The sequence below is a fragment of the Nicotiana tomentosiformis genome, chromosome 6, assembly GCF_000390325.3.
Source record: "Nicotiana tomentosiformis chromosome 6, ASM39032v3, whole genome shotgun sequence".
Taxonomy (NCBI): Eukaryota; Viridiplantae; Streptophyta; class Magnoliopsida; order Solanales; family Solanaceae; genus Nicotiana; species Nicotiana tomentosiformis.
In genome coordinates, this window is record NC_090817.1 from 52,175,227 (window position 1) to 52,319,405 (window position 144,179).

General features: G+C 39.8%; 2 protein-coding genes across 7 annotated transcripts; both read left to right on the forward strand.

Moving 5' to 3' along the window:
- Positions 1-11,079: 11,079 nt before the first annotated feature.
- On the forward strand, positions 11,080-61,256 carry LOC104116060 (probable phosphoinositide phosphatase SAC9). Of its 6 annotated transcripts, XM_070177354.1 has the most exons (16): positions 11,080-11,161; positions 11,819-11,913; positions 12,035-12,097; positions 13,444-14,042; positions 20,537-20,669; positions 21,380-22,596; positions 24,798-24,905; positions 25,173-25,343; positions 25,847-26,089; positions 27,613-28,026; positions 33,602-33,661; positions 47,179-47,979; positions 56,632-56,829; positions 57,983-58,429; positions 58,535-58,768; positions 60,668-61,256. In XM_070177354.1, exons 3-16 carry the CDS (start codon positions 12,085-12,087, stop codon positions 60,947-60,949), a joined length of 4,920 nt encoding a protein of 1,639 aa, XP_070033455.1. In that variant the 5' UTR covers positions 11,080-11,161; positions 11,819-11,913; positions 12,035-12,084; the 3' UTR covers positions 60,950-61,256. The 6 variants fall into 6 exon arrangements, with proteins under 6 accessions (XP_070033455.1, XP_070033456.1, XP_070033459.1 ...); XM_070177355.1 differs by lacking the exon at positions 33,602-33,661; XM_070177358.1 differs by lacking the exon at positions 13,444-14,042 and having other exon boundaries at positions 20,547-20,669.
- An 81,338-nt stretch (positions 61,257-142,594) lies between these two features.
- On the forward strand, positions 142,595-143,047 carry LOC138893999 (uncharacterized). Its single transcript, XM_070178671.1, has one exon. The coding sequence runs from the start codon at positions 142,595-142,597 to the stop codon at positions 143,045-143,047; it is 453 nt and encodes a 150-aa protein (XP_070034772.1).
- The last annotated feature ends 1,132 nt before the right edge of the window (positions 143,048-144,179 follow it).

The window sequence follows — 144,179 nt, forward strand, 5'->3', positions numbered from 1 at the left end:
TATCAAACTCGTGTAATTACGAGATCATGCCAAAATGAAGGAAAGGCTTAGCCTTAACATACCTGAAGTAGGAAAAAATCCGTGTGATATTCTTGGAAAAGGTTGCAACGTACTCCCTTAGAATCGCAAAATCTCACGTTGCTAAGTATTAATCCATTTCATATGAATGTTGAAGCAAATCACATTTGCAAAGTTTGTAGGATGAAATGAAAAATGTTGCTTCAAATCACTCTTAATGAATAATGAATTTTGAAATGAAAATTTTTAAGCAACTCACTCTTAATTGACGTTGCTTGCTAAAGAGATCCTTTAAATCTAAAGTGAATAGAAAGAATTAAAATGACTCCTATGTTTCATTCTTTAAACATTGCCGCCAGCTATCCCTTTCTCAAAGACACGTTATTGATTCATGCCACCTATTTAATGAATGTAAGAGTCACTTTGATTTACATGTCTTGCTGCCATGTGAGGTTATTTAACCTTATCCAAAGACAACCACTAATTATTAATTAACTAGGTAAAGTCCCATTACCCAATAATTAACCAATTACCCACATAAATAAGAATTATCTTCACTTACTTAAAATACTACTCACTTTTAACATACCTTATATAACTTACTATCATGGTTATATAGTATCTTGTATGGTACTAGTCCATAAATATCGGGTATTTTAGCTCGGGATATATTTTATCCCGAAATGTCAAACTTTGACGTAATTTATTTTCTTCGGTTTGCTTACCCTCTCACCTTCACCAATTTACTCATCACTTGTTTAAAATAGCATAATACTTATAATCATGAAATAATTTTATTCTCGAACTTGCGTCGATTAACTTACAATAAAACTTTATCGTACGAAAATGCGGGATGTAACATTAAATGGCTTCAATATGGCCAGTGAAACAACTAAAGGGGAGATTATTCTACCGGTAAACGTGGCTGGAACCATTCAAGATACCAAGTTCCACGTAATTGAGGGCGACATAAGGTACAATGCCCTACTCGGAAGGCCTTGGATCCACAATATGAGGGCAGTCCCTTCGACTCTCCACCAAATAATGAAATTCCCGACGTCGAACGGTGTAAAAATAGTATACGGGGAGAAGCATGCTGCAAAGGAAATATTTGCGGTCGATGAGATAACACCGATATTGACACTATCAACCTCAGAAAGGTCGAGCATCAAAGGTAAGCAGGAAGTCAAATAGCAATCACAGCCACCAGCCTCGACCGAATCGGGGAAGCAGGAGATAGAAGAAGAAGAGGAGGATTTTCTGACCCCTCGAACTTTTATTGTTCCCGAAGATTCTGACGCCACCAAATCAACGGTCGAAGAGCTGGAACAGATTATATTGATCGAGTACCTGCCCGAGCGAAAAGTATACCTGGGAACAGGATTAACCCCCAGAAAAAGCTTATTCAATTTCTTATTGATAACATAGATTGTTTTGCTTGGTCCCATTTAGACATGACAGGGATCCCACTGGAGATAACGACGCATCGGCTAAGCCTGGACCCTAGGTTCAAACCGGTGAAGCAAAAGAGAAGACCCCAGTCCGAGGAAAAGCATGCATTCATAAAGGATGAGGTAACTAAACTTATCAAAATAGGGTCCATTCGGGAGGTGAAATATCCCGAATGGTTAGCCAATGTAGTTGTAGTCCCTAAAAAAGGGGAACAAACTTAGAATGTGTGTAGATTATAAGGATTTAAACAAGGCGTGCCCCAAAGATTCTTTTCCACTACCTAACATCGATCGCATGATCGATGCCACGACTGGCCACGAGATCCTTACTTTTCTCGATGCTTATTCCGGGTATAATCAAATCCAAATGAACCCGGAGGACCGAGAAAAGACTTCATTTATCACCAAGTATGGAATATACTGTTATAATGTAATGCCCTTCGGGGTAAAAAATACATGAGGTACTTACCAATGCCTAGTAAATAAAATGTTCGAAGAACACATAGGTAAATCAATGAAAGTTTATATTGATGACATGCTAGTTAAGTCCCTGCGCGCAAAGGACCATTTGGCTCATTTGCAGGAAACGTTCGACATTTTAAGGAAATACAACATGAAGATCAACCCCAAGAAATGTGCTTTCGGGTTCGGTTCAGGCAAGTTCCTTGGCTTCATGGTATCGAATCGGGGGATCGAGATCAACCCCGATAAAATCAAGGCCATCGAAGACATTACCATCGTGGACAGTGTAAAAGCCGTGCAGAGGCTAACTGGACGGATAGCTGCCTTAGGCCTATTCATTTCTAGGTCGTCGGATCGAAGCCATAGATTTTTCTCTCTACTCAAAAAGAAGAACGATTTCGCCTGGACCCTGGAATGCCAACATGCATTAGAGGAATTGAAGCGATACCTATCGAGCCCATCACTACTTCACACTCCAAAGGCAGATGAGAAACTTTACTTGAATTTGGCAGTATCGAAAATTACGGTAAGTGGTGTCCTAGTTCGAGAAGAGAAAGGTACGCAATTTCTCGTTTATTATGTAAGTCGAAACTTAGGAGAAGCAGAAACTAGATATCCACACTTGGAGAAATTGGCACTTGTACTAATAAGCGCCTCTAGAAAGTTAAGACCATACTTTCAATGTCACCCCATATGTGTATTAACCACTTACCCACTTCGTAATATTTTGCACAAGCCCGAACTATCGGGCCGATTGGCCAAATGGTCCGTCAAACTCAGTGGGTACGATATCGAATATCAACCCTGGACGGCCATCAAGTCTCAAATTTTAGCGGACTTCGTGGACGATTTCACGCCAATCCTCGTACCCGAAGTTGAAAAGGAACTCTTGTTAAAATTGGGTACATCATCGGGGGTATGGACCCTCTTCACAGACGGTGCTTCGAATGTGAAAGGGTCCGAGCTAGGCATCGTTTTGAAGCCGCACACGGGTAGCACTATTAGGCAATCTATCAAAACTTCTAGGTTGACTAACAATGAGGCCGAGTATGAGGCCATGATTGCAGGTCTCGAGCTAGCTAAAAGCTTGGGAGCAGAAGTCATTGAAGCCAAGTGTGACTCTTTATTGGTGGTGAACCAAGTAAACAAAACCTTCGAAGTTCGAGAGGATAGAATGCAAAAGTATTTGGACAAACTGCAGGTAATTTTGCACCGTTTCAAGGAATGGACTTTACAGCATGTACCTCGAGAACAAAACAGTGAGGCCGATGCACTTGTAAATTTGGGGTCATCGGTCGAGGAAGATGAGATCAGCTCGGGGACTGTCGTTCAACTCTCGAAATCCGTGATCGAGGAAGGTCATGCCGAGATAAACTCTACAAGCTTAACCTGGGATTGGAGGAATAAATATATTGAATACTTGAAGAACGGAAAGCTCCCATCGGACCCTAAAGAGTCAAGGGCCCTACGAACCAAAGCTGCTCAATTCACATTGGCTGAAGATGGAACATTATACAGAAGGACATTCGATGGACCATTGGCAGTATGCTTAAGACCAGGAGACACCGATTATATTTTACAAGAGGTACATGAAGGCACTTGTGGGAACCACTCCGGCACCGAATCACTGATTCATAAAATCATTAGAGCAGGATACTACTGGGATAGCATGGAAAAAGACACTAAGGAGTTTGTTCGAAAATGTGATAAATGTCAAAGGTTTGCACCGATGATCCATCAGCCCAGAGAAAAACTTCATTCGGTCCTATCCCCATGGCCATTCATGAAATGGGGAATGAATATCGTCGGCCCTCTGCCATCGGCCCCAGGTAAAGCTAAGTTCATTTTATTGATGACTGATTATTTCTCTAAATGGGTTGAAGCACAGGCGTTCGAGAAAGTAAGAGAGAGAAAGAGGTTATAGACTTCATCTGGGATCACATCGTATATCGATTTGGGATACCTGCCAAAATGGTGTATGATAATGGAAAACAATTTATCGGCAGCAAAGTGACAAAATTCCTCGAAGACCACAAAAAAAAGGATATTAGCAACGCCGTATCACCCTAGTGGGAACGGACATGCCGAATCGACGAACAAGACTATCATTTAAAACCTAAATAAAAGGTTGAACGACGCTAAGGGCAAATGGAGAGAAAGTCTACCCGAAGTCCTTTGGGCATATTGAACAACATCAAAGTCCAGTACGGGGGCAACCCCGTTCTCCTTAGTATATGGATCCGAAGCCTTGATTCCAGTCGAAGTCGGGGAACCCAGTGCCAAGTTTTGACATACAACAGAAGAGTAAAATCACGAGGCTATGAATACTAGCCTCGAATTATTGGATGAAAAACGAGAAGTCGCACTCGTTCGAATGGTTGCACAAAAGAAACGAATCGAAAGATACTACAATAGGAGAACCAACCTTCGCCACTTCAGAGTCGGGGACTTAGTCCTGAGGAAAGTCACCATCAACACTGGAGATCCTAATGAAGGGAAGCTCAGCCAAAATTGGGAGGGACCCTAACAAGTCCTCGACATCGTTGGAAAGGGATCTTATAAGCTCGGCACGATGGACGGCGAACAACTGCTAAATAATTGGAACATATCGCTTCTCAAACGGTATTATTGCTAAGGATTGACTTTATCCCCTTTTTTCATTTATATATTCGACACTAACTCACTGCAGGTGTTCGATCGAAGACATCGAGACTTCAGGGTTTAAAGCACGCATTGCACTCTTTTCCCTTAGATCGGTTTTTGTCCCAAGTGGGTTTTTCCGGTGAGATTTTTAACGAGGCAACAATTATGTGCTACCTGAGGACAATTCAACATTATCCAAGGCTTCTTTACAATCAACCTCGAATACTGGGGGGCATCACCCTCGGATGTTACACTTCGAGGAAAATACTTCGTGTCAAAGGTTCTCGATAGAGAAACTTTATAATGGGCCAAACGATCGAATGAACTGTGTCCGTATAGATTAGTTGAGCCCCGATGGCAAAACATGTACGCATGTATAAATTATACAAAGAAGCATTCTTTCTATATCAAACATCTTGTGTCTCAAAGAAAAGTTTCTACTATACAAGCTCTATACTTATGATTTTGTGAGAAATGGCTCAAGGGCCAAGTGCAAATATACCTCGTACAATCGGGGATTGCCGTCGATGATCGACATATTCGAGTAATCTAAACTCAAATTCATAAGACCTCAAAGGGGCACCCTTCGATATATAGGCCAAGGACATCACTCTCGGGGACTAACACTTCGAACAAGTTCGAAGTGTTATTAGGAAATAAGCCCAAGAGGCATACCCAAAGGCTACGACAAAATTAAGGCGGCTCGGAGACGTCCGAATCCCACAATAAAAATAGGCCTTCGAATTCTTTAAAAAACCGGTTAAAAAAGGCTACCCTCGGCAAGTAATCAAAAGGGCTTCGATGAAATCAACCCTCGAAAAACCTTAAGAGGTATCAAATTATCTTAACACAAATGTGCTAAGGCATAAAAAGCAAAGGAGTTTCAATCGACATCGAACCCTCAAAAAACCCAATGGGTAAAGAATACGTGTTAAGGCATAAAGAAATTTTTTACTAAGTCTTCTAAGCCGAAAAAGGCAAAAAATAGCCATCTTTTAAAGGCCATATCGGCCCAATCTAAAGAGCCTAAGGGCCAATACACTTAGAGTTTGAGATTTTGTTCTCACTCAATTCGGACCTAAGGGTTTCACTATTTCGAGCTCAAATAAAACTGACTTGAATATAGCTCGAGGATTCATCATTATTTGATATAAAACTTTAAGGGGTCTGTTACTGTGAGTTCAAAATTTACTCGAACTCGGCTATAAAAATAGTACAATTATGGCTTCGATCAAGCCATTCGAAATTAAAATCCCGAACATATTGTTGAGCTCGGGGACTCGCCCTCACTTAACTAAAAAATCTAAGGGTTTGTTCTACTCTGAGTTCGAGCTATTGCTCACTCGATTATAGAGGCTACAGCAACCCGATTGCAACAAAGTTTTCACAAGGCAAAGGCAAAACAGAATTTATCATAAATCAGAAATAGGAGACGAAACGGAAAGAAAAGGAATCTTTCATATATACAAAGTATTTACAAAGACCACACAGGGTCTTACACAAAAAAAAAAAACCTAAGTGCCTAGTCCGCCTCGGGAGCCGCATCTTCGGGAGCTTCATCTTCATTTCCTACGTTCTTAGATCCACTCGCAGAGTCTTCATCATCGGAAAGTAAAGCTCCAGCCTTGTCCTCCAAAACCTTTGCACTCTCGATATCAGCCGTGAGGTCGAAGCCATGAGCATGTACCTCCTCAAGAGTCTCTCTCTGAGACTAACGCCTAGAATGCTCGGCAACACGGGACAATCTAACCTCAGCAGCGTCAGAAATTTCCTTTGCCCGAGTGTTAGCAGCTTCAACATCGGCTCGGTAGGAGGCCACGAGCGCCTCTGCCTCAGATGTGGCCCTTGCAAGCTCAGCGGCCAACCGATTCTCGAGCTTTTCAACCTTCTGGGCTTGGGCCAAGTTCTCCTCCTTCACACTTTGGAGTTGACGCTCAACCAAAGACAGTTGGGCCCGAACCGTATCTTTCTCCGAGGCAAGACGGTCCATATTCTGCTTCCACCCCAAAGTCTCTGCCTCTTTCATCTTGGCCTCCTCACGAAGCTGCTCAACTAATTCGGCCTTCTGCTGAACCTACAGAATCAAAGTGTTAGTCGCCAATATCAAGTTAATACATAACAAGCTCCCAAAAATTTACATTACCCGTTCAATGAGCTCGGTCTGATCTTGATGAGCTCTTGTCAACTCGGCTCGAATACTCATGATCTCCTCTTCTTTTTGCACATAGAGGAGTTTGAGGGCGTCTCTCTCCTCCGTAAGCTTTTTGAGATCAGCCTCACATCGGGCCAACTCAGCCCGGTATTTGGAGGACGCTTCTCGATGGAGCATCGTGGCCTGTGCAGAAAGAAAGGAAATCAGACTTAGAGAAATAAGAACAAACACAAGCATGGTAACATCATCGACCGCAAGTAAAACTCACTTGGTTCAGAAGCCACTGAGCCTCATCAAAAATGAGTGATGCGTCCAGGTCGAAAACATCATCGACCTTCGCAAAGCAGTCACAAAATATATCATCCCCTTCGGGGGTCGTCCCCACATCGGGGTCCCCATGGACCGGGCATCCCGAAACTGCCCCTCAGAGAATGTGGGGCCGGACGGCGAATCATCAATATTAATTGCCCCAAGCGAGTCACTTAGGGCATTTTCTTCTCTTTGAAGGGCCTCAAAACTAGACCCTTCGGGCACACCCGCCGGTTGCTCATCACGGCAGGAGGCATCCTCAACACCCGATGACTCGGGGACTCTGCTCGGACCTTCCTCCGAGATCACCTCGGTCTGCAGCTGAACCTCCTCGACCGTCACCGGCTCAACAATTCTCGAAACTTTGATGTCTTCCCTTTTTCGAGCCACCAACAGGCAGTCGACATCTTCTTCCTCCTCGTCTTCATCTCGTAGCATTTGGACTACATCGGCAGACAAAACGGCGGGATCAATCTTCGACTTTCGAGCCCTGCTTTTCCTAGGCTTTGGAGTATCTGGTGGCAAGGCCCTTCTCCTTTTCTTGTCTTTGGTCGGCTTCGGGACCTCCTCTTCCCCGGGGGGAGACGGCCTTATGACGACATTATCTCCAAGACCTACATAAGAAGAAATCAAGTTAAAAAGAAGTATTTCACAGGAAAGCATCAAACACGGACAAGGGAACTTACCATGATTTTTGGCCTCCCATCGACCCTTGGCCAAATCGCGCCACGAGCGCTCAGCATACGAAGAGGTTGAAACCAGTTGTCGAACCCAACATGCAAGGTCCGGGACTGCACCAAGAAACCAGGGGAAAGCTACACCATAAAGAAGAATATAGATGAGAAGAGGTAAAGGAAACATAACAAGTAATCAAACGTTATCGGTGAGGTTCTACTTAAGCTTCATGTTCCATTATTCGGGGAATGGCATCTTCTCGGTGGGGATTAAGTCGGAGGTCCTGACTCAGACAAACCGTCACATCTATCCTCGGTCCTTGTCCTCGTCTATGCTCGAGAACAGCACCTTCGTGGCCCGGCGCTGAAGCCTTATCAGTCCGCCCCGATAAAGACGGGGGCTGTATAGCCTAATGAGATGATCGAGGGTGAAAGACATCCCCTCGACCTTGCTTGAGAAGAATCTGAGCAAAATGATAATGCGCCAAAAAGAGGGGTAGATCTGGCCTAGAGTTACCTGCTATTGGTGGCAGAAGTCGATTATGACAGGATCAACGGAACCCAGTGTGAAAGGGTAAGTATACACACTTAAGAACCCTTTCACATAAGTGGTGATGTCCTCATCGAGGGTAGGAATCACCACCTCTTTATTCTCGCAGTGCCAGTCTTTTTTCACTTGCTCGAGATCACCTTCGGATATCGAACAGATGTATCTAGACATAAGCTCGCATCGGCCAGGAACCGAAGAGGGTTTTTCGACTTTCAAGTCGAAAGTAAGTTCATATGGCCCGGGGATGCACTCTTCGATACGTGGCTCCACCGGTGTTTTGTCACCGGTCGGCCGCGATGAGGAGGCCTTTTCTTCTTGAGGAACGGTCTTTGATGTTTTTTCCATTGCTATATGAGGTTTAAGGAAGAAAAAGGCGGAATTTGTGTTTTAATAAGAGATTGGCAAACGAAACCGGCAAAGTTGATGAACTTGAAGAGAATAGAAGAGTTTTTTGAAGATTAGAACAATTTTGAAAGTAAAGTTTGAGAAGATTATGAAGGTGGTCTATTTATAATAGCCACTTTGATGGTTTGAAAGCACTAGTGGCCGACCATCAACTGGCGTTAATTAATGACCTTGGGAACTGTGCAGACGCGACGCTTCAATCGCTTCTGTCGCTTATGTCACGATGTTGACGTCATAATTGATCGAGGTATTAAATCGAAGTCTCAAATTCATTTCTTCTCGTTACACTCTAAAAAATGAGGGGGCTATCTGTTATACGGTCGAAATAGGGCATACTCGATTTCGTTGGCAGGGGAGTTGCCTCGAGAGTAACCTCATAATAGATCGGGCTCGAGCTCGAAGATAGAACATCACACATGCAGATCGAAGTGTTCATTGAGATCGAGGCCAGCAATAATCGAGATCAAGCATGACTGACTTCGAGTAAGGCTTAATAACGGAATGGCGAGATATCAGTAACCGATCGAAGATCACGGCGGAAATCCCTGAACAAATCAAATCAAAGCGGTTATTAGTGCCAACCATGGGATCTACTTCCGTTATTAGAGTTGTACCTTATTTAGGATTCCTCTATTATATAAAGAGGGATCCCATTCACTTGTAAATGGGAGAATGATTATTCACTGATAAGAATATACACATACACTGCTTTCTTTGTTTTACTTACTATTCATCGCTGTTTGTTCCATCCTCTACTGTTCTTATTATCTAACCTCGAGATTATCTCGAATCGAGGTCGAGGTATTGTTTGCAGACCGGTTTGATTTATTTTATTGTCCAATTTATCTATTTAATTCGTTGTTTATCAATTGGTACTGGCTTGAATCACATATCCTCAAAACTACAATATAAGTTTAATTGTTACTCAATTTTTAGAGTAAACAACCATTGTACAAACCCTTTGACATTCATAGCGACATTGTTGACTGTTCTTTCACATCCATTACAGTCCATTTAAACATTTATTTAAAACTCTTGCCAAGAAAAAGAAAGAAGAATTTTTCAAATAGTATAAAAATATAAATTGAGAATAAGCAAAGAGAAAAAAGCAGAAAGAAAGATATACTAAGAAAAAAAAAGTGACTTTGAACATTTTTTAACTATTTGTAGAACCAATTGAATCGAGAAGTAGTGTTAAAAAATTTATGAAGAACAGAGCAATCTATCCAGATTTGCAACTTTAAAACAGAGAAGCAAAATGAATTAGCAAGACAAAAAAAATTGATTTTTAATACATTTTCATCTTGTAGAACCAATTCAATCGAGAAAGTAGTGTCTGAATTGTAACGATCTGGGACTTCCCACAAACGAACAACCGAACTTTCAACTTTCATTGCATTTTCAAAATTATTATATTCTTGATGAAATCACTGTGAGTAGCCATATTTACAGAATCACTGTGAGTAGCCCTATGTTTTGTTGAATTGTTGATATACGTCTTGCCTTTGGTTTAAGTATAAAGCATGAGCGGAAGAAACAGAAGTTGGCATAGTCAGTTTTGAGCAGTTTCCGATGGTTACCAATCATGCGTTTAGATAGCGTAGGTTTAGATAAAATCTAAAATTTAGAGTGGGATATAAATCTGAATTTTTTTAAAATAACAATGAACTAAAAAACGTGTGTATTCACGTTCACATGTAGATACAGTTACTTGTTTTAAATACAGTATATATGGTTACTAAATTACCTGAATTATTTAGTTCAAAAAAGTAGAATATTGAATTTTGTAGAAGATTTTCCCCAAATAGAGGTTTAATAGGATGCTTTTGACGTTTTGCTTCTTTAAAAATAAAAATAATGTGAATTTTTAATTAACAAAAGTAGTTTGTAAAAGATATTTTCCCCAAATAAATTTTTAGTTCCTATTTTTTTGGAGCTATGTCCTAAAGTGCCAAATGTCGTATTTTCACGATGCCACTTGTCAAATAATGGGGGGCTTTTGCCTCTCCTTTTATTTTAATAAAAATTGAATTTTGTAGAATATTTTTCCCCCAAATAGAGGTCTAATAGGATGTTTTTGACGTTTTGCTTCTTTAAAAATAAAAATAATGTGAATTTTTAATTAACAAAAGTAGTTTATAAAAGATATTTTCCCAAATAAATTTTTAGTTCCTATTTTTTTTGGAGCTATGTCCTAAAGTGCCAAATGTATTATTATCATGATGCCACTTGTCAAATAAGGGGCTTCTTCCTCTCCTTTTATTTTAATAAAAACAATAAAATTAATTAATTATTATTAATAATAATAATAATAATATAATAATAATAATAATAATAGTAATAATAATAATAATAAATAATTATAATCTGTATCTTTTTAATAGTTGTATTGTACCATGTGGCTGTAGAATGGTACTCCAATACATATTTCTTCACCCAAAAAACATCGCACCACAATTTGACACCTCTCTCTCTCTCTCTTCTGGAGAATTTTCCGGTGAGTTACATTTCACTCTAATACTTGGGATCGCCCAACTCCCACATATTCTGATCTGTTCTGATTTGATTGTCATATCCAATTTGCATCTTGGCTTGAATCTTAAATAGTTTTGATCTTTTGGGCATTTGAGTCGTATACATTGATTTCCTTTTTACTTGTTTATACTTAAAGTGATCAGCGAATTCTGAATCTTAGAGGGTTTTATCGAATAATCTTGTTTTGCTTGATTGGGGAATGAATGGATTATTAGTTTCATTAGACCCATTCTGAAGTCCTTTCTTAATTACTGAAATTAAGTTTCAATTATTCAGCTTGGAGACTTTTCTTTTTCCAAAATATAATATTTTTCACCTTGGTAATGATTTATCACGAAGCTTAACTTGGACTTAGTTTTTTAGGTAGGTTTTAGAGGATCCATATTAACAACCCCATATAATATAGCTTTTTGAAGGTTTTCAAGGGTATATTTGGAGGAACTTTCTTTGTTGTTTGAGTGGAAAGAATAATTAAAGATCTTGTTAAGATTAGGATTTATGCTGGATTTGTTTGTTTGTAGGAGAAAAAAAAAGTGATGTTGTTTCTGTAGTTCAATTTCATTCATTGATTGGGAACGTATGGAATAGAACTGTCAGACCCGGGATACTTCTTTTGCAGATTCGAAAGCAGTAAATAATATTTTCCAGAATTGTGGCAGAAAGGTGCAATTTTTTTCTGAGGATGTTGATGAAGTGATGATAGTGTGAATTCAGGTGAATAAGATGAACTCTCCCTTTTTATCTAGCAAAGATGATTTTTCCTATAGGACACAAAATATTACTTTTCCTCTTTCGGTAATATTTCTAACATTTCCCATTCCATTTATCTTGTCAGATTCAAAGTTATAATGCTCACGAGTACATAAACTATTTAGTTATCACGACATGGATTCACCTGGTAAGATTTGAAGTCTGGATATTAAACTAGCACCTGTTTTCTCGCTTAGTTGTTTGGAAATTCTTTGCTAAAAATGGTAACTCTATTAAGCATTTAGCTGCACTGCTACTTTTCTAGTGGTTTGTTGTGGTAAATATTGGGAATTGTGTTCTTATGTGAATTTTATGTGAAATTCCTGAATGATTGAGGAGTAGCCTCTTAAACCGACCAAACCGGAACCCAAAAATCCACAGCTGCTGTCATATTTAAACTTCTTTTCGCCGGGAACTCGCCGGTAAACGACTTGTTATACAACTCAATATGCACATCAGTAGTTGAACTCACTGAGTAACACAAGTTTTTAACGAAAGGTCCAGATTAACAAGCTTTTTAAGACTCCTTAGGTTATCAGGAAGCTCACAAATTAGACCCTGGATCGGCAGAAATTGTCTCGATTAGTAAGTATCAATTAGACTTAGAACTTCAAGTTATTGGAAAGGGAGCCCACGCTTAACTTGAGGTCGTAGAGAGCCCTAGCTGCAAAATTGGCGGAGCGTCGTGGATCACAATGAAATTCCCGGTGATGGAAGATTCCTACGTCATAGAGGTGGCGCCGGGATTGGTATAGCTAAGCCAAATTCCCGGTAAGTAACTTTAATTTCTTTCAACTCGTAGAGGCTCGCAGGATGCTGGTCTTCTCCATTCTAAAGCTGGCGCCTGGCAGAGCCTTGACAACGTCGGCATATATCGATAATCGATGCTATCTGAGTACTCTTTCATGTATACGAAGGTAAAGAATTAACAACAATATGAGAAGCCCAAGCATTGAGCCAATTGATATTGCAACAATGGCTGCTGCATAGAGCCTTTTGGATTTCTTATGAACATATTTTGGTGAAGATGAAGGTGATGGTGAAGGAAAAAATGAATACAAGGTGGCAATGGACCGCCACAATAAATATTATCAGAAAGAGATGAAGCTAGCGGGGAATACTGACAGAATACCTAGTATGGACCCATTCAGATGATTGTTTGAGACATTGAAATTTACAAGGCATTGTAGGTTGATGCTTGGAAGAGTGCCAATGCAACCATTACCTTGCAGGAGAAGTAAATGGGTCATATTGTTAATCGAAGGAACAATTTTTGGGTGTCTGTGTTTTTGTTTTGCTTCGTTTGATAGATACAGCTATCATGAGCTACAATGCTAGTGCGATAAAACCATCCACTTTCTCACCTTTGCTTGCTAGAAAGAGTGAACATGTGCAGCTGTATAGCTTCTTTTGTCTCTTACATATTTCTTCTAATTGAATAGTGTGTTCTATTTTTCTGGTCTGCTCACTCATTTTATTTCTTACTCACTTCAGCTGGACATCCGCGGGATACATCTGTTGTTGTTGTTACACTGGAATCTAGTGAAGTATATATTGTTGTTAGTTTGTCTTCAAGGACTGACACTCAGGTGATCTATGTTGATCCCACAACTGGAAATCTTCGCTACAATGAAAAGACAGGATATGATATTTTCAATTCTCAAAGTGAAGCCTTAGATTATGTGACGAATGGTTCAAAATGGCTGTGCAAGAGTATAACCTATGCCAGGGCTGTGCTAGGATATACTGCCCTTGGGAGCTTTGGTTTACTTCTTGTTGCGACAAAGTTGTCAGCCAGCATTCCAAATTTGCCTGGGGGTGGATGTGTATATACAGTAACTGAGAGCCAATGGATCAAGATTTCACTTCAAAACCCTCAGCCACTGGGCAAAGGTGAATTAAAGAATGTTCAAGAAGTGACAGAGCTTGACATTGATGGCAAGCATTATTTTTGTGAATCGAGGGACATTACTAGACCTTTTCCAAGTCGTATGCCCTTGCAGAATCCTGATGATGAATTTGTGTGGAATAAATGGTTTTCAGTGCCCTTCAGAAAGATTGGACTTCCAGAGCATTGTGTTGTTCTTCTGCAGGTTTTACTTCATACTTGGTACCCTTAGATACTGTACTTTTTTTGGTGTGGCATTTGACACTTGCAATAAGTTCCACTTCTATGTGTGTGATGCAAGGGAAAAAAAGGAAAAACAAAATAAAGGCTTATGATCAATTTTGCTGTACTTTGGCATTCTAAATCACTGCCCTTTGTGCAAGTTTGTCTACTTTACTGCATTCTGTGCTTCCTACTGAACAGCTGTTATGAAGCTGCAAACAAGTATTTATGCATCAGAGTTATATGTTACTATTCATAGGTAGGGTATAGATGAGTTTTTGCACGTGATTAAAGAGTGAGCGCTCATTAAGCTTGACTTTTAGCTTGTTTGTCTATTAAAGCAACCAAACTTGAGCTTGCTGTCGAGCTCAATTTAAGCAAACTGAGCTTTCTGGCTTGGCTTATTTAATGTCCACGAACAAGCTTCTGTCTCCCCCTCTCTCTCTCTCTCTCTCTCTCTCTCTCTCCCTCTCTCTCTCTCTCTTTTATGTGTGTTTGTGTGTGTTTCTTTTTAAAACTTTTGAGGTCTAAATATGTGATTATGAGCTACAGTTTCCACTTAACTCAGCTTGTTATTAAAGCACTTTGTCGATGTCATGCGACAGTTTGGCCAATCTTTGAATCTCCCAGTTAAAGCATTACCTTCTAAAGTTGAGGCTCCAATTTCATTGTGCTAGCACTGATAAACTGACTTCCCTGTATCCAAAACAAACCAATAATGATCAGGGAAAGTACTCTTTAGGGGGGATTGACCTAACAATTCATCAATGCAAAAAAGTATCTTCCTTCCATCACCTAATTTGATTGCAATGTTACCCTTAAATTGTAGCCAGAGACTATGAATATGCTTCTAGAGGCCGAAACAATGAGGGGAGTTCACAGAGTCGGTACACCAAGCCTTGCGATCCCCATACTTGCATTTAATCAAATTCCTCCATGGGTAACCTTCTTCTTTTCCATATCTCCATAGCCATTCTACTACAATGAGTTGTTTTAGTTCTTCAAATTTTTGATCCCAAGACCACCTACTTTCTTTTCCAGCAACACTTTGTACCATTTAATCATGTGGAAGTTCCTTTCTCTTTGTCGCCATCCCATAAGAAGTCTCTTTTGATTCTATCCAATGTTTTCCTCACCTTAGAGGGTATTGGAGAAACATACATTAGATTGGTTGGAAGAGAATCAAGTACACTGTTAATTAGGACCACTCTAGCTCCAAGGGAGAGATATTGTCTTTTCCATATATCCAATTTCTTTCAAACTTTGTGATGACTCCTTGCCATATTTCTTTGGCTTTATGTCTGGTCCCCAAAGGCATCCCCAAATATGTTGTTGGAAGTTCCCCTAGGCCCTATCTAGCCTCCAAAATTAATCACAAGATCTTGCATCTCGTTCACAAGATACGTAAAATCTTTTCTCAATGTTGATTTTTGGCCGCTACACTGCCTCAAAAATCAGCAAAATGACTCTTAGATTCCTTAATTGGTTTTCCTCAGCTCCACAAAGGATTAAGGTGTCATTTGCATAGAAAAGGTGCATAACTTCAATTCTTTGAAGATTCCTTGCATTCACTGAGAAACCCTTGATCCAAGTTAAGATCCCTAGTTTTGCATAACATCTTGCTAGGCCCTTCCATGACCAGAACAAATAGGAAAGGGGATAGAAGGTCCCCTTGTCTCAACCCCCTGTGAGAAGGAAAGAAAATCTTCTGGAGTTCCATTCATAATGATGGAAAATGTGACAGTGGAGATGCAGAAACTTATCCATTTGATCTATTTCTCACCGAGCCACATCTCTGTCAGCATATTGAGTAGGTAGATCCAATTTACATGGTCAAAAGCTTTTTCAATGACCAATTTGCAAAACAAGCCAGCCCCCCTTTGTCTTTTCCTTGAGTCTAAACATTTTTTGGCAATGAGAATCACATCAATGATCTGCCTTCTTTAATAAAGGGCAAATGTACTTTATCAAAAAAATAAAAAATAAAAAATAATGGGCAAATGTGTGTCAGAAGCTAACTTTAGCATAACCCTCTTAGTCTCTCTGTCAACAACTTGAAGATGATCTTATAAAAGCTCCCCACCAGCTGATATGTCTGATGTCCTTAAGCTCCTCTGGTCCAAGCTTTAAAAGTTAGGGTATGCTGCAGTTGGCTCATTAGTAAGATATGTGCCCTGTGTTGACCTTTGACAAGTTGAAGGCATAAAGTTATGAAACTATGCGTCAAATTTGTTTTTTCTTGCTTGAATAGAAATATTATCTGATGCTTTCATGGATAGACTCCTCTTGGCGATCATGTTGGTCTTTTGTACAATGGTCACCGTTACTGTCAGAGTTCGTTCATGTAAATAAGTATAGTCCCGCATCGAATAGGAGTAATGTATGTATTTGTGTATTGTTATAAATAGGGTCCTTATATTATAGTTTAAACACATCAATAATATTAAGACATGGCGCAGCTTCAGCTGACCGAGGACATGACCTTTGATAGGAAGGTATGGAGGTCGAGGATTAAGGTAGTAGAGTAGGTAGTCTAGAGTGTTCATAACATTAGTATTGGCACGCAGTCTCGCTTTCTGTTGGTAGTACGTTTTTATGACTAACCGTTGTTTTCTTTCATTGTTGATCACCTTACTGTCTTGTTGTTTTTATTCTGATTTTATATGGCTTTTGGTACTGTCCCTTCTTGTCTATATTTTCATTAATGTGGTGCTTATACTTTCCTGAGCCGAGGGTCTATTGGAAACAACCTCTCTATCCTCACAAAGTCGGGGTAAGGTCTGCGTACACACTACCCTCCCCAGACCCCACGGTGTGGGATAATACTGGGTATGTTGTTGTTGTTGTTGTTGTCGTCTCCCGTGCTTTCTCACATGATATCAGAGCAATCGTGAGAGTTTTATCGTTGTGCATAAATTCCAGCGACTCCGGGAAGAAAACAACTCAGTTAACTCGTTTTTTTTTTCCCGGCAAATCAGGGCTGTCCGCAAGAAAGTTATTTTCCGTCGGTCTAAAAACCAACACCACCACGCGGTAGATCAGCCTCCGGCGACCAAACCCCAAAAATTTCTCCGGCAGAAAGTGTGCCACGCGCTCTCACGTGCCGTTAGCAGAGTTTTTTCCGGCAGAGGTCCGACTCACACTCCGGCGCATGTGGTCATTTTCGTCAAATTTCGGAAAACTTTTTTCGTTCGCGAGGTTTTTCTGAGCCTACCCATAAAAGTTTCATCAAAATCCGACAAGTTTTTTATTTTCCGGCGATTTTTTGGAACTTGCGACTGTTTTTGCAGATTCCGGCGATTGTTTCTGCTTCATCTCTTCAATCCAAGCCTACCTACTCAGGTGTCAACAGTTTCAACAAACTTTTTTATTTTTTCGGCAAAAGATCTATTTTCCGACAACTACAGTGTTTTCTTCGCCTATTTCAGCGAGTTATAGTTGATTATTTCCATTATTTGGTGATAATCTGCTAGACCTCTCTTCATCCCAACGATGTCTTTGGGATTTGATGTTTTTGGTTCTAAAAGTACGGGTTCGGGAAGTTCAAGTGTTATGATTACTTCGGAACCTTTAAGGGGAGGTTCAAACTACTTAGCTTGGGCTTCGTCTGCTGAGTTATGGTGTAAAGGTCAAGGTGTTCAAGATCATTTAACCAAAAAGGCTAGTGAGGGAGATGAAAAGACCAAAGCACTTTGGGAGAAGATCGATGCTCAGTTATGTAGTATCTTGTGGCGATCTATTCATTCCAAGTTGATGCCCTTATTTCATCTATTCCAGACATGTTACTTAGTTTGGAAAAAGGCTCGCACTTTATACACTAATGACATATCTCGTTTCTATGATGTGATATCACGGACGACAAATTTAAAGAAACAGGAATTAGATATGTCTTCTTACTTGGGACAAGTACATGCAGTCAAGGAGGAATTTGAAAAGTTGATGTCAGTTTCTGCTAGTGTTGAAAGCAACAAGAGAGATGTTTCTAGTTCTTACCCTCGCTGGATTTCCTAATGATCTTGATTCGTTACGCGACCAGATTTTGGCTAGTTCGACTGTCCTTATAGTTGATGAATTATTCTCTCAATTACTTCGCCTTGCTGTAGCATTCAGTCACACAGTGATCTCATCACAGATCTCGCATCCCAGACTGTGAAAAATCGGGCATCTCAAACAATGGAGAATAGACGAGAAGGAGGTCGCTTTGGAAGATCTTGACCTAAGTGTTCTTATTGTAATAAGCTTGGACACACTCGTGAGGTGTGTTACTCTTTGCATGGTCAACCACCTAGAAATGCTCATATTACTCAGACCGGGACTGTAGGTAACCAAGGGTTTTCTTTATCTGAAGGGGGAGTATAATGAATTCCTTCAGCATCGAGCAACTAAGCAGACACCTCCACAAGTAGCCTCCGTCGCTCAGATTGATACTTCTGCTGTTGGTAATTTCTTTGCTTGTGTTTTCCCGTCTACTACTCTTGGACCATGGGTCATGGACTGGTCACGTCCAATCCTACTCTCAAACTGAAAGTATTACGGTCGATTGCAATAATAAACCCAAAAAGGTTGGGGTCGATCCCACGAAGAGTATGGTGTGTGCTAGAATGTCAAAGAGTGCGTGAATTCAATGAACTTAAAGTAATCTTCAAATAAAAGATTGATTTTCTGCAATTACTTCTAAAAGTTATGACTACGAAGTTTAATCAAACACTTAGAATGCGAAAATAATTAGAAAGTAGTAATCAATGAGAGAAAGCACTAGGGTTGCTCCTCCTTCGTCACCGTGCGTCTTTCCGGTTGACGACTCAAGATCGATTTGTGTTATCTCCTCATCGGTAAGTGTTGTGCGAAAACCAATATCTTGTTCGGAAAAGTCAGGCGACAAAACCCCAGACAATCGCTCCGGCAGAAAGTCTCTCACGCGCCTCCATGCGCCACCAAAATTAGGGTTCCGGCGAGCGCATCTGACACGTGCCGGCTCGTGGAGCACTTTCCAGCTAGAATTTTCAAAAGTTTCTTTAGGGAAATTGTTTCGTGGGTTGATTCTGAGTCCACAGTACAATTTCCTACAGGTTCCGAGAATTTCGAAATTTTCCTGCGAGCTACAGTAACTTTTCCGGCGCGTGTGAGCCATTCCGGCCACTTTTTTGACAAAACTTCTTTAGGACAACTTACTCGTCCAGTGATTCCGAGCCTACCCATATAAATTACATCAAATTTTAACAACTTTTATTTTTCCGGCATGAACAGTGCACTTTTCCCGGCGTAAACAGTGATTTCCGGCATGAACAGTAATTTCCAGAAAAGTTTGTTTTCTGGTTGTGTTTTAGAACCTATTTTGTAGTGTGGAATTTGGCTTAATCTCATTATTTTCAAATTTCTCCGGCGACTTTTTGGCCAACTTTTGTTTATCAGCAACCACTTGGTTTTGTTGCTCAGGGAGAGTCCAGTGGCCCTGTATGTCGCTTGCGCCGGTCACTTTATGGTTTAGAGCAGTCTCCTCGAGTCTTGTTTGGTAAGTTTAGCACGGTTATCCCGGAGTTTGGCATGACTCGTAGTGAAGTCGAATGATCAGCTTGCAGATATTTTCAAGCTCGGTACATATGATTTGTATGCACCGGCTTGAGGGGGAGTGTTAGTTATGTGTAAATAATCCTAGTCCCATGTGTAGTAGGAGTAGAATATGTCCTATTCCCTTATGTAGTAGGAGTAGAATATGTATTATATATAGGGCTCATTGTATCATTGTTAATAAATAGATTTTTTCTCCCGTGCTTTCTCACATAATTTATATGCACCAGCTTGAGGGGCAGCGTTAGAGTTAGTTCATTAAATAAGTATAGTCCCACATGGAGTAATGTATGTATTGTGTACAACAACAACATACCCAATATTATCCCACACCGAATGTATGTAGTGTGTGTTGTTATAAATAGGAGTCCTTGTATTATAGTTTAAACACATCAATAATATATTTTTCTCCCGTGCTTTCTCACAGTTACAAATTGAATCTGATGACTTTTTTGTTTGGTGATCTTTTATCCTGGATGTTTTGAGTATTTATTTGAGAATTCTTATCAACTGCCTTTCCCTCCTCTTCTGCATTTTAACTTAAAATGCTAGTAAAATGGAGGCGTTGTCATTCCACTTCATAGTTTAACGTGTAGTCTTCTTCTAAGACTTCTTAAATTTCTGATAATTCTTGAAAAAAGAAACCATTAAATCGTTGATCAAATTGGAGGTCGAACTTCACTACTGCTCTAGTTTGATAATTTGATTGGTTACTGTCTAGGCTTCTTGCTCCAGTGCATTCCATGCATTTATTTTTCTATTCCCGTCAATGCTGGCTGACTGTGAGTCAGAAACTGAAGTTGTAACTAGTGCAATATTCTATCTTTTTTTGATAAATAGGTTCTAAACTCTTAACTATTACATTGACTGTGATATATGAATGCTCATTGGGACGATGATAATTCATAGGGCTTTGCAGAATCCCGAAGTTTTGGAAGCTTAGGTCAGCAAGAAGGGGTTGTTGCCCTCACTGCTCGGCGTAGTAGGCTGCACCCTGGGACTCGGTATCTGGCAAGGGGCTTGAATTCTTGCTATAGTACAGGTAGCATAAAATTACCCTGTACAACTTGAATTTGTTTTTTTCTTTTTTGCTTTTGTTGGCCTTGCGGGAACAGACGTGGTTATTATTACTTACCGAAAAAGGAGAGCAGGTTGTTTTTTACTGTGGTTCTTTGTTTCTTATCCATATTTGTTAAGAATCTTCTTTAATAATAGCTCTGCCTTTGTTCATTTCTTCTTCTGTTAGGGTGTGTGACATAGTTCTGCAGGACCCTGCTGGTTTTGGTTAGCGATAGTCAATATGTTTCAAACCTCATTTGTGGCGCAAAGTAGTTGTTTCTTTTCTTTCTTGAGCATTTCTCTGCTCATCCTATTTTTTATTTGAATGGGCCCGTGCTCCACTGTATGTCTTTAGTGTATACTTTCTGTTCTCTGTGGGGAATGGTGGTATCAGTTCTATACCTAATTTCAAATTTTCAGCAGTGTGTTCTGATACCTGACATGTGTGTGTGTGTGTGTGTGTGTGTGTTTTTCCGTTGATGCTGCTCTAAATATTTAATATAACCTAGTACAACCTAGGTAGTTTAATTTTGTTTGACATGCTGGAAATACGTTTTTGCAGAAAAAATCTGTGGGATATGTTTTTTAAAGATATCTGTCAATATATAGCCATCTATACCTAGTCTAAAAATGATGCACGTAATTGTGATTATGATCCCTATATATTTGTTGCCACTACTGTTTGATGGACAGGCAATGAAGTTGAATGTGAGCAACTTGTGTGGGTTCCAAAAAGGGCTGGTCAAAGTGTTCCTTTCAATACTTACATCTGGAGAAGAGGCACTATTCCTATCTGGTGGGGTGCTGAGTTAAAGCTGACTGCTGCAGAAGCAGAAATCTATGTTGCGAGTCGTGACCCTTATAAAGGAAGTGCTCAATATTATCAGAGGTTAACTAAAAGATATGATGCCAGAAACCTAGATGTAGCTGCTAGCGGGAATCAGCGAAAGATTGTCTTTGTTCCAATTATATGTGTTAACTTGCTTAGGAATGGTGAAGGCAAATCAGAATCGATTTTAGTTCAGCATTTTGAGGAATCTTTGAATTACATTAGATCAATTGGAAAACTACCTTACTCTCGGGTTCATTTAATAAACTACGATTGGCATGCCAGTGTGAAGTTGAAAGGAGAACAACAAACAATTGAAGGACTTTGGTACCTTCTAAAAGCACCCACCAATGCTATAGGCATCACTGAAGGGGATTATCTGCCTTCTCGTCAGCGCCTCAAAGATTGCAAAGGTGAAGTAATTTTCAGTGATGACATTGATGGAGCATTCTGCTTAAGATCACATCAAAATGGAGTGATACGTTTCAATTGCGCTGATTCTTTAGATAGGACCAATGCTGCTAGTTTCTTTGGTGCCCTCCAGGTTTTCGTGGAGCAGTGCAGACGGTTAGGTATATCACTTGACAGTGATTTGGCATATGGCTATCAGTCATATAACAACAATGGGGGTTACACAGCTCCATTACCCCCTGGCTGGGAGAAACGGACTGATGCTGTAACCGGGAAAACATATTTTATTGATCACAACACAAGAACAACTACTTGGAATCATCCCTGCCCAGATAAACCCTGGAAGAGATTTGATATGACATTTGAGGAGTTTAAGAGATCGACGATCTTATCACCTGTGTCTCAATTAGCAGATTTGTTTTTGGTTGCTGGTGATACCCATGCAACATTGTATACTGGTTCCAAAGCTATGCACAGCCAAATTCTTAGCATATTTAATGAAGATGCAGGCAAATTTAAACAGTTTTCTGCTGCACAGAATATGAAAATTACCCTTCAGAGAAGGTATAAGAATGCAGTTGTAGATAGTTCTCGTCAGAAGCAACTGGAGATTTTTCTTGGACTAAGGCTTTTCAAGCATTTTCCATCAATTCCAATCCAGCCATTACATGTATGTTATTGTTGTTCTACACTCTTCTTGCATGTGACTCTAGTTTCTTTCTTTTTCTTTTCTTCTTTCGATTTTCTTTAAATAGTGTTTTCTTGAAATATCCATTTTAACTTATCCGCTTTCTTCTTAGTATTTCCTTACATCCATCGAATGCATCCTATTTGACCTGATCATCATATTAGTGAGGAAGGGGCTTTTCTTTTATCTTCAATAATCGTTGGCAACTTGGATCTTTCTCTACGCATTAAGTTGTTTCTACGCTATTATGGTTTTCCTTTCCGACACTCTTTTTGATGCATAGGCATGAACCTCAACTTGTTCAAATCATGTTGGACTTCTACAATATCCACAATTGTAATTTGATGTCTGTTTTATTTGTATATTGTCGGGAATGGGAAAGGAAGAGGAGAGAAGGTGAAAAGGGAGACAATCTACTCCATCTATTGCTTTAAGAAACCTCTTTCTGGTCAGTGGGTTGGAGATGATTCCATTTGATGAAACATCTATAATTCCCTGCAGTTGTTGATGGGTGACTGGAGTTGAAAGAAAATTATTTCTAATCTCAAGGGGGTTTGAAGTAGCTGATCTGGGAAGTTGCATATCTCTTCACTTTTTTCTTCCTTTCCCATTTTCCTCTTGACAGCACAAAAGGGGAAAAAAAACCCTTTACTGTTTGTATTCTATGTTGCTTCTTCCCACATTCATCTACACACCTCAACCATTTGGTGATGATCGAGATTCTTGCTAATATATTAGCTGTTTGGTGTTTTTGGCTTGATAAAAGGCAATCCTGGACAGAGCAAGCATGGGGTAGAATCCTTTTGTTTTGGTTTCTTGTTGGTTCATAACAACTAAGATCTTTCATGGCTTGTCACTATGTATTTTATGGGCAGATTGTGCTGGCTTCTTTTGTTTTTTCCCCTTTTACTGCTCTTCATTCTTCTTTTTCTCTGATGCAAGCTCTTGATTCTTCAACTAAGTTGCTTGGACTCTTCACTTTCGGTGCCGCACCTGTGTCGACATGACGTGGGTGTGGGTGTGGGGTCTGTACCGAATCTGGTCAACCGATTTTCGGTACGTTGACTAAAATCGACGGAGAAATTCGGGACTTATACAATGATTTTTGAAATTAAAACTAAAGTTAGGGTGAAATTGAAGAAAATGGAATGCCTTGTATATAGAAATTTCTATGTCAGTGATTTTCCTTTGATCTCCTTCTCGGATTCTCTTTTTGATCAATATCTTTTCCTTATCAGAATACCTTGTAAGTTTTCTACATAATGTCTCATAATTTAGATATACTTTTATACCTCTATTTTTAGATATTTGAATTACTTTTGGTCGAATCCCCGCACCCGAATCTGTCCTGGATCCGTAACCTCGAATTTTGAAATTTAGATCTTGAAGGACCCGGCCTCTACATCCGCACCCGTAGCGGACACCCGCACCTGGGTCCGAGCAACTTAATTCTTCATTATGGAATGCCTTTTGTCCAAATATCATATGTCTGGCTTTGTCTTATAAATTAAACTATTTTTATACATTTAAAAAGATTGAATATAGATGTGGTAAGAAAGGCATAGAAACAGGCAAAGGAAGGGACAACTCCCAAAATTATTGAACGATAGGTTGCATCAATTGACTCTGAAGGGCTTCAAGGTCTTAAGACACTATTTTGCATATTCTAACTTGCGGGGCGTATATTTGTGGATTCGTTAATGATGATTCTAAAAAGACAAAAAAGACACCACATTTGGAAACTATTAGAACTTCCAAATTTAAATAAATTACTCCATATAGTGTTACATAATAATAATAATGTACTGGACTATCTAGACTTTTTGATTTCAGTACTGGCTGGGTTCTAAAATATCCTGAAATTGTTTCTGAAGCTTTTCTTTGTGAAGATGAAAACTGAATGATAAAAGCGCCATAAGTCTAAAAAGCCCCATATCATTCAGCATTTGCTATATCTGTCTTAATACTGTGAACTATATTCTATTCTTTTTCTTTTCAACCTAAATGAGTTGTGCCTTTTTATTTATTTTTATCAGTTAGAGGAATTTTCTTCCAATTTTCTGTAGTTGAGGACCTTGAGGTTATATATTTGGAGTGATGCTAACTCTTTTTTTGAAAGTTATTTGAAAATGATTTTGTCACTGTTGTTACCACCATATGACAGTTTATGCTGATTTTGACAGGTTGCATCTCGTCCCACTGGATGCTTTCTAAAGCCAATCGTGAACATGTTCCCGATTTCTGATGGTGGAGCAAGTCTTCTTAGTTTTAAAAGAAAAGCAATGACATGGGTACCTACATTATGTTTTCGGGATTTTGAAACTACTTGTTATTTGATAATAGCATCTTCCACATTATACTTAAGTGGTTTATATCTACATCACACCCCTTGGGTGCGACCCTTCCCCGGACCCTCCATAAACGCGGGATGCCTTGTCTACTAGGCTGCCCTTTTCATCTTACACATTATAAAAGTCCCGTGCCATTTCGTCTACAAGAGGTTCATATATATCCCACAGCATTTTGCTCCTTGCCTCACTTGTGTACACATCTTACAGGTCTCCCCACAGGCTACCGATGTGGTTGAGCTCTTTATTTACCTTGGCGAGCCTTGTCATGTTTGTCAGCTACTTCTCACTGTTGCACATGGTTCTGATGATTCAACGTTCCCATCGACAGTTGATGTCAGGATAGGGCGTTATCTAGATGGACTTAAACTTGTTCTGGAGGTATGTTACATCTCTATTGTGAAATTGTTGTGCCTGTACCTGGCTGTTACTTGCTTCTGCTATTTATAAAATTCAAATCTGTTAGATGCTTATGCCTTTTGTGCATAGGCATTTTCTCTCCCAACTGGGATAAGAGTTTTACGCCTTGCCTTTTAGATTTTGATAATGGCTAAAGGTGTGTCTGTACTCTGTGGGATAGGGATTTATATTATCCACCTGTTACTGGGAAAAGGAAAATAACATGCATATGTGGCTCTTTTTTCCTGGCGGAGGATGCATTTATTTTATGTTTGTGATAATCCCGTTGACATGAACATGTGCACAAATGTTGTATTTTTGACAGCTATTATTGTTCTTTGTTCTCCTACCACATATCCTCCTACCGCATATCTGAAAAGGGAAATCTTTCATAGAAAGTAAAATAGTTAAAGAAGTTTTCATGTGCCTATATGTCCAGGGTTACCATCAAAAGTTTTCAATTTTTACATGCAATTTATTCACAGGGAGCTTCTGTACCACAGTGTGCAAATGGGACAAATATTTTGATACCGTTGTCAGGACCAATTAGCGAAGAGGACATGGCTATCACTGGTGCAGGTGCACGCCGTCATGCCCAAGATACTTCCACCCTTCCATTATTGTATGATTTTGAGGAACTTGAAGGAGAAGTGGATTTTCTTACTCGTGTTGTTGCACTCACGTTTTATCCTGCTGCGGATGGTGGAGGCCCTATAACTCTTGGTGAGGTACAGAGAAACTAGATAATTGAACTTTTTAGGTGTCCTTTCTTTTAAAACAATTTTCTTTTACACCCTCTAACATAGTTGGCCCTTTGTGAAAATTTTTGGGGACTAGATTTCTCTGCATATGTCAAAGTAGACATGGTCCGAGTCTGATGACTAACCTAAGTTTGAATAATGGTCATAGAGTGGAGTAGATAAGTGGAACAAAGTTGTATGCACAAAACAATAAAAGAACAGGAACCACTTGATAGAAGGTACATACGCTGCATACAAGATGTAAGAAAATCTATACCTACGAATTTCTGGACTACATTCTTTGATGCTTTTTACTTTTGTCTTTGTTTTCTATAATTTAGTCAAGGGGGTGTTGATGACACTTCTGAGGGTGTAAATGTTTGTTTTCCAGAGAATTTTGCATCTTGGTACTGCACTCCCAAGGAGAAGTAACATAATACTAGTGAGCAATATTGCATGAAAAGTTAGCTTTTCTTGCACGTTCTTCTCAACAGTTGAGTTTGTTGATAAAACTGCTAAGAGGCCTTATGTAATCTTGTTAGTTTGATTGATTTTTGTTTGAAAAGCATCTCTAAGATCTGAGGATCTGCTTTTGAACGTAATCATTTTCCATTAGGAAGTCTAAGGTCTCTGTCACCTTGAAGGGTAATCAACTAGTAAGTTGATTTGATCTTATGGAGGTTTTCTAGACTTACCAATGGCTGTATAAAGTGAAATTTTTTTTCACTGCTTTGAACCACTATTAGCTATTCTTAGAATTATTTAAGTACCGTTTATTTGATAGGCTAGAATTACTTAAATATGTTATAACTGCTATTAAATAAAGGATAACAGATATATGCTGTCCTTTTGTTTTCATTTAATGCGTGTGTGTGTTTCTGTGTGTGTATTTTCCTTGTGGTCTGAATATTAATTTAACGGTTCATCCACTGTAAAGTTTATTTCTATACATGTTTTTTACATGTTGAAACAGATCTTGTACATTGTGCTGTTTTACTTATTCATTGATGTGTTCTTTTTCAATGAGAAATGTTTAAAAGGAATGTATGGCCTGATAAAGAAAATGTTTAAAAGGAATGGATGGCCTGATAAAAAAAATGTTTAAAAGGGAACCATAGAAGGAAATGGAGACATACCTAAATTCCTTAATTTGGAAAGATAGGCAAGTAACATTTCACCATCCCTTTATTTGAATATGAAAATATGTGTATCTTCTTTTGGCAATCGTCCTGTACAAACTTTTGTTACTAAATTGGCAGCATAAAAAAGGAACCTTTGTTACCCGATTGGAATAACATTCGATGTTCATCTGATCCTAAAAAAGGAATTTCGAAAAGCATTATGGGAAGAACATTATCCAGTTTACACAAAACCATCATTATTTGTATATCATGCAATTAAATCATCTGAATAAAATGCCTTTACTCAAGTATGGACCCATGCTGCTGCATGACACTATCTTCACATCAATCTATTCAGTACATTTTTTCTCTGTTGTAAAACATATGCAGATTGAGATACTTGGAGTGCCTCTTCCTTGGAGGTTCATATTGAAACATGAAGGCTCTGTAACTAGATTTGCTGATCAAGCAGAAACCCATCATGATATTACTAACCCTTTTCTGACTGAGACCGAACACAATCCTTTTGCTTCTGCTTTAGCCACTGATGCACAAGCAAACTCGTCTGCTGACTTATGGGTAGACCTTTTAACGGGAGAAAGCAGAATTTCAGATTCTAACAGGCAGCCGGCGACAGAAACTGTCTTCCACGGCGGAGATGACTTGCTTGATTTCTTGGATGATGCTATTGTGCAACAACCAAAAGAAGCTAATAGTTTTTCCAAGAGCACATCTAAAGGGCCTACTGACAATAACACTCAACACTATTTAGATTGTTTCAAACTCCTTGTTGGACCCCAAATGGTACGCATCTTTTTAGATTTGTATTATTTTTAGAATTGCTACTTTTATACTTCTGATCAACTACTGAGTTGTATGGTTCTACACTGGTAATAGCTAAGGATGCAAGAAGTTTAGATGCTAAGATGGCTTAACTACTGCAGGAATTGACTATAAATGCAAAGACTGTGATCTTAGCCGATCTGAATTAACATAAATGCCTTGTCAAAGTCATAAATGCTTCTTCTTGAATTGTGTTTTTTCCAGTATGGCATCTTTTGCCTAAATAAAAAAGAATGTGAAGTACAAACTAATGTTCTCTGGCCATTAAATCTGTCAAAGTTTTATGAAATATGAATTTTTTTATACATGTTATCAGAAGGGTGTAACAAGGGTTTCTCTCCATAATAGTAAGTGGTGTTTTTTGAAACTGGAACTTCTAATGTGGAGTTTAGTGTGTACTTGATTATGTAAAAAATGTAGAGTTTAGAAGTATCTTTGATGAGTTGACCAAGTTGTCGTGTGGATAAGGGAAACAGAGGGACTTCACATTTAGTTAAAATTATGATTTATTTATTTTTAGCACTTTCGACTATCTTATCTTTTGTCTTACGTTTCACCTGGAAGGATGAATTACTTCTGGCAAGATGTTTGATTGCCTCATTCTCCACTAAAGGATTAGCATTCAAAACTGTATGGGAGATTAGGTTAGAAGACATTTGGGAAATGGAGAGCGTGTGTTCTGCTTCAACAGTTGGAAAACTTCGTAGAGGTACAGTCATGTATTCAATTGTTCGGAGGGATAATGGGAATGATCAGTTTTGGCTATAAGTTGCTCTCCAGAGGAAAGACACTTCAAGCTGCCGGGATGGAGGAGAACCTAGACAAACAACTCTTGAAGACTTGAACATGACTTGTGGTTAAGGAACCTTACTTAACTATGTTTAACCTACATAGAAGGGGCACATACATGTGTAGTGGATGTGCTATTGAAGAAGTGTATGGATATGCTAACCATTTCTTCATCCACTGCATAATAGGCAGCCAGATATGGAGCATGATATTGAACATATGAGGTGAAATGGTCCATTACAAAGCAAAGGATTGAAGGAGTTATGCAAGTGTATATCTCAGAAAATTTGGTGGCTAAGTTGCGGTGAAAGGAATTAGAGACACATCTAAGAAAATAAGGAAAATGTATGTGTACTCTGTTGCTGGTTTTGCAGCGCAACATGCTAATTGTAAGTGGTCTTGATATTATGACAGATTTCCGTAGTTCCTTGCAGAAATAGAATAGGAACTGAGTTTTTTCCCCTGTAATATACATAATGGTAGCACCCATCTAGTGCTGGAGATTTCTCAATTTAATTATACTTGAGAGAGCATTCAAAGATGAAGTTCATTATCTTATCTCTCTTAGCTTTTTGGTGCAACATGCAAAATGTATTTGATGTAGATAGCCTTCTAGATTTCCACAGTTACCTCTCCAATTAGACTAGGTAGAAACTGGGTTTTTTGTAAGGTTCCTGGATATGGAAATTGCATCCTGATGTAACTCATAGTACAATCTTTGTGCTACTTTTTTCCCCCAATAAAATGCTCACTTATCTAAAACAAAAGATTGGCAGAATACCCAACTAAACCCCTGAACTTAACACGGTATACAGTGCACACCTAAATTTTTCGTAGTCCTAATTATCCCCTGGGCTTGGCTATTTGATAACCTTTATTCCGCTTGATGCTGACGAGGCAAAGAGCGTGGATACACTCTCTTTTAGGCATGTGGGAGTAAAGAAAAAATAAAAAAATCAGCTTCTAGGTGGATATTTTTCCAACCGTTAATTGTCACATAATCAGTTAGAATGGTTTATTTGTTCCAACTATGTATTTTTTCTTGTTTTTTCTGTAATTGAAACATCCGAGTGGACCAAACTGGTAATGGGGAAGCATGCAAGGTGTTTGGAATCAATGTAAAGGGTTTTGAACATGATATCTTTGATATGATTATGAGAATGGAACAAAAGCAGACAACAACAATTGGTAATCAATAAAGCAAGGGGTGGGGGTAAGAAAACAAAGAAGATGAAGGGAGAAACTGAAGTCAAGAGGTTGATTTGCATGGTGAATTATGATGGGGGTGAGAAGAAGAACAGGGGTAGGAAATCTAATCCTTTTCTGGATGAAAGTTGAGATTTTGAGCTGGAACATAAGGGGGTTGAATAACAATTGGAAGGGGGACACTCTTAAATCATTAATAAGTGAGTGAAAACCAGATGTTCTCATCTTCAAGAAACTAAATTGGAAGAGTGGAACAGATTTTTAGCCAGGCAGATTTGGGGCAACAGATGGGTCAATCGGCTGGAGCTCTAAGCTAGTGGTACTAAGGGCGGGATCATCATCATGTGGGATAGAAGTCAGTGGAATTGCACTCAAATACAACAGAGGATTCACTCTATTTCTTTTATGTTGGAAAGTCTAAATGAGGTATTCAGTTGGTGCTTTACAGGGGTCTATGGGCCACACACTAACATTGAAAGGGAAGAGTTATGGAATGAACTTGGAGCTGTAAGAGGGATTTGGCCAGATCAGCGGGTGATAGCGGGTGACTTCAATGTATGCAGATTCGAAAATGAGAGACTCAATTGTGTGAGAAGGTCCAGGGCCATGCAGAATTTTTCAAATGTAATCTAGGACCTCTGCTTGGTGAATCTTCCTTTACCGGGGGCTTTTTACACATGGACTAGAGGGGACGACGCTATTCAAGCATCTAGAATTGATAGAGTTTTAATCTCAAATGAATGTAATGATTTCTTCAGCAAAATCAATCATATTGCTCTCCCTGATTTTTCATTTCTGATCGCATTCCAATCATGCTAGAATGTGGTGACGGAACACTAATCCTTCTTACTTCAGATTTGAGAACATGTGGCTGGGGATGGAGGGCTTCATGGATAAAGTCAAGGCATGGTGGCAGAGTTATGAAGTTAGCGGCAGTCCTGATTTCATTCTTACACAGAAACTCAAGCTACTCAAAAAAGATCTTACCATCTGGAATAGGGAGGAGCTGGGATTGAAAGGGCTCAAGAAAAGGAAAGCACTAGAAGACCTTCTCATATTACAACAGAATGTTGAAGGAAGAATACAAGCTCAGAAGATCATAAGCCTAAAAATGGAAGTGGAACAAATGGCCAAAGCTGAAGAAGTGTAACACCCCGGAAAATTTCGAAGTACTTAAGTGTAAAGCCCGGTAAATTTTTTTGCAAAGAAAATAATGTTTCATGGTGTCAGACTAGGTTTACGTGTTTAAGGATTGTAGAAATTCTTCGCGGCGAGCTTGCTCGCCGCGATTCGGACTTTTTGGATGGAACAATGCATGGGAAAGTAAAGGAAAATTTTTGGCGGAAAAGTGCGTTTATCCGCATAATCACTCTGCGGGACGCATAATGGCCGCAGAAGTGAGCAGGAGAGGGCCATTCTGGAAGCAGCTATGCGGTCGACTATGCGACCGCATACACAGACAAATTTTTGATCATTTTTGTCAGCAATTATGCGACCGATATGCGGGCAACCGCAGAACCGTTCCGGAGCTTCATTTTTGGGTTTTTAAAACCCGACCCTATTTCGTTAAATACACTCTTTGGGCCATTTTGAGCAATAATCTGACACTTTAGAGTGAGAGAGAGTGCCCTAGAGTGAGAAGGTGTTCTTCAATAATTGTTCTTCAATTCTTGCTCAAGTTTTGGAAGATTAAGGAGGGAAACTCACTAGGTCTTCATCCTAGAGATTGAAGTTGCTAAGAATTCCGGAACATTTAGAGTGTAAGGAAGCTCAAATGAGGTATGTTGGCTAAACTCTCTCTTGAAATTGAATTTCATAATGTTCTCGTGAGTTTCAAAGTATGGGTTGCGTATTAAAATGTTGTGGCTTTGAATCGTATTTCAAATGAAAGCTAGAATGCCAAATTGTGTGAGAAAATCTCAATATTCTTAAGACTCTTAATTGCTCATATGTGTACCTAAAGTCTTGATTGGGAATGTCTTATTGTTGATAACCTATAAAGATGGTTGGAAGTGAAATCAGTGAATTGGGGATATAAAGTGTGGCCAGCGTGCCAATAGTGAAAGTTATACTTGTGACCAACGGTGCCAATGAAATGAAATAATGTGAGAAAAATTATGAAATGAGCTTTGACTCAACTATTCCAAAATTGACTTCGACAATATAATCGGCTAAAAGTTATGAACTCAAGTGATGCCCATATGTGGCTGTTTTAGCTAATGCTATGCTTTGTAAGTAATTTTCAATGTGTTTTGCGTTCTTACATATTCGTGAGTGGAAATTGTGTATGATTTTAACTTGTGCTTCGATTTTCAATCATTTTACTCCATTTATTGGAAAGAAATCGATTGTGTTTAAAGCCTTCATTACTAATGAACTTAAAGTTATGATTTCCGGAATATTCTACTTGTTGATAATTATGATGATGATCTATGAAAGGGAAGGAATGAAAGCATGGAATATGAAATACGGCCATTGCGCCATGAATAAAGAATCATATGTATGGCCAAGAGAGCCAATGGAATAATAAAATTGTAAGTGGTTGAAAGTACGAATTAGGTGATATGTGGTGTGAAAGGTTATGAGATGTACATATTTGTACTTTTGTTTCCAATGTGTTATGAAATCGTATGGACGGTCTATGAAACGCATAGGTATATTGTGTTATGAAATCTTGTGGACGGTCTATGAAACACATAGGTACATTGTGTTATGAAATCCACTGTGATATGAAGTCCTGTGGACGGTCTATGAAACGCATAGGTGCATTGTGATATGAAATCCTATGGACGGTCTATGAAACGCATAGTTACATTGTGATATGAAATCCTGTGGACGGTCTATGAACGCATAGGTACATTGTGATATGAAATCCTGTGGACGGTCTATGAAACGCATAGGTACATTGTGTTATGAAATCCATTGTGATATGAAATCCTGTGGACGGTCTATGAAACGCATAGGTATATTGTGTTATGAAATCCTGTTGACGGTCTATTAAACGCATAGGTACATTGTGTTATGAAATCCATTGTGATATGAAATCCCGTGGACGGTCTATGAAACGCATAGGTGCATTGTGATATGAAATCCCATGGACGGTCTATGAAACGCATAGGTGCATTGTTATATAAAATCTTGTGGACGGTTTATGAACGCATAGATACATTGTGTTATGAAATCCATTGTGATATGAAATCCTGTGGACGGTCTATGAAACGCATAGGTGCATTGTGCATAAGAGGTATAGGTGTATGGTATGAATAAACATTATGGACGGTCTATGAAACGCATAAGTGTATAATATGATATGTGAACACTAAGGACGGTCTAATGAGACACATTATTAATGCAGACAATAGATGCCCCTTTTGTTGTCCTTGTTTGTACATGTTGTTTCAATTACATTATATTATGTGTTCCACGTATGGATCATATGGGCATTCTATTTTGAAAGAGGATTTCTAGCTATACATATTAGTGCTATTCGACAGTATTAACGTCCCTTTTGCCGGGGGCGCTGCATCTTTAATGGATGCAGGTGGTTCTACAGCAGGTGGCATTGATCAGTGATAGCAGTACACTCTTTTCAGCTGATTTGGTGAGCCCCACTTCATTTCGGGGTCATGTATCTTTTGTTTCTCAAGTACTTTGTGGTTGAGGTATAGCCGGGGCCTTGTTGCCGGCATTTCCATATTACTCTTCAGTTGTACTTAGAGACTCCGTAGACAGGTTGTGGGTGGTATTTGATGTTGAGAATTGGATTAGAACTGTTGGTATTTGGCAACATGTTTTTCATTAAATCTATAAACTCGTACTATTTTGGAAATATTGAATGATGCTGTTAATGGGAATGAAATGGAAGCGATTAATGAAATCTCTTCAATATTTGATTAACGGAGTACATCTCCTCTTTATTCACGGATGAATTTGGGTAGAATGAAATCTAAGTTCAGTCGGGTTCACTCGGTTGAGCGCCGGTCGCGCTCCCTGGTTTTGGGGCGTGACAAGAAGTATCCCGGAGACAAAGATCAAGATGCCTATGGCTCAAAGAAGGTGACATAAACACAGTTTTTTCACAAGATGGCTAATTCCAACCAAAGTTCAAAGGAAATTGACATGCACAAAGTGGCAGATGAAATTACTGAAGACAAAGATCTCATCAAGGGTGAAATTCTCAGTTTTTACTAGCAACTCTACACAAAATGAGAATTGGAGACCTACAACAAGATTTGATGATGTTGCAACAATCACAAGGGAAGAAAAAGAGTGGCTAGAGAGAATATTTTCAGAAGAGGAGGTTATATCATATATCAGTCATAAAAGGGTGTGCTCCACATAAAGCTCGAGGTCCAGATGGTTACACCATGACATTTTTCCAGAAATCATGGGAGATAAACAAGATATTGTGGGAGCACTCCAACTCTTTCATCAGAATGGTCAGATGGTCAGGTGATGCAATGCCTTCTTTATTGCACTGATTCCTAAAAAGAGAGGTGCAATAAAACTCAAGGACTATGGACCTATCAGCTTAGTTAGAAGTGTATATAAGACTGCCTCTAAAATCGAGAAGAAAGGCGGAAAAGAGTGATTGGGAAGCTCGTCTCAGGACACCAAAATGCATTCTTTAAAACAAGACAAATTACTGATGCTGCACTAATTGCTAATGAGGTATTGGACTGGAGGCAGAAATCAGGTCAACCAGGTCTCCTTTTCAAACTTGATATTGAAAAGGCCTTTGACTTGCTAAACTGGTCTTACCTATTCAATATACTTAGCAAGATAGGGTTTGGTGCATATTGGATCAGGTGGATCAAGTTTTGTGTAACCAGGTCCTGTTAGTTTCTTTTCCCCACAAAAAGGATTGAGGCAAGGGGATCCTCTCTCGCCCTTGTTCATTCTAGCCATGGAAGGCCTCAGCAAAATACTTAACAAAGCAAACCAAATACGTTCTGCTGGGAGCTCAATTTCTGTCTCTCATCTCTTGTATGCAGATGACACACTTATTTTCTATGGAGCTGATAGGTCCCAGGTGCTATATCTCAACCTCACACGTGATTTTTGAAGTTATATCCGGTCTCCACATGAACAGATTGAAGAGCATTATTTACCCAGTCAATATAGTCCCAAATATGGAGGAGCTAGCAGAGCTAATGGGTTCAATGTGGGATCTGCCACTTGGATCAAGATTCATTATCTTGAATGGGATGGTAGAGAAATTTGAAAAAAGGCAACTTGGCAAATGCAATATCTTTCACTTGGGGGCAGAATAACGCTCATTAACAGTGTCCTAGACAGCATTCCAATCTACTTCATGTCCCTATTTCCTATACCAGCAAAGGTGCAGAAGAGACTAGACAAAATTAGAAAAAACTTTCTCAGGGAAGGAAGCAACCAAAACAACAAATTTCATCTGGTGAAATGACCAAGAGTGATTCTGCCAAAGGAGCATGGAGGATTGGGCGTGAAAGACCTAGCATTGCACAACAAGAGCATGGAAGTGGCATTGGAGGTACAACATGGAGAACACTGGGATGTGAAAAGATGTGATCATGGCAAAGTATGGGGAGCAAAGTCAATTGTGCACCAGACAGAGTAGGTTAACACATGGCACTGGTCCCCGGAAGCATATCTCAAGCCTATGGGGTGAATTTCAGCTCAAAAGCTAGGGAATGGAGCACATGTATCATTCTGGAAGGATAATTGGTTAGAGAATCAAACTCTAAAAGAAAGATTACCCAAATTTATACCTCATAGCTAGCAATCAAAACTCAACATTGTGACAAATGTGGCACAACTCATGGGATCTACAAACAAGGAATGGGAGCTAAATGACTATCTGGAGCTTGAGTCTAAGCTAGCTGGGGTCACTATCAAACCTCAGGAGAGGGACAGACTGTTATGGGATGGCCAGCATGATGGGATATTCACTGTCAAGAAAGGTTATGCACATTTATGCTCAAACAAGGAGTTGATTGACAACTGGTCGTGGAAACTCATCTACATAACTAAACTTCCCCCTAAAGTAAATGGCTTTACTTGGAAAACCTTATATGAAGCATGTCTCACTCAAGATTGTTGATTAGCATGACTCAAGGAGATTTGATTATATTTAGGAGATTGTTGATTAGCATGATTATATTTACGAGATTTGATTTGATAGCTGGATTGATTGTATAGATTTATTTTATTTCCATAATTAGCATTAGGAGCTTTGTATAAATTCCCTTGCTTATGGGATGTAATCACACAGAAATATAAGAAGCCTTTTCTTCTTCTCAAAATCTACATGGTATCAGAGCCATTGCTATCTTTTTGAGGTGAGTTATCTCCCTCGCAGCATTAGGGCTCCGTATTTATCAAAGAGGTCAAGTTTTCTCTCTCTTGGTGGCTGTTCACAGCACAAACTCCTTCCGGTCACTTTTGTTTTTGGAATTTTCTTTTCTATTGGGGTCGCTGGAACATTCCGAGCCTATCCAAACCAATTTTGATTTTTCTGTTCACCGGAGTTAAGGTTCCGTCGAGACAAATTTTGTTTCTAGCGTTGCAGATTATTTTTGAGCAAGTTTCTTCAGATTTCCTTTGATTGGGCAGAAATATGGAGACATTTAAGGAGACGGTTTCTGGAGAAATCTTGTCTTCGGATGAAATTCAGCTTCTCCGTCGCCTCCTAGCCAAACTTGACTCCGCTAATGTTGCCACATCCAATCATGTGCAATCAGGTACTGCCTTTGCTGCTCACCTTAATTCTTGGATTTTTGATTCTGGTGCAAATAGACACATGACATGCTCTTCTAAAGGCATTCAAAACTATTCTCTGTGTCTCAAAGGAGATAATGTTAAAATAGCCAATGGTTTTTTAACACCTATCTCTGGAACAGGTTTTGTTGTTTGTACTCTTAATATTAAATTATCATCTGTACTCCAGGTCCCTGAGTTCCCTGTCAATTGTTTTGATCTGTTAGTGCCATCACCAAAGCTCTAAAATGTAAAATGGAGTTCTTTCTCGATCACTGTATTTTTCATGATCTTCAAACAGGGAAAAAGATTGGCAGTGGTATATTGCGTGATGACTTGTATATATTAAATGGAGTTCAAAAATCTGGTCAAGCCTTTTTTGGGGAAAGTAAAGATGTCAACCAAGAAATAATGCAGCGACATAGACAATTCGGACACCCATCATTCTTTGTTTCGAAGAAGTTATATCCCAATTTGTTTTCAAGGACCTGATTTGAATCTTTGTTCTGTGATGCGTGTGAATATGCTAAACATACTAGAAACTCTTATTTGTGAGTGATATTAGAAGCACAACTCAGTTTATGACTATTCATTCTGATGTATGGGGTCCAACCCAAACTGTTTCTTTGTGCGGTAGTCGATGGTTTGTTATTTTCATTGATTGCTGCACTAAGGTGACTTGGGTATATTTGTTAAAAGCCAAAAGTGAAGTTTTTTCTTGTTTCAGTCATTTCATAAGATGATTTATACTCAATTAGATGCCAAAATAAAAATCTTGAGAATTGTTAATGGCAGCGAATACATGGATAAAAGATTTGGTGTTTATTTGGAGTCCAATGAGATAGTCCATCAGACTAGTTGTCCTTACACTAGTGCACAAAATGGGGTAGCTGAAAGAAAAAATAAGCATATGTTAGAAGTAGCAAGATCTCTTATGTTCATCATGCATCTACCAAAACCTTACTGGGGGATGCTATTCTAGCGGCTGCCTATCTTATCAACAGAATGCCACTTAAACCCCTCAATTTTCAAAGTCCTCTGGAAGCTTTAAAGGGTAAGAATGAATATACTATTCCTCCAAAAGGTGTTTGGGTGTGTTTGCTTTGTCCACATTAGGAATTCTGGGAAACGTGATCCTAGAGCTATAAAGTACGTTTTCATTGGTTATTCTCCGACACAGAAAGGTTACAAATTGACTGGATTATGAGCTATACTGATGGCAGTCTTATTGTCACAGTATAAGAAAAGTTTTCCTTTTTCAGACAGTCTCAATTCCTGTAGTAGCTTTTGTAGCCAAAGTAGTTCGCAAACACTCTGGGCCATAGATCTATATTCGGCCTCCGCACTTGATCTAGCAACTACACTTTGCTTCTTGCTTCTCCAAGTAATCAAGTTTCCTCCTACGAGCGTACAATAACCGGATGTAGATCTTCTGACATCTAGAGATCCAGCCCAATCCACGTCTGTAAAAGCTTCTATTTGGAGGTGATCATGTTTCGAGAAAAGTAGACCTTTCCTTAGAGCAGACTTCAAATACCGCAAAATGTGAAAGACAACTTGCATATGAAGATCTTGGGGATCATACATGAACTGACTCACCAGGTTAACTGAATAAGCTATGTCTGGTCTAGTGTGGAAGAGATAAATGAGTATTCCAACCAACCTATGATATCTCTCCTTATCAACTGACTCTCCAACTCCGCTTTGTAACTTGTGATTACTTTCAATGGGCGATTTTGCGGGTTTGCAACCTGTCATACCGGTTTCTTTCAAGAGATCAAGAATATACTTCCTTTGAGAAATAAAGATTCCTCTTTTGGATCTAGCAACCTCAATTCCCAAGAAGTACTGTAATTTTCCTAGATCCTTGATCTCAAATTCATGTGCCAACAACTTCTTCAATCGGGCCATCTCCTCTTTGTCATCTCTTGTCATTACTAACAAATTCATATGCCAACAACTTCTTCAATCGGGCCATCTCCTCTTTGTCATCTCTTGTCATTACTATGTCATCAACATAAACTATGAGAAGAGTGAGTTTACCCGTTTGATGTCTTATGAATAGGGTGTGATCAACATTACTTTGTTGGTAACCGAAGGAGATCATTGCTTTGCTGAATCTGTCAAACCAAGCGCTGGGGGATTGCTTCAGTCCGTACAAGGCTTTCTTCAATCTACATATCTTTCCTTGACTCTATGAATCTCCATGAAAAAATACATTCTTCACATCAAACTGTTGCAAGTCCCAATCAAGATTAGCTGCACAAGACAAAAGAATTCTAATAGTGTTCATCTTAGCAACATGGGTAAATGTCTCTTGATAATCCACTCCATAAGTCTGAGTGAATCCTTTAGCCACCAATCTTGCTTTGAATCTTTCAATTGAGCCATCAGCTTTGTTCTTCACAGTGAAGACCCATTTGCAGCCAACCAAGTTCTTGTCTGGTGGTGAAGTGACAAGTTCCCAAGTTTCATTTTTTGACAAGGCCTTCAATTCTTCAATCATAGCTTGCTTCCATTTAGGATCTGCAAAAGCTTCCCTCCAATTCAGGGGAATAGACACAGAAGAAATATACAACGCAAAGGCTCTATAGGAGGGAGACAAAAAATTATAGGAGACAAAATTAGATAAAGGGTGTTTGGTGGTGCAAGATCTAACTCCTTTTCCGTGAGCAATAGGCACATTTAACTCATTAGAAAATGTAGCTAACTCACAAGTAGAAGAAGGTTTAGCTTCGGTAGATTGCATGATGGCTTCTTCTGCTCTATTTCTCCTTGAGTAAGTTTTCAAATCATGCCTATCCAAACGCCCAATAGTCTCCCCCTGATTTTTTTCTCCAATTTCTTCCCTGTGACAATGTCATTAAGAGGTCCAGTAATGGAACTAGGTAGAATCACCTCTTCCTCCTTACTGCTCTCCCCTTGAAGAGGTGATGAGGTAATACCGAAATAGGGCTCAGATTCTCGAAAGGTAACATGCATGCTAACAAATGATCTCTAGAGGGGGGATGATAACATTTGTAGCCTTTGTGTTAGAGAATACCCAATGAAAACATACTTTATAGCTCTAGGATCAAGTTTCCTATAATTTCAAGTGCGGACAAAGCAAACACACCCAAACACCTTTGGAGGAACAATATATTCATTCTTACCCTTTAAAGCTTCCAGAGGACTTTGAAAATTGAGTGGTTTAAATGGCATTCTGTTGATAAGATAGACAGCCGCTAGAATAGCATCCCCTAGTAAGGTTTTGGTAGATGCCTTGTGAACATAAGATATCTTGCTACTTCTAACGGATGCTTATTTTTTCTTTCAGAGACCCCATTTTGTGCACTAGTGTAAGGACAACTAGTCTGATGGACTATCCCATTGGACTCCAAATAAGCACCAAATCTTTTATCCATGTATTCGCTGCCATTGTCAGTTCTCAAGATTTTTATTTTTGCATCAAGCTGAGTACAAATCATCTTATGAAATGACTGAAAACAAGATAAAACTTCGCTTTTAGTTTTTAACAAATATACCCAAGTCATCCTAGTACAGCAATCAATGAAAGTAACAAGCCATCGACTACCAGACAAAGAAACAGTGTGGGTAGGACCTCATATATCAGAATGAAGTCATAAACGGAGTTGTGCTTCTATTATCACTCACAGGATAAGAGTTTCTAGCATGCTTGGCATATTCACACACATCACAGAACAAAGATTCAAATTGAGTCCTTGAAAACAAATCGGGATATAACTTCTTCAAAACAAAGAATGATGGGTGTTCTAACCGTCTATGCCGATGTATTATTTCTTGGTTGACATCCTTACTTTTCCCAAAAAAGGCTTGACCAGAGTTTTGAATTCTATCTAATATATACAAGTCATCACGCAATCTACCACTGCTAATCCTTTTCCCTGTTTGAAGATCCTGAAAAATACAATGATCGGGAAAGAAATTGATTTTATAGTTTAGAGCTTTGGTGATGGCACTAATAGATAAAAGATTGATAGGGAACTCAGGGACATGGAGCACAGATGATAGTTTAATATTAGGAGTACAAACGACAGAACCTGTTCCAGAGATAGGTGTTAAAGAACCATTGGCAATTTTAACATTATCTCCTTTGGGATACGGAGAAAAGTTTTGAATATCGTTAGAAGAGCTTGTCATGTGTCTATTTGCACCAGAATCAACAATCTAAGAATTAGGGTGAGCAGCTAAGGCAGTACCTGATTGCACATGATTGGATGTGGCAACATTAATGGAGTCAAGTTTGGCTAGGAGGCGACGAAGAAGCTGAATTTCATCTGAAGACAAGATTTCTCCAGAAACCGTCTCCTTATATTTCTCCATATTTCTGCCCAATCAGAAGGAAATCTGAAGAAAATTGCTCAACAATAATCTGCCTCACTAGAAACCAAATCTGTCTCGAGCGAGCCTTAGCTCCGTTGAAGGAAAAATTTAAAACTGGTAGGGATAGGCTCGGAATGTCCAACGACCCTAATAGAAAAGAAAATTCTAAAAATAAAACTAACCAGAAGAAGTTGTGTCGCGGACAACCACCAACAGAGAGAAAACTCGACCTCTTTGATAAAAACGGAACCCTAGTGCTGCGAGAGAGATAACTCACCTCAAAAAGGCGGATACCATATAGATTTTGAGAAGAAGAAAAGGCTTCTTATATTTCTGTGTGTTTACATCCCATGAGCAAGAGAATTTATACAAAGCTCATAATGCTAATTAAGGAAATAAAATAAATCTTTACAATCAATCCAGCTATCAAATAAAATCAGATCTCCTAAATATAATCAAATCTCCTGAAATCATGCTAATCAATACTCCTAAATCAAATCCGCTTGAATCATGCTAATCAACAGAGTGTTTCATATGCCATCGGAAAAACAGCTAGCTGATGTGTTTACCAAATGTCTCAACAAGCAAACTTTCCATATTTTGTGTTGCAAGTTGGGCATGTGCGACATCTTTACACCAACTTGAGGGGGAGTGTTGATTAGCATTTTGAGAATGCACGGGAGAAAAATCTATTTTTAACAATGATGCAATGAGCCCTATATGTAATACATATTCTACTCCTACTACATCTGATACTAGAATTATTTACACATAACTATCTAACACTCCCCCTCAAGCCGGTGCATACAAATCATATGTACCGAGCTTGTTACATATGTAACTAATACGAGCACAAGTGTGGGACTTGGTGAAAATATCTGCAAGTTGATCATTCGACTTCACTAAAAGTCATGCCAAACTCCTAGATAATTGTGCTGAACTTACCAAACCAGACTCGAGGAGACTACTCTAGACCATAAAGTGACTGACACAAACGACATACAAGGCCAGTAGACTCCCCCTGAGCAACAAAACCAGGTGGTTCCTGATAAACAGAAGTAGGCCGAAAAAGCGCCGGAGAAATTTGAATAGTGAGACTAAGCCGAATTACACACTATAAAATAGGTTCTAAAACATCACCAGAAAACAGAAACTTTTTTGGAAATTACTGTTCACGTCGGAAAAAGTGTAGTGTTCACGCCGAAAAAAATAAAAGTTGTCAGAATTTGATGTAATTTATGTGTAGACTGAACCACTGGACGAGTAAGTTGTCCTGAAGAAGTTTTGTCAAAAAAGTAGCCAAAATGGCTCACACGCGCCGGAAAAGTTACTGTAGCTCGCCGAAACTCTAATTCTGGCGGCGCGTGGAGGCGCGTGACTTTCTGTCGGAGCGATTGACTGAGGTTTTGTCGCCTGAATTTTCCGAACAAGATGGTAGTGTTGGTTTTCGCACAACACTTACTGATGAGGAGATAACACAAATTAATCTTGAGTCGTCAACCGGAAAGATGCACGGTGACTGACTTTTCTTTTCAGATAGGATTGGACTTTCTGGGGTTTGGTCGCACAGGGGTTTCGTATCTGATGGTGGTACTGGTATATGCACAGTACCATTGTAGCAGTGATGAACCCTGGGAACAAGACAGAGTTGTCGGAAAATTGCACGGCGATGAGATCTTTTTTCTCAGATGTCGCTGGAATGACGCACAATGATAATTTTCTCACTGAAGCTCTGATACCATGTGAGAATAATCTATTTTTTACAAGAGCCCTATGTATAATACATATTCTACTCCTACTACATTTGAGACTAGGATTATTTACACATAACTATCTAACAAGCATGATTCAAGGAGATTTGATTATATTTAGGAGATTGTTGATTAGCATGATTTCAGGAGATTTGATTATAATTAGGAGATTAGATTTGATTTGATAACTGGATTAATTGTATAGATTTATTTTATTTCCATAATTAGCATTATGAGCTTTGTATAAATTCCCTTGCTCATGGGATATAAAGAAATATAAGAAGCCTTTTCTTCTTTTCAAAATCTACAAAGATAATCTAAGCAGGAGGAACACCTACATTGAATAGGTGTTACATGTGTCAGATTAAGGCAGCGAGTGTGAGGCATATTTTGCGAGTGTGAGGCATATTTTCTCCATGTGCAGTTGCAACAGATTGAGTATGTTCTTTTCAATTTTGGACTAGGCTGAGTCATGCCTAATTGTATTAAAGATGCCTAGGAAAGCGGATGTTCTTGGAGAGTTGGCAAATTCATCAAAAATACTTGGGTGTTGGTACCTACTTCTATGTTTTGGTGCATATGGACCGAAAGGAATATCAGATGTTTAGATAGGATATCAACTCCAAACCATGCTCTTAAAGCTAAATCTTTATTTAACCTTTTTACTTTGCTTAATCAGGCACCTGTATCTAGTATCATTTTTTGGACTGTGCTTGCTCCTTAGTTTTAACATAGGTTTTTTGTTGATGTTCATGAGCAGTCACACTCTATTTACTTGTACCCTCTTTCGCTATGCATCTTCTTGATGTTCCTTTAATGAAATTCTCTACTTTGTATATCTATTATTTCTTTAGATGCAATGACTATTTGTTTCAATTGTATATTTTGTTTTTGATAATGTAAATAATTTTATTAAAAAATGGTAGAAACCCCGTATACAAGCCATATACCAAAAAGAAGAGAACCTACACCAAAATATGATTCTCAACAAAAAAGATCCAATCCTCTATACAAATAGGGATCCCGTGATTACACCAAGAAGTAACAAGAAATATAAGAATATTTTGTAATTTTACAAAATCTTGTTCCACACCTTCGAATGCTCTCCTATTTTTCTCATTCCAAATAACCCACATGATCGCTAATGGGGCAAAACGCCATGCCCTTGGACTTCTCTTCCCACTCCTGTGAGCCCAACTATGCAACACCTCCTTTACTGTGCCCGGCTTTACCCATTGCGTCCCAAACAAATTAAGAACCACCCTCCATAACAGATTAGCCACCTAGCTATGCAATAAGAGATGATATACATTTTTGCCCGAGCTTTTGCACAGGAAACACCAACTAACATAGATGATTTTCCTCATTCTTAGATTTTCCGCTGTTAGAATCACCCCCCTTGAACCCAACAAAGAAACATACTTTTCTCGATGCTCTAGGAATCCAAATAGAGCAATGAGGAAAGATATGTTCTTCTCTCCCTAGAAGCCTCTTATAGTAAGATTGAATATTCAGTCTCTACTCTCACGCCACCTCCATACATCCGATGAAGTACTCGGCGTATCCAACCCATACTGTAACTCAACCATTTTGTGAAATTCTTTTATTTCCCATTCCTGTAGGTTTCTCATAAATCTCAAATCCCAATGAACTTTTCATGGGACTTACAAATTTGTTGGACTATCATCCCCTTTGGCACGATACACTATATACGTTAGGGAATGCTACTTTCAACTCGATCTCCCCGCACCACTTTTGTGCCCAAAAACTAATCCTGCTTCCATCCCCAACCCTGAAGGAGAGTCCACTAAAATCTTCCCACCCCTTCATAATACTCCTCCATAATCCACACCCAAACGGTACTGTGATGTTTCGAGTCCTCCATCCCCTTTTTGTAACACCATATTGTTCCGCTACCACTCCTCTCCAAAATGCATTCTCCTCCACCCCGAATTGCCATATTTTCGGGCCAAATCTTAAAAAACTTTGTTGGAACTCTATTATTTTTAGCCAAATAAAAATGTTTTAGCCAAATAATGGAGTTCCATGTGCGTATTTATTTTATTCTTATTGAGATGCAATGGTTATTCATTTTGATTGTGTATTTTTTTCCTTTCTGGGACAAATCTGTAAAGAACGTGATTGGCACTCTATTATTTATAGTCAAATAAAAAACTTCTTAGTCAAAATAATGGAATTCCAAGGGTGTGTTTCTGTTTATTGCTTCTTAAGTCGCAAAGACTATTTATTTCAGCTGTGTAATTTCTTTTCAGGCCAAATTTGTAAGTAACTCGGCTAGAACTCCATTATTTTAAGCCAAATAAGAAAAGTTTTAGCCAAAATGATTGGGTACCAACCATGTATTTCTTATTGTTTCTTCGTTAGATGCTATGACTTTGTTTCAATTGTGTGTTTTTTTTTCCGGGCCAAACCTGTAAAAAGTTTTGCTCAAACTCCATTTTCGGTCAAATTAAAAAATGTTTTAGCCTATATTGGAGTCCCAGCTAAGTGTCTTCCAAATTTGGCCCGAAAAGATGATTAAAAAAATTAATGAATTTTAAAAGGTAAAAAAAAAATTATTCTTTAAAAATGCCACGTGGACAAACAAATATATGTGGTAGTGCATATCTCTCACATCCTTGGACTAAGGTCGCCCATACGGTAAATGCTACCAAATAGCCAAGTCTAAGGGGTAATTAGGACTACGAAAAGTTTAGATGTGCACGGAGTAAACCATACCAAGTTTAGGGGGTAGTTTGGTATTCTGCCAAAATATACTCAATGAAATTATACTTGTTCTCAGAAGGAAAATAACATAGTATCATGTCCTATTTATGTCATGTTCCCTAATATTTTTTTTTTTTTTTTTTTTCTGTTGATGGTATGTTATAGTTTTAGACGTGCTAGTGTCTTGATGGAGCAGAAGCTATCAAATAGTAACAAAGAACGGAAGAACTCTTCTTTAAAATGAAGATGGCAAAACAAGAGAGTAAATACTACTCCCTCCGTTTCAATTTATGTGAACCTGTTTGACTGGGCACAGAGTTCAAGAAAAAATGAAGGCTTTTGGAATTTGTGGTCCTAAACAATTTAAAAAGGGGTCCAGAGTATTTGTGTGGTTATAAAAGCTTCTCATTAAGGGTAGAATTGTAAGTTTAAGCAAAATTGTTTCCAAATTTAGAAAGGGGTCATTCTTTTTGGAACGGACCACAAAGGAAATAGGTTCACATAGACTGGAACGGAGGTAGTAATAATCAATACTCCCCCCGTTTCAATTTAGATGATGTAGTTTGACTTGGCACAAAGTTTAAGAAAAAAAAAAAGAAGACTTTTGAAATATGTGGTGCTAAAAGCTTAAGGGGCAAAAGCTTAGTGGGACTATGATATTTGTGTGGCTATAAAAGCTTCTCATTAAGGGTAAAGTGGGTAGAATGAAAATTTTAAAGTTAAATTATTTCTAAATATAGAAATGTGTCATTCTTTTTAGAACGGACTAATAAGGAAAGTCTGGCATCTAATTGAAACGGAGGGAGTAATTAATAATAAATAAAGAAAGCGGTTAAGTGACTTTTTAATGCAAAGTCCTTCCTGGCCCCAAAAGGGGCCTTTTCCAATTACTTAGGAAAATAACTAAACTCAACTTGAATTAATATGCATACCAGCAACAAATTTGCAGAATAAGACCGAAAAGAGAACCACATAAAAGGATAAAAGTTTGACCGAAGAACCTAATATAACTAAAAGCGAAAAAAGGGCCAGACAATTCGAGGAGGGGTTGGAAGGTGTGCGCTCATGGATTCTATTAAGAGTATAGATTCGTCTTATGAAGATAAGTGCGTGATTGGAACGGGAACCCTGGTGGGATCAGAAGTAATGGCCATTTAAGCTCTTAACAACACAATGATTTGATTTCTAATGGTCCCAGCTGTCTGTCACGGACTTGTCTTTCATCATGTCCCTATCAATGCTTCTCAAGAGATGATTATCATGATGCATCCTTTATATGTCGTTAGTAATGCATATATGAAATTTGTAAGGTGTTAGGAATTTTCTATACGAAGCACCTCGCTTCATTGTTGAATATACAGTGTAGCTTGACCACATAAATAAGGTTCCATTTTTCTCCAGTTTGTTTGTTGTTATTAATAGTCCCTTTGTGGCTGTTACACTTGTACAAGAAGAACTTTTAATGTATGTGCATGCTTATTAATGGTACTTTGACTAGATCCAGCTGGAAAGATTTGTGATTTAATTACGTCCCTACTGTCAACATTTAACTTTGCAGGAGAGAAAAATAAGTTACATGGCAGCTATGAAACTTGAAATTGAACGCTTTCGCGTGAACCTCTCTGCTGCTGAAAGGGATAGGGCATTGTTGTCAATTGGCGTTGATCCTGCCAGTATAGATCCAAATCTGCTGCTTGACGATTCTCGTATCGGAGGATTGTGCAGGGTAGCAAACATCCTTGCTTTGCTTGGACATGCTTCTCTTGAGGATAAAGTTACTGCTTCCAGTGGTCTTGAGTTTGCTGATGATAGTGCTATAGATTTCTGGAATATAGCAGGAGTGGGGGAGATATGTATGGGTGGGACATGCCAAGTTCATGCTGAAGATGGGCCTGTATTGCATTCACTCTCTGTTTCAACTACTGCACAAGCCTCTTTTGTGTGTTCTGAATGTGAGAGAAAGGTTTGTAAAGTTTGTTGTGCTGGGAAAGGGGCTCTTTTACTTGCTATGGTTAACTCTAGGGAGGTTGCTAGCTACAACGGCGTGAATAGCCAGGGAGGAGCAATCTATGCAAACTCAGTTGATTTATCCTCAAATCATTCCATGACACTTGATGGTGTCATTTGCAAAGCCTGCTGCCATGATGTTGTGCTTGATGCATTAATCTTGGACTACATCAGGGTTTTGGTTGGGCAGAGGAGGAAAGCTCGCGCAGATAATGCTGCTCAAAAAGCTGTAGACCATGTGATCAGATTTACTTCGAGGAATAATTGCCAACTGACTCCAACAGCGTATATGGAATTATTTAATGGAGAGGAATCACTTGCTGAGTTTCCATTTGCAAGCTTTTTGCACCCGGTAATATTTTGGATCTATCCCAATCCACATTTTATTAGCACTTTTTATCTTAGAAAACCTTTTGTTGTTTTGATTTTTCAGCAACTGTATGCTAGGTTTATTCTTTTCATGAATCTGTTTAAACCAAATGCGAATGATGCAGCATCTCATGGTTGACGATAAACTGGATTCGCTTAGACCCAAAAGGCTACTACTTAATTTGCCTAATTACTTGATGCCATTGAAAGAATTATTTTCTCCATCTAATTACTTGATGCAGTAATTAAGGTGAAACTTGCTTGATGGAGAGCTTAGGTTTTAGCTCAAACATTATGCATATCTTGTTGGCCATACTTCCTAAAGTTTAAGAAGTCATTTCTCTATCTTTCTCCTGATGTGTAAACCAGATTCTCTTGCCTGAAATTTGGCGTTGGAAGAGTGGAGGTTTCTAAGCTGATTTTGGGCTTGTCCCTAGATTGCAACACGAGTTGATATAGTATTAGATGGATGAACTGAGAGAAAGGTTTAGGTAGCCTATAACGGGGCTTAGGACTGCTAGGCTGACCTGGATAGGTGATAACAAGAAAAAGTGGAAAAGAGGAAAGAGACTGTTTCAAATTCCATACAAAATTCCATAGGATTAACCCCCTTAGGTAAACAACTAAATCTTCCACAGAAACTGACAAATACATCATGGTTCTTCCTTTTGGTGTCCAAACTTTTGTTAGTAAAATTATTACCTTATCAAAAAAATTTCTTCTTCCAACTTGATTACTGCTAAATGACTTGAAACATAAAACTGGTATTTAGATGTCAAAATCTAGCTTATATTGATTTGAAGATTTGTATGATGAAGGTTCTCTTAGACATCTTATAGGTGGCTCTCAAGTTGGCAAAGATTAACTTGATCAGCAATTCTTTGCTGTTCTAGGCTGTATTTCTCTTGCAAACACTGCCAATCTATCTGGGCGATATTTAGTTGAAGTTGAAAAAATGAGTATTCAAAGTTGAAGTTGAAAAAAGTATTCATAAGTTGAAATTGTGAGAACTATTATTTCATCGGAAATACTCATTAATCAAGTTATCCAACTTCAAATTTCTATTTCAAGTTGAAGTTGACAAAGTACACAAAATTATAAAGCAAACATTGTATTGAAAATAATAATTTAATATTTTACAATAATGTATGTCCAAGTGGTCGCTTAATTGTGATTATCATCTTTTGGCTGGTTCTCAAAAAGAGTAGAATTTTTTTGGTAAGGTTTTTATCCTGAGATTATTTTTTTTGATAAGGTAAAATTGTATTAATCAAAAGGGAGAGAACTCTCGTGTACACAAAGTATACCAAAGACGTAGAGAATTTACATCAGAACATGATTCTCTACAAAAGACGCCCAATCTTCTATACAAGTAGGGGCTAAGTGAGTGCACCAAAAAGCGATCAAAGATAAAATGCTATTCTTAAGATGTGAAAAAGGAGACTCAATCTCCTCAAAAGCTCTCCTATTTCTCTCCCCCCATACTACCCACATGAGAGCTAACGGAGCGAATTTCCACGCCTTTTGCTTTCTTCTTCTACGGAAACCGCCCCAGCTATATAACATTTCCTTTACAGTGCTTGGCATCACCCATTGAATACCAAAGAGATTCAGGATTGCCCTCCACAAAGCTGAGGACACAGGGCAATGCAACATAAGGTGATCAACTTCTTCTCCTGAGCTTTTACACATGTAGCACCAACTAACAAGTGTAATTCCCCTCTTTCGGAGATTTTCAGCAGTCAAAATCACTCCCCTTGCAGCTAGCCATGCAAAAAAGCACACCTTCGTGGGCGCCCTAGGAATCCAGATCGAGGAGTATGGAAAAGTGGTCTCCTCTCTCACCAACATACTCTGGTAAAATGACTTTACGGTGAACAAACCATCGCCACGCAAGCCCCATCTCCAAGAGTCGCAGGATGGCTGGAGCATGTCTTGCCCGTATAGCAGTGCCAACAAAACTTGAAGCTCCGCAATCTCCCAATCTTGCATGTTCCTCCTGAATGAGAGGTCCCATACTACCCTCCCTTCATGCTCCTTGCGAATCTGTTGGACCATCAGTTCCTTCTGGTTTGAAACTCTGAAGACGTGGGGGAAGGAGACCCTGAGAGTATCCTCTCCACACCACCTATGATTCCAAAAGCTGATTCTCCTTCCATTCCCCACCCTGTAAGTGATGTTGCCACTGAATGCTTCCCAATTCTTCATGATACTCCTCCACATGCCACACCCGAAAGGTGTTGTGATCGCCTTGGTCCTCCAACCCCCTCCCGTTGAATCATACTTTTCTACTAAGACCTCCCTCCATAGAGCATGCTCTTCTACCCCGAATCTCCACAGCCACTTTCCCATTAAAGCTCTGTTAAATACCCTTAGATCTTTCACTCCAAGTCCACCCCACTTCTTTGGGGAAGTGACTGTTTGCCAATTCACTAGATGAAACTTTCTAGTTCCATCCGCCGCATCCCATAGAAAGTTCCTTTGGAGTCGCTCCAGTTTTTCTGTGATGCTCACCGGTGCTTGCAACAGGGATAAGTAATAGGTTGGCATACTCGATAAAGTGCTTTTGATAAGCACTTCCTTACCTCCTTTTGACAAATACCGTTTCTGCCACCCTACTAATCTTTTTTCAACCCGCTCGATCACTGGATTCCAAATCGTAGTATCCTTATATGAAGCGCCCAAAGGGAGGCCCAGGTAAGTAGTGGGAAGGGAGCCCACCTTGCATCTGAGAACACCAGACAAGGTATCAAAATTAGTAACCTCACCTACCGGGAAAATCTCACACTTGCCGATGTTGATTTTGAGTCCTGATACTAACTGGAACCACTGCAGGACCTGCTTCAGGTAGGTCAACTGATCCATATCGGCATCACAGAAAACCAGTGTGTCATCCGCAAAAAGCAAATGTGAGACTCTTCGGGCACTGAGCACCCCAATCGGAGCTGAGAATCCTCTCAAGAAGCACGATCCATCATTTTGCTCAGAGCATCCATCACTAGAATGAATAACATGGGGGATAAGGGGTCACCTTGCCTGAGACCCCTGGAGTTGCCAAAGAAACCACACGGGCTACCATTAACCAGGACAGAGAATCTGACTGTGGAAATGCAAAACTTTATCCATCCCCTCCATCTTTCCCCAAACCCCATCCGCATCATAATGAAGTCCAGGAACTCCCAATTGACATGGTCGAAAGCCTTCTCAAGATCTAACTTGCATAGTAAGCCGGGTTCTCTATTTTTCCTTCTGGAGTCTACAAGCTCATTTGCCACCAAGGCAGCATCCAGGATCTGCCTACCTTCCACAAACGCATTCTGGGAGGACGAAACAGTCATGTCAAGAACCTTCTTAAGTCTGTTGGAAAGCACTTTAGAAATAATCTTGTAAATGCTCCCCACGAGACTAATAGGCCTGTAGTCTCTGATACAAGATGCACCTTCTTTCTTAGGCACAATAGTAATAAAGGAAGCATTGATACTTCTCTCGAAAACACCATTCGCATGGAAGTATTCAATGGCTTCCATCAACTCTCCCTTGATGGTGTCCCAAAAGAGCTGAAAGAAAGCCAATGAGAAACCATCAGGCCCGGGAGCCTTATCACCAGCACAAGACGACACAGCCTCGTGCACCTCCTTCTCCTCGAAAACCCTTTTCAAGCCACTCGTTGTCTCCCTCCCCTATATGGTTGAACTCTATTCCCCCAAAGTCGGCCTCCAACTAACTTCTTCTTTATATAAGTTCTCATAAAACCCCACTATCGCCCCTTTTACTTCCTCCTCTCCCTCAATCCTCACCCCATCCACAACGAAGGACTCTATGAAGTTTCTCCTTCGATTTGCGACCGCCACCCTATGAAAAAACTTGGTATTCGAATCCCCCTCCTTTAGCCAGAGCGCCCTCGATTTTTGCCGCCAACTAGTCTCCTGAGCTATTGTTAACTCGACTATTTCCCTCTTAACCTCCCCCAATCTCTCTTTCTCAGATTCGTCTAACTCCCCCGCTCCTTCCCCTCTTTCTAAATCCCCCAATTCATGCATAAGCTCCCTCATTTTAACCTCAACCCTCCCAAAAACCTCCTTATTCCACCTAATAATATTTCCCTTGAGCAATTTGAGTTTCTTCGAAAGCCGGTATGAAGGTGTCCCTGATACCCCATAGCTTGTCCACCATTCTTTCACCTTGTCACCGAATCCTGGCACTTTCAACCACATGTTTTCAAATCGGAAGGGAGCACGCACCCCCCTCCCTCTGCATCCATCTAGCAAAATAGGCAAATGATCTGAAGTCAACCTAGGTAAAGGAATCTTCAGCGCATTCGGTACCAGCTCATCCCATGAGGGAGATGTCAGGAATCTATCAATTCTAGACCTTGAGTTGGACTCCTCCGCCCTGGCCCAAGTAAACCTTTCCCCTGACAGAGGAAGGTCAATGAGAAGGTGATCATTGATGAAGTCAGAAAACTCCTCCATGGCCCTCGAAAACACACTACACCCTAATCTCTCCTCCGGAAATCTAATAGTGTTAAAGTCTCCCCCTAGAACCCATGGAATGTCCCATTCCCCCATAATATTGGCCAGTTCCCTCCAGAAAGACACCTTGGACCCTTCCCCTACCGGCCCATACACTCCCCCAAATCCCCACTCCACCCCACTCACTCTATCTTTGACGAGGGCTGCCAAAGAGAAAACTCCCTTCCTAATCTCCTTTACCTCCAAGCTTCTATCATCCCACATAAGTAGGATGCCCCCCGCACTTCCTGCTGCTTGGACCCAGTCATATTTCACCCAACTACCTCCCCAGACGCTTCTCACGATCGCATCCGACAAAACTTCCATTTTGGTCTCCTGAAAACAAACTAGGTTGGCACCCCACTCCCTAACTCCCACTTTGATGATGGCCCTTTTGTTTGGGTCATTCATCCCCTCACATTCCATGAAAGGATCTTAACTTCCATAAGCAACAATAGCCCCCATTTCCCCACCTCCCCTAGCCGAGGTCCCTTTCTCTTTGTCACACACTCGCCCCCTTCTCTGATACACCACTACATCCCCTAAGTTATTTTGCTTAACACCTTTACCCAACTCCCTCCCTGCACCATCGTGAAGAGATTGTTGCTCAATCTCCCTCAACAGTTCTAACACCCTATCTTCCTTCCCTGCAACAGATACACCTAGAAACTTCCCAAAGTTTAAGAGTTTGTCCTCCATCCAAAAAGACATATCCCCTCCTCCGGTCCTTGACGAAATTGGGCAGGCTTCTTCTGTATGTGCCCTTTCCTTGCTACTACCAGAGGAATACAAGACCATAGCATTGCTAACACTAGGAGTTTTAACCTTTGAAGGGGTCTCACCATTTCCTTGGGGGTCAACAATCTCTGAAAATAACACCCCGTTGCTATAGGAATATCCAGAACCATCAGTAGGGTAGCATGGCGTAAGAGCGCATGGAACCCTTGGTGGCATATTAACTGAAGATACTGGTCCGACACTAACATCAATTGGAACATGCTCACCAATCTCCCCAGAAAAAGAAGAAACTTTGAGTGTGTCCTCAGCACAACTAAGCCCAGGAGCAGTTGAGTGGTTGATGGAACCAGGCCCAACAGAGGTGGGGGGCCGTGGATTAACAGCACCATCGTTTGCCGGTTCTGCCCCTGCAACGACGGCCATCGTAGAGGGGCACATGTCACTAGAGCTTGGTGAAGGAGTGTCACTGTGTGAAGCACCATGGCCAGAGGAAGGAGGAACCACTGTTCCCATATGCTTAGAAGCCTTATCATGCGCAGCTTGAAATAAACTGGACCCCTTTGGATCAATTCTAATGGAATTGGGGAAAGTTGCTGGGCCCATGTGAGGAGGCCCAGGTCTATACTTGCTGACAACATGCCTGGCCCTATGATAAGTAGGAGAGGACCGTCCCATTTTGCCTTTCCAGCCCGCATCACTGGCCCATTCACGTCTTCTCCTGTTATAATTTTGTCTTCGTCCCCCAATTTCAAACCTCCCGTCTCTTCTCGATCTAACGTCTGATTTCGGCTTAATCCAGTGAACCGGTGAACCCTCCCCTCCCCTCAGAGACTGATTTCCCTTCCCTTCTCTTCTGTTTGACCTTCCCTTTTCTTCCGTCGCTATCACAGGCATAAAGATAGGGCGAAATTCAGGGCTCAGCCAAACCCTATAACTCAAGTAGCCATCTTCCACCACAGTGGAGACAGGGATTCTGCTCCCTTTCCTCACCACAATCCTCACTCGCGAGAGATCGTGTAAACTGCAAGTGACATCAATAAAACCCCCACAGATTTCCCCTATCTTCTTGAATAGGTCAAGACACCAAAGATGCACCGGGAGACCCACCATGTTGACCACCAAAGTTTCGCCAGTGAAGCGAGGGTCAAGACACCCATCATGCTCCACCCATCTGTCTAGATTTAAAAAGTTCCCATTGAACCACCTGTTTCCTCTGACAAGAATTTCCGAAGCTTGAAACTTGTCAACAAAACGAAAGAGATATTGAGTGTCCCCCAATTGCGATATTTTCAGCCCATCCTTGACATTCCATGCCTCTGCTGCCCAGTTTCTAACAGCCTCCGGAGAACCAACCCATTTGGAGAAAGACCCAATGAGACTAGATTCCAAGAAACCCTTGCGCCTGAGAGTGTGCTCCTCGGACAGCGTGAAGTGCAGTTCCTGTCCTACGTCGAGCTTTCGATGGCATCTTTCCCCAAGTTCTAGGGCTGGCCAAGAGACAGCTTTGATAAAAGACATGTTTTCCAGTTTTCTGGATTCTAAAGAGAAAAAGGAGCTTCTCTCTGTACAATCCATCATATTCTAAATGTTTATCCTGAGAATTATCCTCTAGAAGTACAATCCTATAATAGAACTACATAGAAATTTACAAGGTTAGCTGTTTGGGTGCTCTCCATTTAAAATTTCCTTTTGAGAGCTTAAGTTTGCTTTTGGAGCTTAATTGGAAAGATTATGGCTAAGCTATGCAAGTGATTTAATCAAAATACTGGACTATGAAAAGCTAAAGCCAAAGACCACAGATTGTGTTTTCATTAAATATTTAGATTAATTCTTTCATGTCTACTTTCACGTGAGCTCTCTCTTTTGCACCCCATCCTTAATCCAGTGAAATTCGTTTTTTGGCATATTGTCATTTTTTGATGGAGTATTGATATAAGACTTGGATCTTTACAAGATTCAACTTTAGACCTTAATTAAGTTGTTAATGAAAATATTTGGCTCCTAAAATAAGTTTGATCTAAGGGTGTGTCCTAGTGGTCAACGAAGGCGTGAGAACCATGAAGGTTCAAATCCCAACGAAGGCAAAAACACTATGTGATTTATTCTTATCTGTCCAAGCCTTGGTGGACAGAGTTATCGGTACCTGTGGTTGGTGGGAGGTGGCTGGTGGAAGGTATCCCGTGGAATTAGTCAAGGTGCGCCTGAGCTGGCCCGCACACCACGATTATTAAAACGAAAAAGTTTGATCCATTACAATCAAATATAAGTTTGATCCGTTAAAAATAAAAGTACAATCAGTTATAAGTTTAGAAACCAGACATGTTTCTTTTTTTACTCCATGAAGTATGAAGTTGAATCTTGTAACATATCCTGCTTTCAAGTTCTTATGTCATTCAAATTTCCCAAAAAAAGGAAAAAACAAATTAATCTAATACTGTAAAAGTTGGAGCTGTCATAGCTGTTGAAGTAAAGCTTCCATTGATGATCCATTACAAATAACTTTTTTTTTTCTTTTTTCATTTGTACATTGTAATGGCTCTTGAATTGATGCAGCTCCAATGTTAGCTTCCTTGATAGGATGTCTAAATTTTTTTGTAGAAGTTCGTCTTACTTTGGAACTAAAAATGAAGGGCTTTGATGCTTTTGGAAATTAGGCTGTGGTGCAAGCATCTTTATTGTCTTTTTTTTGGTGTGTGAATGCTGATGAAAATGGAGTCTACAAAAGAGGGGTCGTATTAGATCAATCAATTTGGGAGCAGTTGGATTCAATCAATTTTCCTGAATTAGTTTGGTAGAAGTGAAACTTTTAAATGGATAAACTTTGGAAATCACGAAAAATAATTGCAAAGTTTAATATGATGATAATTAATGATAATAAGTTACGATAGCCTTGGCGTAACTGGTAAAGTTGGGTCACGTGTTCGAGCCGTGGAAACAGCCTCTTGCAGAAATGCAGGGTAAGGCTGCGTACGATAGACCCCTTGTGTTCCGGCCCTTCCCCGGACCCCGCGCATAGCGGGAGCTTAGTGCACCGGGCTGCCCTAAGTTATGATTAGCTGTTTTGTTAAATATTGGTACTGCCTTTTCTTCTTCTCCCCATTTAGAAACTTGCTGAAGCAATGGTTAGTTTATTAGTGAATCTTGAATTACCTGTGACACTTTGATTCTGCTGGTAATTCAGTCCTTAACCCTATTTTGGAATAGGGGGTTGGGAAGTTACTAGTTTTGTTTAGTTATCCCAGAAGTTAACAAATTCTTTCTTATATCTCTTAAAGATACAAACCACCTGCTCTTTGTGAAGCCCGAAGAATGTTTTAGTATCATATTGAAGCCCTACAAATGTTTCAGTATCTATAATAGGTGTAATCCTGCTCCTTCTTTTGTAGGTTGAAACAGCAGCAGGTTCTGCACCATTCATGTCATTGCTAGCTCCATTGAATTCTGGAGCACAAGATTCATTTTGGAGAGCTCCCCACAGTGCTGCCTCTGTTGAGTTTGTCATTGTCCTTGGTGATTTATCTGATGTTTGTGGTGTCGTTCTTCTAGTTAGTCCTTGTGGCTACTCGATGACAGATGCTCCTGTTGTAAGTACACTCCTAACATAACAAGATTTTTAGCTTTAGCAAGTTTTTGTCACATCTCAAATATGGAAGAAGCCACAACAGTTCGGACCTGATGTTAATCTGATGTTGTCATGCAATTTGCTAAAGTTTATTATTTATGTGATCTCATGGATGTAGACTTCCAAAAGCAATTATAATTTCTTCTTCTTTTCCTTTTGCTGGAAAGAGAAATGGTATGTATGTTTTAACTTGTCTAACAAAAATCGCATGTGATATTGTATGACCCACTTTGCTTTTTCATCACATGATTTGCCTATCTTTGTGATCAGAGAGGGTTTTTTTTTGTGCGACATAAGACTTGAACTGTGCTCACTATTTCTGTCTAACCTTGCACCTCAAAGAAGGAAGTGTAAAATGGGTAAATGAGAAAAAGGAAGGCCTCAAATGTGCAGTCTTCTAGGACTACAAATTGAACTGGAAAGAAAGGAGAAAAGGTTTCCTGTCTCCTGGGTGGAGAGAGGTGGTCTGTGGAATATAAACATGATTCTTCCTACTTCCCCTCCCCCAAAGTGGCACTTTCTTTTTATCTTTGGAGTATTCCACAGACAAATGGAATTACAGTGTTAAGTTCGCCCACGTTTCCGTTGTATTATTTAGGGCAATTGAGTTTCAGATGTGGGAATTTTGCTGTTTCTTGTGAAGGATGGATTGTGATAAGATGTTTCTTCTTGTGTTTTGTGTGACTGCTTTTATTTTTCCTGAGAAACAATCTTAAATGTTGGTTTAGTAGTCTACGTAATCGTGCCATATGTTTAATTAACTACTATCTGTTAAGCTCGTTGTTGAGTAACTTGTAATATACCTAATGGTTTAAATGGGCCTAGATTGACCATAAAGATGAAACTTGTATATGACAGATTCCTAGCGACTTGCTTCTTGTTCATGCAATTTCTCTTTCATCATGCAATCACTGTAGTATGTTGCCTATTTCATGCTTTAACTACTTGTAGTATGCCTGTAGGTTTTATCCTAGTTTAGCAACTTGCTTATGACAGATTCCTAGCAAATTGCTTCTTGTTCATGCAATTTATTCCAATTGTAATTGATGTGGTTTCACATTCCTTACATTGCTGAATTCTTGCATTAAGTAAGGAAACTTATGCTGTCTCTGTAGGTTCAAATTTGGGCAAGCAATAAAATCCACAAGGAAGAAAGATCATGTGTGGGGAAATGGGATATGAAATCTCTGATCACGTCTTCCTCTGAGCTTTGTGGACAAGAAAAGTCTTCTGAAGTGCCTAGACATGTAAAATTTTCTTTTCATAATCCTGTTCGCTGCCGCATCATTTGGATAACATTGCGTCTACAAAAAATTGGCTCGAGTTCTGTAAATTTTGAGAAAGACTTGAGTCTTTTGTCCTTAGAGGAGAACCCATTTGCGGAGCCTGTGAGGCGTGCCTCCTTTGGAGGAACAGTTGAAAGTGACCCATGCCTTCATGCCAAAAGAATCTTGGTGGTCGGAAGCCCAATGAGGAAAGATGTTGGGGCATCAAGTCAAGGCTCTGACCAGATAAATACAAGAAATTGGTTGGATAAACCTCCTCCACTAAATAGATTCAAGGTGCAGCAAACTCACAACTCTCTCTAGTAGCAGTTACCGTTTAAAGTTTTGTTCAAGTCCTGAAATAAAAAAGAAGAATAATATTCTAATCCATTCCCGTTCCAGGTCCCTATTGAGGTTGAGAGGCTAACTGACGACGACCTTGTTTTAGAACAGTTTCTAGCCCCAGTTTCACCTATGGTGGCAGGTTTTCGTCTTGATGGTTTTAGTGCAATAAAACCTCGAGTCACCCATTCGCCACCTCCACAGCATGCGAATCCATGGGGTGTTTCTTCATGTGTATTGGAGGACAGATTCATATGTCCAGCTGTATTGTATATTCAAGTGTCTGCTTTCCAGGTATGAAGACAAACTAACATTTTATCAACTGATAGTTTTCGCTGTCAACAAACTGTTGGACATCCTTCTTGTGAATTGATTCCATGGTTGATCTTGAAAAGCTATAGATTTTTTATCCGATTTTAGCACTAGACACCAATGCATTTAGATGAATTTCCTCACTGGTGCAAAATCTCAGTTTGCTAATGACCTGCAGCATGAGATTAAATTGGAGAGGATGGGCTAAACCTGAGAATTCCTCTTGCAAGTATCAGCTTAAGTAACCTAAACTGTTCCAATATTTTTTTTTGAGATGGTAACAGATCCAATATATTAATAAATCATCAGCACAAATTTTGTACTGGAACCAAGATTACATCAAGAGCTAAGACAAAAACAAAAATTAAACTTCCCTGTTCTTCTTACAAGGAGCCTAAGACTTCTATGATTGAATCCTGATCATCTATATATTCTGCTTTACACCAAAAACTAAAAAGAAGAATGCAATTCATTTTGATCTTCTGTACAGGGCTACTTATATCTTCAAAACACCTTGCAGTCCTCTCCTTCCAATTTGTCCACCAAATGGCTGCTGGGACAATTTTCCATCTATCTTTGTTAGATGTAGAGCTCCCCCCTGTGTTCCAGCTAGACAAAAGTTCATATGTTCTTCCTGGCATTGTCCATCGGATACCCCCGATGTTAATGAACAACTCCCACAGTTGTCTTGTCACTCTACAATGTAGAAACAGATGGCTAATTGTCTCTGCATCTTGGCCACACAAATAATATCTAGAACAGATTGGTAACCTTCTTTTCATGAGGTTTTCTTGCTCCATTATTCTTGCCAGCATATAACATATATATCAGTCTCTCCCTCAAATGAACATAGTTCTTCCATGCATTATCCTAGTGTTTACATGCTGGCAAATGTGTCACTCGATATAGATTGATCAGAAATCTGATTCAAATCCAATATAGCACCTATGGGTACATAAGAAATGTATTGAATCGATTCTTTTTAATGAATAGATCGCATTGATGCAAGATGCCGTATATTCAAGTTAATATTGTGAACCAGTTATATGCATGAATTGTGTTATGAGATAGACTCCTGTGAGTCACCTGACAACCAAGTAATCTGGCTTCAAAACGTTCAGTAGGTTAGTTCCATTGGACCTTGGATGATGTAGGTAGATATATAGAGTTTAACATGCTTACATGCATGCCAGCAATAAATCCTTACCTTTTCACTGTCGCCCTCAGCTTGCACAAGGAGAAACATAGCGTCATTGGAATTCGTCTTGCTAGTGATGGATGGTTTGGGTTTACCAGAATTTCTTCTAGATCAAAGTGAAGATTTTGTGACAAAATGCTTCAACAGAGACATTTGGATCTAGACATATATTGACATTTTTATGTTACTCCTATTCATTTCAGAACTATTGCATTGTCTATCGTATGTTTCTCGTCGAACTCAACTAGAATTTGCTTCATGGAGAAGAAAAGAATCTACCCATCCTTGGTGACAATGCGAATAACTAGAAAATCAAGCATTCTCGGTGATGGAAACTGTTTTGTTAGTTTATGACCACCATCTTTAGCTGAAAGAAATGGACTTTCTTTCCCTCCCGTGTGGTAAGAATTCTTGGGTCAAATCATTTATGCGAATACAGGACAGTTCGCCAGTAAGACTGGCCGGAGACCCAGACAATTCCTCTTTTCTGCCTTCCTAGAGGAATTTCTTTTCAATCCACACCCGAGATTGATATGGGTTTTAATGCATGGACAAGTTTGTTGAGCTATAAAAAAGCCACCTGCTTGGTTTCCCTAGAAACTGTCGTCTAATTTCTGAAATATGCCCTGATGATGTGGTTTTCCGCAGTTAAAGTATACAATTCTCATGACATTTATCTACAGGAACCGCACAGTATGGTCACTGTTGCAGAACATAGGCTGCCAGAAGTGAAGGCCGGGACAGCAATGTACTTTGATTTCCCTAGAGAAATTTGTACTCGCCGAATCTCATTTCGGCTTCTTGGAGATATTGCTGCATTCACTGATGACCCATCAGAGCAGGATGATTCAGATGCTAGAGTCCGGACTGTGGCAGCAGGACTGTCTTTGGCTAATAGAATCAAGTTGTATTATTATGCCGATCCCTACGAACTCGGGAAATGGGCCAGTCTTTCAGCTATTTGATTAGAATAATCACACCAATTAAGGGACTCAATGCATGATTAGTTTTGTATTTTTAAGGGTCTTTATTCATTCTTGTTGCTTTTCAGGTGCTTCATCAAAGCATTATTGATTCATTTCATGCTATTGTATAGGAGAATTTGAGTTTCCATTGTAAAATTCTGTGTGATTCATGCCGCGGCTGTAAAAACATTTTGCAAGTTTTGACCTTAGACGTGTAATTTCGAGTTTGTATTAAGATGTGTGTTTTCCAGTACTATGAATTTCACAAGTAAAAAAGAAGATAGAACATCATTGGTTTCTGCTATAATTAACTGGTACAGCTATTTTTGTATACAGAACTAATAATTCCATTGTCCTCGTAATGTTACAGCAATTTGGTCCATAAGAATGAGTTATACCTGCAAACAAAAGAATGTATAGAAGCTTTCATATAAGGAAATCATTCCGTTTCCTAACCTAAAATAATTTGTAAGATGGATAAAATTTACAGAAGTTCCATGAATCCCTTGGCGGATAGGTCCGATGACTTGAGAAGCAGCGCGGAACTGAATTTCTTGTTTGGTGTGAAATCTAATGTAAAAGGGTTTTAGGAAATATGAATACTTTATAATAGGGACAAGAAATTTAGAGTCAGGAATAACAAGTTATTCCAGCTCCAAGAAAAAGATTCATCTTTAAATAGATCAAATGACAAGTCACAAGTCAATCCTTTATTTTTTCAAACCTCTTATATCATACCACTAAAAATCAGATTGCATTTAATGCAAGTCAAGACGATACAGGCTACAGTCACTGGAGAAAATATGTACGTGATAGTTCATAGTTCAATTTTGGAACCAGATGCATCATTATGTTATTGAATCAAGTTTTATAGCGCATCAACTATATGTTAGTAATCTTTGTTTTAGTTTTTTTCTTCTTTAGTTTGAATAATTGTATATTGGCCGAGACGATATAAAAGGAGTACTAATCTTGGAATTTCATAGAATATTTCAAATATCGTCAAGAATACCTAAAAGAGGAATTTTCAAGATTTGAATACTTACAAGGTAATTCAACCACTCCAAGTTCATTAATTGTGATAATTTATGAAGGTTTATGGTATTTATGAGGTTGGTTGGTGGTTTGAAGGTGGATTATTGTGTAACTACCCAATAAGTAGTTTTAAGTTCTAGCATCACATTCTATGATTTGAGACTTCCCGTATGTTCATTTGATGTTTTACAACTTGCGAGTATGGATGATTTTGGTCCCGAAGAGTTCGGAAAGAATTTGAAACACTTGATCTTAACTTGAATCCTTAAAGTTCATAGAATTGACCAAAATCAGCAATTTGGATTAACATACTTGAAATCACAGTTTGAAGCTTCTAATAAGTTTGTATGATAGTTTTGGACCTGTATGTACGTTGATTAGGGCTCGAGGTAGCATTAGCTTCTAACAAGCTCAGCAGAGTAGCATGTATTGACTTTTATGTTGTATTCACATTACTCGCAAAGAACATTTGAGCAACCAACTTATAATCGTTAGCTTGAACATCGCAGGCCTGCACAATTATACAAAACTGGAATAATATCACAAGAAATATCACAATTATAACAACATGGAATGGTATCTTTTAACTTCTTTGCAGTGAAATTAGAGCCGGATGATAGTGAAAATGCATCTGAACTCATTCAGATTCTTCCACAGAGTTAATTCAATAAATGAAAGTTAACAGTGTGTAATGCACAGAAGAAAAATATGGTAAAACCAAACACAAATTAGAAGTCAACGGTAATGAAAATGTTGCCAACATACCTTGATTATGTACTTCCAAGCTTAATCTTCTAAAGCCACACACCAGCAAATGATGCTGGAAGCTTGAATTTAATAATAACCCTTAACACTTTAGACTTTAAATCCTTATATTACACTGATAAGCGATAAACACCTTGGAAAGGAGGAACTTTGCATTCATGTAATGATCACGACATATTTGCAGGGCTTCAAGTTTGAATATTAAAGCACAAGATTTCAAGCCATCTTGTACCATATAACCATTGCACATGGGTTCTAAATTCAAGCGATTTATCAAGCACAACACAAGAGAGACTTCGATTTTTAACAATAAAAAAGGGCAGCCCGGTGCACTAAGCTCCAGCTATGCGCGGGGTCCGGGGAAGGGCCGGACCACAAGAATCTATCGTACGCAGCTTATACAGCCTATCGATTTTGAACAATATAAGTATTATTTCTTAATAATATTTCTACTAGTGAAGACTACCTATACAACTTAGCAGTATGCCAAGTTGTACATTAAAGAAATTGTGCGATTGTATGGCGCTCCGATTTTTATCTGTAATGACTCGATCGGTTGTTTTGAGATGTAGCGCTCTGATTTGTGATCTGAGACTTCAAGTACGTTTTTGAAGTCTTATGACTTCGGTGCATGGTTAGTTTTGATTTCCGAGAGGTTTGGGAGTGTTTTGGAAGAAGAATTCTCATTTCGGAAGCTTTAAGTTGTTGGAGTTGACAAATATTTGGCTTTTGAGTAAACGACCCCGAATTGGTGATTTAATGATTGCATTAGCTTTGTATGATAATTTTGAACTTGTACGTATGTTTAGTTTATGTCTCGAATAACCCGAGGCCATTTTGGCGCTTCTAGTCGAAAGTTAGAAATTTGAACTTTAGAACTTTTGAAATTCTTGGTTTGGTGATTGGTTCCTTGTTTTAATGTTATTTTTGGTGTTTTGACCCTTAGATAAAGTTTGTGTCAGGTATATAGACTTGTTGGGATGATTGGATGCGGTCCCGAAGGGCTCGAGTGAGTTTCAGATTGGTTTCAGGACATTTTTTTTGAGTTTGCCATTGCTAGTGTTGTTGTTGTTGCAATTGCGATGAAGAGTTTGAAAATGTGAGGTTCGCATTTTTGAGTGTCACCTTGCATTTGCAAGGATTGGGGGGGGGGGAGGGGGGGTCGTCAGTATTAGGGCTACTTATCGGGCGGATTGGGCGGTTATATACTCTTAACGGTTTGGCTTATCGGTTATCGGCTTTTAAATGTATTAATCCGCTAGCCGCCCGATAAGATATTGGGCGGATTGGTATCGATTTAGCTCTTATCGGGCGGTTATCGGGCGGTTTATCGGATTGTTTGTTGACCGCTATGACTCAAAATAAAATTCCTAAGAAGAGAGCTAAATAGAAGAAATAGAGAGATGTGTATTCCAACGTATTTCCCAGTAGAATCATCTCTGGGGATGAGCCTATTAACAACTTATAACTATCAGAAAAAATAGACGAGAACACTGGGTATAATACATGATAATCAAAATTATCTAATAGTAACTAAATGGAATAGTAAATTATAACTAAATATCTAATAGTAAATTAGTAATAGAGAATAGAGATAGAGTACTGGAAGTGAAAGAATGGTTTTTGATTATTTATATATATATATATTCTTAACGGGTTAACGGATTATCCGTTAAGAAAATTGAATAATCCGCCCCCAAACCGATAAGCCGTTAATAAAAAAATTTCAATCCGTTCCCCGTCCGTTAAACCGATACCAATAAGTCATTAAGCTTCGGTTTCGGTTCGGTTTTCGGTTTCGGTTCGGTTTTGAACACCCCTAGCCAGTATTGCAATTGTGATGTTGAGGTTCGCAATTGCAATGGTCCAGTCATATTGCGACTTTATAGGCTCAGGAGTTTTTTCGCAATTGCGATTATCGGGTCGCGTTTGCAAGCTGCGCAATTACGAAGAATGTTTCGCAATTGCGATATCTGCAGTTGGGTAAAAAGGGAAGGGTTTGAGATTAGCTTATTTTATTCCATAGGCTTCGTAAGGAGGCAATTTTTAGAGAATTTTCATTCTAACTTCTAAGGTTAGTGTCACGACCCAAAATTTTATCTAGTCGTGATAGAACCTAACCCAACATGCTAGGTTAGCCAAATAATGAATAATACAACTCAAATAGAAGGTCGTCAATAATCCGTGAATAAAATAGCCGAGTTCCACACAACATCCCAAGGATAAGTAGTACAAGTCATGAGCTACTAAGATTTTGATTTACAAAGATAGTATGAAGAATAAATATAACATCCGTTTGAATACACATAATTAGAGTATACATTTTAAACTACCAAGAACAAGTGATAACATATATATGGAACACATATACATCTTCAATGCCCGCTTTCGTCATCCACAACAACTCAACTCCAAGATCTGCATGCAAGGTGCAAAAGTATAATATGAGTACAATCGATCTCATGTACTCAGTAAGTATCCTCACTAACCTCGATGAAGTAGTAACGAGGTCTCAAGTCAAGGATAATCACTTTACATAACCTGCACAACTCAATAACATATAAATGTACCCAACAATATCATCGAATTTAAATATGAAATATAGGTACAACCAATCGTGCACATAGAGAAGATGTGCGCAAGTCACATAACAGTTCAACATATAAAGAAGATATGCATTTGATACCAGCTAACACGTTAACAATTGCATATAGAGAAGATATACACAAGTACTATACCAGCTTAACAGTTCAGCACATAGAGAAGGTATGCGTCTACATCATTAATTCATCAAAGCTTGCAGATAGAGAAAATATACGTGAAATATCAAATAATCCGTCAATAGTTGCATATAGAGAAGATATACATGAAATATCAAGTAATCCGTCAGTAGTTGCATATAGACAAGATATGCATGATTAAACAAGACAAGTTACTCGGGTCCACATATAGAGAAGATATGTACCGTGAATAATCTCATCAAGTAAAGCATCATATAGAGAAGATATGCATAAAAGGCATGTACACATTCTGGAGCTACGATATAGAGAAGATATGCAGTGAAAATCATGTATACATTTAAGGAATTTGAAAATAGACAAGAGATGCAAAGTCCAATCAATGATCCAATTTCTATACTCCACGTCAACCAAAAACCTGTTGGTTTCTCACAATCTGCGTGCACACCATCAAGAGAGAAACATGAAAGGGTGACCCTAAGGGAATGAATCATTATCCACATGCTGCACGGACAACTCACGTGCCATAACTATACGGACAACTCATGTGCCATAATCATAACAACCACACGGACAACTTACGTACCTTAATAACTCAATCCGCACGGACCACTCACGTGCTATCAATCTAGTCCATCACACATATAGCTTATACAAGAATACATGTACACGAATAACGAATATCAAATCACATATTCATAGATTGTGAAAAATAGCATGCTAAGGTGTATGCATGTGCAAAGTGTATAACTACAGCTTAGCTCCGCGAATACGCCATACAATAGCAAATATCATGCTCAAACAGAGAATCAACACGTACACATGATCTCTAACATGATTCACGAAGTTAACATAGTAATACAAACATATAAAGCATGATATAAGAAGCACAATATCCAAATCCAGGCATAGTACGGCCTAAAGACTACTCCGATCACGAATCATATATAGCACCCGTATATACGCTCGTCACCTCGCATATACGTTACTTCTCGCACATTTCAATTAGGCAAACAAAGTCATATCCTAGGGGTTATTCTCTCAACAAGATTAGTCAAGAAGATACTTACTTCAGCCAGCCTAGCCTTCAACCACAAGTCGCGTAAAAATCTTGCTCTAGCCCTCTAATCATGAAAATCCAAGCCAATCATCAATCAAAGAAGTCAACCAATACTGTGGGAAGTGATCCCAATCTATACAGCTTCGATCTTTTATGAATTCCCAAAAAGTAAAAAAAAATCAACAAAAGTCAACCTGGACCCGTGTGCCCGAAATCCGAAACCAATACCGAAATCTGATGACCCATAGCCTGCCAAGTCCAAATATATGATTAGATTCCAAATTGGTACTCAAATCCTCAAAATGTGTAGTCAAAACCCAAATTCCATCTCAAAATCCATATTTTGGGTGTTAATAACTCATGTAGATTCTTGAAATAATACCAAAAATGAGTTGAAATCACTTACCCCAAATTCTTGTATGAAAATCACCAAGCAAAATCACCCCTCTCCAAATATAGGGTTCAAAATATGGGAGAATGGGTCCAAATCCTAAAATACACAACTTAAATCACTGACTGAAGTTACTCTGCGCGATCGCGACCAAAGCCACGTGATTGCAATTCACAATCACCCAACCTCCAGAATGAACAATACGGATCCGGCCTAGTCCACGCGAATGCGATGGCTAACAGACTTCTCTTCTCCGCAAATGCAGTGCTCCAAACACGAACACGATGGCTTGCCTCGCCTAGCCAACTCCTCCTCGCGATCGCAGCATCTCATACACGATCGCATTTTACCCCTTCAAGCTCCCATCCACGATCGCATGTAAACATCACGATCGTGACGTATAGAATCTCCCCCAGTGCTAAATTCCTCCGCGAACACGAAAAACCTTCACGATCGCAGTGCACACTTGATCACCAGAAACCAGAAACCTCAAAATGGTTCAAAACAATATGAAACTACCCCAAAACACACCCGAGCCCCTCGGGACTGTAATGACCCGACAGGTTATTTTGAGAATTTACATCCTGTTCGGCGGCTTAATGTCTCGAGCAGCTTCGTATTATATGTTATGACTTGCGTGTATGGTCAAGTTCGGTTTTCGAATTATTCGGGATTAATTTGGAAGAAGTATTCTTGTTTTAGAAGCTTAAGTGATAAGAGTTGACTGGATTTTAACTTTTGTGTAGACGACTCCAAAATAGAATTTTGAAGATTCCAATAGTTTTGTATGGTGATTTTGGACTTAGGCATACCTCAGGATTTGGATTTGGAGGTCCGTAGGGTAATTTCAAACATTTCGTTGAAAATTGGAAAGTTGAAGTTTTGGAAGGTTGAGAGGTTTGACCGAGAGTTGACTTTGTCAATATTGGGCTCGTATTGCGATTCCGAGAGTTGGATTAGCTCCGTTATGTTATTTGGCACTTGCATGCAAAATTCGATGTCATTCCAGGTTGATTTGATGTGTTTCGAAATGTGTTTTGGAAGTTGAAAGATTTGGAAATTTATAAGTTCGATTTGTGGTACGATTCATAGTTTTGACATTGTTTGATATAATTTGAGACCTCGAGCGGGTCCATATTACGTTATGGAACTTGTTGGTATGTTTCGACGGGGTCCCGGGGGACCCGGGTGTGTTTCGGATAGGTTACTAGTCAAATTCCCTTTGTTTGGAGTTGCTGATAACTGGTGTCTGATAACCTCCTTTGCGATCGCGTAGTTTATTTGTTGACTTGCCACACTTTCATCTTCACGTTTGCATGGATAGGACCGCAATCGCGTACGTTGAGGCTATGGTGAACCGCGTTCGCACTCTTCTTTCTGCGATCGCGTAGTGCTTTTCTTTGGGCAGTGATATTTCACCTTTGCGATCGCATTCCTTTTTTCGCGAACACGTAATGTTTCTCTTGGAAGCTGATGATTCCTTCTTCATGATCACATATGAATTTCCGCGATCGTGATGCATGTTACCTAGGCAGCAGAATATATTTTCCAGAATCGTGGGTTTTGTCCATTTTTCATCGTTTGAGCTAGAGACCTCGGATTTGAGCGATTTTTGAGGGGTTCTTCACGTGGTTGTTTGGCGTAAGTGATCTTTACCCGGTTTTGATTTTATTTCATGGTTTTATCTTTGTTTTCATCATTAAATTAGAGAATTAAATTGGAAGTTTGGGAAAATTTGTTAAATCTTTTAAAAGTGTAAAATGATGATTTAAAGGACGAATTGATATCGGAATTTGATAATTTTGGTATGGTTGAACTCGTATCGAAATGAGTGTTTGGGTTTTATGAATTTCATCGGGTTTTGAGGTGCTGGCCCGGGGGGTTGACATTTGGGTTGACTTTTTAGTTTTTGTTAAAGATTGAAGCTTTATTATCTGAAATTATTTCCTATGAGTTTTATTTATGATTCGAAATTATTTTGGCTAGATTTGAGCCGTCCGGAGGTTGTTTCACTCGAGAAGGTCATATTATAGTATCGGTCTAGCTTCTTTGAGGTAAGTATCTTGCCTAACTTTGTGTGGGGGAACTACCCCTTAGGATTTGAGTCACTTGTGGTAATTGTGTCATGTGAAGGCCGTGTACACGAGGTGACGAGTACGTACTCGGGCTTATTTGGGGAAATTTGACCATTTAGGGCTCTTAGGTTCTTATGTCCATTAAATATGAAGTTGTTTTGTCATGTTAAATTCCCCATTTACTAAATTCATCCTTACATGTCTTATTTGCAATTAATTGCTTCATGTTTTATCCTTATTGCCGATTAAACTCTTATGTGCCTTAACCGAAGTTGTTGCCTCTTTTATTGTCATGCTATCCTTTCCCTAATTGTTTATCCTTGATTGAAGGTATTATTTTCTTTTCCATAATCTGCTTATCCTTAATTGAATTTATTGTATCTCTTCCGTAATTGCTCAACCCTAAATGAAGTTTTGTTATCCCTTATCATTGCTGACTTATCCTTATTTGGAATCACTGATTCATGTTATCTCTCTTATCATTGAATTGTACTTTTATAGAATCATTGCTACACATTATCTCTTTCTTGTTGAGATATTCTTGTTGAAACCATTATTCCCTGTTGTGTCTTTCATTGTGAGCTCGTTCTTCCATTTATTTGTGTTTTGAAGTTCCTGAGTTGATTTTCTTGCCGTATTCTCGTATTATTGTCATTGTTGCTGTTGTATTCAGTGTTGTTAAATCGAGGGTTATGCGTGGTTGTGATATTGAAACCGTTTTGAGGAAATGTTGTGGCATGTGGGCACATATTGTGAAAGTCATTTATTTGAGTTGTTATGTTTTGGCATACGTGTTATTGTTGAGATAATTGTTGTGTTGTTTGCACGAGGTTTCTACCGTGCCTTTGTTATTGTGTTTGCACGAGGTTTCTGCCGTGCTGTTGTTACTGCTGATATACATGCGGTGGTATAAAGTTTGGGTGTTTAAACGCATGCGGTGAGTTAAAGTGGGCTTGAAACACGTGGCTAGTAGGGGAACTACTAGAAGCCATGCGGTGTGATAAGGTGGGGTAAAATGCGGGATGCTATTTTGGGAGAAATGATTTTCAAAACTAAATGTAAAGGCTCCCACGGTGATATAAGGAAAGTTTGTGATTCGTTTTATGATTTGAAACTAAATGTAAAGGCTCCCACAACCCCCTTTTTTGTGCACTTGTCTTTGATTGTTGTTTTCCTTAGCATACTATTAATTGTTTTCCTCCGCGTTACACTATTTGCTTAGTTCTATGTAGCTAATCTTGTTGTACTAGTCGTTGCTTCAACTTCATTGCTGTCTTTATTACACTGTGCATTTTTGTGGTGATCGTTTCTTATGTGCCATTCATTGTCTTTACTCTTACTTGTTGACTTGAATTGTGGTGGAACACTTGCACAAGCATACACATAAATAGATCACCCATATCGATTTAAGAAGATAAATCCTGATGTTATTAACCATTTATATGTACTCTCATCTACTTACCTTATGTGTGAGAGTTGTTCCATTGGCACGTGAGCCGTCCGTGCGGTTATGAATTGTAATGTGGGCACAAGGTGCCAAGTGATTAGGGTTCATCAATAGGGACCCACGAGATGTGATTATTAGGTTTGGTACCTCGTGGAAATGCCTGAACAGATCTGGTGTGAAAGTAGTTGTTCTTATTGAGTTGTTGCTGGTTTTTCCTTTATTCTGTTTCACCGAACTTAGATTGTGTTCAACTTGCTCTACAACATTATTACCTGACTGCTTCTTGTTAAAAATTGTTGTTACTAGTGTATCATTACAAGTATTGTGTTGTATTCCTTGTCCTGCTTAGATTTATATTAATATTGGTTCTTTGTTAGTTCATATTCATACTTGTTCAGGTTGTTTAGTCCAGTAGGTGTCTTGACTGTCCCTCGTCACTACTCCACCGAGGTTTAGTCTTGATACTTAATAGGTACCGTCGTGGTGTACTCATACTACGCTTCTGTACATTGTTTTGTGAAAATCCAAGTGCCTCAGTTATTGTCGATTATTAGCTAGCTGGTCGAGCATTGTGGTGGAGACTCAAGGTAAACCTGCCGTCACGTTCGCAGGCCTCAGAGTCACCTTCTGATATTGTACTTGTACTGTTTAATTCTATTCCGAACACTTATATTTATGGATTTTCTAGCAAACTTAGTAGAGCTTATGAATTGTACTACCGGTTTGGGGTATTGTATTGCACTTAGGATCATTGGTTTTGCTATTGAAAATTTCTGTTTCATGCTTCGTAGTTGTTCTAGTTAAATTATGTCTTTATTTCAGTAAGCATTAGGCTTACCTAATCTTAGAGACTAGGTGCCGTCAAGACATTCTACAGAGGAAACTTTGGGTCGTGACAAGTTGGTATCAGAGCTCTAGGTTCATAGGTGCTACGAGTCATAAGCGAGTTTAGTAGAGTCTTGCGGATCGGTACAGAGACATCTGTACTTATCTTCGAGAGGCTACAGAACTATTAGGACAGTTTCACTTCTTTCATTCCTATCGTGCAAGTTTATTGATATCGGGGTTTGAACATTTGTCATTCTCTTCTCTCACAAATGGTGAGAACACGAGTTGCAGTTACCGACGACGCTACCCCCAGAGCCGGTGTTGCTAGAGGCAGGGGTAGAGGCAAAGGCAGAGGTTGAGGAGGAGCACGTGCTATAGCTAGAGCACCTATCAGAGTAGCTGTTGAGGAGCCGCTAGTAGCTCCTGTTGGGGGACAGGTACCGGATACGCCTGTTGTGACCCCAGGACTTCAGGAGACTTTAGCACAGTTCTTAAGCATGTTTAATACATTGGCTCAGGCGGGGTTGATTCCGGTTGCACCAGCTACTTCACAGATCAGGGGAGGAGCTTAGACTCCCGCCGCCCGTACTCTGGAGCAGCGAGTCCACGTTGGTCAGGTTCCAGGTGTCATGCCGACGCAACCTGTTATCCCAGTTCAGCCCGTGGTTAGGGCAGCAATATCTAAGGAAGAACAACTTAGACTTGCGTGGTTCAAGAAGTATTACCCTCCTACTTTCAGTGGTTTGGCTTCAGAGGATGCGCATGGGTTCCTAGGGGAGTGCTACCGTACTATGGGTATTGTGGAGACGAGTGGGGTTGCTTTTACTATGATCCAGCTTAAGGGAGCGGCATATCAGTGGTGGCGAGAGTTTGAGTTTGGTAGTCCGACCGATGCAACTTCACTTTCATGGACTCAGTTTTTAGAGGTGTTCTTGAGAGAGTTTATTCCCCAGACCCTTCGGGAAGCGTGAAGTGTGGAGTTTTAGCAGCTGCGCTAGGGCACTATGTCGGTGCTAAAGTATGCCATTAGATTCAGTGATTTGTCCAGACATGCACCTGCTTTGGTTTCTACAGTTAGAGAGCGAGTCCGCAGGTTCATTGAGGGGCTCAGTCATGATATCTGATTCAGCATGGCTCGGGAGTTGGAGTCGGATGTTCCATTTCAGTAGGTAGTAGAGATCGCCCGCTGATTAGAGGGCATGCGAGGTCAGGAGAGAGAGGGTAGGGAGGCTAAGAGGCCCTGTAGACCGGGAGGACCTACTAGTCCCTATTTTAGAGACAAGGTACGACATGGTAGAGGTTTTGTGGGTCAGCCAGTTCAGTTTGCACTTCAGAATTCGCACAGTGTTCAAGGTGCCCATGGGTTTCAGGGTACCCATGTCGGACAGCTTCCACAGCCACGTCAGCAGAGAGGTTGCTTTGAGTGTGGAGATACCAGTCACATGGTGAGAGATTGTCCTAGACTACGGAAAGATGTGTCCCAGTGGGCTATTCAGGCTATGAGTTATGCTCCAATTGCTGATATCTATGCACCGCCAGCCTGGGGTGCAGGTTAGATGAGTAGAGGGCGCCTAAGAAGGGGAGGCCCGACCCATTGATATGCTTTCTGTGGTAGGGCTGAGACGCTGCACCAGATGATGTAGTACATGTATGGTTTCGATTTGTTATAGAGGAGCATCATTCGTATTTTGTTTCGGTTCTGCTTATCGGGGTGGGTCCTCCTATTTTACTTCACATATGGGTGAGCTTCGTGATTTTGTACTCCGCTTATGTGTTTACCCATGTTGGGAGATTCTATAGTGGTAGCCCGTGTCTATCATTTTATTTTTATTTATTATTGAGAGCTATGAGACTAGAGGTGGCCTTTTGTTACTCATTTCGGTAGTTTTGATATGATTTCTGGGTGGTTGGTTATGATTTGTGAATTAGATGCCCTACCGGTGTGGGAGTTCAGCATGTGTTGTGACCTTGCTAGCGAAAATTGAATTAGTGGAAGGTTTCAACTGGTATGATGTGTAATCTACTTGTGATTCAGAGCTGAGGATGGGATCCTTGCATTTCCATGAGGTTTGTTATGTTTGGACCGAACTGCGTGCCGCGGTGAAGTTATGTTAGGATGAGATCCTTGTGATTTGTTCATATACTTTGATTCTCCCTTGGGGAATTAATTCATAGTATGATACTGATAGGGAGTTGAGCCTATCGGGCTTGTTTGATAGTTCTTTCTTGTGTTCCCTCATATATTCAATCATATTCGTGTTGTGCTTATTGGGTTTTAGCTTGCGAGGTGTGTGCTCAAGTGTTGTTGGGTGTGACTTGTTGATTTGAGTGAATAGTTATGGCATCTTCGTGTTTCTTGCATCGTTGTCGGTGTTGTGGAGGTTTGGAACAGGGTTCTAGCTGATATGAGGTTAATTGCCGGTGCTGGGTTTGATTGTGGACATCTATTGTGATGAGAAATGTTGTTATGGACATAAGTATAGTGCGTTACGTCGTGTGGTTGTACCTTCTGGGTGTGGACATAAGTTGTTGTAGCTGGTTGAGGTTGGTACCATATGTTGATGTAGGAATAAGGTCTTTTGGGAAATAATCGGATGGTGAGAAGTTTGGTTATAAGGCCTATTAATGTGGGTGGAAGAGATAATCTTCAGTTCAGTTGGTGTTGTCGGACCTATATGGATTGGGGTGACGTGGGAGCACCCGCGGGTTTATGTATGGTAAGTCCACGCAGTGACTTGACGACTTCGGAATGGTTCTTGGCACATTGGAGGACGAACGTTTGTTCAAGAGGGGGAGAATATAACGACCCGACAGGTCATTTTGAGAATTTGCATCCCGTTCGGTGGCTTAATGTCTCGAGCAACTTCGTATTATGTGTTATGACTTGCGTGTGTGGTCAAGTTCGGTTTTTGGATGATTCAGGATCAATTTAGAAGAAGGATTCTTGTTTTAGAAGCATAAGCGGTAAGAGTTAACCGGAATTTGACTTTTGTGTAGACGACTCCAAAATGGGATTTTGATGATTCCAATAGCTTCGTATGGTGAATTTGTACTTAGGCGTGCGTCCAGATTTGAATTTGGAGGTCCGTAGGGTAATTTGAAGCATTTTGGCGAAAATTAGAAAGTTGAAGTTTTGAAAGGTTGAGAGGTTTGACCGAGAATTGACTTTATTGATATCGGGCTTGGATTGTGATTTCGAGAGTTTGATTAGCTCCGCTATGTCATTTGGGACTTGCATGCAAAATTCGACGTCATTCCGGGTTAGGTTGATATGTTTTAGCACGAGTTTTGGAAGTTGGAAGATTTGGAAATTCATAAGTTCGATTCGTGGTGCGATTCGTAGTTTCAACGTTGTTTGATGTTATTTGAGACCTCTAGCGGGTCCGTCTTATGTTATGGAACTTGTTGGTATGTTTTAACGGGGTTCCGTGGGCCCCGGGTGTGTTTCGGATGGGTTACTAGTCAAATTCCCCTTATTTGGAATTGCTGATAACTGGTGTCTGATAACCTCCTTCGCGATCGCATAGTGTATTTGTTGACTTGCCACACTTTATTCTTCGCGTTTGCATGGATAGGACCGTGATTGCGTATGTTGAGGCTATGGTGAACCGCGTTCACACTCTTCTTTCTGCGATCACATAGTGCTTTTCTTTGGGCAGTGATATTTCACCTTCACGATCGCATTCCTTTGTTCGCGAACGCGTAGTGTTTCTCTTGGCAGCTGATGCTTCTTTGCGCTCGCATACGAATTTTCGCAATCGCGATGCATGTTACCTGGGCAACAAAATATATTTTCGAAAATCGTGGGTTTTGTCCATTTTTCATCTTTTGAGCTAGAGACCTCAGATTTGAGCGATTTTTGAGGGGTTCTTAACGTGGTTGTTTGGGGTAAGTGATCTTTACCCGGTTTTGATTTTATTTCATGGTTTTATCTTTGTTTTCATCATTAAATTAGAGAATTAAGTTGGAAGTTTGGGAATATTTGTAAAATCTTTCAAAAGTGTAAAATGATGATTTGAAGGACGAATTGATATCGGAATTTGATAGTTTTGGTATGGTTGAACTCGTATTGGAATGGGTGTTCAGGTTTTGTAAATTTTATCGGGTTTTGAGGTGCGGGCCTAGGGGGTTGACTTTTTAGTTTTTGTTAAAGATTGAAGCTTTATTATCCGAAATTTTTTCCTATGAGTTTTATTTATGATTCAATGTTATTTTGGCTAGATTTGAGCCGTCCGGAGGTTGTTTCACTCAAGAAGGTTATTTTAGAGTATCGATCTAGCTTCTTTGAGGTAAGTATCTTGCCTAACTTTGTGTGAGGGAATTATCCTGTAGGATTTGTGTCATTTTTGCTAATTGTGTCATGTGAAGGCCGTGTACGCGAGGTGACGAGTACGTATTCGGGCTTATTTGGGGAAATTTGACCGTTTAGGGCTCTTAGGTTCTTATGTCTTATTTGGAATTAATTGCTTCATGTTTTACCCTTACATGTCTTATTTGGAATTAATTGCTTCATGTTTTACCCTTATTGCCGATTAAACTCTTATGTGCCTTAACTGGAGTTGTTGCCTCTTTTATTGCCATGCTATCCTTTCCGTAATTATTTATCCTTGATTGAAGTTATTATTATCTTTTCCATAATCTGCTTATCCTTAATTGAATTTGTTGTATCTCTTCCATAAATGCTCAACCTTAAATGAAGTTTTGTTATCCCTTATCATTGTTGACTTATCCTTATTTGGAATCATTGATTCATGTTATCCCTCTTATCGTTTAATTTTACTTTTGTAGAATCATTGCTACACATTATCTCTTCCTTGTTGAGCTATTCTTGTTGAAACCATTATTTGCTGTCGTGTCTTTCATTGTGAGCTCGTTCTTCCGTTTTTCTTTGTGTTTTGAAGTTCCTGAGTTGATTTACTTGCCGTATTCTCATATTATTGTCGTTGTTGCTGTTGTATTCAGTGTTGTTGAACCGAGGGCTATGCGTGGTTATGATATTGAAACTGTTTTGAGGAAATGTTGTGGCATGTGGGCACATATTGTGAAAGTTATTTATTTGAGTTATTATGTTTTGGCATACGTGTTATTGTTGAGATAATTGTTATGTTGTTTGCACGAGGTTTCTGCCATGCCGTTGTTATTGTGTTTGCATGAGGTTTCTGCCGTGCTGTTGTTATTGTGTTGCAAGCGATTTCTGCCGTGCTGTTGTTATTGTGTTTCACGAGGTTTCTGCCGTGCTGTTGTTACTGTTGATACGCATGAGGTGGTATAAGGTTTGGGTGTTGAAATACATGCGGTGAGATAAGGTGGCCTTGAAATGCGTGGCTAGTAAGGGAACTACTAGAATCCATGCAGTGTGATAAGGTGGGCTAAAACGCGGGATGCTATTTCGGGAAAAATGATTTTCAAAACTAAATGTAAAGGCTTCCGCGGTGATATAAGGAAAGTTGGTGATATGTTTTATGATTTGAGACTACGAGGTGGTACCTCAGTAGAGCTCTTGTTGACATTTCCCCTTTCCTGTGCACTTGTCTTTGATTGTTATTTTCCTTAGCGTACTATTAATTGTTTTCCTCTGTGTTGCACTATTTGCTTAGTTCTATGTAGCTAATCTTGTTGTACTAGTCGTTGCTTCAACTTCATTACTGTCTTTATTACACTGTGCATTTTTGTGGTGATCGTTTCTTATGTGCCATTCATTGTCTTTACTCTTACTTGTTGACTTGAATTGTGGTGGAACACTTGCACAAGCATACACGTAAATAGATCACCCATATCGGTTTAAAAAGATAAATCCTGATGTTATTGACCATTTACATGTACTCTCATCTACTTACCTTCTGCGTGAGAGTTGTTCTATTGGCACGTGAGTCATCCACGCGGTTATGAATTGTAATGTGGTCACAAGGTGCTAAGTGATTAGGGTTCATAAATAGGAACCCGCAAGCTGTGATTATAAGGTTTGTTACCTCGTGAAAATGCCTGAACAGATCTGGTGTGAAAGCAGTTGTTTATATTGAGTTGTTGCTGGTTTTTCCTTTATTCGGTTTCACCGAACTGAGATTGTGTTCATCTTACTCTACAATATTATTGCCTGACTGCTTCCTGTTAAAAATTGTTGTTACTAGTGTATCATTGCAAGTATTGCGTTGTATTCTTTGTCCTGCTTAGCTTTATATTAATATTAGTTCTCTGTTAGTTCACCTCCATACTTGTTCAGGTTGTTTAGTCCAGTAGGTGTCTTGACTGTCCCTCGTCACTACTCCACCGAGGTTAGTCTTAATATTTACTGGGTATCGCTGTGGTGTACTCATACTATGCTTATGCACATTTTTTTGTGCAGATCCAGGTGCTCGGTTATTGTTGATTATTAGCTAGCTGTTCGAGCATGTCTGTGGAGACTCAAGATAAACCTGCCGTCGCATTCACAGACCTCAGAGTCACCTTTTGATATTGTACTCGTACTGTTTAATTCTATTCCGAACAGTTGTATTTACGGATTTTTTTAGTAAACTCAGTAGAGCTTATGACTTGTACTATCGGTTTGGGGGTATTGTATTGCACTTAGGATCATTGGTTTTGCTATTGAAAATTTCAATTTCTTGTTCATAGGTGTTCTGGTTAAATTATGTCTTTAATTCAGTAAGTGTTAGGCTTACCTAGTCTAAGAGACTACACGACATCCTATGGAGGAAAATTTGGGTCGTGACAGGGACCTTGTCCAACCATGCCAATAAATACAAATACATTATCTAAACTTATATAAAGACTCGAAACACCACAAATAACATCAAAACCTCGAATCAAAGATCAAATCATTCTCTTAACTTTCAAACCTTCAAACTTTGCTGAATGTGTCCGAATCACACGTAAATATTCTGGATCATAAACAAACTTTGCACACAAGTGTCAATCAAAAAAATAAATCTATACAAGGTTTCAAAATCACAATAGGAGTCTGATAACACCAAAGCCAACTCCCAGCCAAACCTATGAACTCTCCAATTCTTTAAATTGTCAACTTTCGACAAATAGAGCCAAAACCCTCTAGGAATATCCAAATTCTAATCCGAACATAAGCCCAAGTCAAAATCACCATACAAACCTATTAAAACCATCAAATCTCGATTCCGAGGTCATTTACTCAAAAGTCAAACCTTGATAAACTCTTCCAACTTAAAACTTCCAAATTGAGAATCACTCTAGCAAATCCACCCCAAACCACTAGAAAATCAAAACTAACCATGCACGCAAGTCATAATACACCATATGAAGCTGCTCGAAGTCTCAAATCATATACCAAAATGCCAGAACTCAAAACGACCGATTGGGTCGTTACAGTTAGTATTTTTAATTTAGTTTTGACTATATATCATGATTCCTCATAGATATTTACCCCTAAATCTAGGATTTTAAAGTGTAGAAATTGGGTTTTTGGGTTGAAATTAAGAGAGCTCATTTTGCAAATTTCAACCTCAATTTGAGGTCGGACCTTGAAATTAATTATATATTTAGATTCGGGGAAGAATGAGTCATCAAGATTTAGTCTCAATTTCGAATTTAGACCAGGTGGACCCGGGTTGAGTTTTAGAATTTCATCAAAGATTGAACCTTTATTTATTGGAGATATTTTCTTTAGCATTATTTGGCTTCCTTAGATGATATTTGACTAGGTTTTGATCGTTTTGAGGAGTATTTCCAAGGCAAAAGCGGTATTGGGTTGTTACTTGATCCAAAATGAAGGTAAGTGTCTTCCCATGATTTGGTTTAAAGGAATTTTTCCTAGTAAATGACATTGTTCTCAACATGCGGGAGTGATGCATATTCGAGGTGACGAGTGTATATGCATGTGCCAGAGTTAACCATGTTCGGGGTAGATTATATGCTTCTTTATGCTTTGTTGAACTTTGTGATCTTCTTGACTTATATTTCATTTACTTCTATGAATATATGAGTATAATTATCTATACTAGAAATCACGTTTAAATATATGACATCTTTAGTGAGGATGATAGGCTAATCTTGAGATTCGTGATATACTTAATTTGATAGTAGTCATGCATTATATCACGAATACATATCTATACCTGTCATATTTGTTGTACTTGAGCTTCCTTAATCATGTTAAAGATCATGTGTAGACTTTGATGTGATATTTTGACAAAGCATCTCTTGAAAAGTTGGCTTGTTTATTTGTACGATAGTTGCAATCATCTCTCACAGGTTGTATTATGCTTACTCATTCCTATTGATTGTATTTATGCATCCTACCTTGCTTGATACTGATATATGTATGCTTGGCGAGGATGCTTGATATTGCATGATGGGTGTTTCCGTGCTGTGAGGATGAGTGATATTGCGTGATAGGTGTTTTCGTGCTGTGAGGACAAGTGATAATGGCACAACAGGTGTTTTTGTGCAATTTGATATGATATTAGCACGACGGGTATTTCCGTGCACGTAAGGGTGAGAGTTCATGCCCCAATAGGGTTTTTGTATAGGTGAGTATAAGATACATGCATTGTATTATGTTTATCTTTCCCTCATATACACTTATATCTGTTCTGCTTTGATTGTTAATATTACTCGTGTACATTTTACCGTGTTGTTGCTGTTGCTTATGTGCCACCTACTTTGTTTTTGTTACTTAGGTACATTATGCCATGTCTGTTACTATTACTCATGTGCATTCTATCTTGTCTGCTATTGTTACTTATGTAAATCCTACTTTGTTGTCACTGTTGCCCATATGCATCCATCCTTGTTTATTTTTGTCAAATCGAGAAAACTAAGGATCTCGTGGCCAGCCGTGGCATCGATCATGCGATCGATATTTTGCAGAGGAAAAGAGTCTTTAGGACATACTTTGTTCAAATCTTTATAATCTACGCACATCCTAAGTTTATTTCCCTTTTTAGGGACTACGACTACATTTGCTAACCATTCAGGATATTTTACCTCCCGAATGGATCCTATCTTGATAAGTTTGGTTACCTCGTCCTTGATGAATGCGTGTTTTACCTCGGACTGGGGTCTTCTCTTTTGTTTTACTGGGTGGAACTTCGGGTCCAAGCTCAGTCGATGTGTAGCGATTTCCGGCGGGATCCCTGTCATATCTAAATGGGACCAAGCAAAATATTCCATATTATTTATAAGAAATTTAACGAGTTTTTCCCTGATCTCGGGGGTTAGCCCCGTTCCCACGTATACCCTTTGATCGGGTAGATGCCCGATCAATATGACCTGCTCCAGCTTCTCGACCGTCGATTTGGTGGCGTTGGAATCCTCGGGGATTATGAAGGATCGAGGGATCCAATAGTTATTGTCCTCGTCTGTTCCCTGCTCCTCCGATTGAGTCGAGGCTGGTAGCTGTGGTTGCTATTTAGCTTCCTGTTTTCCTTTGGATTCCGATCTTTTTGATGACGAAAGTGCCGATATCGGTATCACTTTGTCGACCGCGAACATCTCTTTGGCAGCATGTCATTCCCCGTATACCATTTTTATTCCATCCGGTGTTGGGAACTTCAGCATTTGGTGAAGTGTTGAAGGAACTGCCCTCATATTGTGAATCCAGGGTCTTCCGAATAGGGCGTTGTATCTCATGTCACCTTCGATCACGTGGAACTTGGTTTCTTGAATAGTCCCGGCTATATTTACTGGTAAAATGATTTCTCTTTTAGTCATTTTGCTTGCCATGTTTAAACCATTGAGAACTCGGGTTGCGGGCACGATCTGGTCTTGTAGGCCGAGCTGCTCCACAACCCTCGATCGAATAATGCTGGCCGAGCTTCCTGGATCAATTAAAACACGTTTAACCTGAATTTTATTCATAAGGATAGACATTACCACTGCATCATTATGGGGTTGTGAGATTCCTTCTGCTTCCTCATTATTGAATGATATAGTGCTTCTGGTGTATAGTCCCGAGTTCATTTTTCCCTAGTGATTGATACCTTAGTGCATTTGAAAACAGGCCCTTGTAATATATCGATCCCACCAACGATCATGTGAATCACACGATGTGGTTCTTCCTGATCATTTTTTATATCTGCATCCCTGTCTCTAAAATGATATTTAGCTCGGTTACTCAAGAACTCTCGAAGGTGACCCTCGTTGCATAAGCGGGCCACCTCCTCCCTTAGTTGTCTGCAGTCTTTGGTTCTGTGACCACGCGTACCATGATATTTACATATTTTATTGGTGTTCCTTTGGGAGGGATCGGTCTGTAGGGACCTGGGCTATCTAGTATCTTTGATTCTCCCAATAGCTGACACAATACCTGACACGTCGATGCTGAACTTGTATTCTGATAATCGTGGTGCCTCTGTGGGATCGGCACATTTATTGAACCATTTTTGCTCATGAGCCCTCGAGAGCTCTGTCCTCGATTGTTCCTTCGATCATTTCGGATGGGATTGCATCCCGGACCGCTGTTTCTACGATCTGCATTGTATGGCTGATATCGGTCTCTGTTCGACCGAGGTTCTCTATCGATATCTCTCTGAGTTCTTCCAACGGCCTGATCGGATAAGTGAAACCAGAAGGAGTCCCTAATTGATCATCCTCGACCCTGATCTTCGACTGGTATCGATTATGTACATCGGCCCAGGTTATCGTTGTGTATTCAATTAAATTCTACTTTGGCTGTCGTGAGGCCACCGAACTTCGATCGTTCAAACCTTGAGTAAAAGCTTGAACAACCCAATCATCTGTGACTGGCGGTAGTTCCATACGTTCCATCTGAAACCGAGATACGAACTCACTTAACATTTCATTATCTTTCTGTTTTACCTTGAAGAGGTCCGACTTCCTAGTCGCAACCTTTATTGCTCTGGCGTGTGCCTTTACGAAAGAGTCTGCAAGCAAGGCGAAGGAATCGATGGAATTAGGCGGTAGATTATGATACCATATCATATCCCCCTTCGATAGAGTTTCTCCAAACTTCTTTAGTAGAACCGATTCGTTCTCATCATCTTCTAAATAGTTTCCTTTTATCGCATATGTATAGGAGGTGACATGCTCATTTGGATCGGTGGTCCCATTGTACTTGGGGATTTTCGGCATGCAAAATTTCTTCGGAATGGGCTACGGAGCCGCACTCGGGGGGAATGGCTTCTGCACGAACTTCTTCGAGTCCATAACTTTTAAAATTGGCGGTGCCCCCGGTATTTGATCAACCCAGGAGTTATATGTCTCTACTTTCTTGTCATTTGCTTCGATTTTGTTTTCTCCCATTTCAATTCGTTTACTGTACTCCTCAAACATTTTCATAATGACGGGGTCAGTCTCCGATTCATTGGCATTCGACCTTTCCGGCACTGGCTCAGTCCTGTGGACGACTTCTAGTTCTACCCCACTCGGCGCTCGATGTTGATTTTGTAGTTGTGCTATAGTGGCTTGTTGAGCCTGTAACATTTCAAATATCAATTAGAGGCTGACTTCCTCATCTCCTCCGCCCTGCATACTTCGACCACCAGATCGACTTTCCTTGCGTACGCTACCTTCGGGATCAGCGCCCAAATTTGTTTTTAGGGCGATATGTGAGCTGGCATCGATGGGGTTTGCAATTGGTACTCCCTCGAGATCAGCCTGAGGCACCTCGATTTCTAGGGCAACTATATTGTCGTTTTCCCCGTGAAATCCGAAACCGTTGTTACCATATGTGAGTGTCGTTTATGAGTTTGACATGCTTTTTCCTGGAAAAAAAATACTTACAAGAACAAGCGTAAAGTACTGGGTTATCGGAATCAGTATTAAGCAATCACTATTAGCCTTAGCCCTACGGTGGGCGCCAAACTATTTACCCTCAAAATTGGATAACACTTAAACTTATAATATGTATTTAAGGACACATGATTTCACTTAATACCGATTGATAAATATGAAGATTAAAGATAGAATTATACAATAAAGTACATTAAACCAGTATTTGAGTAGAACTCAACCCTTGAGTTAGAGTATGCAAATTGTTTACCCTCAAAATTGGATAACAATTAAACTTGTAATGTGGATTTAAGGACACATAATTTTACTTAATACCGATTGATAAATATGAATATTAAAGATAGAATTATACAATAAAGTAAATCAAACCAGTAGTTGAGTAGAACTCAACCCTTGAGTTAGAGTATCCTCGAACTGATTGATTCAAGGACAATAAAAACACAATAAGCTGAAGAACAAGAGTGTGAGCGAGGAAGAAAATTATATTGCCTTGTTATTAGTCGTGCCTACAAATGGTTAGAACTCCCTTTATATAGTAGAGGAATTCTATATATGGTACAATTCTCATTACATAAGTAAATCTCATGATTAACTAAACAACCGCTCTTGATTCGATCAGTTCCGAGATTTCCGCCATGATCTTCGATCAGTCGCGGATATCTCGCTTTTCCGTTATTATGCAGTCTTCGGTATCGCTCGATGCTTGTCTCGTTCGGTCTCGATTGCTATCAGCCTCGATCTTGGCAGGTGCCTCAAATCCTGATCTCGGTACCTTGTCTTCGTGCCTCGATCCGATCTACTTCGGAGTCATCCTTCGATGCAAACTTCCGGTCTCGGTCAAACAATAAAATAGGGTAGGCCTGGTTTTAACCGTATACAAGATCATATTTCACTCAAGGGCATGACATGTCTACATTACTAGGCGCACACCTTCACAAATCCTATTAGGAGTAGAATTGTTTCAACTGATATCTACTCGGACCCGGAAGAATTGAAGCCACTGCCACTACAATTAATGCCACATCGAGAAATAAATCTTTTGATGCTCTCTTTCACCATCTATATAAACCGTAGGCTCTTAATTATTTTAGTATCAATTATAGTGTTTGCAAGATGCATCGAGCTCCTATTTGACTTAGCGATTGGGATTTACATCTGGTAATTTCTCTTCCTATTTCATTTGCATTATTCCTTTTATCCCTTTTTCTCCTTATTTTTGTAGGTCAAACGAGAAGGATATTTTATTGTTTAACAAGAAGATCCATGCATGGAGAAGATAATCATAAGGTGTGAAGGGGTGGGTACTCATCCCCGCCCAAATATTGGAGAGATTAGTCTCAGGATGTGAAGGGATGGATACTCATCCACGCCCGAAAATCGTCGGGATTACTTAGGGTGTGAAGGGATGGATTCTCGTCCCTGCTCGAATATCGAAGAGATTACTCTCAGGGTGTGAAGGGATGGATACCCATTCCTGCTCGAATATCGAAGAGATTACTCTCTGGGTGTGAAGTGATGAATACTCATCCCGCCCCAAAACCGGTGGGATTAATTACGCTGTGAAGGGGTGAAAACTCATCCCCGTCTAAATAACAGAGAGATTAATCTCAGGGTGTGAATGGATGGATATTCATCCCTGCCCGAAAATCGGAGATATTACTCTCAGAGTGTAAAGGATGGATAATCATGCCCGAAAACCTGAGGGATTAATTAGGGTGTCAAGGGATGGACACCCATCCCCGCCTAAATATCGGAGAGATTACTCTTAGGGTGTGAAGGGATGGGTACCCATTTCAACCCGAAAATCGAAGAGATTACTCTTAGGGTATGAAGGGATGGATACTCATCCCTGCCAGATAATCGGAGGCCATTTCATACATTATGACCATTGTACCCATTCCAATATTCATGATTTGGATGCAAATGAAAATATTTTTCTTTGCAACCTGAAGAGATGGTAAATTTTAGAGACTATACCTCGCCTTCCTCCAAACATAGACATCTCATAATCGAGACTGCAGATGGCATAGAACAAACCAAACTTTGATTCCCACTACACAAGTTGGCTGGTATGCAGCCTTATGGACTTCTTTAAGGGACCCGCTTCCTGTAGAAAACTTGACCTTGGAGCACAAGTCTAACTCTAATCCATTGTCCAAGATGCGGTCTCTCCAAACGCCAATTCATCGCCACTTAAACATTTCTAGCAACCTTCTGTACTTAGGGCGACGCATAATTCAAGGAGAGATACATTGGGGAAACACGGTAACAATCGAGGGCGAGTATCGTCATATACCAGGATATTGGGAATATACTGAAGATGTACTTGGTGGAAGCCAACAAACCCTAAGTACAACAAAGATTTATGATTTTGTTTATGCCTCGCTTTTCACTTATGATCGAAACTCGAACATTTTGCAAGAATTTTGTGAGGCTTGGTACCCCACAAAATTCTATAAGCATTTATACTTGTAGCCCGAATGTGGGTTTTAAGTAAGATGCTATGCTATAGTAAAATAAAGGATATTAATCATACTGAAATTTGGTTTCATTTGGAGCTAATTTGAGGTGCTTGGGATTGAATTTTTTAAAAACCCACCATTGTTGAGTTTGAAACTTTAAGATTTGTTGTTTGATTCAAAGTATATATTTTAAAAAAGTTATTTATAGTATCTTTAGAAAGTTCATACGGGAGATTTTTGAAGATTTATTTTGAAGATAGAAAGTTATTCCTTCTTGAGAAGCACAGGGTTCAATTTCCTTTTAACAAATATATAACAATTTGTTATCCTTCATTCATATCAGTAGAGGATGAGATCCAGCTTAAGTTCAATTATCTTGTTCTCCTTTTGTTTGAGCAATTGATGAAATATTTTCTGATGTCTTCCATTTTGTAAAATCATTTTATCGAAGTACGATAAAATAATTTGTTGACAAGTCCTTATTTTTTCTATTTAAATATTTTCTCCCTTCAGATGTGAGATGTCAAAGGGTTTAGTAAATGGTGTTAATGACAAAATTAATGCAAAAATACGCTCACAATGTTTGATTAGACTTGGAACCAGTTATTTGGTGATAAACTATTGCATAGAATGATCGGATTGCAGTAAGCTAGGATGAAATAGTTATATATCTGAAGTTTATTTATTTAAAGATTGCTAAACTGCTGAATTTGCAGATGTCGGCCGATAAAACAATCATAGCATCAACAAGCTGCCCACCTAAAAAGAAGCGTCAATACTCAGTAGAAGAACTCTTTAAAATGAAGCTTCGGCGACGTGAGCTGTACAGAGAGCTATCATTTGATAAAAGTGAATCGCTTTTATCACAGCGACGATCAAAAGAGTTTGAATCAAAAAGTCAGCGTGTGTTGCTTGATTCCAGTAAAGAAGGATTATCGTTCAAAGCTGAGGTTGAGTTACCTAAGAAAACAACTCTCATGATATGTGAGCCATCTTCTGTTACTGAGAGAGGTAAGAAACAAAAAGATATAATTTCTACATGATACAGACTAAACACGAAGACACATATACACACATACTCTTTGTATATATATATGAATGCAAATGTGTCTTCTTTTTCATGGCTTTACTTAGATATGATTTGCTAATGCTTTGTATGTTTTGATTCTATATTAGTCGATATATCTTCAGCTGTTGGGGCATCTACTTGGCCGACTGCTGGCTCTGGCAAAGGAAAGAATCTTACTGACCACTTTTTCGTGTTTGAACTTGTTAAATCGGAGGAAATATCTTGTTTAAAGTTGAATATACTATGTTCTAATATACTAATTATAATTATTTTATATTAAGTTTGACATCTGTACACCCCATGAACGACATGATCCAGAGACATTGCCTATCACAAACAAAGGTTCGTTTCAATTAAATCTTATACCGATACCCACTGCTAATCTTTTCTCAACACTAATGCTATAATTATTGCAACTAATATGCACATGTTATGGATAAACAACAATATGGTTGAACATTAAACAATTGTCCAGTAGTCCACGCATTCTAAAAATGGTACCAGACTGTAAATACAGTGGTGCAAAAAGATTTGAATATAGCCACCAACATTTTATTGTAGTAATGGTTCTGTTAAGTTGATGTCACATAAAATTCTTACTGAATTGTTCAATCTTTATTTAGGAAATACTGAAGTATTTGAACACTTCCGTACCTACCTTAGAATGTACAATAATGTGTTTGCATCTACTTCACTTGGAGTAAAGTATAACGAAGTTCTAGCAAAAAGAAACCATGGAATTTACACATTTAAAGTACAAGGGCAAATGTATCACTTCATAAATGATTTGATTCCGCCAACTCGATAGCTAAAAGATTTATAGCTGTATTTTTATGATGATAACACATATATACTCAATCGAATGGCTTCCTCAAGTATACTTAGGTAGTCCGTTATTGGGAAACTAATGGATATACTGAAGATAAATCCTTATTGTATCTTCTTGAAATCTCTGATACATATTCCAGATTTTTCAAACTTTTATATTGCATTGAGGTGCAGTCCTGGCTTAGATCAATGAGTATATAACCTTCCAAGCGTGTTAGATGTGGCAGCATTATGGCTAGAACAAAAAACTAATAATAATAGTTTTGCACTGCTTATTCGAATTCATACTCATAGTAACAAGAGCCAATTAGTAAATTACTATTATGGTTGCTATGATATTTTGCAATACTCACTTTTATTTTCATATGGCCAAAATGGATGGCACTGTGGTATTCAAAAGGTTACACAGCCTGGACATAAATTAATAAAAAAAGAGCTTACTATGAAAATGAACAACTTCTAAGTGTATCCAATATGTGTTTAATTGATGGACTACTTAAGATGGAAGATGAAGTTCTACAAAAGGGTAAACGAAAAAGAGATATTATTTCTTGTCGTGAATACTACTATTTTAAACTTCAGATGAGATATAACGAGGAAAATGGGGTTTTACATTCTGGCAGATTATTTCAACAATATTCAGTTGATGAATTCATAAAAGTAGAAACTCAAAGGTTAGATTTTCCCTCATTTAACCAAGATTTATTTCAAGTTGATGTACTAAACGGTATTTTGGATATCCTAAGACTTGGCGAAAGAGAAGCTTCTAAGATAGGGAAAAAGAATTATTTTCCGACAAGTTTTATGGGTGGTCCGAGAGATATACTGTAACGACCCGGCCAGTCGTTTTGAGTATTTTAGCCTTGTTCCCCTATTTATTGCCTCTTCTATATTATATTATGGCTATGTGACTTATCGGAATGGTTGTTTTAGTTTTGGATAAATTTTGGAGTGAATTGGGATACTTAGTCCCAAAGTCGGAAGCTTAAATTGAAAGAGTTGTCATGGGTTTGACTTTTATGTAGATAACTCCGAAATGGATTTTTTATGGTTTCGATAGCTTCGTGTGGTAATTTTGGACTTAGACATATATTCGGATATTGATTTGAAGGTCTGTAGGTCATTTTGGCTTGAATTGGCGAAAATTAGAAAGTTGAAGGTTTGGAAGATTGAGAAGTTTGACCGAGAGTTGCCTTTATTGATATCAGATCCGTATTTTGGTTCCGAGAGTTAGAATAGGAGTCTTTTGTCAATTATGACTTGTACGCAAAATTTTAGATCATGTGGATTTAATTTGGTATGTTTCGGCATTAGTTTTAGAAGTTAGAAGGTCATTAGTTCATTAGTTCATTAGGCTTAAATCACTGTATGATTTATGGTTTTGGTATAGTTTGATTTTATTTGAGGCTTCGAGCGAGCTCGTATCGTGTTTTAGGACTTGTTGGTATATTCGAACGGGGTCCCGAGGGCCTCGGGTGTGTTTCAGATTGAGTTCAGGCTGTTTGTTCATGTATTGAGATTGCTGGTTTTCTGTGTTTCTAGTTTCTTTCACTGCGTTCGTGAAGGTTCACCCGCGATCACGTAGGTTCCTTGTTGGCATATGAGAATTTGCTCTTTGTGATCACATAAATGAGGACATATTCACGGAAGGTTGGAATGTTGTGCACTACGAACGTGGTTAAGGTATTGCGATCGTGTAGAAGGGGGGAGAGGTTATGGGAAGACACACATTGTTCATCGCGTTCGCGTGGCCGTTACCGCAATCGCGTAGCCTGGAGATCACTGGTCATCGCGTTCGCGACTGGAGTCTGGTGATCGCGTAGGAGGATTTTGTGAGCGGGTGTACCTTGTTCTCTACGATCGCGTTTGCTTTTCCACGAACGCGTAAGGTAATAACTGGGCAACAGATATTTAATTTCCAAATCGAGGGTTTTGTTTCATTTTTCATATTTTGAGTTAGAGACCTCGGGTTTGGGCGATTTTTGAAGAGATTAGAAAGGTGTTGATCGGGGTAAGTGATTTTAACTCGGATTTGACTATTATACATGAATCCATCATTATTTTTATCATTTAATTAGTGTTTTGAGTTGGAAAAATTGGGGAATTTTGTGAAAACTTTCTAACCTATAATTTGAGGATTTGAAGGTCGATTTGAGGTCATAATTGAATAATTTTAGTATGGTTGGACTCGTTATTGAATGGGTATTCGGATTTTGTAAGTTTGACCGTGTTCCAAGATGCGGGCCCGGGTTAACTTTTTGATTTTTTTTAAAGATTGCAACTTTATTATCTGCAATAGTTTCCTATGGTTTGTATTTATGGTATAAAGTTATTTTGGCTAGATTAGAGCCGTTTGGAGTTGGATATTCTCGGAAAAGGCTTACTAGTGGATTGAGTTAGCTTGTTTGAGGTAAGTATTTTGCCTAACTTTGTGTGGGGAAATTACCCCTTAGGATTGGAGTTGTTTTGTGTTATTTGTGGTATATGAAATCCGTGTACGCAAGTTTTACGAGTGGGTACACGGGCTATATGTAGTAATTGAACCGTTTAGGCTACTTAGATTTTTTTCATGCCTTTAATCGAATTGTCATAACATGTTATATCTTTCATCGTTAATTTATCCTTACATGCTTTATTTGACATTGTTAATGCTTGTCCCATCTTTTACTTGTTATTTTCCCTTACATGCTTAGTTGAAGTTATTGTTTCCTTATTGCCTTGTTAATTATTTAACTATTGAGTTACCTTACTCGAAATTGTTATTTCTTGGAATATCTTTTGTTGAACTCTAGTGTTGAAGTCGTAAAAACCGTTATCACTTGAGGCTAAATTGTTAATTGTTGAGATATCATTCTTGTTGAGTTATTCACGATTATTTTGTTATTGTCGAGATTCTTGTATACATTTTGGTTGAGCCATGGGCTATTTGTTGTGAAAATATTGGTATTATTGATTCTTTTGGCAGGTTGTGGCATATGGGCACTTGTGGTACGAGTGTGATTATATTGTGATATTGATGTGCATGTGGCGGTATAAGGATAGGGGCTAATTTGCATGCAGCGGTATAAGGTGGGATTTATGTGCGTGTTGCTACTACGGGAATTACTTGAATCCACACGGCGACATAAGGTTGGCTAAAATGCGAGTAGCTATTTCGGTAAAACTATTTTCAAAACTATCTAAATGTAAGGCTCATATGGCGGTATACAGAAAGATTGTGATTCTGATTGTGAAATGAGATACGAGGCGGTACCTCGGTTGTGATTCTTGTTGTTATCTTTCATTTATATCACTTTTGTTGTTTGCATTATTTTCTTGTTATTCTAATTATGTGTTCCTCCCTTGTTGCCTTTATTGCCTTAAATTCAGTTGTAGATTACCTTGTTGTATTTTTTTCATTGCCTTATTTTCTCATTTCCATTATTATATTGTATCACACTTGTTCAGCTTCTTTTATTATCCTAGTAGGTGTCTTGACATGACCTCGTCACTACTTTATCGAGGTTAGGCTTGATACTTACCGGGTACCATTGTGGTGTAGTCGTACTACGCTTCTACACATCTTTTTGTGCAGATCCAGATACCTCATACCAAGCTAGGTACGAGTGAGTAGAGCTTTCAGATCGGAGACAAAGGTATACATGCCGGTGTTCGCAGTCCTCGGAGTCACCCTTTGTCCTTGTTTTTCTAATGCATACTCTTTATTTAGATGGTGATGTATTATGGATGTTTCAGTATACTCGTGTAGAGCTTATGACTCATTCTCACTTTATTTTGGGAGTTATTGTCCGCGGTATTGTTGAGTTCTATTATAGCAGCTAGATGGTTTAATTTGAAGTTTTATTGTTATTTTCGCTATTTCATCATGTATGTTAGGCTTACCTAATCTTAGATACTAGGTTCCATCACAACACCCTATGGTGGGAAATTGGGGTCGTGACAAGTTGGTATCAGAGCCCTAGGTTCATAGGGGTTACGAGTCATAAGCAGGTTTAGTAGAGTCTTGCGAATCAGTATGGAGATATCTATACTTATGTTCGAGGGGCTATGGAGTTGTTAGGAAACTTCACTTCTTTGATTCATTATCGTGCAAATTTGTTGACTTCAAAATTTTGAATATTTGTCTTTGTATTCTCTCATAGATGGTGAGGACACGCACTGATGGATCCGACGATCAGACACACGCACCCCCTGCTAGAGCCGCGAGAGGCCGGGGCCGGGGCAGAGGCCGAGGCAGAGGCCGAGGAAGGGCACATGGTGCAGCTAGAGCACCTGCCCGAGCTATGACTAAGGAGCCACCAATAGCTCCAGTTGAGGGGCAGGCACCTGTGGCACCTGTTGCCACTCCTACACTTCAAGAGACTCTCACACATTTCTTGAGCATGTTTGGTACCCTAGCTCAGGCGGGGTTGGTTCCACTTGCACCAGCCCATCTCAGGATTGGGGAGGAGCTCAGAATCCCGTGGCTCGTACTCCAGATCAGCAAGTCCATGTTGATCAGGTCCCAGAGGTTATACCAGTGCATCCTATTGTTTCGGTTCAGCCCAAGGTTAGGGTAGTGTCATATGAGGAAGAGGAGCTTAGACTTGAGAGGTTCAAGAAGTATCATCCTCCTACTTTCAACGGCCTAGCTACAGAGAATGCACAGGTTTTCCAGAGAAGTGCCACCGTATTCTCCGCACCATGGGTATTGTGGAGACGAGTGGGATTGCTTTTACTATATTCCAGCTTACCGCTACGCTAAATCCTGCATTTAGTAACATTTTTCATGTTAGATGTATTTATCATATTTACCATTTAATTATGGGTGATGGTATGAGAATTTTAAATATTAAAATTAAAAAGGTTAAGATGGCTCTTAACTGGCTTTTTAATTCAAACCGTAGAAGTAGACTTAGAGAATATTTTAAAAGATGCGATGAATTTGGCCTAAGAGAAAGAAATGTTCCTAAACCTTATCCAACTAAATGGAATTACATGTATGAAAATTTGGTTGTTGCATATGAATATAGAAACCCCATAAACTCAACGTTTAATGCACATGTAAGTGATGACGATGAGCACCTTACGAATGAGGATTGGGCTAATGTTAAAATGCTTGTAGATTTTTTAGAAAAATTTTATATTGCTACAAATGAATTTTTTGAGCAATATTATCCTACTATTTCTAACTGTTTAGTTTATATTGCAGAACTTGCAAATTTGTTTGCTCATTTTTCAGAGGGTGGGGAAATTTATAAACTTGCTATTGATTCTATGAGAAAATAGTTTAAAAAATATTTTTTTCCTATTCCCCCTATTTATGGTGTTGCTGCTTTGTTAAATCCTTATATGAAATTAGGAGGTCCTCAATTTTGGTATGAAACTGTTTATAATGTTTAGCACTTGAAGATGAGGAGTTGTCTCAACTTCCGGAAGCAATAACCTCAATTAGAATAAATGCTCAAACTATTTTTAATGCTTATCAAGTTGCATTAAATCATGCTAGACCAAATGTTCCAACTCCTTCTTTTTCTGATTCTCAATCATCTAAAAGAACTGCGGGAGTAAGAGCACATAGTGCTTGGGCGGGTTTTAGGAGTTCTCAAGGTTCTAGTAGTGGTGATTTTTCACAACTAAATGAGCTTGAAGTTTATTTGTCGCAGGGAAATGAGGAAGTGAATCCTGACGGCTCCTTTAATCTTTTGGAATGGTGGAAGGACAAAGAAAAATACTTTCCGGTTCTTTCAAGGATGGCTTGAGACATTTTAACTATTCAAGCTTCAACAATGGCATCGGAGAGCGCTTTCAGTCAAGTAAGACTTCAACTCGATGATTATAGAGCATCTATGAGGGAGAGCTTGAAACAATTAGTACTTTTCAAGGATTGGATCCGTTCGGAAAGAAGAAATTTTGGACTTGTTGAATCACAACCAGAGGAAGACGAAGCTTACGAAGAAATGCTAGCTGAACTTGCGGAGGATGCTGCTTCTCCCAGAAGCGGCGATGACCAAGCTAATTTTCTGCCACCACCAACGTAAATTCCTCCGGACCTTGATGGATTTATGAAGTTTGTAAGAGATACCATGTAACTTGTATGAACAAAAATTAGTATGTATTATGTAACTTGTATTTTGGCACATCTAGATTAGTTTCTTTTTCTTCTCAATGGTGGTATTAGCATCTTGTTGTGCTCATTCCATAGGGGGAAGGAAGACTAAGAAAGATATTGCCATATTTGTTTTATCTCTTTATAATATTTTTGTCTTTAGACTTTAAATTCGAATTAAAATATTTAAAATTTACAAGGCATTGCCTTAGATATTTTTATTAACATCTTTTTGTCTCTAATTTCTATTTAATTTAAAAAAATATATCCGTTAGGCCCACTTAGTCTGCGGGCCGGACCATGAGTTCGTGGGCCTGGTCCCGGGCCGGTTCCTACAAAAAGACCATTTGGCCCAGGATCATTTGTCCAGTTTAATTTGGGACCGGCCCGGGACCGAGACTGTTTGGACTGGCCCACTTGGCCCATTTAGGGCCCAGACTGGCCCACATACCAGCCTTAGGTGGCGAGTTTATGAGAAGGGTAGCCTAGTTGATGCAGCTTCACTCACATGGACTCAATTTTTAGAGATGTTCTTGAGAGAGTTTGTTCCTCAGACCCTTAGGGATGCATGTCGAGCAGAGTTTGAGCAGCTGAGCTAGGGTACTATGAAAGTGTTAGAGTATGTTGTCTGATTCAGTGATTTGTCCAGACATGCACTGCCTTGGATTCAACAGTCAGGGAGTGAGTCCGTCGATTTATCGAGGGGCTCAACTATGGTATTAGATTCAGCATGGCTTAAGAGTTGGAGAGAGATACCCCATATCAGCAGGTAGTAGATATCACATGGAGATTAAATGGTATGAAGGGCCGTGAGAGAGTGGACATGAAGGCCAAAAGGCCTCGAGGTGCTAGAGGATTTAGTGGTGGCCACGCTGCAGTTACAACCCGTCATGGTAGAGGCTATGTGAGCCGTCCAAATCATTCAGCACTTCCAGCTTTTAGTGGTACTCCGGCTACTTCCAGGTCTAAGGTTGCCCATTAGGCACCGCTAATGTCTATCTAGTGCTTTCAGCGGTCAGTCTAGCCGATCATGCCCGAGCCAGTTTCAGTAGCCACACCCACCGAGAGCTTACTTTGAGTGTGGTGATACTCATCATATGGTGAGGGACTTCCCCAAACTCAGGAAGGGTGCACCTCCGTAGACTACTCAGGCTCCACGTAGTCAATAGGGTCCACAAAATTCTGAGTTTGTGGTTACTGCTCCAGTTTCCACTCAACCTGCACAGCCAGCGGGGGTGGAGGTCAGGCAGGTAGGGGTTACCCTAGAGGGGGAGGCCAGGGCAGATGCTATGCTTTTTCGGGTAGGACGGAGGAAGTTGCATCAGACGCAGTTATCATAGATATTGTTCTTGTTTGTCATAGAGATGCATCAGTCTTATTTGATCCTGGCTTCACTTACTCATATGTATCATCTTACTTTGCCCCGTATTTGGGTATATCATGTGATTCGTTGAGTTCTCTTGTGTATGTGTCCACGGCTGTGGGAGATTCTATTGTTGTGGCGTGTTTAGTTGTTATTGGTGGTTTTGATACCAGAGTTGATCTATTGTTGCTCAGTATGGTAGACTTTGATGTTATCTTGGGCATGGACTAGTTGTCACCCTATTATGCTATTCTAGATTGTCACGCCAAGATTGTGACATTGGCTATGCCAGGTTTGCAGCGGTTAGAGTGAAGGGGTACATTAGATTATGTTCCTAACAGGGTTGTGTCATTTCTAAAGGCTCAGCGGATGGTTGAGAAGGGGTGTGATGCTTATCTAGACTTCGTGAGAGATATTAGTGTTGATACTTCTACTATTGAGTCAGTTCTGGTAGTGAGAGAATTCCTAGATGTATTTTCGGTAGATCTTCCGGGCATGCCACCCGATAGAGATATCGATTTTGGTATTGACTTGTTGCCAGGCACTCAGCCCATTTCTATTCCACCATATCATATGGCCCTATCAGAGTTGAAGAAGTTAAAGGAGCAGTTGCAAGAGTTGCTTGATAAGGGTTTCATTCGGCCTAGTGTGTCACCTTGGGGTGCTCTTGTTCTATTTGTGAAGAAGAAGGATGGTTCTATGTGCAAATGTATTGATTATTGGCAGTTGAACAAGGTTACTGTGAAGAACATGTACCCATTACCGCATATTGATGACTTATTGGATCAGCTACATGGTGCCAATGTGTTCTCAAAGATTGATTTGCGGTCATGGTAACATCAACTGAAGATTCGGAATTCGGATATTCCGATGACTGCCTTTAGGACTCGGTAAGGTCACTACGAGTTCCTTGTGATGTCATTTGGGCTGACCAACACCCCAGCAAAATTTATGTACCTAATGAATAGTGTATTCCAGCCATATCTTGATTCATTCGTCATTGTATTTATTGATGACATCTTGGTGTACTCCTGCAGTTGGGAGGATCACGAGCATCATTTGAGGATTATGCTCCAGACCTTGAGAGAAATGAATTTATATTCAAAATTCTCAGTGTGAATTCTGGCTTGATTCGGTTGCATTTTCTAGTCATGTGGTGTCGAGTGTGGGGATCAAGGTAGATTCGAAGAATATTGAAGCAGTATAGAGTTGGCCCAGACCGTCTTCAGCTACTAAGATTCGGAGTTTTCTTGGTTTGGCTTGGTATTATTGATGTTTCGTAGAGGGTTTTTCATCCATTGCTGCACCTATGACCAGATTGACCCAGAAGGGTGCTCCTTTCAGATGGTTCTAGGAGTGTGAGGAGAGCTTTCAAAAGCTTAAGACTTCTTTGATTACAGCACTAGTGTTGGTATTTCCTACGGGTTTAGGGTCTTACACTGTGTATTGTGATGCGTCATGTGTTGGCCTTGGCACGGGTGTTGATGCAAAATGGTAGGATGATTACCTACGCGTCTCGTTAGTTGAAGGTCCATGAGAAGAATTACTATGTCCACGACCTGAAATTGGCAGCTATTATTCATGCGTTGAAGATTTTGTGGCACTATTTGAATGGTGTCCCATGTGAGGTCTATATCGATCATCAGAGTCTCCAGCATCTGTTCAAATAGAAAGATCTTAATTTTCGGCAGCGGAGATGGTTAGAGTTGGTTAAAGACTATGATATCACTATTTTATATAATCCCGGGAAGGTCAATGTGGTGGTCGATGCCTTGAGTCGAAAGGCGAAGAGTATGGGTAGTTTGGCATATCTACCGACAGCGAAGAGGCCATTAGCATTGTATGTTCCAGCCTTGGCCAACCAGTTTGTTAGATTAGATATTTCGAAGCCCATTCGAATTCTTGCTTGTGTGGTTTCTCGGTCTTCTTTAGATGAGCACATCAGAGAGTGTCAGTATGATAACACCCATTTACTTGTCCTTAAGGACATGGTACAACATGGTGATGCCAAGGAGGTTTCTATCGGAGATGACAGTGTGTTGCGGATGTAGGGCCGGTTATGTGTGCCCAATGTGGATGGGTTACATGAGTCGATTCTTCAGGAGGCCCACAGTTCGTGGTACTCCATTCATTCGGGTGCCGCTAAGATGTATCAGGATTTAAGGCAACACTATTGGTGGAGTAGAATGAAGAAATACATAGTGGAGTATGTAGCTCGGTGCCTAAATTGTCAGTAGGTGAAATATGAGCACCAGAGGCCATGTGGTTTGCTTCAGAGACTTGAGATTCCCGAGTGGAAATGGGAGCGTGTTACCATAGACTTCGTTGTTGGGCTCCCACGGACTTAGAAGAAATTTGACGTTGTATGGGTAATTGTGGATAGGTTGACCAAGTCAGCTCATTTCATTCCAGTGGTGACTACATATTCTTCAGAGCAGCTGGCTCACATCTCCCAATCGCACCATTCCAATCTTAGAGGATATGCTCCGTGCCTGTGTTATGGATTTCAGAGGTTCTTGGGACCAGTTATTGCCACTTGCGAAATTTGCCTACAACAACAGCTACCAATCGAGTATTTAGATGGCTCCTTATGAGGCCCTATATGGGAGACAGTGTCGTTCTCCAGTTGGTTGGTTTGGCTAGGTAAGGCTAGATTGTTGGGCACAGATTTGGTTCGAGATGCCTTGGAGAAGGTTAAGTTGATCGGGATCGTCTTCGTACAGCACAGTCTAGGCAGAAGAGTTATGCCGATTGGAAGGTTCTTGATGTAGCATTTATGGTTGGAGAGCGAGTTTTGCTCCGGGTTTCACCCATTAAGGTTATGATGAGGTTTGGGAAGAAGGACAAGTTGAGCCCAAGGCATATTAGTCCTTTTGAGATCCTTGAGATAGTGGGAGAGGTGGCCTACAAGATTGCATTGCCACCTACTTTATCTGCAGTTCATTCGGTGTTCTATGTTTCCATGCTCCGAAAGCTTCACGGTGATCCGTCCCATGTTATAGATTTCAGCTCGGTCCAATTTGACAAGGATTTGACATATGTTGAGGATTCGTTGGCCATCTTGGACAGGCAGGTCCGAAAGTTGAGGTCAAAGAACATTGCTTCTGTGAAGGTTCAGTTGAGGGGTCAACCAGTCGAGGAGGCGACTTGGGAGACGGAGCATGATATGCGTAGCCATTATCCTCATATTTTCACCACTTCAGGTATGCCTCTATACTCGTTCAAGGACGGACGTTAGTTTTAAGGGTTGGGGATGTAACAACCCGGCCGATCGTTTTGAGTATTTTAGCCATGTTCCCCTATTTATTCCTCTTATATGTTATATTGTAGTTACGTGACTTTTCGGGATGGTTGGTTTGGTTTCGGGTAAGTTTCGGAGTGAATTGGGATGCTTAGTCCCAAAGTTGGAAGCTTAAGTTAAAAGAGTTGACCGGAGTTTGACTTTTTCGTAGATGACTCCAGAATGGAGTTTTGATAGTTCCAATAGTTTCGTATGGTGATTTTGAACTTAGGCGTATGTCCGGATATTGATTTGGAGGTCTGTAGGTCGTTCTGGCTTGAATTGGCAAAAATTGGAAAGTTGAAGGTTTGGAAGGTTGAGAAGTTTGACCGAGAGTTGACTTTATTGATATCGGGTCCGGATTTCGGTTGTGTCAATTATGACTTGTGCGAAAAATTTGAGGTCATTTGGAGTTGGTTTGGTATGTTTCTACATTAGTTTTAGAAGTTGGAAATTCATTAGTTCATTAGGCTTGAATTGATATGTGATTCGTGGTTTTGGTGTTGTTTGATATGATTTGAGGCTTTGAGCGAGTTCGTATCTTGTTTTAGGACTTGTTGGTATGTTCGGACGGGGTCGCGGGGGGCCCGGGCATGTTTCGGATTGAGTTCGGACCATTTGTTCATGTATTGAGATTGCTGGTTTTCTGTGTTTCTAGTTTCCTTCACTGCGTTTGCGAAGGTTCACTCACGATCGCGTAGGGTCCTTGTTGGCAGATGAGAATTTGCTCTTTACGATTGCATAAATGAGGACGCCTTCGCGAAAGGTTGGAATGTTTTGCACTGTGAACGCGGTTAAGGTATTGCGATCGCATACAAGGAAGGAGAGGCTGTGGGAAGGCACGCGTCGTTCATCGCATTCGCGTGGCCTTAACTGCGATCGCGTAGCCTGGAGATCATTGGTCATCGCGTTCGCGACTGGAGTTCCTGATCGTGTAGGAGGATTTTGTGAGCTGGTGTAATTTATTCTCTGCGATCGCATTTGCTTTTCCGCGATCGCATAAGGTAATAACTGGGCAGCAGATATTTAATTTCCAAATCGAGGGTTTTGTGTCATTTTTCATCTTTGGAGTTAGAGACTTCGGTTTTGGGCAATTATTTTGAAGTGATTTTCAAGGAGTTGATCGGGGTAAGTGATTTTAACTCGGATTTGATAATTATACATGAATCCATCATTGTTTTTATCATTTAATTAGTGTTTTGAGTTGGAAAAATTAGAGAATTTTGCAAAACCTTCCTAAGCTATAATTCGAGGATTTGAAGGTGGATTTAAGGTCGGAATTGAATAATTTTAGTATGGTTGGACTCGTTATTGAGTGGATGTTCAGATTTTGTAAGTTTGGTCAGGTTTTGAGATGCGGGCCCGAGGTTGACCTTTTGATTTTCTTTAAAGATTATAACTTTATTATCCGGAATAGTTTCCAATAGTTTGTATTTATGGTATAAAGTTATTTTAGCTAGATTCGAGCCGTTCGGAGTTTGATATTCACGGAAAAGGCTTACTAGTGGATTTAGTTAGCTTGTTTGAGGTAAGTATCTTGCCTAACTTTGTGTGGGGGGAATTACTCCTTAGGATTGGAGTTGTTTTTTGTTATTTGTGGTACGTGAAACCCATGTACGCAAGGTAACGAGTGGGTACACGAGCTATATGTGGTAATCGACCTGTTTAGGCTATTTAGATTCTTTTCATGCCTTTAATCGAATTGTCATAACATGTTATATCTTTCATCGTTAATTTATCCTTACATGCTTTATTTAACATTGTTAATGTTTATCCTATCTTTTACTTGTTATTTACTCTTACATGCTTAGTTGATGTTATCATTTTCTTATTGCCTTGTTACTTATTTAACGCTTGAGTTACCTTACTCCAAGTTGTTATTTCTTAGAATATCTTTTGTTGAGCTTTGGCGTTGAAGTCGTAAAAGCCGTTATCACTTGAGTCTAAATTGTTAATTGTTGAGATATCGTTCTTGTTGAGCTATTCACCATTATTTTTTTATTGTCAAGATTCTCGTTGACATTGTGGTTGAGCCATGGGCTATTTGTTTTGGAAACATTGGTAATGTTGATTCGTTTGGCAAGTTGTGGCATATGGGCACTTGTGGTGCGAGTTTTAATTATGTTATGATATTTGATATGCATGCGGTGGTATAAGGATAGGGGCTAATGTGCATGCGGCGGCATAAGGTGGGATTTATGTACGTGTTGCTATTAAGGGAATTAATTGAAGCCACACGGCGATATAAGGTGGGCTTAAGTGTGTGTAGCTATTTTGGGAAAATTATTTTCAAAATTATCTAAATGTAAGGCTCACGTGGCGGTATAAGTAAAGATTGTGATTGTGATTATGAAAGGAGATACGAAGTGGTACCTCGTTTGTGATTCTTTTTGTTATCTTTCATTTACATCATTTGTGTTGTTTGCATCGTTTTGTTGGTCTTATTCTTATGTGTTCCTCCCTTGTTGCCTTTATTTCCTTAAATTTAGTTGTAGGTTACCTTGTTGTATTTCTTCATTGCCTTATCTCCCTGTTTCTATTATTATAATGTACTATTGTTCATCTTTTTTTATTATCCTAGTAGGTGTCTTGACCTGACCTCGTCACTACTCAACCGAGGTTAGGTTTGATACTTACTGGGTACCGTTGTGGTGTACTCATACTACGGTTCTCCACATCATTTTATGCAGATCTAGGTACCTCATACCAGGCTAGGCACCAGTGAGTAGAGCTTTCAGATCGGAGACTTCAAGGTATACCAGTCAGTGTTCGCAGGCCTCGGAGTCACCATATGTCCTTATTTTTCTATTATACTCTTTATTTAGACAGTGATGTATAAGGGATATTTCAGTATACTCATGTAAAGCTTATGAGTCTCACAAGATTTTGGGAGTTATTGTCAGCAGCATTATTGAGTTCTATTATTGCAGCTACATGGTTTAATTTGATGTTCTATTGTTATTTCTGTTGTTTCATCATGTATGTTAGGCTTACCTAGTTTTAGAGACTAGGTGCCATCACGACACCCTGCGATGGGAGATTGGGGTCATGACATGTGCATCTGCGTTATATAGATGCTATTGCGTTAATGCAATATTTTGGAAAGCCTGATATATTTTTAACTATGACATGCAATCCATGTTGGCCAGAAATAAAAGAACATTTGCTCACAATGGATGAAACTCAAAATAGGCTTGATTTAATTTAGTCGAGTATTCAATGCAAAGGTAGAAGAGATGAAAACAGATCTATTAAAAAGAAACATATTTGAAAAAGTTGCAGCTTTTATGTACACTATAGAATTTCAGAAACGTGGTCTTCCACATGCTCATTTTCTTGTTATACTTGCTGATGACTACAAATTATTAACACCCGAGGCTTACGATAAAATTTATTTGTGCTGAGCTGCCTGATCCTGATAAAAACTCTTACTCACATAAGCTTGTTATTAAACACATGATGCATGGGCCTTGTGGTTATTTGAATCATATGAATTCATGTATGAAGAAAAGAAAGTGCAAATTTAAGTATCCAAAGAGCTTCGCTACTGGGGCAACAAAAGGAAAGGACTCATATCCAATTTATAGAAGATGAAACACTAGTAAATATGTGAAAGATAGGAAATAAGTTTTTGATAACTCATGGGTTATTCCTTACAATCCTTATCTGCTGAACAAATATGATTGGCATATAAGCGAAGAGGTTTGCTTCGATATTAAAGTTGTCAAATATATATATACAAATATATCTGTAAAGGACATGATAAGATTTCATTTGGCTTACACAAAAATAACACATATATAGAAATAGATGAGATAAAAGAGTATCAATATGTTAGATGGGTATCACCTCCAGAAACTATGTGGCGCTTATTTACCTATCCTATCAGTGAAATGACTCCAAAAAGCTTATCATCTCCAGTTACATCTTGATGGGCTACAATTTAAAAGTTTTAAAAAACTGACACATTAATTAGTATTGTGAAAAACCCTATGATTAAGAAGACAATGTTGACAGAATTCTTCTTGATGAATGAAGCAAACAAAGATGGTAAAGAGCTAAAGTTATTGTATAAATATTTTCCACAATATTTTGTATGGTCATCTAGGAGAGACATAATCATCACTATTTCGATTTTCGAGTCTTCAATTATTCGATCTTCTTTCATCAAATCTTCTTCTGACCGTTACTTCTGCCGGCGAACCCCTCCGGCTCCGGCGACCAAGTAAGCGACCCCCCCTCTCTCCTCTCTCTCTATTCTCTCTCTCCGCCCTTCTCTCTTTCTTCCCCTCTTTTTTTTCTCTTTTTTTGCTTCTCCAAAATCTAAACCTTAGCAGCAACTATTTTTTCGGCGACTGTCCCATGATGGTTGCAGCCCAACACCATCCCTTGTGCTTCTTTTCTTCTTCCTTTAACCTTTCTTTTCCCGTTGTCTCCCTGCCCCACCGTTGTTCTCTGACAATATCAGATCGGTCCGGCGACTTCAATTGGGCCACCACCAGATCCGTGCGTCACCAGTTGTGATGGTGGAAGCCCTGCATTCCTTTATTTTTCTTGGTCCCGTGGTGTGTTTTGTGTGTTGTAGGTAGTATTTTTGTGGCTTTTTGGTGATGGGAGGGATGCGCACACCCAAAAGCAGCAGAGCAGGTCGGCTGGCAGGAACAAGGGCAGTACGTCGGGTTTCACGGCATACGGAGTGCACCAAGTCGAAAGTCCAGGTTATATTCGTGAGAATTGGTACCTCCAGCCCCCTGTTTCTCTTTCTCATGTGTTAGTTAATTTGTTGCCATAGTAGTTCGTACTTAGTCTAGTTATTCTAGTAGTGGGCATGTAGTTACTATTTGTTCCCTTTGAGTTTCGACCTTTGCTTGATCTGTATTGGCATTTTTGTTTCTAGACTTCCGTAGGTATAGCGGTTGTGGTTTGTAATAGCAGAGTAGGGTCATGTACTTGGTGAGGGTGGGAGTGTGGTGGGGGTAGGTCAAGGGGCAGGGGGGCGGGACAGGCCCCAAGGGTGGTAAGGGGAACAAGGGTGCCTATAGGTTGAGGATTGGATCATAGAATATAGGGACGTTGACGGGTAAGTATATAGAGCTGGCAAAGATATCTCCAGAAGAGGAAGGTTAATATAGCTTGTGTTCAAGAGACTAGGTGGGTAGGATCGAAGGCGAGGAATGCAGACGGGTATAAGTTGTGGTACTCCGGAGGCGTGAAGGGTAAGAATAGAGTGGGTATTTTGGTGGATAGGGACCTCAGAGAGTCAGTGGTAGAGATTAGGCGGGTGAATGATAGATTGATGGCGATTAAGTTAGTAGTTGGAGGGAGAACTTTGAATGTCATTAGCGCTTATACGTCGTAAGCGGATTTGGATGATGAGGTTAAAAGGTGCTTCTGGGAGGCGTTGGATGAGGTGGTTTGGGGTACTCCGCCTACGGAGAAGTTGTTTATAGGAGGGGATTTCAATGGTCATATTGGGTCGTCTGTTGGTGGCTATGGCGGGGTGCACGGTGGCTTCGACTTTGGGGATAGGAACGGAGGAGGAACTTCTCTGTTGGATTTCACTAGAGCTTTTGAGTTGGTGATTGTGAACTCTATGTTTCCAAAGAGGGAGGAGCATTTGATTAATTTTCAGAGTATGGTAGCTAAGACTCAGATTGATTACCTCCTCCTCGGGAGGTGTGATAAGTGGTTGTGCGAGCATTGTAAGGTGATTCCAAGTGAGAACCTCATGACATAACATAGGCTCCTGGTGATGGACGTCGGTATCTTTATAAAGAGGAAGAAGATATTTGTACGGGGTCAACCGAGGTTCAGGTGGGGAGTTTTGACTAACGACATTGCATAGGAGTTGGATGGGCGGTTAACAGCTATGGGAGCCTGGAAGAGTGGTGGGGATGCTAGCGTTATGTGGATGGTGACAACAGACTATATAAGGGAGGCGGCATGAGAGGTGTTAGGGGTCTCAAAGGGCTACTTTGGCGGGCACCGAGGCGATTGGTGGTGGAATGACGTGGTCTAGGGTAAAGTAGAAACAAAGAAAGCGACATAACTTAAGTTAGTGGAGAGCATCGATGAGGAGCAGAGGAAAGAGAATAGAGAAAGGTATAAGGAAGCTAGGAGGGAGGCAAAATTAACGGTCACAGAGGCAAAGACTACTGCGTTTGGTCGGCTGTGTGAGGAACTGGGGGCTAAAGATGGGTAGAAGAAGTTATTTCAGCTGGCCAAAGCAAGAGAGAGGAAGGCTCGTGACCTGGATCAAGTTAGGTGCATCAAAGACAAGGAAGGTCGTGTATTGATGGAAGAGGCCCAGATTAAGCAAAGATGGCAGTCGTACTTTCATAAACTTCTGAATGAAAAGGGGGACAGAAACATCGTGTTAGGGGAGTTATGGCACTCTGAGAGTCACCAAGACTTTAGGTACTGTAGGTGCATTAAGGCTGAGGAGGTCGTGGGAGTGATGCGTAAGATGAGTCGGGGCAAAGCGACTGGACCTGACTAGATCCTAGTAGAATTTTGGAGGTATGTGGGTAGAGCAGGCTTAAAGTGGCTGATTGGGTTGTTTAATGTTATCTTCAGGACGAAGAAGATGCCGGATGAGTGGAGGTGGAGTACGATTGTCGTACAAGAATAAAGGTAATATTCAGAATTTTAACAACTATAGGGGTATCAAGTTACTGAGTCATACCATGAAAGTTTGGGAGAGGGTGGTGGAAGGGAGGGTAAGGAGGGCGGTATCTATATCATAGAACCAGTTCGGGTTCATGCTGGGTTGTTCTACTAAGTAAGCTATCCACCTTATCAGTAGTTTGGTGGAACAATACAGAGATAGGAAGAGGGATTTGCACATGGTGTTTATTGACCTAGAGAAGGCGTATGACAATGTCCCTAGGGACGTTCTTTGGAGATGCTTGGAGGTGAAAGGTGTGTCAGTAGCTTATATTAGTGCGATAAAGGATATTTATGATGGAAATAAGACTAGTGTTATGACTGTGGGAGGTGACTCAGAGCCTTTTCCGGTGGTTATGGGGTTACACCAAGGATCTGCGCTCAGCCCATTCTTATTTTCCCTGGCGATGGACGCACTGACACACCATATTCAAGGGGATGTGCCATAGTGTATGTTGTTTGTTGATGATATAATTCTAATTGATGAGATGTGAGATGACATTAACGAGAGACTGGAGGTATGGAGCCAGGCCCTGGAGTCTAAAGGTTTAAAGTTGAGTAGCACCAAGACGGAATATTTGGAGCGTAAGTTCAACGATGTATCGGGGGAAGCGGATGTGGAAGTAAGGCTTGACTCACAAGTCATCCCTAAGAGAGAGGGAGTTTCAAGTACCTAGGGTCAATTATCTAGGGAGATGGGGAGATCGACAAGGATGTCACGCACCGTATCAGGGTGGGGTGGATGAAATAGAGGTTAGTGTCTGGAGTCCTGTGTGACAAGAATGTGCCACCGAAACTTAAATATAGGTTCTATAGAGCAGTGGTTAGACCGTCGATGTTATATGGGGCTGAGTGTTTGCCAGTAAAGATTTCACATATACAGAAGATGAAAGTAGCAGAAATGAGGATGTTGAGATGGATGTGTAGGCACACTATGATAGATAAAATTAGGAATGAGGATATTCGGGAGAGGGTGGGCGTGGCTCCCTTTGATGACAAGATGCGGGAAGCAAGGCTTAGATAGTTCAGGCACGTGCGGAGAAGGAGCCTAGATGCTCCGGTTAGGAGGTGTGAGCGATTGGCTCTTGGAGGTACGAGAAGAGGTAGAGGGTGGCCTAAGAAGTATTGGGGCGAGGTGATCAGGCAGGACATGGCGCGACTTCAGATTTTTGAGGACATGGCTCTTGATAGGAAGGTATGGAGGTTGAGCATTAGGGTTGTAGGTTAGGGGTAGTCGAGAATTTTTTCTCGTTGTCCCGGCTAGTCTGATAGTGTTTTGTCTAGGACTACTAGCCGTTTTTGTTGTGTTTCACACTTTCTTTTTGGCCTTTCCATTTATTTGTTGTCTTTTGCGATGCTAATACTATTTTTCTGGTTTCTATTGTTATTATGGATATATTGTCTCTGAGCCGAGGGTCTCCTGGAAATAACCTCTCTATCCCTATGGGGTAGGGGTAAGGTCTGCGTACACTATACCCTCCCCAGACCCCACTAGTGGGATTCTACTGGGTTGTTGTTGGTGTTGGTGTTGTTGATTTTGTACGGTCATCTACTTACAAAATGTGGACACCACGACAATGAGGTAACATTATCGGGTGTGTTGTAACATGTCATCCAACAAAAGTAGAAAGATATTACCTTGGATTATTACTAATGAATGTAAGAGGACCAAAATCATATGAAGATGTTTTGACAATAAATGGGATATGTTGTGACACATTTAGAGAATTTGCAAAAAAAGGGATTGTTGCATTGTTACAACAACTTAGTTGAATGTATGTTAGAAGTTGCCTACTATCAAATGTCTTATAGTTTAAGACGTTTATTTACTATAATATTAGTATATTGCAGCCCTAGCAATCCGAGAGAACTATGGTAACAATTTGAAGATTTAATGTCCGAAGACTTTAAGAGCCTAGACAATATAGTGGAAAAAGATATCCACCTTACTGTCTTGAATCACATAAATGATATACTATATTCTATGGGGCGTGATATTAATGAATTTAACCTTGTTCCAGAAACTGACAAATCTTCAAAAATGGCAATTGAAACGAAGGAAGTGTATTGTGAAAGAAATATCATTGTGAGCATTGAAGATTTATTTTACATAAAAAATTAAATACTGAACAAAAAAGGCATATGACATCATCCTCCAAAGAGTATTTGCCAACAAATCTGGAGCAATTTTTATTGATGGTCCTGGAGGAAATGGTAAGACATTCTTATATTGTGCCTTATTAGCAACTGTAAGATCTAAAGGGTTTGTGGCATTAGCAACAACAACTTCTGGAGTTGCAGCTTCGATCCTTCTAGGAGGACGAACAACTCATTCACGTTTTAAAATTCTGATTAATATCGATGAAAAATTCTCTTGCAATATCAGCAAGTAAATCTCATTGTATATTTGATTCGTGATACAAAATTGATTGTTTGGGATGAAGTATCGATGGCAAAAAAGAACATGATTGAAGCTTTAGATTCTCTTCCGAAAGATACAATGGACACAAATACGCTTTTTGACGGAAAAGTAGTTGTGTTTGGAGGAGATTATAGACAAACTCTTCCTATGGTTCGAAGTGGGAAAAATGAAGACTTCATTCAGGAAAGAATATTGAACTCAGAAATATGGAATGAGCTTGAAAAACTACGATCATTAGAAAATATGTGTACAAGAATTGACCCCTCTTTCTGTGAATATTTGATGCAAATGGGAAATGGAAAAGAAACGACAAATATGGATAACAAAATAGAAATCCCGAGGTCTTTTATTTTTTCCTTATATTACTGAAAGACAATCGTTGGACATGTTAATCAAAATAATATATCATTATTTACATACATTTTTGCAGGATTCTTCTTTCTTAACTTTCGTGTTATTGTAACGACCCGGCCAGTCGTCTTGAGTATTTTAGCATTATGTTACACCCCATATTTTCGTACATAAAAATATGCCATAAATAAATTGATGAAAGCTCGAAAATGAGATGTTACATCCCGCATATTCATACGTTAAAGTTTCGTCGTAAGTTAATCGACGTAAGTTCGGGAATAAGATTATTTTGAGATTGTAAGCATTATGCTATTTCAAACAAGTGATAAGTAAATTCGTGAAAGTAAGAGGGTAAGCAAATCGAAGAAAATGAATTTTGTCAAAGTTTGGCATTTTGGGATAAAATACAGCCCGAGCTAAAATACCTGGTATTTATGGACTAATACCATACAAGGTACCACATGACTATGATAGTGAGGTATATAAAGTGTGCTAAAAGTGAATAGTATTTTAAGTAAATTAAAATAATTCTTAATTATATGGGTAATTGATTAATTATTAGTTAATGGGAGATTAACCATGTAATTAAGAATTTGTGGATAATTAGTAGGTGGGGACAAAGCCCCCCACGTGGCAGCCACATAAGAGCCATTAAGTGACTCTTAAATCACTTGGCAAGGTGGCAACATGTAAAGAGATGAGCACCTCATCCCATTTGATTAAAGAATCTTATCAAAACAAAAGACTTCTCAATTCAAGATTTTGACTAATTCACAAAGATATGGAATTCACTAAAGCCATAAAAGTCTTTCAACGTGATTACTCCAGCAAAGTATCATACAAGGTTATGTCCAATTTCACATAGAGATTATATGGAATTTGCTACAAGAACTCATACAAGACTACTAGTAACGTGAGATTTTCATATCATCTTCAACAAGATTTTCATATCATCTTCAACGAGATTTTCATAGCAATTCAATAAGATTTCATAGCATCTTAAGCAACGTGAGATTTTGATTCTAAGGGAGTACGGTACAATCTTTCTCAAGAATATCATACGGATATCTCCCTACTTCGATTCGCCGTTACGTGATTTCTCACAATTGATGTGTGTTAGAGGGATTGACAAAAGAATCGACACAGGTATGTTAAGGCTATCCCTTCTTTCCCTTTGGCATGATCCATACGATACAAACGAAACGAGTAAATGCACAATTTTCATAAATGACTCTATTCATAGAAGTACTATGGGTGTCTATATTTTTGATTCCCCATATGAATTATTATTATATCTTCTGTTCATGGGTCTCAGAAAAATACATATTTGATAAAGTTTATCTGACAGGCATATTCATTTTTATGACATTTCGAGAAATCTTATTAACGTATTTCTTATGCATTTCATACATTTATACATATACATTGATGCATGACCAAATGGCGTTATATATGCGTATATTATATGTATATGGGATATGGGAAAAGGTTATGGCATTATATACGCACAACCACCTGATCAGCTGGTATGCGTTGATGATTTGCCCACAGTGGCCGAAATGATATGATGGGATGCCCTTAGAGGCTTGATGATGTTATGAACACATATACCTATGCATGGTATGACATTTATAAGCATATGCATAACATTATAAAAAATGAAATGATTCACAGAGCTATGCAGATGTACATGTCGAGTCTTTTACTCCATATTTCTCTCATGTCTATTATTTACTGATTTTCATTCCTTACATACTCGGTACATTATTTGTACTGACGTCCCTTTTGCCTGGGGACGCTGCGTTTCATGCTCGCAGGTCTCGATAGACAGGTCGAGAGTCCTCCAAGTAGGCGATCAGCTCAGCGAAAGATGTTGGTGCACTCCATTTGCTCCAGAGTTGCTTGTTTGGTCAGTATGATTTAGATGTGTATTGTTTGGTATGGCGGGGCTCTGTCCCGACCTTTATGACAGTTATGTATTCTTAGAGGATTGTAGACAGATGTCATGTACGTAAAAGATTGTATGGCCTTGTCGTCTATGTTCAATGTACGAGTGGTTATTTTGGTCTTAGAGGTCCATATGTCTTATGTATAAGTTAGTATTACATGTTGTATTCTACCTATCTCACGGCAGCCTCTCCGGCTCAGTTATCTATGATAGTATGATACGTTATGTTGGTACTCGGTTGAGTAAGATACCGGGTGCCTGTCACGGCCCATCGGTTTGGGTCGTGACAAAAGTGGTATCAGAGCAGTTCTGTCCTAGGGAGTCTACAAGCCGTGTCTAGTAGAGTCTTGTTTATGGGTGTGTCGTGCACCACACTTGTAAGCAGGAAGCTACAGGGCATTTAGGACTGTTACTCTTTCTTCTTACTCTAGATCATATGGTAGAGCTCAGTTGTAAGAACTCAATTTCCTAAACTCTATCTTATTCATAATACAACGATGCTTACATCCAGAAAGACGGTTGGTAAGAGATATAGTTGTGGAAGAGTTGAGTCAGAGGAACTCGATTTTGCACGATTCTTATGATGAGTAAATGTAAGGTCTTCAGCAGAACATATGGGTACTAAGACGTGTAAGCTTCTTGATAAGGAGCCTTAAGGCAAGAATATCTATCCACCCATATGGTAAAAAGAAATAAGAGAATCAGAAGGCAGATACAAGTTTCAGCAAGTAAAAGAAGCAAGATGAAAAAGGGTACGAGCTACCCAGCTAATGAAGATTATCGCAGAGGAATATAAGCCTTTCGAGTTACCTTCAACAATAACAGAGGTATGTACAATTGGCCACACCCATCTCATTTTTGCCCTATGGGGGCTAACAGAATTAGTATAAGAGAAGGAAGGATGTCAGGATCTAGCTGGGATTAGGGTAACCCACAATGGTGGATGGATTGTTAGCGTTAGCTGACACTTCCGAAGGATATTGCAAATGTGCTAATAGATCTCCTCGTAAGACACCTAGAGGGTGCACTTTTAAATAGTATAGCTAGATATGAATACTACAAAGATAGGCACTGGAAGCCTTGAAAAGGATAAATATTACCTTAGTGTGGCTCCCGTACCTAGTAAAGAATGAATGTTAGGCAACCCGAAGTGCCAGTAGGTGGAGCAACGGGAGCTAAAAGCAAAAGAATGTCCTGTTGAAATTTTCAAAATAAAGTGATAGACAGAAATGTTAGCGAGAAATAAGAAAATAGTTAATGAAGCATTATGAGTAAGATATGATACATGGATGACAGCGGTAGATCAAAAGATGAGAGTATTACAGAGTCTATAGTCAAGTGAAGGAAAAGACGAGAAGTGATAGGCCTTGAGAGAACAAAAGAGTATAGGCCATGAAGTCATATCCTCATTTTGATAAATACGTTCATGACTCTAACATGATTAACAGAAGGAAAAGTTAGACCTAGAGTAATAGAAATTAGTATGGACTGGTGAGCAAGATAAACTAAACATGAATTAGGGACTGAGTGATTTGATAATGGTAGACATCATGAGAATTGTATATTTCATTCCGGCGATAATGGAATGGACAACAGAAGAAGATTCATGAGAAATTCAGAGAATAGCCATTCAGGAAGGCGCTTCCCTAAAGCAAGCAATGTGAGCAAAGTTAAGCTTAAGGGACTATATGTGCCAGTTATACTAAGTGTCACCCTCGCGAATAAGGAATATTATTATCCTTGATACAGAACGATTGCCGCAAGGCGAGTAAGGGTCATCGATGATTTAAAAAGACACCAAAGATGAAGAGGTAAAATATCTATAGGTAGATTCGCGTGGCTCCAACTCCTAGTACTCCCCTAAAGGGGAGCATATGGAGTGATGTGGCATTAAGTCAGAATTAAGTGGTTGTAATTACTATGGATTAATAAAGGAAGAATGTGATAAGAATGAGAAAGGGATAAGATTGCACTTATTCAAATCCTACATATATGCTATGATTCCAGAACATTATGCAAACACGACGTCAAGGAGAGGAGGTAATGGTTCCTGCCTGAGATTTTATTGATAGATAAGGATCTAGTGCGGGACGTAAGTTAAGATAAAGGAAATGACCCAGGAAAGATTACGCAGAATATTGATATGAGAATGAGCCAATGAGTAGTTACTAGTTGATTCAGGAAGAGCCTAGTTATGGCTAGACAAGAGGATACAGACAAATCAACAAATCGTGCAAGATAAATATAGTGAACCCCAACATGGGGAATTCAGTCTCGCAGATATGACATTATAATACTTGAGAAATATTCAGATAAGAGTCGGGGTAGTTAAAGGTACCGTATGAATGTTATGGAAATAAAAGATAGTCTCACTGGGAAGATAGTCAAAACTTCAGTTCAGGAGCAACCCTACAAGCACAAGGGCGTGGAAATAAGTAACTACGGATAATTATAGGCAAGGAAGAACATCAAAAATTCCGTCAAGTATACGATGTAATAAGCTCGCAGCTTTACAAGAGTCAGAGGGTCCTCCCTAAGTAGGACAACGAAAGTCTAGCTGAGGAAATAAGGAAGAAGGCTTCAACCTAAGCATAGTAACTTGAAGAAGAAATGGTCTTGTAAAAGCAGTCTCGCTACAACATTGTATGCACTCCATAAGAAAGTGGCACCTATCGGAGCTAATGAGCAGGAAATGAAACCAAAAGTAATATTCGAGACCATGTGAGTTGCACAAATATTCCGGGATGCGTGGGAACTAAGATAAGCTAAGTATACACGCAATAGAGGGGCAGAAAGACTAGGAAAAGTAATAGCTTACAGTTAAAGGAAGCTCAGAGGGAACAAAAGGGATTATGCACTTAAGACTTTAGAGTGATATCCATGCACCATATATGTTGACATTCATACAGCCGTAGAAGACTCCGGTATAAGTTAAAAGAAAGAATTGAGCTTAGGGCATAGACAAAGGATTGAATTATCAGAAGATTGTATCATGGATATTCCATAGCGCCCATGAAAGACTAAAGTAATAACTCATACCACGAGCCACAAATCAAAAGATAGCTTAAGCCTACATAAAGGCTGATCAGAAGGAAGAGGAAACTAAAGAGTTACAATAACGAAGTAAATCAGGAGTCTGATTATTGGACCCAGAAAATTATAAAAATCATGATTGAGAACATTGTAGGATCGCTCTTAATATTAGAGGTACAAGAGAGATAGTACAGTAGCCATATTCTATAATGGTCTACGATAAAGTCAGTTAGAAGAGTACCAGCCTCATAAGAAGTCAATATGAAGCTCCCACCGGAGTGTGTACGCACCAGAGGTGCAAGTATTATAATAGAGCTTCAAGTCGCGGATGTGAATTATACCTATGTGGAAGGGAGGTCATGAAAGAGATAGAAGATGTGATGCGAGATTTTAAGGTAAGTAAAGTAAAGGTGAATAACGTATGAGATACTTAAATGTAGAAGATTATGAATAGTCCATACTTCGGATAGAAGGCTAGAAGCTTTGGGATTCAGTATCCAGGAATGATAGCGGCGTCGTCAGTGGCATATATCTTCCAGCCTATGGTTTCTAGGTACCGAGAGGCCTAGTTAAGAGAGTAAAGAAGAGTTTGAGACGATGTGATGTCTCGCTTGATGTTCCAAAATAACACAAGGAAATCTATGGTGCAAGCAAGTTGAAAGAAGGTTGCGAGTAGTATAACTAGCTATGTGTAGGTTGCAAGCTAAAGTATGTTAAAGCGACAAGGTTTTAGGAAGACAAGAGTAAGGATAAGAATGGGCAAGTGAGAAGGTGATGAGAATGGATAAGTCCTTAGGATTAAGCCCATGAAAACAAGAGAGCTGATGGTTTTTCTAAGTTATAGAAAGATCAGTATAGCCTGAATGAACTCAAAGGAATCTAAGACTAATAGCATTAAAAGAGATGGAATGTTGCCCTGGTAGTAAAATGAGGGTATACTTATGATAAATGAAGGATGCCGTTTGGACCTTCGATTGAGTGATGATTTGAAGGGATTTCATGAATTGTACAGGATTAAAATACCCACGTAAGTGAGTCACATTGGGATGCTATAAAGTATGGTTATTGAAGTACAGTATCGCCGCTAAGTGGATTAGGAAAATCACTTCGAATATTCCTCGATGCAATGTAAGCCCTAGTGGCAATGTTTTACGTAAGAAGTTTCAAGATATCAGTGGTAGATTGTAGATCAATATTGAGGTGAATCAACAATGGATGGATAACGGTTACAAAATATGAGATGAGAGTAGGCCGTCATTCTTAAGATGAACAGTAATGAGGAAGCATTAAAGAACTTAGATTTATACATATATGATAAGCAACGAGTGTAACCTGGAGTTTGATAGCAGACTTCAGGAATGATAAATCGAAGTAAGAGTTATGGTATAGTAGGACCTACCTAGATGCAGTAAAGTCATAAGGATGAAGAACCAGGTCTATGAAACAAGATATAGCAATATTCGTAAGTTCAACAAAGTACCGAGCAAAGAACTTCAGTATACCTAAAGATGCCAGAGGGATATGTTGCCAAGCTCTGTGTATGTTTACAAAGTAAGGCCTAGGAATTGGCTAAAAGCTGGAGGAAAAAGGAGAGAAGATTCGCATAGGCGCACTTACAAGGTCAGAGTCATACAGGCTGCATGATAAAAGGTAGCAACAGTTACAAGATTAGAAGGATTCCGACCACAAGTCGTGGTGTGAGAAAGAGGCCTAAAGGGGGGAATTCCCTAACCTTTGGAATATATACACAGAACAGTTGCCTAGATGGCAAGAGGAGTACTAAAGTATTCGCAAGAGTTATGAGTTATAAGAATGATAAGTGCATCAGTCAACATTCGAGGACGAATGTTCCAAAGGGGTAAATGATGTTATACCCCATGTTTTCGTACGTAAAAATACGCCATAAATAAATTGATGAAAGCTCGAAAATGAGATGTTACATCCCGCATTTTCATATGTTAAAGTTTCGTCGTAAGTTAATCGATGTAAGTTCAGGAATAAGATTATTTTGAGATTGTAAGCATTATGCTATTTCAAACAAGTGATAAGTAAATTCGTGAAAGTAAGAGGGTAAGCAAATCGAAGAAAATGAATTTCGTCAAAGTTTGACATTTTGGGATAAAATATGGCCCGAGCTAATACCTGGTATTTATGGACTAATACCATACAAGGTACCACATGGCCATGATAGTGAGGTATATAAAGTGTGTTAAAAGTGAGTAGTATTTTAAGTAAATTGAAATAATTCTTAATTATGTGGGTAATTAATTAATTATTAGTTAATGGGAGATTAACCATGTAATTAAGGATTTGTGAATAAGTAGTAGGTGGGGATAAATCCCCCCACGTGGCAGCCACATAAGAGCCATTAAGTGACTCTTAAATCACTTGGCAAGGTGGCAACATGTAAAGAGATGAGCACCTCATCCCATTTGATTAAAGAATCTTATCAAAACAAAAGACTTCTCAATTCAAGATTTTGACTAATTCACAAAGATATGGAATTCACTAAAGCCATAAAAGTCTTTCAACGTGATTACTCCAGCAAAGTATCATACAAGGTTATGTCCAATTTCACAAAGAGATTATATGGAATTTTCTACAAGAACTCATACAAGACTACTAGTAACGTGAGATTTTCATATCATCTTCAACAAGATTTTCATATCATCTTCAACGAGATTTTCATAGCAATTCAACAAGATTTCATAGCATCATAAGCAACGTGAGATTTTGATTCTAAGGGAGTACGGTACAATCTTTCTCAAGAATATCATACGGATTTCTCCAAAATTTGATCTGTCGTTACGTGATTTGTCGCAATTGATGTGTGTTAGAGGGATTGACAAAAGAATCGACACAGGTATGTTAAGGCTATCCCTTATTTCCTTTTGGTATGATCCATACGATACAAACGAAACGAGTAAATGCATAATTTTCATAATTGACTCTATTCAGAGAAGTACTAGGGGTGTCTATATTTTTGATTCCCTATGTGAATTATTATTATATCTTATTTTCATGGGTCTTAGAAAAATACGTATTTGATAAAGTTTATCCGACAGGCATATTGATTTTTATGACATTCCGAGAAATCTTAATAACGTATTTCTTATGCATTTCATGCATTTATACATGTACATTGACCCATGACCAAATGGCGTTATATACGCGTATATTATATGTATATGGGATATGGGAAAATGTTATGGCATTATATACGCACAACCACCTGATCAGCTGGTATACGTTAATGATTTGCCCACAGTGGCCGAAATGATATGATGGGATGCCCTCAGAGGCTTGATGATGTTATGAACACATATACCTATGCATGGTATGACATGTATACACATATGCATGACAATATAAAAAATGAAATGATTCACAGAGTTATGCAGACGTACATGTCGAGTCTTTTACTCCATGTTTCTCTCATGTCTATTATTTACTGATTTTTATTCCTTACATACTCGGTACATTATTTGTACTGACATCCCTTTTGCCTGGGGACGCTGCGTTTCATGCCCGCATGTCTTGATAGACAGGTCGAGAGTCCTCCAAATAGGGGATCAGCTCAGCGGAAGATGTTGGTGAACTCCATTTGCTACGGAGTTGCTTGTTTGGTCAATATAATTTAGATGTGTATTGTTTGGTATGGCGGGGTTCTGTTCCGACCTTTATGACAGTTATGTATTCTTAGAGGCTTGTAGACAGATGTCATGTATGTAAAAGATTATATGGCCTTGTCGACCTATGTTCAGTGTACGGGCGGTTATTACATGTTGTATTCTACCTATCTCACGGCAGCCTCTCCGGCTCAGTTATCTATGATAGTATGATACGTTATATTGGTACTCGGTTGAGTAAGATACCGGGTGCCCATCGTGGCCCATCGGTTTGGGTCGTGACACATTATTCCCCTATATTATCTCCTATATGTTATATTGTGGTTATATGACTTGACAGGGTGGTTGGGTTTGTCTCGGATGAGTTTTGGAGTGGATTGGGACACTTAGTCCCAAAGCTGGAAGCTTAAGTTGAAAGAATTTACCGGAGTTTGACTTTTATGTAGACGACTCCGGAACAGAGTTTTGATGGTTCTGATAGCTTTTTATGGTGATTTTGGACTTAGGAGTATGTCCATATATTGATTCGGAAGTCCGTAGGTCATTTTGGCTTGAATTGGCGAATGTTGGAAAGTTGAAGGTTTGGAAGGTTGAGAAGTTTGATCGAGAGTTGACTTTATTGATATCGAGCTCGGATTCCGATTCTGAAAGTTAGAATAGGTCGGTTGTGCCATTTATTACTTGTATGAAAAATTTGAGGTCAATTGGAGTTGGTATGGCATGAATCGGCGTTAGTTTTGGAATTTGAATGTATATGGATTCAATAGGTTTGAAATGGGGTGCGATTCGTAGATTGGATGTTGTTTGACGCGATTTTAGGCCTCGAGTAGGACCGTTATGTGATTTGGGAATTGATGGTATGTTTGTACGGGGTCCCGTAGGCACCGGATGTGATTCGGATTGAATCCAGAATCATATTGGTTTTGTGAGAAATTTTGCCCAACTAAGGATCTGGTGCAATCGCACCTGCTCACTTTGGGCTGCAGGTGCGGCACTGCAGAAGCGGCCTCAGAGCCGCAGAAGCGAGACTTAGCCTGGTTCACAGATTTCGCACGTGCAGATAAAGACGCACAGATGTGCATCCGCAGAAGCGCGAGAGGCACCGCATATGCAAAATTTGGATATTTGTGTTGGACTGCAGAAGCGGTCACTCGTCCGCAGAATCGGCACCGCAAAAGCGGATTTGCTGGGCCTAATGAAAATTCGCACCTGTGATAGGTTTTCAACAGGCGTGGAGCCGCATAAGCGGTTGTTGGTCCACAGAAGCGTAATCACTATGCAGAAAAGGGGCAGATCAAGGGTTTTGTTCCATTTTTCATCTTCTGAGTTAGAGACCTCGGTTTGGGCGATTTTGGAAGAGATTTTTTAAGGAGTTGATCGCGGTAACTGATTTTGACTCGGATTTGATTATTATACATGAATCCATCATTATTTTTATCATTTAATTAGTGTTTCGAAATGAAAAATTGGGGAATTTTGTGAAAACTTCCTAAGCTATAATTTGAGGATTTGAAGGTCGATTTAAGGTTGGAATTGAATAATTTTAGTATGGTTGGACTCGTTATTGAACGGGTGTTCGGATTTTGTATGTTTGTATAGGTTCCGAGACGTGGTCTCGGGGTTAATGTTTGAGTTGACTTTTTGATTTTCTTTAAAGATTGTAACTTTATTATCCGGAATAGTTTCCTATGGTTTGTATTTATGGTTTAATGTTATTTTGGCTAGATTTGAGTCGTCCACAGATAGATATTCGTGGGAAAGGCTTGCTAGTGGATTGAGCTAGCTTGTTTGAGGTAAGTATCTTGCCCAACTTTGTGTGAGGGAACTACCCCTTACGATTTGGGTTGATCGTGCTTATTGTGATATGTGAAAGTCATGTACGCAAGGTGACGAGTGGGTACACATGCTATATGTGGTATTTGACCAGTTTAGGCTATTTAGACTATTTTCATGCCTTTAATTGAATTAACATGTTATATCTTTCATTGTTAATTTACCCTTATACGTGTTAATCTATCCTTACATGCTTTATTTGACATTGTTAACACTTGCTCCATATCTTACTTGTTATTTTCCCTTACATGCTCAGTTGAAGCTATTATTTCCTTATTGCCTTGTTAATTACTTAATGGTTGAGTTTCCTTACTTGAAGTAGTTAATTCATGGAACATCTCTTGTTTAGCTATTGGTGTTGAAGTTGTAAAAGTCGTTATCACTTTGAGGTGAAGTAGTTTATTGTTGAGATATCATTCTTGTTGAGTTGTTCACCATTATTTTGTTATTGTTGAGATTCTTGTACACATTGTGGTTGAGCCATGGGCAATTCGTTGTGGAAACATTGGTATTGTTGATCCTTTTGGCAGGATGTGGCATAGGCGCACTTGTGGTGCGAGTTATTATTGTGTTGTGATATTGATGTGCATGCGGCGGTGTAAGGATAGGGCTTGATGTGCATGCGGCGGCATAATATGGGATTTATGTGCGTGTTGCTAATAAGAGAATTACTTGAAGCCACGCGGTGATATAAGGTGGGCTAAAGTGCGTGTAGCTATTTCGGGAAAAATATATTTTCAAATTACCTAAATGTAAGGCTCACGCGGCGGTATAAGGAAAGATTGTTATTGAAATTGTAAAAGTGAATACGAGGCGGTACCTCGGTTGTGATTCTTGTTGTTATCTTTCACTTACCTCACTTGTATTTGCCCGCATTATTTTCTTGATGTTCTTATTATGTGTTTTCTTCCGTGTTGCCTTTATTGCTTTAAAGTTAGTTGTCGCTTATCTTGTTATATTTCTTTATTGCCTCATTTTTCTCGTTTCCCTTATTAGATTGTGCTACACTTGTTCAACTTATTTTTCTTATCCTAGTAGGTATCTTGACCTCGCCTCGTTACTACTCTACCGAGGTTAGGCTTGATATTTACTGGGTACCGTTGTGGTATACTAATACTACGCTTCTGCACATCTTTTTGTGCAGATAATGGTACCTCATATCAAACTAGGCATCAGTGATTTGGCTATACATCTCGGAGACTTCAAGGAATACCTGCCGGCATTTGCAGGCCTCAAAGTCACCTTATGTCCTCGTTTTCTACTGCTTACTCTTATTTAGACAGTGATGTATTAGGGATTTTATAGTATATTCGTGTAGAGCTTATGACTCAGTCTCACCATATTTTGGGAGTTATTGTCTGCAGTATTGTCGAGTTCTATTGTGATAGTTAGATGGTTTAAATTTGAAGTTCTATTGTCATTTTCGCTATTTCTCCATGCATGTTAGGCTTACATAGTATTAGAGACTAGGTGCCATCACGACATCCTACGGTGGGAGATTTGGGTTATGAAAAGTTGGTATCAGAGCTCTAGGTTCATAGGTGTTACGAGTCATAATCAGGTTTAGTAGAGTCTTGCGGAACAGTACGGAGACATCTAGACTTATCTTTGAGAGGCTATGGAACTGTTAGGAAACTTCACTTCTTTGATTCCTTATCATGCGAATTGGCTGACGTCGAAATTCAGAATCTCTGTCTTTATATTCTCTCATGGATGGTGAGGACATGCACCACTAGATTCGATGATCAGACACTCGCACCCCCTGCTAGAGTAGCGAGAGGCCGGGGTCGGGGAGAGGCCGAGGAGGGGCACGTGGTGCAGCTAGAGCACCTGCCCGAGCTGCGACAGAGGAGCCACCAGTAGCTCCAGTTGGGGGCAAGCCCCTGAGGTGCATGTTGCCACCCCTGTACTTCAGGAGACCCTCAAACACTTCTTGAGCATGTTCGGTACTCTAGATCAGGGGGGTTAATTCCACTTGCACCAGCCACATCTCAAGCTAGGATAGGAGCTTAGACTCCCATGGCCCGAACTCCAGAGCAGCGAGTCCATGTTAATCAGGTCCCAAAGGCTATGCTAGCTCAACCTGTTATTCCAATTCAGCCCGAGGTTAGGGCAGTGTCATCTGAGGAAGAGCAGCTTAGACTTGAGAGGTTCAAGAAGTATCATCCTCCTACTTTCAGTGGCCTAGCTACAGAAGATGCATAGGGTTTTCTAGAGAAGTGCCATCGCATTCTCTGCACCATGGGTATTATGGAGACGAGCGGGGTTGCTTTTACTTCATTCCAATTGCCATGAGCAGCGTATCAGTGGTGGCGGACTTAGGAGGAGGGTAGCCCAACTGATGTAGCTTCACTCACATGGACTCAATTTTCAGAGATGTTCTTGAGAGAGTTTGTTCCCTAGAGCCTTCGGGATGCATGGCGCTCGGAGTTTGAGCAGCTGAGCCAAGGTACTATGACAGTGTCAGAGTATGCTGTCAGATTCAGTGAGTTGTCCAGGCATGCACCTGCCTTGGTTTCTACAGTCAGAGAGCGAGTCCATCGATTTATCGAGGGGCTTAGCAATGGTATTAAATTCAGCATAGCTCTAGAATTGGAGATAGATACCCCATATCAGTAGGTGGTAGAGATCGTGCAGAGATTGGAGGGTATGAGGGGCCGTGAGAGAGAGGATAGGGAGGCCAAAATTCCTCAAGGTACTGGATGATTTAGTGGCAGCCACGCTACAGCTACAGCTCATCATGGCAGGGGCTATGTGAGTCGTCCAGTTCATTCAGCGCTTCCAGCTTCTAGTGGTGCTTCAGCGATGTTACACCCTATATTTTCGTACGTAAAAATGCGTCGTAAGCAAACTAATGTAGGACCAAAAATGAGTTAATATTTAAAAGTATATAAAGTAAGTTAATCATGTTACCTCTGAGGTTACAAATATTGAAGATCATGAACAACAAGTACAAAGAGGGTTGGACAGTTCAGAAGCTAAAGCAATTGAATAAAACAATGTTTCGTCGAAAGTCGACAAGTTGGGAATGTTATACCATGTACCTTTGGGGTGAGATTAGGGTGATTAACATGATAAAGAGATTATGTTATGATTTATATTAGTCGTATGACATCCGTGTGTTATGTTTTGAAGTCAAGCGAGTTGTGGAACAAAAGTCGATGAAAGTCATCACAAGTTACATTCATAAGTTTTACTGAAACTTTGGGTCAAATGTAACTGCAATTTTCTCCCAATATACTTAGAGTTATGGGGTGTTCCACCCATCAAATTAAAGATCTATGAGTCTATTTTCCAACGCATTAAACCATTTGTCAATACGACATCGGAGTAGAGAGATATGTGCATTTTTGCGATACTGCGCAAGCTGCTAGGTGACAAGTAGGTGTGTCACCTACTTGCTTAAATGAAAGCCCAAAAATGGACCATTTCGGGTCGTCCAAAGAGGCCTTTTAAAGGCCCATTTTCTTCATATATTAGACTTAAAATAGAGCATAATAACCAGACATAAGCTCTGCAAAGAATCCTCCCAAAAATTTCCCACAAACCCTAATTGATTTTCTCTCCCTTTCAAGTTCTAATTAGAGGTAAAACCTAAAGTTTGAAGAACCAAGATAGGAGCTGAGTTATCCAACAAATAAGGTGAGTTTAGTTCTCTCTTTCATCCATTTGTTCTTCTATAAATTCATGGCAAGTCGTTCTATACTTGTAAGAACTCACGGGACGGTGATCGGAAGCCGTGAGTTCGAGTTATTCACTTGTAGCGGACTATTTTGTGGACTGTTTTGTGTTGCTGTTGGGCTGCGTGTTTTACTACTGTTTTGTGGAGTTTTGGAGGAGGAAGGGGGTGTAGAAACACCATATAAATGTAGGGTGGTTGGCTGGTCGTTCGTCATAACATTTCCGGGTCGTTTGACACTACTACGGTGGTCGTTTTGAGTATGAAGAGATTGGGGTGTGTTGGGCTGTTTTGTAGTGTTTGATGGCGTATATAGGGCTGGAAAATGATGTATTTATGTTGTTATTGTTCTGTTCTTGTATTGTTGGTGTTATCTTGAATTTGGAGGAATAAGGATTATAGGGGAGATGCTGCCCGTTTTAATACAAAATAAGTTTGTCGTTCGTTGTGCGATAGTTGTACCTTTCGTAACTTAACGATAGTATTATTATCATTCTTGTAGATTAAGGTGCGAAGAGGTGAGTTCAACTTGGTGATTAGAAAGATTGTGATAAGGTATGTTAAGGCTAAGCCCTTCCTTCATTTTGGCATGATCTCGTAGCTACATGTGTTAATAATGAGACATAAAGAGAAGTTCGTATTCATGAATTTATTCACATTATTCTAGTCTCATAAGTTACAATATTATTCCTTATCGAGACTTCATATTCAGTTTAGTTTTGTCTTTATTCAGTCAAGAGAGCAGAGGGTCTATATATATATACAGTATTACACTATTTTCACCACCATCGAGCTATAATCGGTGGGCAGGCCCCTATTGGGCAACCTCTGATCAGATGGTAAGTTATATATACCGAGCCTACTATGGCCGAGCGCCTATGAGCGAGCCCAGGATGGCCGAGGTACAGATGCCCAGTATGGTCGAGAGCCTATGAGCGAGCCTACTACGGCCGAGCAGTTACACGTACGGAGCCTTATAGGGCCGAACATTTATTTTACTTACTATATTGAAGGAGTTTAGTCACTATCAGCAGGTAAGTATATCTCCAGACCATCTTTGACTCCCAGTTAATTTCAGTTATCATATTATCAGTTCAGTTTTAGATTTCAGTTATTTTATTGCCTTACATACTCGGTACATTATTTTGTACTGACGTCCCTTTTCTGGGGGCGCTGCATTTCATGCGTGCAGGTTCAGACAGACAGATGGGTAGACCTCCTCAGTAGGTGTTTCCCGAGTTCAGCCTGATCGGTAAGCTCTATGTCTTTCGGAGTTGCCAGGTCTAGAGTTTTGTGTACATCTTATGTATATCTGTATATATGTTATGGGTAGGTCGGGGCCCTGTTCCGATCATAGTACATCTATCAGTAGAGGCTTGTAGACATATCCTGTTGGTTAGTGCAGTATGTTGGGTTTGTAGGCCTGGTATGTATATTTGATGGTTTGTCAGCTGTAGTAGCTATGACGGCCTTGTCGGCCTAGCTTTATATTGATGTTTAGTTAGCGCTAGTTTCCATTCAGTTTTATATTTTGCTTTGCAAATTGGCTTGCAAGGTGGCCCCATGGCCAAAGTATGACATTATATGTTCAGAGTCCCTTAGTCGCAATTTGGTACGCTAGGTTAGGTGAGGCACCGGGTGCTGGTCTCGCTCCTAGGTTCGGGGCGTGACAAGCTACTTATAGGTCTCAGGTTGCCCATTATGCACCGCCAATATCTAGTGCACCTCCTGCACGAGGTGCTTTCAGTGGTCAGCCCAGCCGACCAGGCCCGAGCTAGTTTCAGCACCCATGCCCACCAAGGCTTAATTTGAGTGTTGTGATACCTTTCATATGGTGAGGGACTGCCCCAGACTCAGGAGGGGTGCACCTCCACAGGCTACTCAGGCTCCACGTATTCCACATGGTCCACAAACTTCTCAGGCTGTGGTTGCTGCTCCAGTTGTCGCTCCACCTACACAGTCAGCTAGGGGTGGAGGTCAGGCGGGTAGGGTTGTCCTAGAGGGGGAGGCCAGGCCAAATGCTATTCTTTTTTGGGTAGGACAAAGGTGGTTGCATCTGACGCAGTTATCACAGGTATTGTTCCAATTTGTTATAGAGATACATCGGTCTTATTTGTCTTATTTGATCTAGGCTCCACTTACTCATATGTATCATCTTACGTTACTCTACATTTGGGTATATCTCGTAATTCTTTGAGTTCTCCTTGTGTGTGTCCACACATATGGGAGATTCTATTATTGTGGACAGTGTGTATTAGTTGTGTTTAGTTGTTATTGGTGGTTTTGAGACCAGAGTTGATCTATTATTGCTCAGTATGGTAGATTTTGATGTTATCTTAGGCATGGACTGGATGTCGCCCTATCAAGCTATTATGGATTGTCAAGCCAAAATTGTGATATTGGCTATGCCAGGTTTGCCGCGATTAGAGTGGAGGGGTACATTGGATTATATTCCTAGCAGGGTTGTGTCCTTCCTTAAGTCACAGCGGATGGTGGAGTAGGGGTGTGGTCTATATCTAGCTTTTATAAGAGATGTCAGTGTTGATACGCCTACCTTTGAGTCAGCTCTGGTAGTGAGAGACTTCCCAGATTATTTTTGGCATATCTCCCAGGCATGATGCCCTATAGAGATATCAATTTTGGTATTGACTTGTTGCCGAGCACTCAGCCCATTTCCATTCCACCATATCATATGGAACCGGCGGAGTTGAAGGAGTTGACAGAGTAGCTACAAGAATTGCTTGATAAGGGTTTCATCCCGCATAATATGTCACCTTGGGGTGCTCCGATTTTGTTTGTAAAGAAAAAGAATGGATCAATGCGCATATGTATTGATTATCGGCAGTTGAACAAGGTTACAGTGAAGAACAGGTACCCATTGCAGCGCATTGATGACTTATTTGATTAGCTACAAGGTGCCAGAGTATTCTCAAAGATTGATTTGTGGTCAGGGTATCATCAGCTGAAGATTCGGGATCCGGATATCTCGAAGACTGCCTTTAGGACTCGGTATGGTCACTATGAGTTCCTTGTGATGTCATTTGGGCTGACTAACGCCCAGCAGCATTTATGCACCTGATGAACAGTGTATTCCATCCATATCTTGATTCATTCATCATTGTGTTTATTGACAACATCTTGGTGTACTCCCGTAGTCGGGAGGACCATGAGCAGCATTTGAATATTGTGCTCCAGACCTTGAGAGAAAAGAAGTTGTATGCAAAATTCTTAAAGTGTGAATTCGAGCTTAATTTGGTGGCATTTTTGGGTCATGTGGTGTCGAGTGATGGGATTAAGGCAAATGCGATGAAGATTGAAGCAGTTCAAAGTTGGCCCAGACCATCTTCAGCTATTGAGATTTGGAGTTTCCTTGGTTTGGTCGGGTATTATCGTCGTTTCATAGAGGGTTTCTCATCCATTGCTGCACCTATGACCAAATTAACCCAGAAGGGTGCTCCTTTCAGATGGTCCGAGGAATGTAAAGAGAGCTTTCAAAATCTCAAGACTGCTTTGACTACAGCCACAGTGTTGATGTTGCCTACGGGTCCGAGGTTTTACACTGTATATTGTGATGTGTCACGTGTTGGCCTTGGTACGGTATTGATGCAGGATGGTAGGGTGATTGCCTACGCATCTCGGCAATTAAAGGTTCATGAGAAGAATTATCACATCCACGACTTGGAATTGGTAGCTATTGTTCATGCCTTGAAAATTTGGCGGCACTATTTGTACAGTGTCCCATGTGAGGTCTATACCGACCATTAGAGTCTCCAACATCTGTTCAAACAGAAAGATCTTAACTTGCGGCAGCATAGATGGTTAGAGTATCTTAAAGACTATGATATTACTATTCTATATCATCCCAAGAAGGCCAATGTGGTGGTCGATGCCTGGAGTCGAAAGGCGTAGAGTATGGATAGTTTGGCATATCTACCAGCAGGAAAGAGGCCACTAGCCATTGATATTCAGGCCTTGGCCATTACGTTTGTTAGATTGGATATTTCAAAGCCTAGTCGAGTTCTTGCTTGAGTGGTTTCTTGGTCTTCTTTACATGAGCGCATCAGAGAGCGTCAATGACGACCCCTATTTGCTTGTCCTTAAGGAGACGGTACACCACGACGATGCCAAGGAGGATTCAATCAGACATGATGGCGTGTTGCGCATGTAGGGCTGTAAATGTGTGCCCAATATGGATGGGTTACGTGAGTTGATTCTTCAGAAGGCCCACAGTTTGCGGTACTCCATTCATCCGGATGCCGCTAAGATGTATCAGGATTTGAGACAGCACTATTAGTGAAGGAAAATGAAGAATGATATAGTGGAGTATGTGGCTCAGTGCCTAAATTGTTAGCAGGTGAAGTATGAGCACCAGAGGCCAGGAGGTTTGCTTTAGAGACTTGAGATTCCCTAGTGAAAATGGGAGCGTGTTACCATGGACTTAATTTTTGGGCTCCCACGGACTCAGAAGAAATTTGATGATGTATGGGTGATTATGGCTAGGTTGACCAAGTCGGCTCATTTTATTCCGGTGGTGACTACCTATTCTTCAGAGTAGCTGGCTCAAAGCTATATCTGTGAGATTGTCCAACATCATGGCGTGCCGGCATCCATCATCTCAGACCGGGGCACGCAATTTATATCACACTTCTGGAGGGCCGTACAGAGTGAGTTAGGCACACGGGTTGAATTAAGTATAATATTTCACCCTTAGACAGACGGATAGTCTAAATGCACCATTCAGATCTTAGAGGATATGTTTCATGCATGTGTTGTTGATTTCGGGAGTTCTAGGGAACAGTTCTTGCCGCTTGTGGAGTTTGCCTACAACAACAGCTACCAATCTAGTATTCAGATGGCTCCTTATGCGGCCTTATATGGGAGACGGTGTCGTTCTCCAGTTGGTTGGTTTGAGCCAGGTAAGGCTAGATTGTTGGGCACCGATTTAGTTCGATATGCCTTGGAGAAGGTCAAGTTGATCGAGGATCAGTTTCATACAGCACAGTCTAGGTAGAAGAATTATGCCGATCGGAAGGTTCATGTAGCATTTATTGTTAGAGAGAGGCTTTTGCTCCGCGTTTCACGCATGAAGGGTGTGATGAGATTCGGGAAGAAGGGCAAGTTGAGCCCTAGGTATATCGGTCCTTTTGAGATCCTTGAGAGAGTAGGGGAGATGGCCTACTAGCCTGCATTACCACCCAGCCTATCGGCGGTTCATCCGTTGTTCCATGTTTCTATGCTCTGGAAGTATCACAGTGATCCGTCCCATGATTTAGATTTCAGCTCAGTCCAATTTGACAAGGATTTGACTTATGTTGAGGAGTCGGTGGCCATCTTGGACAAGCAGGTCCGGAAGTTGAGGTCAAAGAATATTGCTTCAGTAAATGTTCAGTGGAGGGGTCAACCAGTCGAGGAGGCGACTTAGGAGACCGAGCATGATATGCGTAGCCGTTATCCTCATCTATTCACCACTTCATGTATGTCTTTATACTTGTTCGAGGATAAATGTTTGTCTTAAAAGAGGGAGGATGTAACGACCCGCCCGGTCGTTTTGAGTATTTTAACCCAGTTCCCCTATTTATTGTCTCCTCTATGTTATATTGTGGTTATGAGACTTGCCTGGGTGGTTGGGTTGGTCTCGGATGAGTTTCGGAGTGGATTGGGCAAAGTTGGAAGCTTAAGTTGAAGAGTTGACCGTAGTTTGCCTTTTGTGTAGACGACTCCGGAATGGAGTTTTGATGGTTCTGATAGCTTCGTATGGTGATTTTGGACTTAGGCATATGTCTGGATATTGATTCGGAGGTCTGTAGGTCGTTTTTGGCTTGAATTTGCGAAAGTTGGAAAGTTGAATGTTTGGAAGGTTGAGAAGTTTGACCGAGAGTTGTCTTTATTTATATCGAGGTCGGATTTTGATTCCAGATATTGGAATAGGTCTGTTGTGTCATTTATGACTTGTGTGCAAAATTTGAGGTCAATCGGAGTTGGTTTGGTATGAATCGGCATTAGTTTTGGACTTTGAATGCTCATGGATTCAATAGGTTTGAAATGGGGTACGATTTGTTGACTGGATGTTGTTTGATGTGATATTAGGCCTCGAGTAGGTCCGTTATGTGATTTGTGACTTGATGGTAAATTTGGACGGGGTCCTGGGGGCCCCGGATGTGATTCGGATTGAATTCGGAATCATGTTGGTCTTGGAAGAAATCCTGCCCAACTGAGGATCTGGTGCAATCGCACCTGCGCACTTTGAGCCGCAAGTCCGGCACAGCTGAAGCGGCCTTAGAGCTGTAAAAATGAGACTTTGCCTGTGCACAGATTCCACAGGTGCTGATGAAGACGTGTAATTGCGCATCCGCAGAAGCGGGAGAAGCACCGCAAATGCGAAATTTGGATTTTTGTGTTGGTCCACAGAAGCGGTCACTAGTCTGCAGAAGTGGGATCGCAGAAGCGGTTCCTGACCGCAGACGCGGATTGGTTGGGCTTAATGAAAAGCCACACCTGTGATGGGTTTTCCGCAGGTGCGGAGCAGCAGAAGCGGATGTTGGTCCGCAGAAGCGCAATCACTGGGCAGAAAAGAGGCATATCAAGGGTTTTGTTCCATTTTTTATCTTTTGAGTTAGAGACCTCGGTTTTGGATGAGTTTGGAAGAGATTTTCAAGGACTTGATCGGGGTAAGTGATTTTGACTCGGATTTGATTATTATACATGAATCCATCATTGTTTGTATCATTTAATTAGTGTTTCGAGTTGGAAAAATTGTGGACTTTTGTGAAAACTTCCTAAGCTATAATTTGAGTATTTGAAGGTCGATTTGAAGTCGGAATTGAATAATTTTAGTATGGTTGGACTCGTTATTGAATGGATGTTCGGATTTTGTAAGTTTGGTCAGGTTCCAAGATGCGGGCCAGGGGTTGACTTTTGAGTTGACTTTTTTATTTTCTTTAAAGATTTTAACTTTATTATCCGGAATAGTTTTCTATGGTTTGTATTTATGGTATAAAGTTATTTTGGCTAGATTCGAGCCGTCCAGAGTTTAAATATTTGCTGGAAAGGCTTGTTAGTGGATTGAGTTATCTTGTTTGAGGTAAGTATCTTGCCTAACTTTGTGTGGAGGAACTACCCCTTAGGATTTGGGTTGATCGTGCTAATTGTGATATGTGAAAGTCGTGTACGCAAGGTGACGAGTAGGTACACGGACTATATGTTGTATTTGGCCGGTTTAGGCTATTAAGACTATTTTCATGCCTTTAATCGAATTGTCATAATATGTTATATCTTTCATTGTTAATCTACCCTTATACGTGTTAATCTATCCTTACATGATTTATTTGACATTGTTCACACTTACTCCGTATCTTGCTTGTTATTTTCGCTTACATGCTTAGTTTAAGTTATTGGTTCCTTATTGCCTTGTTAATTACTTAATTGTTGAGTTACCTTACTTGAAGTTGTTAGTTCATGGAACATCTCTTATTTAGCAATTGGTGTTAAAGTTGTAAAAGTCGTTATCACTTTGAGGCGAAGTTGTTAATTGTTGAGATATCATTCTTGTTGAGCTATTCACCATTATTTTGTTATTGTTGAGATTCTTGTACACATTGTGGTTGAGCCATGTGCTATTTGTTGTGGAAACATTAGTATTGTTGATTCTTTTGGCAAGATGTGGCATATGGGCACTTATGATGCAGTTGTTATTGTGTTGTGATATTGATGCGCATGCGGCAGTATAAAGATAGGGGTTGATGTGCATGCAGCGGCATAAGGTGGGATTTATGTGTGTGTTGCTAGTAAGTGAATTACTTGATGCCACGCGGCGACATAAGGTGGGCTAAAGTCTGTGTAGCTATTTCGGGAAAAACATGTTTTCAAACTACCTAAATGTAAGGTTCACACGGCGGTATAAGGAAAGATTGTGATTGAAATTGTCAAAAGTGAATACGAGGCGGTACCTCGGTTGTGATTCTTGTTGTTATCTTTCATCTACCTCATTTGTATTTGCCCGCATTGTTTTCTTGATATTCTTCCTTGTTTCCTTTATTGCTCTAAATTCAATTGTAGCTTATCTTGTTATATTTGTTTATTACCTCATTTTCCTCATTTCCCTTATTAGACTGTACTACACTTGTTTAGCTTATTTTTCTTATCCTAGTAGGTGTCTTGACCTGGCCTTCTCACTAATCTACCACGGTTATTGGCTATCCTAGTGGGAGTTATTGTCTGCGGTATTGTCGAGTTCTATTATGATAGTTAGATGGTATAAATTTGAAGTTCTATTGTCATTTCCTCTATTTCTCCATGCATGTTAGGCTTGCCTTGTCTTAGAGACTAGGTGCCATCACGATATCCTACGGTGGTAGATTGGGATCGTGACAGTTATTTTGACGACAAAAAATGACTTTGCTATTAAAATAAATGATAGGCTTATAACTCAATTTCCTAAAGATGTTAAGACATTTGTTGCAACTGATGAAACTTATAGCCTTTTTATGCTTCATACATATGTAATTTTGGCTTTATGACTTGCGGGGTTGATTAGTATCGTTCTGGGAAGGTTTTGGGTTGATTTGGACCCTTTGATTCTTGATTTAGCAGCCTAAGTTAGAAATATTGACAAAATATTGACTTATGTGAAAATGGCTCCAGAACGATGTTTGATTGCTCCGATAGGTTCATTTCGTGATTTTTGACTAGGGCGTATGCCCGAAATAGAATTAGGAGGTCCGTAGGTTGATTTGTGTTGTTTTGCTGAAAGCTGGCAATTTGAGGTTTAGAAGATTTCTCAAGTTTGACCGTAGGATAACTTTTGGCTATCAGGTTCGGAATTTATTTTTGGGACTTGGAATAGGTCCATTAGGCTATTTAGAACTTGTCTGCAAAATTTAGTGTCATTTGGAGTTGATTTGACAGGATTCGGATGCTTGGTTGCAATTCTAGAGGTTCTTGAACTTTTCTTTGATATTCATGCGTTTTGATGGTCGATTTGTAGTTCTAGATGTTATTTCTATGTTTTGATTACACGAACGAATTTGTATGATGTTTTTAGACTTGTGTGGATGTTTGGTTTCGAGCCTTGAGGGATCAGATGAGTTTCGAACGTGCTTGGGAATGGTTTTGAGTTGAAATAGGATTTCTGGTGTGCTGGTGCTTTGATGTTGCAATTGTGAGCACCAACCTCGTAATTACGAAGTGAGAAGGTGATGTTCAGGTATCGCAATTGTGATGCCTCACTCGCAATTGCGAACATAGGTAGATTTGGGTAGGGTCGCAATTGCGACATAATTTGTCGCATTTGCGATGGGAACATGGGTCGCAATGTCGCATTTACGGAGTTTCCTTAGGCTGACAGTAGCCAGATTTGCGAGAGTTTCTTCAAAATTGCGAACACAGTGTTGCACTTGCGACATCTGCAACTAAACAAAAAGTTAGAAAGTCAGGATTTTATATCATTTTCTCATATTTTAGAACCCTGAACTCGGTATGAGGCAATTTGGAGAGGGGATTTTCATCTACAAACATTGCATAAGTGATTCTAATCAATTTCTAACTATATTTTATGATTATATCTTAGATTTAACATCAGATTTATGAGAATCAAAGAGGAAAATTGGGAATTTTTGTCTAAGTTTTAAAATAAAGATTTGAGTTTTGAGAGTCGATTTGGACTCAGATTTGAAAACAAAACATATATATGGACTCGTGATGTTATAGATAGTTGAAATCTACCCTTTGACCCGGGTTTGGATCGGGCGAGCACGGGGTTGACTTTTTTTGACTTTTAAGAAAATGTGTAAAGATCATAGCTTTATCTATCGTAATTGGTTTCTCAGCATTGTTTGGTGATATTAAGTCATTTTTTGTTAGATTTGAGCTATGTGGAGGCGAAGTTAGGCGAAAAGCTATTTTCGAGGGTTGATTTGGCCTAGTTGAGGTAAGTATTTTGCCTAACTTTGTGGGAGGGGGGAACTACCCCTTAGGATTTGGTTTGTTTGTGCTAAATGTACTATGTGAAAGACGTGTACGCAAGATGACAAGTGTGTACACGGCCTATATGTGGTATTTGATCGGTTTAGACTTTTAGACTTCTGTCATGTATTTAATTGAATTTGTTATAACATGTTACATCTTTCATTGTTAAATTTTCTCTCACATGCTCTAATTGACGTTGTTAGTGATTGTCCTACCTTTTGTTGTTGTAATTGCTCTCATATGCTTCAGTTGAAGTTCCTAGCAGAGTTGTGTCATTTTTTAAGGCACAGCGGATGGTTGAGAAGGGGTGTAAAACATATCTAGCCTTTTTGAGGGGTGTCAGTGCTGATACTCCTATCGTTGAGTCAGTTCTGGTAGTGAGAGATTTCCCAAATGTGTTCCCAGTAGACCTACTGGGCATGCCGCTCGAGAGAAATATCAATTTTGGTATTGACCTGGTTCCGGGCACTCATCCCATTTCTATTCCACCATATCGTCTAGCACCAGTGGAGTAGAAGAAGTTAATGGAACAACTGTAACAATTGCTTGATAAGGATTTCATCTGGCCTAGTGTGTCACCTTGGGGTGCTCCGGTTCTATTTGTAAAGAAGAATGATGGCTCAATGCAGATGTGTACTGATTATAGGCAGTTGAATAGGGTTAAAGTGAAGAACATGTACTCATTACCGCGCATTGATGACTTTTTTGACCAGCTTTAGGGTGCCAGAATGTTCTCGAAGATTTATTTGAGGTCAGGGTATCATCAGCTGAAGATTCGGGATCTGAATATTCGGAATACTACCTTCAGGACTCGGTATGGCCACTACGAGTTCCTCATGATGTCATTTGGGCTGACCATTGCCCCAGCAGCATTCATGCACCTTATGAACAGTGTATTCCAGCCATATCTTGACTCATTCGTCATTGTGTTTATTGACAATATCTTGGTATATTCTCACAGCTGGGAGGATCATGAGCAGCATTTGAGGATTGTGCTCCAAACCATGTTGGTGAAGAAGTTATATGCAAAATTCTTCAAATGTGAATTCTGGCTTGATTCAGTGGCATTTTTGGTCATGTGGTGTCTAGTAAGGATATCAAGGTAGATCCGAAATAGATTCAGGCAGTTCAGGGTTGGCCCAAACCGTCTTCAGCTATAGAGATTTAGAGTTTCCTTGGTTTGGCCGAATATTATCATTGTTTTGTAGATGGTTTCTCATCCATTTTTGCATCTTTGACTAGATTGATCCAGAAGGGTGCTCCTTTCAGATGGTCTAAGGAGTATAAGGCAAGCTTTCAAAAGCTCAAGACTACTATGACTACAGACCCAGTGTTGGTGTTGCCTATGGGTCGGGGGTCTTACACTATGTATTGTGACACATCGCGTATTTGGCTTGGCATGGTGTTGATGCAGGACAGTAGGGTAATTACCTACGTGTCTCGGCAACTGAAGGTTCATGAGAAGAATTATCTGGTGCATGACTTGGAATTGGATGCTATTATTTATGCATTGAAGATTTGGAGGCACTATTTGTACGGTGTTCCATGTGAGGTCTATACTGACCTCTGGAGTCTCCGGCATCTGTTCAAGCAGAAGGATCTTAATTTGAGGCACCAGAGATGGTTAGAGTTGCTGAAAGACTATAATATCACTATTCTGTATCATACTGGGAAGACCAATGTGGTGGCCGATGCCTTGAGTAGAAAGGCGGATAGTATGGGTAGTTTGGCATATCTACCGATAGCGGAGAGGCCACTAGTCATGAATGTTCAGGCCTTGGCCAACCAGTTCGTGATATTGGGTGTTTCAGAGCCTAGTCGGGTTCTAGCTTGTGTGGTTTCTCGGTCTTCCTTGTATGAGCGCATCAGAGAGCATCAATATGACCACCCCTATTTGCTTGTCCTTAAGGACATGATATAGCATGGCGATGTCAAGGAGGCCCTGATATATGTGCCCAGTGTAGATGGACTGCATGAGTTGATTCTTGAGGAGGCCCACAGTTCGCGGTATTTTATTCATCCGGGTACCGCTAAGATGTATCAGGATTTGAGGCATCATTATTAGTGGAGAAGAATGAAAAACAATATAGTGGAGTATGTGTTTTGTGGTAAGAAAGATATAGTGGAGTATGTAGCTCGGTGCTTGAACTGTTCACAGGTGAAGTATGAGCATCGGAGGCCGGGCGGTTTGCTTCAAAGACTTGAGATTCCCGAGTGGAAGTGGGAGTGTAATACATGGATTTCATTGTTGGGCTCCCACAGACTTTGAAGAAATTTGACATAGTGTGGGTGATTGTGGATAGGATGATAAAGTTGGCATATTTCATCCCAATGGTGACTTCCTATTCTTTGGAGCAGCTAGCTCAGATCTATATCTGTGAGGTTGTTCGTCTCCATGGCGTGCCGGTGTCCATTATCTCCGATCGAGGCACGCAGATTACATCGCATTTCTGGAAGCCGTGTAGCGTGATTTCAGCTCACGGGTTGAGTTGAGTACATCATTTCACACCCAAATGGATGGATAGTCTAAGTGCACCATTCAGCTCTCGGAGGATATGCTACGTGCATGTGTTATGGAACTATTTGCGGAGTTCGCCTACAACAATAGCTAACAATTGAGCATTTAGATAGCTCCTTATGAGGCCTATATAGGAGATGGTGTCGTTCACCAGTTGGTTGGTTTGAGACGGCTGAGGCTAGTTTGTTGGGCACCGATTTGGTTCGGGATGCCTTGGAGAAAGTCAAATGGATTCAAGATTGGCTTCGTATAGCACAGTCTAGACAGAAGAGTTATGCTGATCGGAGGGCTCGTGATGTAGCATTTATGGTGGGAGAGAGGGTTTTATTGCGAGTTACACCCATGAAGGGTGTGATAAGGTTCGGGAAGAAGGGCAAGTTGAGCCCTGGGTATATCAGTCCTTTTGAGATCTTTGAGAGAGTTGGTGAGGTGTCCTACAAGCTTGCATTGCCACCCAGCCTATCGGCGGTCCACCCGGTGTTCCATGTTTCCATGCTCCGAAAGTATTATGGTGATCTATCCCATGTATTAGACTTCAGCGCAGTCCAAGTGAACAAGGATTTGACTTATGTTGAGGAGCCGGTGGCAATCTTCGATAGACAAGTCTGGAAGTTGAGATCAAAGAATATTTCTTCAATGAAGGTTCAATTGAGGGATCATACGGTCAAGGAGGCGACCTGGGAGATTCAGCACGACACGCGGAGTCGTTATTCTCATCTTTTCATCACTTCAGGTATGTCTCTATGCACGTTTGATAATGAACGTTCGTTTTAAGAGGGGAAGAATGTAACGACCCGATTGGTCATTTTGTGTATTTGCACCCTGTTTTTCCTTTTTATGCTTCACACATGTGTAAGTTTGGCTTTATGACTTACGGGGTTGATTAGCTTCATTCCGGGAAGGTTTTGGGTTGATTTGGACCCTTTGATTCTTCATTTAGAAGACTAAGTTAGAAATGTTGACCAAAGTTTGACTTTTGTGAAAACAACACCAGAACGGTGTTTTGATAGCTCCGTTAGGTTTTTATCATAATTTTTGACTTGGGCGTATGCCCTGAATTGAATTTAGAGGTCCGTAGGTTAATTTGTGTTGTTTTGCCGAAAGTTGGCAATTTGAGGTTTAGAAGATTTTCCAAGTTTGACCGTAGGTTGACTTTTGGCTATCGGGTTCAGAATTTGGTTTTGGGACTTGGAATAGGTCAATTATGCTATTTAGAACTTGTCATCAAAATTTTGTGTCATTTGGAGTTGTTTTCGTTGGATTCGGACGCTTGCTTGCAATTTTAGATGTTCTTGAACTTTTCTTTGAAATTCATGCGTTTTGATGTACGATTCATAGTTCTAGATGTTATTTTTCTATTTTGATCACACGAGCGAGTTCACATGATGTTTTTAGTCTTGTGTGGATATTTGGTTTGGAGCCTCGAGGGCTCGCATGAGTTTCGGACGTGCTTCGTAATGGTTTTGAACTGAAACAGGATTTCTGGTGTGTTGGTGCTTTGATGTCGCAATTGCAAGCACCAGCCTCGCAATCGCGAAGTGAACAGGTGAGGGTCAAGTATCCCAATTGCGATGCCTCACTCGCAATTGCGAACATAGGCAAAATTGGGTAGGGTCGTAATTGCGACATAATTTGTCGCATTTGAGATGGGAACATGGTTCGAAATTGCGAACCCAATGTTGCATTTGTGAAGTTCCCTTAGGCTGACAGTAGCCGCATTTGCGAAATGTTCTTCGCAATTTTGAGGGTAGCAATTGCGAACCTAGTGTCGCAATTGCAACATCTACAACTAAACAAAAAGTTAAAAAGTCAGGATTTCATATCATTTTCTCATATTTTAGAACCCTAGACTCAGTAGGAGGCGATTTGGAGAGAGGATTTTCATCTACAAACATTGGATAAGTGATTCTAATCAATTTTCAACTATATTTCATGAATATATCTTATATTTAACATCAAATCTATGAGAATCAAAGAGGAAAATTGGGGATTTTTGTCAATGTTTTGAAAAATGAAGATTTGAGTTTTGAGAGTCGATTTGGACTCGGATTTGAAAACAAATCACATATATGGACTCGTGGGGTTATGGGTAGTTGGAATCTACCCTTGAACCCGAGTTTTGACCGGACAAGCTCGGGGTTGACTTTTAGGAAAATGTGTAAAGATCATAGCTTTATCTATCGTAATTAGTTTCTCATGCGTTGTTTGATGATATTAAGCCATTTTTTGTTAGATTTGAATAGTGTGGAGGCGAATTTAGGGGAAAAGCTATTTTTGAGGGTTGATTTGGCCTAGTTGAGGTAAGTATCTCTCCAAACTTTGTAGGGGGAGGGGGGAACTACCCCTTAGGATTTGGGTTGTTTGTGCTAATTGTACTATGTGAAAGACGTGTACGCAAGGTGACAAGTCTGTATATGGGCTATATGTCGTATATTGACCGGTTTAGACTTTAGACTTCTTCCAGGCATTTAATTGAATTTGTTATAACATGTTACATCTTTCATTGTTAAATTTTCTCTCACATGCTCTAATTGACGTTGTTAGTGATTGTCCTACCTTTTGTTGTTGTAATTTCTCTCATATGCTTTAGTTGAAGTTACTACCTCTCTTATTGTCTTCTTACTCTTTTATTGTTAAATTACACTAACTTGATACGGTTATTTCATGGAATATCTTCTTGTTGGGTTATTGATATTGAAGTTTTGGAAGCCCTTTATCACATTGAGGTTGAAGTTGTTAATTGTTGAGACATCTTTCCTTGTTGAGTATTTCCTCTTTCATTTTTTGTTGTTATTGAAATTCTTGTACACACTGTGATTGACCCATGGGCTATACGTTGTGGTAACATTGGTATTGTTGATTTTGGCAATTGTTATGGCATATGGGAACATGTGGTGCGAGTTGATTATTGTATTGTGATATTGATATGCATGTGGTGGTATAAGGATAGGGGTTGATATGCATGCGGTGAGATAAGGTGGGATTTATACGCGTGTTGCTAGTAAAGGAATTACTTAAAGCCACGTGGTAAGATAACGGGGCTATAAACGTGTGTAGCTATTTCAGAAAAAGGTTTTCAAAAAGAAACGCAAGGCTCACGCGGTGATATAAGAAAAAATTATGACTGAAATTGTGAAATATGAATATGAGGTGTGGTACCTCGGTTGTGATTCTTGTTGTACATTCCATACTAAAAGAGGCTTGTTGGTTCAACAGTTCTTGTTGTTTTCTGCATTGTCTTACTTGTAATTGTCTGTGTTTGACTACTTGTTGTTTCAACATGTGTTCACTACTTGTTGCCTTTACCGCTTAAATTTCTATTGTTAGCTTACATTATAGAACTGATTCTCTGTCATTTACCTCCTCGCTTCCATTATTAGACTATGCTATAACCTGTTCAGTTTTCTTATCCTAGTAGGTGTCTTGACCTTGCCTCGTCACTACTCTACCGAGGTTAGGCTTGGTACTTACTGGGTACCATTGTGGTATACTCATACTATGCTTCTGCATATTTTTGTGCAGGTTTAGGGATATCTGTCCGTGCTGGATGCCAGTGATTAATTACCTATTTTTGGAGATTTCAAGGTACACCTACTCGACGTTTGCAGTCCTCGGAGTCACCTTCTATTTTTAGATGTTCTACTGTTTATTTCCTGTTCAAAACAGTATTGTATTTCGAGAATTTTAGTGCATTCGTTGTAGAGCTTATGACTTAGTTCCACCGGATTTTGGGAGTTATTTGTTTGTAGTATCTACTGGGGTTCATTATGATAGTTTTGATAGTATAATCTGATGTTTAAGTTATTATTTCTGCTATCTTTCAATATATGTTAGGCTTACCTAGTCTTAGAGACTAGGTGTCATCACGACAGGGAATTTGGGGTCGTGACAAAACTGTTGAACCGAATGATCAAGTCAGTTTGAGGATTTTTTACATTATTTGAACCATGCTGGTTTATCTCCTTACAAACTAATATTGAAAGAAAATTGTCTCGTCATGTTATTGTGAAATTTAAATCCTTGTCCAGGTTTATGCAATGGTAGACGATTGATATGCTGTGATTTTAAGAGCCATGTTATAAGAGCTCGAATTGCTAATGGTGATTTTAAGAATACACATTTATTTATTCCTAAAATACCATTATTGTCTTCAAATGATGAAAAGTTACCTATCCCTTTTAAAATAACACAATTTCATGTACGTCTGTGTTTTGCTATGACGATAAATAAAACACTAGGACAAACATTAGATTATGTTAGAATTTATTTGCATGGACGGCTATATGTTGCTCTATCGAGAGCGAAGAGTTCAAATTGTATAAAAATATTAATCAGACCACCTACCGCAGATAACGATGATGATCGATCTACATATAACATAGTGTATGATAAAATCATTCAAAAAGCTCTTTAATAACATTGTGACTTTGTTGTTTATGTTCCTTGCATGACTAGATATTTGTCTTAGTGAATGATGCTTCTCATTTACTAGGTCTTGAAAAAAAAAAGGGAAACAACATCTAATGTTCTGTTGGGCTCGAAATAACGTTTTCCAATTTGCTATGCAGAAGAGTTAGCTTGTTTACTTGCAAATCTTGGCTAAGCTTTTATCCTTCTGGTATAGTTTTCTGATGCGCAATATATGGATAAAACTATTGACATTGTGAAATTTTTCGGACAAGCAATCAGTGAAAGCATTAGCGTCAACAAATCTCATTATAGAAAGGCCTGTTAAAAATTTGTGTGATTTTAGTTCAACTCTATTAAGTTGACTTACCTGATCCATGCCTCAAGAAAAAAAAATATGTTTTTAACTCTGCATGTGTTCAAGTTATACTACTACACAGCCGGTCCCAAGCCCGGACAAAGGACGAGGGTTTAATATTTATTAGCAATAACACTTGTGTTTTTATTTTTGGATTCGACTGTGCATACTGTGAACTGATAATGTTAGTATCAATGGAATTTTTGCCATTTATTGAAAAATATTTTGCGAATTTGTTATATGCTTCCCTCAGTTTTACTTATCTTTCAGGACATCATAACCAAAAAAGATGTAGATATTACTGCGGCAAAGGAATCGCAAGACTTCAAAAGACAAAATTTTGAGCATGAAATACCAGTAAAGAGGGTAATTACATTTGAGACAGGATTACTTGACTTAAAACCTTTCTAATATAAGTTTAACTTGTGCAACGACCTGACTGGTCGTTTTGAGCTTTAGCGTTCCATTCGGTAGTTTGAGACTTTGAGTAGATTCATATTATGTATTATGACTTGCGTGTATGGTTGGTTTCGATTTGCGAGCAGTTCGGGATTGATTTAAAAGAATGATTCTCGTTTTAGAAGCGTTAAGTTGGAAGAGTTGACCAAGGTTTGACTTTTGGGTAAACAGACTCGGAATAGGGTTTTAATTATTCCAATAAGTTTGTATGATGATTTTGGGCATGTCCACAAAGTTTGGTTAAACTCCGATGAGTTTTGGATAAGTTTGAGTTGTATGGTGATTGTTTTCAGTTTCGACATTGATTTGAGCATAAAGGTTACCATATTGAGCAAACGGCATTTGATTCGTGTTTCGACTAAAGCATTATATTTGTATCGTAATTTTGGAACCATAGCTACTAAAATCATCAAGTTTCGACATTGTATGAGGAATTTATGGTCATTATACTAAGAATTGGGTTGCAAGATTTTTCAGATTAATTATGAAATTACCACTGAATTTGTATTTAAAAATCTGCATTATTTTCAAATATTAAAACCAACATATCTCCTTCATTATAAGGTCAAATGGAAAGATTCAAAAGTCTAACGTGACTAAAGTTTCAAGAGGAATCCATTGGAGGTATCAAAAGTAAGTTTCAGAATCATTTGGCACAAGAAATGAGGCAGAACAACTGGACATTTTTGGCTATTAATGTTGTTGGAGTTTTATTCATCTTGAAAGTTTGGGATTGGAAGAATTCAAGGATGTTCTTCAAGTTTCTTCCGCGGGGTAAGGTTTAAATCATAACCTAAGTATTTGCTTTTGATTCATTCACATGGTTTAAGCTTTAATCCATGATTTTAATTGAAAACTCATTTAATTCTTTAAATCAAGACTAAGGGCTATGTCCTAAATTTTAAAAATTAAAAATGAGTTAGAGGCTTTTATTTCTTGATTCCTTTTGGGGTTTTGTTCTCCTATGTTAGGAGAACAACATACTCGAATTTAGCAAGTTTTGGAGGAATATTTCGGGAGATATGGGACCCAACTATTGTGGGTTGGACTCTTGGGTTATGAACACCCAAGAGCGATATTTTGGTGAATTGGTTGAGCTATTGGACTCCGATTGAGTTGGTTTTTATTCGTGTGAGCTTGGGTTAGTTTGGGCTTTACTCGGGTAAGCTTGGATTCGGAATCAAAGGCGGGCCCGGTGTTGATTTTTGTTGACTCTTTGGTTGACTTTGGGCTTTTGATTAAAGATTCGACCTTTATTGATTGGGTTTGTTTCCTTTGTCATTATTTGATATTTTTGGGTTGCTTTTGGCTAGTTTCGAGCCGTTCAGAGGTCGGTACATGCGGGATGGCATTTCTAGAGTATTGTTTGGCTTGCTCGGTATTGGATTCGGTGTGTTCGAGGTAAGTAACACTTCTAAACTTGATGCTGAAGGTATGAATCCCTGAACATACGTGTTATGTGTTTGGTCTTGAGGTGACTCACATGCTAGGTGACGGGCGTGTGGGTGTGCACCGTGTGAATTATGACTCGGTTGATTCTGTGGTACTGTGTAATTACCAAATCTTATTTCTATCCATGAAATTTTTATGTACTAAAGTAATTGAGTTGTGATCCATGTTAAAAATCATGTTTAGGCTATATGCGTATTCTATTGGGACCCACTGAGGTCATTTTTATTGTTGAGTTATTTGCTTAAATTGCAATTACATACTCTATTATATTCATTCATTTGCATATCATATCCCAGTCTCTGTTATCATTTATTGTTACATCATGATTCATTATTTGAATTGATTGGCATGAGATTTGTGAGCCCGAGGGACTGAGTTGTGAGTAATATTTATGGGATCGGGTTGCACTGTAAGGACCTAGAGGTCAAATATTGCACCCACCCTATTTAGCTCGCAAGAGGATTCTTCTAGTTTCAGGGTAAACAAGTTCCTTCAGTTAGACCCTCCAGTGTTCACAGGTACTGGTCCCAGGGCAGACCCTCAGGATTTCGTTGATGAGATGCATAAGACTCTACGAGTTATGCGTGCTACTGAAGTAGAGGGAGTAGAGTTAGCCTCTTATTGTCTGAAAGGGGTGGCATATTCCTGGTTTGAAATGTGGGAAGATTCCCGGGAGGAGGGGAGCCCTCCGGCGAGATGGAGTGAGTTCACGGATGCCTTCATAGACCATTTCTTTCCTGCCTAGACTAAGGCAGACCGTGCTGTGGAGTTTGAGACCCTTAAACAGGGTATTAGGAGTATGTGGGAGTATCACATGGAGTTCGTGCGCTTGTCGAAGTATGTTGTTCATAAGATGCCGACTACGGAGGCAAGGGTGCGTCGATTTATGCAGGGCCTTAGTCCTTTGGTTATTAATGAGGCTGCCACAGCTGCTCTAAATTATGACATGAACTATGGAAGGATGGTGGCATTTGCCCAAGCTACGGAGGCTCTAAAGTTAAAGCTCAGGATGTAACGGGAAAGTAGTAGTAGGACCCGATCAGCGGGCAACCTTGGGGACTCATTTGGAGGTGGGAGATTAGCTTCTCGAGGAGGATCATCAGGGCCATACCAGTCTTATGCTCAGTCTTCAGCTAGTGCCCCGCCATCAGGGCACGGTCAGCAGCAGGGGAGTCGCTTTAGGCCCGGTCAGGGCAGCAGGGGGTCACACGATCAGGGTCGATCAGGAGGGAGATTCCAGCAGCAGCAGAGGGCCCCATGCCCTAAGTTTGGGAGGATACATTTGGGAGTCTGCTACCTAGACATGCCAGTATATTACGGATGCGGAATGAGAGGTTATATTCAGAGAGAGTATCGTGCATCCCGTCAGGGTGCAGGCAGGGGCACAGCTCAGTCATCCAGTCCTACAGCTGCCACATCTTCAGCACACCCTCCAGCTCGAGGCTCTTCAGCACCCGCAGGGCATGGTACAGCTAGGGGTGGTGCACAGAATTCGGGAGGACCAAGCCGATTCTATGCTATGAGTGGTCGACAGAGTGTGGAGGCTTCCCCAGATGTCGTCACAGGTATATTGACTGTTCAATCTCATGATGTGTATGCCCTTATTGATCCTGGATCTTCTTTGTCCTATGTTACTCCTTATGTTGCTATGAGCTTTGGGATAGAACCGGAATAGCTTCATGAGCCATTCTCTGTATCTACTCCGGTTGGCGAGTCTATTATGGCCGCACGGGTTTATAGGGATTGTGTTGTCATGGTGCGTGGTCGGGATACCATGGCCAATCTTATTGAAATAGGGATTATTGATTTTGACGTAATAATGGGAATGGATTGGCTTTATTCATATTTTGCCAAACTCGATTGCCGAGCCAGAATCATGAGGCTTGAGTTTCCTAATGAGCCAGCTGTTGAATGGGAGGGGAATAATGTTATGCCAAAAGGTAGGTTTATTTCTTACCTTAAGTCCACAAAGATGATCAGGAAGGGGTATATTTACCATTTGGTTCGAGTTATGGACACCACTGCTGAGGTGCCTACCCTTGAATCTGTACAAATTGTGAATGAATTCCCCGATGTATTTTCGGATGAGCTCCCTGGGATTCCTCCAGACAGGGAGATTGATTTTGGGATTGATGTGATGTCAGGCACGCAACGTATATCCATTCCACCATATAGAATGGCGTCGGTAGAATTAAAAGAGCTAAAGGAACAACTAAGGATTTGCTAGGGAAAGGTTTCATCCGACCGAGTGTGTCGCCTTGGGGCGCACCGGTTCTCTTTGTCAGGAAGAAAGATGGATCGCTGCGGATGTGTATTGATTACCGGCAACTCAACAAAGTCACAATCAAAAACAAATACCCATTGCCTAGAATAGATGATTTGTTTGATCAATTACAAGGTGCTAAGTTTTTCTCCAAAATTGATTTGCGGTCCGGGTACCATCAATTGAAGGTAAGGGAGTAGGATATTTCGAAAACAGTTTTCAGAACTCGGTATGGGCACTTTGAATTTTTGGTAATGTCTTTCGGGCTAACAAATGCCCCGGCAGCTTTCATGGATCTTATGAATCGAGTCTTCAAGTCGTTCCTCGACTCATTTGTGATAGTATTCATTGACGACATCCTTGTGTATTCACTAAGTCGAGAGGATCACGCCGATCACCTCAGGGCAGTTCGGCAAACTCTTCATCAACACCAACTGTATGCAAAGTTCTCAAAATGTGAAATTTGGCTTGAATCTGTTACATTCCTGGGTCATGTCGTCTCCGGAGAAGGAATTAAGGTTGACCCTCAAATGATTGCAGCGGTGAAAGATTGGCCTAGACCTACTACTCCAACAGAGATTTATAGTTTCTTGGGTTTGGCCGGGTATTATAGGAGGTTCGTAGAGGGGTTCTCCACTCTTGCCTCCCCATTGACTAAATTGACGCAGAAGACGGTTAAGTTCCAGTGGTCCGATGCTTGTGAAAGGAGCTTCAAGGAATTAAAATCAAGATTGACTTCGGCACCGGTATTGACCCTGCCAAAGGGTACCGAAGGGTTTGTGGTGTATTGCGATGCTTCAAGGATCGATCTTGGGTGTGTATTAATGCAACATGGTAAGGTTATAGCATATGCTTCAAGGCAACTTAAGAATCATGAAAAGAATTATCCAACTCATGACTTAGAGCTTGCGGCGGTGGTTTTTGCATTAAAAATTTGGCGTCATTATTTGTATGGAGTCCATATAGATGTATTCACGGACCACAAGAGTCTTCAATACATCTTCAAACAGAAGGAATTGAACTTAAGGCAGAGAAGATGGCTTGAATTGCTCAAAGATTATGACATCAACATTTTGTATCATCCGAGGAAAGCTAA

Coding starts and splice junctions, on each gene's coding strand:
- LOC104116060 (XM_070177354.1), top strand. Junction 20,670..21,379: donor GAATTCTTGCTATAGTACAG/GTAGCATAAAAT, acceptor TTTGATGGACAG/GCAATGAAGTTGAATGTGAG. Junction 47,980..56,631: donor TTGCAAGCTTTTTGCACCCG/GTAATATTTTGG, acceptor CTTCTTTTGTAG/GTTGAAACAGCAGCAGGTTC.
- LOC138893999 (XM_070178671.1), top strand. CDS start 142,595: ATGGCCAATCTTATTGAAATAGGGATTATTGATTTTGACGTAATAATG.